General features: G+C 37.8%; 2 protein-coding genes across 4 annotated transcripts in view; both read left to right on the top strand.

Moving 5' to 3' along the window:
• LOC131430503 (uncharacterized) overlaps positions 1 to 10,790 on the top strand; it is a 16,411-nt gene extending 5,621 nt beyond the window's left edge. The window contains exons 2-9 of one of the 2 annotated variants that reach the window (XM_058595539.1): positions 84 to 599; positions 661 to 836; positions 901 to 1,147; positions 1,205 to 1,749; positions 1,846 to 2,565; positions 2,625 to 2,763; positions 9,591 to 9,689; positions 9,849 to 10,790. In XM_058595539.1, coding sequence (XP_058451522.1) covers positions 84 to 599; positions 661 to 836; positions 901 to 1,147; positions 1,205 to 1,749; positions 1,846 to 2,565; positions 2,625 to 2,763; positions 9,591 to 9,689; positions 9,849 to 10,552 — 3,146 coding nt within the window. In that variant the 3' untranslated portion in view covers positions 10,553 to 10,790. Of the gene's footprint in view, positions 1 to 83; positions 600 to 660; positions 837 to 900; positions 1,148 to 1,204; positions 1,750 to 1,845; positions 2,566 to 2,624; positions 2,764 to 9,590 lie in introns of both variants that reach the window. The other variant, XM_058595538.1, reaches the window with a different exon arrangement.
• A 40,536-nt stretch (positions 10,791 to 51,326) lies between these two features.
• LOC131430502 (U8-agatoxin-Ao1a-like) lies at positions 51,327 to 140,577 on the top strand. 2 transcript variants are annotated; one of them, XM_058595537.1, is made up of 4 exons: positions 51,327 to 51,511; positions 51,574 to 51,808; positions 112,877 to 112,952; positions 138,171 to 140,577. In XM_058595537.1, exons 2-4 carry the CDS (start codon positions 51,688 to 51,690, stop codon positions 138,331 to 138,333), a joined length of 360 nt encoding a protein of 119 aa, XP_058451520.1. In that variant the 5' UTR covers positions 51,327 to 51,511; positions 51,574 to 51,687; the 3' UTR covers positions 138,334 to 140,577. The 2 variants fall into 2 exon arrangements, with proteins under 2 accessions (XP_058451520.1, XP_058451519.1); XM_058595536.1 differs by having other exon boundaries at positions 51,327 to 51,808.
• Positions 140,578 to 144,179: the final 3,602 nt, after the last annotated feature.

Genomic DNA, 144,179 nt, shown 5'->3' with positions numbered 1-144,179 from the left:
TTTTTTGCTAATATTTTTCTCAGTTTTGAATTATTCCAAGATCCAACATTCGAATCCCAATAATAACTAGAACACCTTTACAGTTAAAGTGGAAAGCCGGCTAACCCTATTCTACCTGGCGAACGACGTGATCCAGTACAGCAAGCGCAAAAACTACGAGTATGTGGACAGTTGGGGAACCTATCTACAGAAAGCCACCACCCTGGTGCGGGACGAAAAGGTGAAGCACAAAATTTTGCGGATCTTCAGAATCTGGGAACAGCGCGAAATCTACAATGACGAGTTCCTTGCCGATCTGAATGGTCTACTGAGTGCCACCACGGTGAAGAAAAACGAACCTTCGAGTGGTATTTCAACGTCAGCATCTGGCGGCGGCGGGGTGACCGCTACACTGGCGACCGGTCCGACGCGGCTGGTGGAGGCAAAAAATGCACGGGAAGCGATATCCGTCGATATCGACGACTTCCAGACGGCCTCGCTGGTGTCGACCATCAAGGATTGCGTCAAGAATGAAAACGACACCGACACGACGTTCAAGAGCCTGAACAAAAGCCCGCCGGTTGATGTGGAACAGGTGAAAAATTCGATCAAAGGAAAAGGTAGGATTTGATTTGACAGGGGGTTGCACATTTCACGGATTTCTGAAATTTCGTTTTGTAGATCGAAAACGTGTGGAAAGCATTGAACGAGAAATTGAAGAAAATTTAGTACATTACCAAAGCTACGTGCATAGCCTCAAAACGGAGTTGAAATCTAGGAGGATGTTACTAGCCCTGCTAGAGCAGGCGGAAACATTTTATCACAACCAACGTGGGGAGGTGAAAGTGGTTGCCAATGTAAGTTGGATCGTGTTTTAATCAATTTTACGAATGGTGTTTGAAAACTAGTTCTAACCAACAGGCGTACAGAAACTTCGGCAATCGTTTGAAAAGTATGAAGAAAAAACTGGATGAATTGACAACTACGTTGCCCAGTCCGATTCCATCGCCGGATATCAACGCACCGTCACCGGAACCGGACATGGATCTTCAGCTTCCCGACGATCAAAGTTTCTTCAACGTCAACGGGATGATGAGCAGCTACATGGATGGTAATTTACCTTTCGACATCAATGATTTCCGGCGTGATTCTCCTACAGCTAATATTGGTCAGTTAAGAAGTTTCCTAGTAAGGCTTCGTATCTAATGAATAACTGATGCTTTAGTTATATCGCCCACAGTGCAATCGATACAGGTAATAAATTCCCGGAAGGAAGAATCGGAGGGAGTGAATGATTTTCTGAAAGCATTCTTCCCGGACGCGTCGAACCAACCGTTCTCTGGTGGTCGTAGTGGGCAGTCAATTCTGCCCCACACCACGACATCCACCCCCATCGGGGGCGGTGGATATGTGCCGTCCCATAGTAGCAATTCTTCCCTGGAGGAATACGCCAACGGGAACAGTGGTACGGTTGATTATACTGCCAGCCTCAACAGTTACGGAGTTCCTTCGAGTGTCGTCGGTGGTGGATCCGATTATGGACTGCCGGGGCTTGTTCCACGGCCAACCAATCACCGTCCGGCTGGGATGAACAGGAACTTCGGTGGTGGTCCGCAGTACACACAACCGATGCTGTCGGATTATTCTACGGGACGGCCGCAACCGGGTGGCAGAGGACCGCTACTGCCTCCGCCAGAGCGTGTAAATCTCGATCGATCCGATGAGTACAATTCTACTTGGGATATGTCGATGACGTGGGATGGACCACATGTGAGTTTTTGTGTTTTGATGGATTTAAGGCAACGCCAATTTTAAATGCTTGTTTCGTCGATTCAACTTCTACTCTGTTTATTTTTCTTCTACTAGGACCAATCTGGTTTCCAGAATTTGGATACCCCGGTGTCACCTCCTCACTACGAGCGAAAAGGTATCAATTCGAATGTGATCGAGTACATTGACGGTGTGAACGAGGAAGGACCTCTGCAGGATGTTGACCATCGGCAACTGCCCAACATACCGATTCCAGCCTTCATGAAGGACAAGGGTCGGCTGATGGACGTGGATCATCGCAATCTTATCTCACTGACCGGTTCACCTGGCCCACTGCTCAAGTCCAGTGTCGATTATCTGGAAGACATTGACGACGGAGATGACGATGCCGATTTATTGTTGACTGCGGCAGACAGTAAATCTGATTCCAAGCAAGCAGATGAACCGTCTCGGGAGTCAGCAGAATCACCAGAGACGAGTGAACCTGATCTGGCTTCTGGTTCGTTTTGGGCGGGAAGTGGTGACGTTGATCTTCGGCACGCTAGTATCGTTGCACCACCACCACCACCGCCGGTACCGGCTCCGGTTGCCGTTAGCAGCAGTAGCACCAGCAGCGTTGCCACCACCACGTCGACCACTGAATCAAAAGATCTCGACTTGCGGATACAGTCCATGCAGAAAGCGTTAGATTCGCACTTTGAAAAAACAATTTTGTCGACTGACAATGCCAAGAGCGGTGATGAATCGGAGCGCAGTCTGACGTCACTTCAATTGCTGCAGACTCCTACCTCGCTGCTCGAAATTGATGATTTTCTGGTAACATTTTGTCTTTCAATGACCGACCGAATTGATGTTTAATTTTTTTTCTTTCATAGCAAAATTTTGAACGAGAGAATTTCGATATGAGCAAACCGCCCACCGTGCTGATGAGTAATCAAACTGAAGGATCTCTTTCTCCGTCACCTTCGCCTCTGGACGGCTCGACACCTATTCGAACTCAGTCACATAGCGATGGTAAGTTTTTTTGTTCGTTATATGAACGGCTGAATGCAATTTATTTCGCCAAACTCGGCTAATTATTTTAGAATGTGAAAATCGGAATTGAATGCTAGAACCGAGCTTTGATCGTTTAATGGGGGGTGATTTTATTTAGAGATGTAGGATTTGATCTCAAAACAAAAATATGAAAATAATGAAATCTTAATTAGAATCAATTGAACGATCAATGTAATTTAATGATTGAAGATGATTTCATACAAATGTTGGCCGCAACTCCACTTTAGATGACCCATGCGCAAGGTCCAATTTTGGCACACTCTCTCCAACATATCGACCGGTTTTCACGAATAAATGCTTTAATATTGGTTTCCAGTGCGTCAACCGTTGCTGATTTATCCTTGTAGACATGAGCCTTAACCATGACCCCACGAGAAGTTGTCCAAAGGCGTTAAATTACATTGACAGGCCAAAAACGTGAGATAAACTGTTCACCGAAGGCGGTTCTCAATTTGATCGTTGTTTCGCGTGCCGTGTGGAATGTGGCACCGTCTTGTTGAAACCACACGTCAGGCATGCCCAATTTTTCCATTTTGGGCAAAAAAATCATCACACGGTAGCACTCGCTATTTACAGTAACGTTTCGCCCATCGTCACCTTTGAGGAAGTCCGGCCCGATGATGCCACCGGCTCATAATTCACACCAAACAGTGACTTTCCTGGGATTCATTGGTAGCTCTTGCAACCGTTCTGTCTGATCTTCATTCCAGATGCGGTAATTTTGCTTGTTGACGTATCCATTCAACCAGAAATGAGCTTCGTCCCGAACGTAATTATTTAATAAAAAATGGTTCTTCCTCTAACTTTTCCAGCGCCCATTAATCAAATGTTGGAAGTTGTAAGTCGATTCATAATTAAATTATAGACCAAACTGAACAAGTTTGACAATTTCACAAGACACGATTCATGCGTGATCTGTCAAAAACAGTGTTGCCAAAAAGATACCAAAAAATCACCCTTTAAATACTATCAAATAAAATAGACGCATCCAGCTTTCAGTGGAAATAATTCAAAGGTGTTGGGTATTCAATTTTTATTGAATACACTGTTAAAATTAGAAGAAGTGCGCTTTCCTTTCTGTGTAATGTTCGCTTCTTGCATCCCCTGTGCAGACAAGAATTTTACACCAGCGTGTATCACTCTGGTGAAAAGCCACCACTGCTGGTAACCCCAGAATTCATTGATCAGTACCAGGCCCGAACGTAGATCGTTTAAGGAATGGGAAGGGATGTTAGTCCAACACTTGATGTTACTAGAGGTCGTGTATACCAAGGTAACAGAGGTATTTTGGCCACTTCATATATTTTGGCCCACCTAACAAACTTTATCGATTTTATCGGATTTAATTGATGTGAAGTAACCCATGTTACATAAATTTGAAGGTAAACACATTAAATTACCTATTGCGGAAGGGTTTTTCAAAGATTTTCAAACATTTGGTGGATATTTATTCAAAGTGGGCCAAAATAAAATCAATCCTAAAGTGGGCCAAAATACCTCTGTTACCCTACTGTACCGTGTAATATACTACTGTAAACGTGTAACTTCGGAAATCCGCGTAAAAAACCCGCAGCACTAATGAAAGTTTTTTGATCTGGTATAATCCCAAAAATAATGTTGAAAAAATAGAGTAGGAATTGAGAATTTGTGCACTAACATCCCTTCCCATTTCTTATACGCGTAACTCCGGAATCCGCGTAGAAAAAAATTGTAAAATCGAAAAAAATGTTGATGTTGATGTCAATTGTCCTAGAAATGCATGAAACGTCCAGATCTGGTGTAATCGTAATTTTTTTTTGTGGAAAATCGACCTAGGAACATAGAAAAAATTTGAGATTTCCGAAATCGAAATTTTTTTTTGATGCCAAATGTCTTTTATTTATCGAAAATTTTCAGTGTCACTCTGACTCTGTTTACTTAAAAAAATTCAGGATAACATCAGATCTCGATGTTTCATGCATTCAACCACGTAACTCCAAAAATCCGTGTAAAAAAACCGCGTTATTTCGAAAATCCGCGTAAAAAACCGCATAAATGAAAACCTTAAAAAAAAGATTTCAGTTTATACCATTCTACCATTGATTTCGCGTAATAAGACGCAAGATTTGGCCATAAGACAGTTGAATCCTTGTGGCTTCGAATCATGGCTAAATGTCGTGGTTATGAACATTCCTTGATGTACATTTCGCTGTTCATTGAAGCAAGTGTGATGAAATGTAACAGCTGTTACAAATAGCTTGCCAGACCATAGTTCTTTTTTGTCAAATTTTTCGAATTTTATTTTGACCCCGGCAAAGATTTGTAATCGAATTTTACGTAGGTTTTGTCGTCCACATTTATACCGTTTGAATTTCCAGCAAGCATCGCATCGTAAAACTATCGAACAATGGATGTGATCGATATTTCTCGTTTCGAACTGCGTCTTGGCTGCTTCTGGTTCCTGGAGGCTCTCTGATTCATACGTTTTTTTAGCACGGCGAATATTTGACACTTCGAAGTACCAACTTTTTTGTTCATATCTCGCACTGCAATTTCCTTCTCCTGCTCGAGCACCTTCAGTATAAGTTTATTCAAATCCTTATTTTCATCGAGCATTCTGATCTCTCTTCGTACGGGTTCCTTTAAAAATTAAACGTGATTGAATTCCATTAAAAGCCCGCATATTTTCAAACAAATAAACTGTTACGCATGTGATGAGGGAAAAATGTAAATACCTGTAAATACCGCATTCATTAAAATTGACAGATTCCTAATTATTGCCAAATGGTAACAATTATTGAGCATTTGAGTTTGATTTTTTTCCTTTTCCAGAATTGTAACGACGCACCTATACTACAGTTCGATATTTACGCCAGACACATTTTAACACACAATTTAAAAAAGCGTCGCAAGACAGAGTAAAAAAATAACCCGGTCAATGAACTGCACCCGGGCATTTGATCTTTGAGATCGATTTTAGAAGAGATCGTTCCTAACAGTTCGGCTGAAAAGTTCGTATCGTTTAATAGAAACACACATTTTTTTTTGCCAAAATTCGTTTTTATTCAACATAATTGCCATCAGAGGCGATACAGCGATTATAGCGATCTTCCAACTTTTCGATACCATTTTTGTAGTACGATTTGTTCTTTGCCTCAAAATAGGTCTTAGTTTCAGCGATTACCTCTTCATTGATTCAAAATTTTTTACCAGCGAGCATTCTCTTGAGGTCTGAGAACAGGAAAAAGTCATTGGGGGCCAAATCTGGAGAATACGGTGGATGAGGGAGCAGTTCGAAGCCCAATTCGTTCAATTTCAGCATGGTTTTCATCGACTTGTGACACGGTGCATTTCTTGATGAAACAAAACTTTTTTCTTCTTCAATTGAGGCCGTTTTTTTGAAATTTCGTCCTTCAAACGCTCTAATAACGCTATATAATAGTCACTGTTGATGGTTTTTCCCTTTTCAAGGTAGTCGATGAAAATTATACCATGCGAATCCCAAAATACAGACGCCATAACCTTACCGGCCGATTGTTGAGTCTTTCCACGCTTTGGGTTCGGTTCATCGCGTGCAGTCCACTCAGCTGACTGTCGATTGGACTCCGGAGTGAAGTGATGGAGCCATGTTTCGTCCATTGTTATATATCGACGAAAAAATCGGTTTTATTTCGATATAACATCAATTCGTTGTTGTTTTTGATCGATTGTGAGCTCACGCGGCCCCCATTTTGCACAAAGCTTTCTCATATCCAAATATTCGTGATTAATATGTCCAACACGTTCCTTTGATATCTTTAGGGTGTGAGCTATCTCGATCAACTTCACTTTACGGTCATTGAAAATCATTTTGTGGATTTTTTCACGTTTTCATCGGTAACAGCCTCTTTTGGACGTCCACTGCGTTCATCGTCTTCGGTGCTCATATGACCAGTACGAAATTTTGCAAACCACTTACGAATTGTTGCTTCGCCCGGTGCAGAGTCTGGATAACACTCATCAAGCCATTTTTTGGTATCGGCGGCACTTTTTTTTTTAATAAAAAAGTAGTGTTTCATCAACACACGAAATTCCTTTTTTTCCATTTTTTTCACAATAACAAAAGTAGCTTCACTCAAAATGCAATATCTCACAAACTAATAATCAGACAGCTGTCAAATTTGTACACGTATCTTTTGAAGGTTGGTACTAACTGAAAATGGTATGAATTTAATTCTAGTGGCGCCCTCTCATAGAAACGATATGAACTTTTCAGCCGATCTGTTAGAAGAATCGAATTGTAGATTTTTTAATGTCAACCAAGCTCGAGAGCATTGTCCTTAAATGCCTGATAAAACCGGTTTCAACTTCTTCGGTGCGAACGGCCACAATCGCTGTCGTAAACAATTAAAGTGCATTTTTCACTTATGAGAAGAATCTGTTGAATGATGCTGGATCACATCAAAATAAAATCAGTTGAAAGCATAGCCAGTTCTTCTGGAACAAATTTTTTGACTAGTGGCAGAGTTCGACAGCGCCAGTCGGCCCAAAAACTTTGAATGCAAAAACCGAATGGAACGATAGTTCAACGACAAAAAGGCCAATCTGCAAAAGAGAGACCCTTACTTTCAGTTAGACCCTTTTGACGTGAGACGAACGAAAGGGATTGGTTTCGTCTTTGTTTTCTGTAAGGGGTGCAAATTTAAAGTATGGGAAATAAAATCGTACAAACAGTGGTCTGATTTCGATTTCTGTGCCGCCGTTCTATGCCTGATTGTCCCATATTTCAAAATAGACAACTGAGAGAAATGCGATTAAAGAGTCAAACTAAGATTTTTGTTTGGAGAAAAATGGTGCAATGAAAAAAATTTCTTCTGTCAAAAACTATACTTAGAACCGAGACTCTTATTATTACCTGTCGATGTTTTCGTTTGTAAATTGAATTATAGCTATTTTCAATGATGGGACAGCTAAAGACTGTCCCAGAAAGTATGGACGCACTTTGATTTCGCTGTAAATAATTCACAAGTATTAGATATTCAAATTTTATTCGATATACTTATAATATTAGACTACAACAACAGAATATTATTCTCAACATTTGCTACTTAGCCATTGTAGACTAGCTGGCGAACCTTCTTGCGAACGTTCCTCATTAAATTCCGTACAGACTTCTAGGCGACAAGTTTTGACACTTTTTCTTTTTCTAACTGTTGAATGGTTTCGGCTTCCGAGACATGTTTCCTAAGATGTGCCTTCGTTAATGCTCAAAGTTCCTCAATTGGTCGAAAGAGTGGGCAATTTGGTGGATTCATGTCTTTTGGGATGAAACTGACATTTTTGGTAGTATACCATTCTACCGTTGATTTCGAGTAGTGGCAAGAAGCAAGATCTAGCCAGAAGATAACAGGATCCTTGTGGCTTCGAATCATGGGTAGAAGTCGTTTTTGTAAACATTCTTTGATGTATATTTCGCTGTTCATTGAAGCAGTGGTGATGAAGGGTTTCGAAATCTTACCGCAGCTACAAATTGCTTGCCAGACCATAGCTCTCTTACCAAATTTTTCGACTTCAATCGATGTCTCGGACTGGTTTAACACTTGCCCGCAACACTTGCCTCGCAGCGTATAATATTGTGGTCCTGGCAAGGATTTGTAATCGAGTTTCACGTAGGTTTCGTCCATGATTATGCAGTTCAAATTTCCAGCAAGAATCGTATTGTACAGCTTTCGAACCCTCGGCCTGATCGATGATTCTTGTTTCGGACTACGTTTTGGTTGTTTCTTCTTTTTATAGGTTCGAAGATTCAAACGTTTTTTAGCACGAAGAACAGTTGACTTCGAAGAGCCCACTTTTTTGGTCACATCCCGAACTGAAACCTCCTTCTTTTGCTCGAATGCCTCCAGTATACGTTTATCCAACTGAGGGTTAGCAGGACCTTTTTTTCGACCCGTTTTTGGTTTATCCTCAAAGCTGTTATCCTCACCGAGCTTCCTGATTGCATTTCGCACGTCTTTTTCACTTACTACTTCCATTTTTGCTATCTTTCTCAGTGACAGTCCGCGTTCAGTGCAATATTTGTACACAATTGTTCGCGTTGTTCTGCTGAAAGTCCACGCATTTCAAAACATACTAATGAAAACGAATAAACAACTGCACAAGTGGTTAGAGAAGAGTGTAAACAACAGGACGCAGCCATAAAAATTGACAGATTCTGAACCATTGCGAAATGGCAGCGGTTTTTGGTTGCGTCCATACTTTCTGGGACAGTCTTTATATCAGTATGTTTAACAGCCAAATCAATGTATTTTTATGCATCATTAATACATATATTTTTTAAATATCTTGGTTTTTGTTCAGTGGGAAGGTTATGCGTAGAATATTAGAGATGGGACAATTGGCCTTAATATTTTTTCGTAACGTTATCGAACATGCTGCCAGATTCTATTTTATTTTCTTGAAATATATGTGTTTGGTAGCAAAAACCGAAAGTAATATGGGACAGTTATGCGTAGAACGGCTGTATGACTGAAAGCATAAAAAAGTAAATAAGTATAAATACAAATAAGTATATGTGGATCACGAACAAACTGCTGCCTAAATATTCGAGACAAATATTAATAGTGATTTAGTGTTTTTGTTCGCTTGCAATACAAATATTTTAAGCGACTTTTGCATTGCAAATGTCAAGTCCGGTTTTGTATTCAATGTTTTCATCCGGTCTTAGACTTTAGAAATATTTGTCCTGGTTTTCCAAACTACATTTATAAGACTTTTGAACTCAGCCGTAGTTATCGCTTTGAAAGTACTCATAGTTCCGTTTTCAGATGCTGACCAAAACGATCCATCGGACAACAATGAAAGTGTCGATATGGACCTCTCCGACGAGGAATACGTCCCGGAACACCCAACGGAATCGGCGTCAGGTAAGAGTGGTAATTCGTCTGATAAACTTTCTGCTCCGTCTCCTCCTTCGACACCTTCGCTAATCACGGTGGTGGGCCATAACAACAACACAAGCCCAATCGAAACCCCTTCAACACCCGGTACAACTTCAGCCGATTCGACGATCAATTCTCTTTCAGCGTCAATGCAGGAGGTCGACGAAATCATCGAGGATTCGGCGGAACCGTACGAACCGTTCGAGGGGGAAGATGTCGATGACGATCCGATTGCTGATATGCCCGAGTTCGAGGAAAGCATCCCAAATACCAGCACAACAACGGCGACAACACCGACGACACCGAGCGCAGTACAGCAGCGGCCACCACTTTTACCCGATCCGGAATATCCACCAGCTTTTGTATTTCAACATTCACAGCCACAGCCACAGCAGCAGCAACAACCACACGAACAGAGGAAACCCTGGGAACTACCACCACCTCCTTTGAACAACTTCGGATCGGGCATTCCTAATCTACCCGATCTGTCTAATTTCGGAGAGTTTCCCAGTTTGGCTGCAGGATTGAACAGCTTCAATCAGCCGCCGCCGGGCGAGTGGGCACCACACATGTGGAACAATCAGATGGGACCCAACGGTGGTCCGATGGGTGTTCCCGGCAATCAGTTCGGTGGTTCACCGAATCGACCACCATTCGGTGGATCTCCCTTCGGCAACAAAACCAATAACTTTAGAAATCCTTGGCCCGGCCGGGGCGGAGGTGGTGGCGGACCCAGACATGGTTCACCCTATTTCCGGGGTGGCGGCGGCGGTGGTGGACGAGGTAACTTCCGCGGTTTCCGAGGTGGAGGAGGTCATCACAACAATAATCGACCTAGCAATTGGTAATAACTTTTTTTCCTTTATTCTTGTGTATGAGTGAATGTTTGACTGACAGACGTCGGAATGAGTAGAATCTATACTTGAAATCCATGAAACAAAACAAAAAACGGTCAATCGTGGTCCAAAAAAGTCCGGCACTAGTTTGATGGTGGTCAATTTTCATTGTTAAATCGTTCGATTTCCAAATAAATGAATAATTTTCTTCGCTCGTTCACCATCCGTGAATGACAGTAGCATGAATGAATGGAGTAGTTTTTTTTTCTTTCAGCGATTGAAACGAGGTTGACAACAAAAATAAAATCAAACTTCTCTGAGTAGGATGCTAATGAGAGACAGCACACAGTTGTTTAGGCTAGCGGTTAATATCTTTTCCTCTTTGTAAATATAAGTGTGTTAGTGCTGAAGCGAAACGATACAGTTTAGCGTTAGAACTACTTTCAGATGAGATAGAATATAATTTAAAGCAGAAGATAAAATCGTAAATTTAACGTTTCCTCTACTTGTCATTATATGATACCGTATCGATAAATGAAACTCGTTCATACAGAAATGTGGCGACGTTCTTCTACTGATAGAGAGAGAGAGAGCTGACGAAGAACGAACAATTATAGACTAGCAAAGCTTAACTCTTATCTTAGATTTTTTAAAATAAAACAGATTAAACATGACTGACAGATACAGTTATGTTGACTTCAGAAATCTTACCAAAATAACCAGTCATAGTTTATTGCAAATTGGACCTTTTTTTCAAACTAATGAAACTAATAACAGAAATAATATGAACGAGCGAATGGATGGCGATGCAACAACTATCCGATGTATGAGGGCCGTGTAAATAGGTTATGTTATGCTAATATTATGTAGTAAGAGCAGTGTGCATGTGTTTCTTCAACACGACACAATATCTAGTGCTGTAGATCACCTGTAAGACAGAGTTGTTTTTTTTTCTTCTAAAGATTCTGAGTTGAGTTGAATTGTACGTATTAAGGTAGATACAATTTTGAAATAAAATCGTAAAACTAAAATACGGATTGTCTCCGAAGTAGAATGAAATTAAAGCCTGATAGGACCACTTCATGTTTGTACTTCATTTTGTTCGGACTATTTTCGCTTGTTCGCTTGGATTGCATTAACCGTAGACTTTTTAATCTTACAGAAATGATACAGAAACAAAACTGGAGAAATATTATAATACTGTGTTTGATAATGATAAAATAAACTATTTGTGTTTGAATTTACTCAGCGGAGTGATCAATGCGATCAATTCACTGATTACCATGCATGCATCTTCTCTACGGTACGGGAATGGTGACTGTTGTTCTGGCACTAGAATTTTTGCTTATGCCTTTCGGGATTCTTTTATTCAGTCTCAACGCTTCGTCGATTCTCGCGCAAGAGAACATATAGTCGTTCGAAGGGCCCTGCTTGTCGATACCCGATTGCAATGGTGTAAAAGCTCTGTTTTTCGTTGTAACTTTAAACGAACAATGTTCTCGCTAGCATCTTCTTCGCGCTTGAACACCCAACGTCTCTCTTAAGGAAGTCATCCCATCCGCCATAGCTGCTTTCCATTTGTCGCTTCCAGGACTTGCTATAGCCTCTGCATAACTGCTTGGTTCACTTACTATAACCGCCGTAAACCCGATAGACTCTGGAGTCCCACCTGAGAGAGGGACTCCAATGTTCGGTCTAGTAGACTGGAGCAATTCTCAAAGTCCTCTGCATCAGGAAAACCGAAATTGTCACCCTCAGTTTCGGCATTCTGATTTTCGCAGTAATTCATTGACAGATCTTCTAAAGGATTCTTGTTTGATTCTCTCAAACTCATCAGCACTTCTTCTGTAACATCCGGAGCAACTGTATCAGAATCACAGTAGCTTTTCGTTGACGCAGCTTTTGGAAAAATATTATGGGGTTAGTTCTCCTTTCGATTACACCGTGAAATAGTGGTTTCGAGAGTTTCGTGGTGATCGTTACATGCTGTTGCTTGCGATTCGTTCGTGAAATATAAGAGCTGGATATCTTGATAATATGATGTCTCTGAGCAAATTCTTGGCATTATATTCCTTTTGTAAATTTTGAACTTCTGTTTCAACAGACTTCGCAGCCGATTCAAAGCGTACAGAATCATTGCATGGCTAGTGTAGCGTTGTCTATACTAATGTTTCTTCAGGTGTGGTTTATTACAGCATGTGAATCAAGGTGACGAAAAGTAGCATTGTCACTAGTTTTCGCCACGGTATCCTTCATCCAAACTTTGGAGACGTTGACACAGACGTTCACTTCTAGTTGATCTTCGCTTTTCGGTATTGGATTGTCAACGTCTCGACTTAAAGTATCCGTAATGGGCGCGTTGTTTCCTAGAATATATACTATTTCTGGAGCATATGGTTGTACGTCAAGAATAATCCGCTTAAGTCTTGGAGGAGCTTTGTCGAGAGGTTTTTTGAATATCCACCCCGATTCTGTATTTCGTTCGAATCGGATTGTTTCGATCGAATACGAAATTTTGCATTCTGTAACTCGATCGAGTTCGAGTTTCCTATACAAAATAATCATTCGTTAAAATAACAGAATGCAAATTTTTGCATTCGTTCAAAAAAATCCGATTCGATCGAAATACATAATAGGGGTGATCGACTCTAATGGTTTATGGTTGGTGTTTACCGTTACTGGTTTTCCAAAAATATAAGCGTGAAAATACTGCTCACATAGCGCGAGAGCTGCAATCGACCGAGAGTACACTTTGCTAGGTAACACCATAGAATTTCAGGACTGTTAATTATGTTAGTTCCATTAATTCCGTCTTATAATGTTGCAATAAGGTTTTGGAATACTTCTGGGGCTGATGCTAGACCAAACGGCAGACACAAACATGAGTAACGACCCCACGGAGTGCCGAATGTCAGGTACTTATGGGAGTACGGTGCTACTGCAACTTGTCAGATGCCTTTTTTACAATCGAGGATAGTAACCCACTTAGCTTTTCTGATTCTAGCCTCAATTTCCTCGACGGTGCGTAATAGGTAATGCCGACGAGGAAAATTTGTATTCGACGTAAAGGTCGGATTGATACACAAACGGATTTTGTTGTTTTTGCGCACGACGATACTAATGACGGGTGTAGGTTCATCTTGCTTGATTTTCACACCCATTTCGACCATTCTATCTAACTCTGTCTTTACGTTCTGGCGTATCTTGTGCGGAATTGCTCGTGTAGGACGGATCTCGAGCTTTGCCTCCGGTTTAAACTTGTACTCGAGATTCTAGAAACAACACAGTTCTTGGAAAATATCATTACGGCTGTTGATGGAATTAATTCGACCTTTAAAGTAATATCGGCTTTGCTTTTATTCACGAACCCTGTCACTGTTAGTTCGCTTTGAACTTTAGTTTTTCCTCCGTTATACGAAACGATGTATTTTGTTTTCGAAATCTTAAACTGTTTAGTAATTTTCCTTGCAACTTTTAATGGTAGTACCAAAGATAAACTCAAGATGGAATCAAAGATAAACTCAAGATTACAATGTCCCTTACGATTTATTGGTTTATTAAATGTTTGATCAGTAATCGTGAACCAGTTGATTCAGTAATAATGTTAATGAACGTCGACTAATTCCGACAAAATGCCATGGAAACAATACAAGTTAGGAAGGAAGCAAACATCTGTTTATATTCAGCACATAATGATTTCTTGCCTCTACTGACATTAATGCTTCATTGCATGAGGCAATAGAAAACTAAATAAATTCTAGGCAATGGTTCTAAGTAGTTTTTATTTTCTTCTTGTAAGAATCACTGGATAAGAAGCAAAATTGCTCAATATCGTTCATACTATAACTTGATATTGTTTCAAACATAAATAATCATTGTCATAGTTACGACGTATCTAGCGATCAGACGCTTGTTGTTTTGCTTCAAAAGACAAACTGACAGTGAACCGAGCTCATCGAGGGGTCCTATTCAAATGATACATAAGAAATTGCATACCACTCTATCCTGAGTTTATCTTTGATGGAATGGTCTATGATTTCACATGTACCATTCAAATAGGACCAGTGGTAACCTTCTCACGGACGAACGTGAGGTGATCGACAGGTGGAAGCAGTACTATGATGAGCATCTGAATGGCGAAGCACAGGATACAGAGAACGACACAGGAATCAATTTGGGTGCACGCTCAGCCGACGACAGATTCCCAGCACCTGATCTGACGGAGATAAGTGAGGAGAACGGCAAGCTGAGGAACAACAAAGCCGCGGGCAATGACTAGTTACCAGGCGAGCTGCTCAAACATGGAGGAGAGACACTGGCTAGAGCGCTGCACTGGATGATTTCTAAGATTTGGGAGGAGGAGATTCTATCGCAGGAATGGATGGATGGAGTGGTATGTCCCGTCTACAAAAAGGGCGATAAGTTAGATTATTGCAATTACCGCGCAATCACATTGCTCAACACCGCCTACAAGGTACTCTCCCAAATCCTTTGCCGTCGTCTATCACCAATAGCTAAGGAACTCGTAGGGTCGTACCAAGCGGGATTTACTGGAGCCCGTGCCACTACGGATCACATATTCGCGATAAGACAAGTACTCCAGAAGTGTCGTGAATACATCGTACCCACGCATCACCTGTTCATTGACTTCAAAGCGGCATACGACACAATCGATCGAGAACAGCTATGGCAGATCATGCATGAAAACGACGGACAGAGTGATGTGCTACGTCCTAGTATCTGGGACGCTCTCGAGTCCCTTCGAATCTCGGAGAGGGCTACGGCAAGGTGATGGACTCTCTTGTATCTTGTTTAATATTGCCTTGGAAGATGTGATTCGAAGAGCGAGTATCGACACGAGTGGCACGATCTTCCGAAAATCCGTACAACTTTTTGGCTTCGCTGACCATATTGATGTTGTGACACGTAACCTTGAGAAGATGACGGAAACCTACATTGGACTGAAAGCTGAAGCTAGGCGTATCGGACTGGCCATAAATGCGTCGAAAACAAAATACATGAGAGGAAGAGGCTCTAGAGAAGAAACACTACGCCTCCCACTACGAATATTGATAGACGGTGACGATATCGAGGTGGTTGACGAGTTTGTGTATTTGGGCTCACTGGTGACCGCCGACAATGACACCAGCAGGGAAATACAGAGACGTAGTTTGGCAGGGAATCGTGCGTACTTTGGACTCAGAAAAACCCTCCGATCGAGGAAAGTACGCCACCGCACGAAATTGACCGTCTACAAAACGCTTATTAGACCGGTTGTTATCTATGGCCACGAGACCTGGACTATGTTGGCAGAGGACCAGCGCCCTCAGTGTTTTCGAAAGAAAGGTACTGAGGACCATCTATGGCGGAGTGCAGATGGTAGACGGAACGTGGAGACGGCGTATAAATCACGAATTGCAACAGCTGCTAGGAGAGCCACCCATCGTACGGACAACTATAGTCGGACGTCTACGATGGGCTGGGCATGTCATAAGGATGTCGAATGACAGCCCAGTGAAAATGCTTCTTGAATCTGATCCGACTGATACAAGAAGAAGAGGAGCGCAGCGAGCAAAGTGGATCGATCAAGTGGAGTGTGATCTCAGAAGCGTCCGTGCCTTGAGTGGCTGGCGACGAGCAGCCATGGACCGAGCTATGTGGAGACGTATTATTGATACAGCAAAGGACACCCCAGGCCTATAGCTGTTGGGTAAGGTAAGGTATTCAAATAGGACCCCTCGATGATTTCGATTCACCGTCAGTTGTAGTACAATTATTATTTAAAACAAAACAATAAGCGTCGAATCGCTACATGTGTCGTAACTATGACAATGTTTTGTTTGTGTAGAAGTAAGCTGCTTATCGACGCTTATTAACGAAGGGTCAACAAAATTACACTATTACCAGGTTCACTGGTTCATGATTACTGATCCGATATTTTTCGATGGATCGTATGGGACATTGTAATCTTAAGTTTATCTTGGGTAGTAGTCGTCGGTAGTACGTTGCTCTGTGCTCCGCAATTTAGCTTGCATTTCAACTTAATGTTACCAATTATTATTTCCTCGAACCAATCACCATCGTCATAATCTATATCGACTGCGTGCAGGTACAGATCAACCTCTGCTTCGGAAATTTCTTCTTCGTAATTTTTCTCTATTAAAACAGCTGTTCTTTCCTTTGGGGTTTTCTTGTCTTGTTCTTTCTTCCTTATTTTGAACAACACATCACAAAATGATCAGATCTTGACATTTCGAACGCTGGACAACTTCTTTTAGCATGTTTCGAGCCACAGCGTTAACAGAAGAATGATTTATCATTGTCGTCAGGTCTGGTAGTGTTGCAGGCTCGATTTTCGGACTCCATTTCCTTCAAAGTTTCGGTCGTTTTCTCACATGCTTTGTGAGAAGTTCTGAGTCACTCAACAATTTTTCACGTACCTTTTGGCTGGGAATTCAGAGGACGATTTTGTTTCAGCAATCGATCGTTGATATCCATGCCCTCATATACTGTACGCTGCTAAATGTCACTATTAACTAGCAACTTTGCGGGACGAAGATTGGAAAGCTTATGTCACTGGACTGCTGACAACCAGGCTCTACCAATCATCATATATTGAGTGTCTGAGAGCCGATCTGCCATAACTTAAATTCTCTTGATATTACACTCACCAGGACGCTCATTGATTATCGATGCGATTGATATTATCTTCATTTTTCCTGTCACTGCTTGATTACGATGTGACTAAATATTATTCAAGCAGCATAAACATTGAATTAAATTCATTTATACCAATAAACTCCGAAGTCCGATGACTTTTTGCGAAGAACAATGAACTTTATCAATTCTATATGAAATGTTCAAAACGACCTGGTGCTAGGTTAAGTGCAACTTCCTGTTCTGTACTAGTCATTTTCCGCGGATTGACTCGATACTGTTGATAATGTATGAGTCCGCGAAGCGGTACGATTTTTAGCGTTTTGCGTTATTTTTTTCTTTCCGCAATCTATTCTTTATCAATTTTAAGTTTTTTCGCGGCAACCATAAAAACACACTTTTGACATCATGTAACGTTGTCTTATTAATGACTCTTCAGATGTGGTTTATTACAGTATGTGAATGTATGCATATCAAGGTGATGGTTATATCCAGGTCGGGACATACGACAACTGGCTTGTAAGACCAGCGCCTCATGCATTAAACTTGCAAATCACATCATCGCATGCCTCGTGGATTGTAGTGCTGATATTGAGAGAGTCTTATACATATGTGATCGAAACGGCATTTGGTTTTAACACACTCTGCAAAAAAGACGAGTATTTCTTCAGGGGATCTTTGTTTTCACTTCACTACCTAATAACAACGATTGCCCTATGCTATTGGAAATAGATAAAACTAAAATTTTTCAAAGCTCTATTGAAGTTTGTGTAGTTAAATAGATACTGCCTATGTGATAGTCTAATCGAAGACTGTAAGAAAACAAAACGTATATGACACAATAAATTTTGGTGCACTCATTATACGGTTTCGAAAGCGGAAGCTGGATGAAACTGCATAGAAATCTATTCATAAGACCTGTCATTTGAAACATTCGTGAAAATCGTCCTAGTTATCTCTGAGAAATCATTGTGAGCTTCGTTTTGGACTATAGGAATATTCGAAATGACCGTAAAAATGATTAAAGAATCTCACAGAGTGTCCTGTCTGTTAGTCTGTGATTAAATCAAGTAGTTGGGCGAGAACATTTTTATGTCTTTTACTATATGGTGTTCTAGATTCATAATCGAATATATTCTACTGCTTTTGATAGCATTCTAACAACAACAAAAATACAAAACAAATCATTTCATTAATTCAAAACTTTACTTTAGTTTTCTTTTCGTTTCGTCTTTGCCTCGTCAGTGCAGAGTACTTCAAATTGAACTGCTTAGAGCAACCTTAAACAGTTCAACTTGAATCGCTAAACAGACGTAAAGTTGATGCTAATTGCAAAACACTTTATTTGGCACCGAAGTTCCACGTCCTTGCTAACGTGTCGAATGGAAATTACTTAAGGGGTTGTCAAATGAAAGATGTAACCGTACTAAGTCCATTCGTGCTCTGACTATCACTCTATTTACACAATTATTTTCAAAATAATAAATAAATATTTCTCAGAATCAAGCACACAAATTTAGTAGCGCTTTTATTCCAATGTCTGCATATAATCCATCAATCTATTATCAAGGTTCAAAGTGAAATCCGGTTTGAAAAGTGGAGTTACGATTTTCGAATAAAATGCATTACTAATGATTCGAATCATTTTGATCATAAAATTATAAATAATTGTCATGATTTCTAGACAGGAAAGGATGACTGGTTTGATGATTTTTTAATCATGACAACGATAACGGATTTTTTTCGTGTGTGTAAATTTTGGCGAACATTTTAAATCCTATATCCCACTTGTACGCGGCGGGCAGATTTCCCGTCAGACGGCTGGCTATGTCTGTCAGCCAAAAAGGTAAAAGTCTGGCAACAATGCAACAACTGTTTCTGTCAAATTCTTGGCATTCAAGATTGACAGTACCGGTTTGAATCGGTTCTACATTTTTAGCGTCTTGGTTTTATTTTTTCAATAAAAAGAACATATGAAAGACAATAAGCTATTGCCTACTAATTATGGAACATGTTATTGCCAATAACATTGCTTTCTCACTACCAAACATACCCATATTTCAATCTCATTTACCTCGTCTCAAGATTCGATTCAAACGCTCGATGAATAAAAAACCTCAAGTTCAAGATTTTGGATTTAGTTTTGTAAAACTAAATGACTAAATAACTAAATCGTACCGTATTTTATTACCACAATGAAGAAGGCATGCCGGGGCGTTCGAGATGGGAACAAAAATTTAATTAAGTACATTATGCAAATCGTTCCTAATTGGCTGTTCCTTATTTCCGGCTGCAAACTCCTAGAGAATCCGGTAATAGACATTACTTTGGTGAACGACTGTGGCTCACCGCAAGCGCTTTACTGCTTTGCACTCGATAATCCAAAACTTGTTTCGGAAATATTCGCACAAACTGCACCGAAACAATGGTTTCGCAGATGCACAAGACCCCCTACTTAATGAGCCACCCACGGCAAACAGTGGCGAGCTGGCCGTTATCTCACAACGTGCTTTTCCAGAGTACAAGTTGGTAGTTTTCATACACAGCTGATAAGTTTCGGTTGGATAAGAACTCGAATAATCCTAGATTAGGAAGAGCTGATAAGACTGGTTGGTCACACAAGCTACAGCGATGCACATTCATGCCTAGGTTATTGAAGAAGTTTATTTTTGTTCCTCGAAACTGGATGACGAAAGGATTGTACTCGGTCATGAAAATGTACTTGCCTCCCACACAAGGCACAGTATTTCAATGGAGGAGAATCTTTTCCGGGCCCCCCATTTAAATGGAACTGCACGATCAGCCTCGCCAACGTTTTCACGTGTGGCAGCCATCAATCGATAAAAACTTTCGCCTTGTAAATTGCTATCGAATGACATCTAGTTGAAACATATATGGGCTTTTAACGATGCTTTTTGCCTTTGTTTCAGAGGATTACACTTTGCTGAGCTCTCTGTAATGGCTCAGCCAATTAGATTAGGTTTACTGAAATCATCGCACGGCAAACTTTAGTTACGCAGTTATGTAGATTTCTGTTGATGCAATAGCCGTTGGTAATAAAGCACGAAGCATTTAGTTTAAGAGTGACAACCTGTGTTCGGGTAGAATCTTAGGGTATGTCAAATTTTGCGCCATAAAATTTTTCACCGTGTCTTACGGTGAACTAACAAAATTATATTTTTTTTAACCGTATATTTGTTCGATAACATAATTCTTTTTCGTTGTTCTCCTTGCTGTATCGTTTCGTGGAACTACCGCCTCCCGGTATGGCAAACGTAGCCCCTCTAGTTTTGTACACAGTTGTTCCTTTTTGTTCCAGGGCATTAACTTTTAGCACTTTCGCCTTCACTTCCTGCGGAGACGCCGGTAGCTGTTTCAAAAATGTACACATAATTGGAAATTTAATCTTGGGGGGGCTAACGATACTGATTGGTTTCTCCTTATGTGGGTGGTCGAATTTCATCGTCCGGTTTCGATGACGTATCGGATGAACGAACAAAACTGAATGAAGCGATTTGTAAAATATTTACGTAGTAGAAGACGGTCTGCCAGAACCCCGTGAGTGAATGGAGAATGCGTTTAAATGTATTGAAGTGAGGAGTAACCATATGGTTTTGTATTTTTATAAAAATTAGTATGCAACGTTAATAAACAATAAGTTAAATATTCCCGGTTTTACTTCTAGAAAATGTATCCTACCCGATCAATATAATGAGCAATTCCAGGAATGCTCCCCGATCATAAGAGAAGAGCAAACCAATATCATAACTATAGTTCATTTAGTTATCATTGCTTATTTTGCTATCATAAAGGATTGTGAAATGTTGCAAGAATTGCTGGAAATAGTAAAGTAATGAATAAATTTACAATGATAGCTCGTTTTGTTTTTATTTTCTTATTCAGACAGTGAGAAATGTATGAATGTATTAAAGTGCCGCTGTCAGCATTTTCTGTTATTTTTAGTATATTTTAGTAAGAAGTTCATAATAAACACGAAAAACTCGAATTTTGGCAGAATAATGGATTGAAAATTGTAAACCCTGTTTAAATGATTTTAAGGGCTGATAAATTTATTCGAAGTATAAGAGGGGAAGAGTGTGTAGTAATTGTCTTTAACATGGGGAGTCATGACAAAATTTATCTAATTCGACGAGAATCTATACTTTTTAAAGATCATACAGGGTCCGGCACTCGAAGTGTAACCAATTAAAAAGGCCATACATTCAGTTTGGAAAATTACTTTTACTTAATTCAAAGTACAAAATGTGTAAAAATAATACAAAATTCAGAATCAATTCACTTTTGCTCGATATGACCACCTTTTGCCTTGACTATGGCCTTGAGACGGTCAAAAAACGAATCGCAAGCTGCCCGAATGTGACTTGCAGGTGTATTTTGGCCCACTCGCGGACAATAACTTTTTTCAGCGCCTCGAGACTGGTGTATCTTTTAGTTCGGACTTTGCTCTCCAAAATGGCCCAAAGAGAATAATCCATTGGATTTGCATCTGGTGAATTCGAGAGCCATTGTGTGGACGTGATGAAGTTCGGAACGTTGTTTTTCAGCCATTCTTGGTTCACTCGAGCTTTGTGTGACGGTGCCGAGTCCTGCTGAAACGTCCATGGTCTGCCACCGAAATGTTTGTCTGCCCACGGCTTCAAAGCAACCTCCAGAATACTTTCCCGATAATATGTCGCATTTACCTTGACGCCAGGCTCGAAGGTCTGAAGTTGTTACACTTCGAGTGCCGGACCCTGTAGATACTTTTTTGCACGAATTAGATATGATTATAAGGGAGGTTGATGTTGTAAGGGCCTCTAAAAAGAGGTGTAATGAGTGTGACGGAATAATTCCGAAACTACTCAACGGATTACTATCAAAATTGGCACAGATACTTTTTTCTTCAGATATGATCGTTAGGACATTTTCATAGGAGAGAGTGTGTAGCAACTGTCCTTAATATGGTGTCCTTAATATAGGGCAACAACGAAATTTATCTAATTTAAAAAGAATCGATATATTTCAACAAAGCTCCATAACAACTCAATTATCACCAAGTAAATTATCACCAAACTTGGCACAGGGTATATTTTGATTTTTCTCGACGAGCTTAGACATTCATTGCAAAGGTGTTCAAGAGGGTGTAATTCGTAGCAATTGCCTCTAAAAAGGGGTGTTAATTTCAAAATTTTCTTATTTGTCGACAAACAAGAGAGGGGGGAAGGATTCAGACTATGAGGAAGGGGTCTTGAAAATCAATTTCCATCTCTCATTTTTTGTAAAATAAGAGAGAGGCAAGAATTTCAAGGTCTTGCTAGATAGTATTACTATTGTTAATTTGAATGGAACGCAATTTTTTTTTAAAAATTTCAAAAGATTTGGTTCTATTTCGCCGCGAAAATCAAAGAACTAAGGGACAATAATCTTTATCTGCCTATAAACGCGAGTGTATGCAAGTTTCAGCATAACTACGAAACAATCAAACAAGTCGTCCCCAAGCTTGGCGCATTTACCAAAGGTGGAAATCGATACTTTTTGAAGAGCACGGATACTTTGTACAGTATTCAGAGGTGGTCTTAAGGGTTATCATGAAGGAGAGCTGTAGCAAGTTCACTAAAAATAGGACGTTCAATATAAAATTTATTCGACCAGAAACGATGCTTCTTGACGAATACAGATACTACTTCTATTTCAATGGAGATTATAAGGTTATTTATGTAGCAAGTGCCCCAAACATGAGAAGTGTAAGGTGAAATTGATTGAATTTTACGGAAAACATAACAACATAAAACTGACCCAATTTGACAAGGATATCATGAAAATTATGATTATTGTGAGATCTGAGATGGGACACTGTACATGTACGGAGTATTGTTTAATCGGGTTGCCGTCTAAGTTATGTTTTACTACAATCCGAGTATTTCACTAAGCAGGACAACTTCGAGAATTTTTTTTCAAGGGATCCGATTTTGTCCGTTTCCCACATCGTCGCTCTTTAACGACTGTTTGAAAGTTTAAGCCTACATCACCTTGTAATTCCGAAACCGAAAGTCGCTTCCGCACAAACGTCACGCATATCGTACAAAATTATAATACCTTTCATTTAAACCTAAGTTTATGAAAATCCACCAGTTAATCTCTAAAAAATCTTCACGGAGAAAATTCACTATTTTCCAATACTTAGGGAACCGGAAACTGGGGACCGGTATAACTGTAGTGAGATTATTTGGTGAACTGTCAGCAAGATCTAGTTACTAGAGAAATTTATGATCAACTAGCTGAATTACCCGGCGTTGCTCGGAAATGTTTCGTGAAGGGAAGGCCGAAAAAAATCTCGAAGTTGTGCTGCTTAGTGAAATACTCTTGTAGTGAAACGCAACTCGATTGAACAATACTCCGTTCATGTTCAGATTGCGAATGATCAGTGTCCCATCTCAGATCTCACAATAATCATAATTTTCATGGTATTCTCGAAAAATTGGGTCGGTTTTATATTTGAATCCTTTTATTAGAAACATTTAAAACACCTTTCTCTCTATAAATACCTTCTTAGTAACCTCCGAGTTTCATATGTATATGTGCTTGTAACGTACTTCTGTACTTCCTCGTCACAATCGATCTACAATACCTTTGCGTTCCATGGATATAATCACTTGCTATTCCCTCCTCTTTATAAAAATTTTATGACATCATGAATTGTTCAAAATTTTCCATCTGATAATGATTATTTTATAACGAAAGGTTGTTTAACATCATAAATACATTCGTACTATAGAATAAAATTTTTATATAATTTATTTTATCAAGGCTTTAACCATTTTGGCCGTTCATCGGAGAGGAAAACTTATGAAATAACGATTCAGTTAATACAAATGTTGTTGTAAACTTATTTCCATTACCTTCAGTCGACAGTTTTTTTCAATTTACATAATAAAATGCACATTGGTTGTATGATTTCGTCAATTCAGATCAATGTTGAGAATACTTATTCCCCCTCACTCTTGTGAATATTTTTGTGAACCTCACTTAGTTGCTAGAAATATACTGTACTCGTATAGAAGTACCGATTTTTCGTAAAACCAGATCAATTTTCCCTTACACTTTCCATGTTCGGTGCACTTGCTACACTCCCTCACTCTCTAAATAACCTTATAATCTATTTTTATTTAACTTACTTTTAGTCAGTGAACTTACTACAGATCTCCTTCATGATTACCCTGAGTAGTGTAGAAAGTATCTGTGCTTTTCAAAAAATGTCGATTCCCACCTTTGGTACATGTGCCAAACTTGATGGCGATTCGTTTAGTTGTTTTGTAGTTAGGCTGAGACTTGAATACACTCACGTTCATAGGCAGACAAAGATTATTTTCCCTTAGTTCTTCGAATTCCCCGGCAAAATGGAACCAGATCTTTTGTAATTATTTAAAGAAAAATACGACCTTGAAATTCTTGCCACTCTCTTGTTTTATAAAAAATGGGAGATTAAAATTTATTTTCAAAAACCCCTCCTTCTAGTCTAAATGTCGATGATCTTCAAATTTTGTCATTGACCCTCTCCCCCCATGTTAAGGACACTTCCTACACACTTTACCCCTGAAAATGTCCTAATGATCATTTCTGAAAAGCTTCTTTGGTCCAACTTTGATAGCAATCCGTTCAGTAGTTCCGGAGTTGCGCAGTTACAAACTTTACATCTCCTTTTTAGAGGGATGTACTACATCCACCCAACACGAGTACCCTAAGTTGCACAAAAAGTATCTATGGTCTTCAAAAAGTATCCATTCTCGTCAAATTAAATAATTTTTTTCATGACCCCTGTTAAGAATAGTTGCTACGCTCTCTCCCCCATAAAAATACCCTTACAACTATCTCTGAAGAGCAAAAAGCAGCTATGCCAAGTGTGATAGCAATCCGTTCAGTAGTGTCGGAGCTATGCCGTTACATCCCCCTTTTTAAATGCACTTGCTACATCCACTCCCTATATCTATCATATCTACGGTATGGAAAATGTTTGCATGATCTTCAAAAATAATCGATTCTTGTCAAATTTTATGATTTTTTTTCATGGCCGCTCCTGTTAATGATACTTGCTACGTTTCCTCCCCTATAAAAACACCTTCATGACTATTTCTGAAGAGCAAGAAATAACTGTACCAAATTTTATAGCAATTCGCGCAATAGTTCCGGAGTTATGCCGTTACAAGCATTACACTCCTTTTTTAGAGGCACTTTTCACACCCTCTCCCCACATAACATCCTTATAATCTTATCTAGGTTGTGCAAAAAGTGTCTTCAAAAAGTACCGATTTTCGTCAAATTAAATAATATTTTTAATGACCACCTTTGTTAAGGACACTTCCCACGCTCCTTCCCCCCATGGAAATATTCTTATAACCTTAATCTCTGAAGAGCAAGAAGTACATGTACCAGGTTTGATAGCAATCCGTTAAGTAGTTTTGAAGTTATGGCATTACAAACATTACACCTCCCTTTTTAAAGGCATCTGCTACATCCATCCCCCATTAAATTATATTTACGGTATGCAAAATGTTTCTAAGATATTCAACAAATATTGGTTTACGACATGAATTTTTTTATGACTCCTCCTTGGTTATGACACTTGCTACGCTCTCTCCCCCCATAAAAATACGCTTATGACCATCTCTGAAGAGCAAGAAGTACATGTGCCAAGTTTGATAGCAATCCGTTCAGTGATTCCGGAGTTGCCATTACAAACATTACACCCCCCTTTTTAAAGGCACGTGCTAAATCTACCCCCCCCCCATATAATCAGATCTAATATATGCAGAATGTTTCTATGGTCTCAAAAAAGTATCGATTCTCGTCAAATTAGACAAATTTTTTCATGACCTCCCCCTGTAAGAACACTTACTACGCTTCCTCCCTCATTAAAATATCCTTATGACCATCTCAGAAGAGCAAGAAGTATCTGTGCCAAGTTTGGTGGCAATCCGTTCAGTAGTTTCGGAATTATGCCGTTTTAAACATCACACCCCCCTATTTAAAGGCACTTGCTACATCCACCCCATATATATATATATATATATATATATATATATATATATATATATATATATATATATATATATATATATATATATATATATATATATATATATATATATATATATATATATATATATATATATATATATATATATATATATATATATATATATATATATATATATATATATATATATATATATATATATATAGATTTTCAAGCGAATCACAGCTCTCTACATGGTCACTTATGAAAAGCACCCTCATAATCAAATTTTTTGCACTTATCTCCCTGTAACTCCGTAACCGGAGTTCGGATTCAACTAAAATTCTTGAGCATTGTATAGGATCACAAGATCTTTCATATGAATCTAAGTTTATGAAAATCAGTTCAGCCAACTCTGAGAGAAAGTGCACACACATACAGACTTTGCCCAACGACACGACCTGCCACTCGTCTATCGAAACTGTATCGCAAATTTAACTACCCCTTAGTAACTGGTAATGTCAAAAGGAAATCACTTGTAAAAAAATTGAAACCGGCACCACAAGTTGCTAAATTATTGATTTTGAATAACAGTTACCATATCCTTGGTTACTGCACATTGAAGATTTGTGCAATGTAAACATAACAAAATGGGTATTTAATTACGAAAATTTAAAATGGATTCAACGGCTGCCAATTCCAAGTTCTCCAGCATCATTACCTGTCATAGAAGTGGACCAATCAATCGGTCTTGATGCGTGGTGCATGTATAAAAAGATGCACCATTTTGCGTGTTGCTCTAATCAAATCACATTTGCTGATACAAATTAGTTGATAGGCAGGACTACAGAGTACTGCTGCGTTTGAAAGGATTTATTCTAACGGACTTAGCACTCAAAATAATTATTCCATGCTACTAACGATGAATTCTAATAGTAGGAATAGGAAATTAGTTATAAACTGCTCTTTAAATGATCGAATGTACTGCCCTGCCCCGTATCTGTAGGAAATAAATTTAGCCAATGATTTATGAGCATTTTCTTTCAATTCTCATTTATTCAGTGCATTGGAGTATGTCAATTTTTAATGTTTTATTGAATGTACAATGATATAAGTCACCAGTTAACGTTTGTAAACAAGTCCAACGGGTAAATCAACATAAAAATGTGTCCATTGAACAATGGTTAAAGATTCGTATATGAACGTCAAATGATGATCTCACCTAGAGTGCCTAGACCCAAAATGACGATATCTTATCCGTAATGTTGGAAACATTTCAAAAAAATTAATCCGAAATTCAGTTTCGTTAGCTTTTTAATCTGGTCATAGGCACTTTACCCTCACCGGATACATCAGCGAGGCGCTATCGATTTGTGTTTGGTTGCAGCAAGATAACGGCCCTTAAAATACGTCGCAATTTTGAACAAAATGCATTCAAGATCAGCTACTTTGCGCAGAGAATCCACGTGACGCAGATGGTTTTCGTTGTCGGAAGACAGACGCTAGTTTCTGGATCTGGGCAGTTTCTGGATTCTGGTGTGACTCTTGCAGACTGTATATGTCATACTCTAGAAGCAAAAACAAAACATTCCTATATTCATAGCACACAAATAAAATTTAATCGCTCACCTTTATTATATCTTGCACTGATGATGGTTGTAGAATTTCGACGCTTCACTTTCTTAAGTTGCTACTAGAAAGTGGCGCTGAGGCCTCAAAAATTGAATTATTTCAATTGTCACTTCCTCAAAATGTTTGTTGATTTTCTTGAGGCTCCTTATACTGTTTTCGTTTTTGAACCTACACGCGGGCAACTCTGACTCCGAATAAAACGAACACGTATGGATGCGTGATGCGACCCGAGAAAATTTCAGAGCGAAACTACGTGGTTGGAGTCCGATCTAGGGCGACCCCAGGTTGCTAAAACAAACACATCGAAAGTTGTTTGGGCGACGCTAGATCAGCTCTCGGGCTGCTCTGATCAATAAACGAAAACGGTATTAGTAACTTGTTCGAAACAATTTAAACAGTGTTGCTGAAGAAGAATATTTTTATCATTATCAAGGGGTCGCTATATTTGTGGTAACTAGCGGTAAATCGCTCACAGACACTTTTAGTTGCAAATTTTCTTTGTAGTGCCTGGTCGTGTCGTCGCTTTGCCAATCTCGACGAACGGATTCGAGATTTGACGAATTTGACACTCGACCCTCTGAGTCTTGGTTTAATAGTCGATTTTCACAGTGATTGCACAAATTTTCTATATGCGAAAGGCAAAACACAATAATCAGCGAATGTAAATTTGTAAATCAATGCAAAAATCGGAGAAGTCTTCAAAAGTAAAAATAGTAGGGTGTAAAAAAACAGACAAAAATTGTTCTATAACATCTTCATTTCTAGAACCGTGCAAAAAATTGTACACAAAAACAGGTTTATAACTTCTGGTTAGCTGGTTCTTCCGAAACAAATGCCTATATCCGATTACTTTCGGGCCGACTGTCGTTTAGGAACGCAGCGTGGAACAGATCACGTAACAAATAAACAAATTGTTCCTCATTCGCAGTAAAATTCGGTCAAAACTAAACTCGTTCTTTCGATAGAAATGTTTGTTCGGTTCTCGCAAAATACAAGTTTTCTAAACGATTTTAGTAATCTGAAGTCATTGTTCGGTTTCTGCATTCAAATATACATATTTAAACTGCTTTTCTAAATTTAATTTTATTCATCCGATATTGACATATTAAAAGTTGTAAGATAATTTAGAGACATGATAAATTTGTACATGCTTTTGGTTGTAAATTTAAGTGAATTGGAACGTATTTGTTCTTAGTGTGTCCCTTACAAACGTTTACAAAAAGGGAATAGACGAAATGGATTCCGGTTAACATATATTCTGTTTAGTCTTTACAAAATGGGGGACGGGTTTCACTCCATGCTAGTTCTATGGACATTTAAGATATTTTCTTTCTTTGTATTGTCGAATTACGGTCTGTAATACCCACTTGTCATAAAATTATATATGTATCCAGAACTCTGTCAATTTCGTAGAGGTACGATGAACAGGAACTCATTGCGTGGCTATATACTAAATGCACTTGAAAATTTTAATACAGTAGTTATGTTTTTACTACATATTTGAGAACCACATGGATGTACTTGGAATGCATGCACAAAAGTTCATTAATCTTATTTAATATTTGTATATTTTTGCATCACATTTATTGATGAAAGAAAATGAGAACCTTTGACGGCGATAAACGTTTCTTAATACCCAAGAGCAACTCAAACAAATAATAAGTGATAGTAACCAAACGTTGAATTTCCACAGAAAAACCAGAACCATCCCGTTCATATTCCACGAAGGATTAGAAAGTTGCTTGTCGAAGTAAATTCAATATCTGTATCACCTCATTCACATTTAAAATTTGCAAAGTAGTTTTTTATGCTCGAGAAATCATTGATTTTGTTTTTAGATTAATAATAGTAAACGCAGACCTGATTTTGCAATTCGATTATTCATTACCACGGAAGGAAAGAGACAAACAATTAAACAGTTCGAAGCAGCGATGAAAGCGTTCTCATATCTGTGTGACGAAGTCATTTAGTAGGGCTTATAATATAATAGCTGTATTTCCACTCACTATCAATTGAATGCCATAGCCTTGCAGTGAAGCTACCGATTTCCACTTCATAAGCGTAGGTTCGAAATTGTTTTATCTTTAACAAACATGTTCAATATAATTCATAACTAATTTAGCCTTCAAGTATGCAATCAAGCAGCTCTCCCTCTCAATAATCTTTTATGGCAAATTTCATACGCCTAAATGTTGGCTATAAATACATTAAGCTTGTGATTCTATTTTTAGATCAGCACGATTAAATCGTAGTAATCCAAATTGGGTACAAATAGACATCAAGAAAGAAATTGGGTATAAACTAATATTCTTGTGGTATTGTTTTGGTATCTTAAATAGCTCAACTTGCTATGAATCTGGTATGAATGGTGTAAATTTTTGGTATTCAGTTTTGATATTTTAGCTCTTAATTCAACCTAACCAATACCAAATAGAACTATTTAGCTATTCTGAAAAGAATGACATAACATGGTCTTCGTTTGCTATTCTTGGATTGGATGAAACTTTGCACATGGCTTCAGTACGGCAAACCATAAGTTTTGAACCGACGGAGAGGTCCATCCGACTCACGACTGATTTTTAAAAAGGGCGTATGTAGTTTTGCATTTCACCAAAATTGCCTTTTTCAAATCGTTGTAACTCGGAAACCGTTAATTGTAAAAAAATGGCGTTCAGGAAGAAGTTGTAGGGAATCAATAGGGCAGTCTAAAAAACTATACACTGAAAAAAATTGTTTTTTTCTCAATAATTTCAAAATGAACCAAAAAAATTTAATTAAAAAAAAAATCAGGGCCGATTTATTTTTGATAATTTTTACTAAATTTCTGTTTGAGCTGTTAGTAACTAACAGCTCAAACAGAAATTTATTGACAATGGTTACCAAGCCAAGTGAGCCTAATAGGTTTATTAAGATAAATTTTATTTTAAAGCTGTTAATAAAACCTACAGATTGATGGTTATCCCATCCGTGCCTTTTGAAAAATGAAGAAGTTACAGCTAAAACAATTTACAGATATATTTGAAATTTCAAGTTCTCGTTGAAAGATAATCATTTAAACAGTAGAATATTATTCTACAGGTTAAAGGCAATAAATTTGTTCATGATATCCTTTCTTCTAAAAGTAGCTGTTCATGAGATACTTGGATATTTAATTATAACACCATTTTTTTATATTTCCATGAATTGTTTATTTGCTTGCTATATCTACAATTATTACATGTACATGTAATTCTTAATTATATATATGATGATGGTTATATTGATAATCTATCTCCTCACAAAAACTCATTGAAAACTTTCTCAGTAAATTAATTTGATTCTGAGTTCAGGTACTTTTGTTTGATCCTGGGGACATTTTACTCCGAATTCAGCAAAAAATGTACAATCTCAGAATAAGTAAATGAAATAATCATAATGATTATTTGTTTTTAAATTCCAGCAAATTAACTGTTTTTAGATGGAGATTCGCATACTTTGATTAAAAACGATCGCTTCATTTTACTTTTAAGGTGCATCCAGTTTGCCGTGTAATTTAAATTCCGTGTTATTCATATTATTCATTCCGATTCAAATGCGTATAATTGAGTATGTAATCAAGCCACTTGAGTGCGTCAACACGAACTTTCACCGTACGTCCTCATGTGAAACCCAATTACTATTCGGAATAAAAAACTTGACAAACTAGTTTTCTGTGCATAAAATACATGCAATTTACTACCAATTTCGCAACTTTAGAAATGTCTTACATGCGATCACACTAAGAGCCTTTATAGCGCCTTATGAGAATAGCTATCCTTTTTCCTTATTCGATTCGAAAACTCCACCGAAGCTTTTATGCCCTTTGGTAAACGGGCAAGTGAAGTGGTAAATTGTTTTCTTTTTGCTTAGTGCAAGCAACCGCCACCCTAACCCCACTGTTTTTCCGGAATGCTGGTTTATCAGTTTGTGCTCTAGTTTACGATGAAAATATATAAGCCCGCCTTACTCAGTGGTGATTGCGGTGCGGTCGCCGGTCTAGTCTACAGGGAAATGACTCCATGCTGCTAGTGTCCTGTTGTGATACCGGACTGTCCGATGACGCAGATGAAGTAATGGGAAACGTTAAAAGTCAAGTGATCTCTTGCTTTAACCGAGGACCACCGATGGAAAGCGCTCTTCCAGTGTAGTACGGTCATTTTAAATTTGTTTCTACATAATCTTGACATCTCTTTACGACCGATTGTTTTTTTTTTGTTTGTTGCTCACCGAAGTGACTATGAATTCAGTTTGTTGTTTATGGTAAATGAAGTTGCCCGTGCTCAAGAAAATGTACCAAAGTTGGATATTAATTCAGTTCATTATTTCGTTGTTTGGATGTACATTTGAGAACATTGTTTTCACATTTGTAATTTTGAAGAATTTGATTATTTTTTATTTAAAAGATATTTTTATTCAGGCCTATTTGCGTACAAGCTTTACGTGGCCGATTGAGCCGATTTTTTAAATAATTTTTTTTGAGTTGGATCTCGTTGTCACCCTTTTTCTAGGGGGAGAGGAGCTTCCATTTCCCTCCTGCGATGATTGAGGGGCACTTCGTTCGTGGTTCGTCTCGTCATCCATTGGCGCATCGATGGTACTGTTGTCGATTTCCGTCTTCTTTTCGTTGCTAGTTTCTGTAGATGCGCCTTGTTGTACATTGGTTGCAGTTGCTGGTTGGTTGGAGGGTAAGTTGGTAACTGCAGCTGGTGTACTTTGTTTTATATGGGATACTGATGCTTTCGTTGAAGTGGATGCTTCATTGTTGTTGGTGGCTGTCACAGAGGTTGCTTAGGGTTGGTGTGAAGGAAGCACCGTTGTCCTTTGGTGTAGTTGTCTCCTTGTCCAGTTTATCACATGGCTTACCGTAGTGAACAGCTTATTTGCAATATTGACATGTGGCCATCTGATTGTCATAGGTAACAAGTGATTTGCACGGAATTCTTGTATCCTGACCGAAAGTCACATAAGAATGCCTCTTCAAGCGCATGCGTAACAAACGTACGCCATTTAGAATACCGGGGAAAAAGTTCTTCCAATTTTCTCTTTCGATAGAGAGAATCTCAAACCTTCAAGTCTCGTATCGAAGGTCGAATTTTGCACTGCCTGAAGTCAACAACAATTGTATCCTTTCGTGTCGGCGGTAGCTTTTGTTCGTTTGGTTCACTCATTTCGAGGTCGTTCTATTGTTCACTACACAATACTGTACTTGGTTTCTTCCGTCCCGAACGTGAGCGGTTTTGTTATATCGACTGACTCGGATGAGATGTGAAAGCGAACTGATATCTTGAGGTTGTTCGTATCCAAAATTGATCTTTTAAGTAAAAATCATCATAATTGACTTTCATTTAAAGGATATTTTCCAAAAATTTTCAAATGTAAAAATTTGTTGAAGGCATCAAAATAGAGTATAATCAATTGTTCTGAAAGAATCTAATTGTCAATTTGATCATTCGCCAAAAATGTAAACACTAAAAGTAGAGTAAGTTTGAAATTTGTGACTTTTAGTGCATCCACCATCATCGTTATTTTTGTAGGGGCTGGGGTCCACTAGGAGATTGATAGTACCTATTACCTCTCTCCGGACAGTACCAGCCTAGATGCCGTGTGGAATCCGGCGGAAAAAATGAACCAAGAATAGATCCACTGGGTTCCTGCTTCCATGTCGTAAAAGGCGACAATTGCAGGAGTTTCTTTTTCCTTTCAGTTATCAGATATTTTCAATGTTTCATTTCTGATTACTCTATTTTACTAAATTATCTCTTCATTCAACCTGTCAATTTCCGTCTAACTTCGGATAAACGTTTTATTTGGAATGTTTTCTTCTTCCATGTTACTGATTGTCTGTCAGGATTATAAATTGAATGATAAAAAAAATAATCTAAAACTATTGCGCAAATCTGTTTATATCACAAAGTTAATAACATATATTGGTATTTTGAACAGGTAGTAAAAAACGCTTGATAATAATATTTCAAACAATAAATTAAGATTTTTCTCGGTAGCCGGCTGCCCAGATCAACCAATATAACCAATTAATAATTAATAATTAATTAAAATAATAAAGCGGAAATAATAAAGAATAATAAATAATAAATAATGATTTTATAACAACTGTTTAGAATATGTCAATGCAATGAATCAACTATTTTGTCTAAATTCTATTCACTCGTTTATTTCGTAACACGTAATTTCATTTATAAAAAAGGCGGGTGGGTAATGTTAGAGACATAACTGGATGTCGTGCATACGAAAACAACTGGCATGTTCCTTAACACTTCCGAATATCAATTAGTTGATTAATTGTATGAATTATGCAAGCATTCCTCTTTTTCACTACTAGAATTTGAAACGATGCACCTAAACTAAAGTTCAGATTAGTTACATTGAACATTCTGAAACCTAATTAAATATTATGAAATACCCAGTATAGATTTTTATAGTAAAAATACAGATTAATGTGTATACGGGTTAACCCCGTTTCGCACGGCATATTTCCAAACGAAACCCATTCTTGTATAAAAATTTATTCTATATCAACATTTTCATTTTTGCATTGCGTGATTCATAATTGAATGTGTTAGTGACGGTGCTAACTTTGTCTAATTCTAATTGGATAAATCTGATGCTTTTGGTACGAGAGAGTGAATTCAATTAACACTCTATAATGATCTGTAGTGCTGAAAAGTGCTTTGAATTGTCACGACCAACACACAGCGAAAAGTGCACAAATCTAATCAAATTGTTCTAGATTTGCACTGAACTGAAGATTTTTACCTTCGATTTGCGAAGAAGAAATCCTTATAGTTCTTTGGAAAACTTTTAGAGCCATTAGAACGGCTGATTTTGTGTGATGCTCTGCACCGTTGTCATTTTTTTGTTGTTTTTTCACCAATGCAAACAACTGGCAGCTGTGACGTAATCGCTCTTGTAGGAAGCGAAACTAGTTTTGCAAGCGACACACAATACATCTACTCGCAGTGGCGATAGAATCCAAACTGATCCAATTTTTGTTAAGAAGTTTATTTTTACGTGATTTCGTTTGTAGTTTTTTCACTAATGGGTGGTCCTAAAAATAGCCGCATACAGAATTTTAATGTCGATTATTTCATTTCGGATTTGTATTTCAGTGAAAGAAAAAATCAGGATGCTGTACGGGATCCATTCCGGCCTGTCAGAAGGACCAAATTGTGGAACTCACTACGTACTAACGTATTAAGCACTGTTCGGAACATTTTTCTCGAACGGTTTGTTGTACAGCAGCAGATATTTTGTTCTCTTCCTCAGAACGCGTTCTGATTGGCTGGTGTTGACATGGGTCAAATGAGACAGGTTTTTCAATAGTGTACTATTGAAATACTTCAATTCTTTTGCTATACACGTTTAAGTTGAAAGGATTTATATAATCTAACTACCAATAGAATCAAAATTTTTCAACTTAAGCGTGTAAAGAAAAAGCATTGAAGTATTTCAATAGTACACTATTGAAAAACCTGTCTCATTTGACCCATATCAACACCAACTAATCAGAACGCGTTCTGAGGAAGAGAACAAAATATCTGCTGCTGTACAACAAATCGTTCGAGAAAATGTTCCGAAAAGTGTTTAATATCGTAGTGAGTTCCACAATTTGGTCCTTCTGAAAGGCAGGAATGAATCCCGTACAGTATCCGGATAGTTTCTTTCAATGAAATGCAAATCCGAAATGAAATAATCGAAATTAAAATTCTATATGCTGCTATTTTTATAGCCGTTAGAACCGCCCATTAGTGAAAAAGCTACAAACGAAATCAGGTAAAAACAAACCTCTCAACAAAAATTGGATCAGTTTGGATTCCATCGCTACTGCGAGCAGATGTATTTTGTGTCGTTTGCAAAGCTAGTTTCGCTTCCGAAAAGAGCGGTTACGCCACAGCTGTCAGTCATTTGCATTGGTGAAAAAGCAACGATGGAGAGTATTACACAAAATCAGCCGTTCGAATGGCGCTAAAAGTTTTCTAAAGAACTATTAGGGAAGGGAAATATCCTCAGTTTAGTGCAAATCTAGAACAGTTTGGTTAGATTTGTGCACTTTTCGCTGTGTGAAATTCACAGTAATCGAGATCAAGTGAAGCCTTCTTTGTGTTTGCGAAAAATGTGGAAAAGGGGAATGCTTGCATAATTCATACAATTGATCAACTAATTGATATTCGGAAGTGTTACGGAACATGTCAGTTGTTTTCGTATTCATGACATCCAGTTATGTCTCTGACATTACCCACCCGCCTTTTTTTCGGTCGATTGTAATATGTTGGAAATCTGTGAAAATCTAGAAGAAATTTTTGAAAATCTCGTAGAAGTAGAAATTCAAATTGTGACGGTTTTGTAATACTCTGTTATTTACAAACAGATCGCTGGCAAGTTTCCGAATTCTGATCACTTGTAATGTATATAAAACCGAGAGAATGAAAACACTTAGAATTCAGTACGACTCGAGTTAAAATTTCATCAACATCAACATCGACTGGAAAACCAGATCGATTCGGCAAAAAAGTAATGCTCCGGTATCAGAAACATGTAGTGTAGCTTCTAAAACCAGGTGAAACAAATTGATCGAAAAACGACCAAAATGAGCCAGAAGACACAGCAAAGTAATTTTGTTACACAACAATGCAGCTGAGCTTTGATTGTGTGTTATCGCTGAAAAAAATGATGTAGTAGTTCGTTATACTAACGAGATTGAAAATCTCATATGGCAGATGAATTTGCATTATGGTGTTGAGGCGTTATAACGTCATTGTTATAACGTAGTGTAACCAACAGAAACATTTACAAAACGCATAGAACTAAAGTTTTTGCCATTCGGTACCACAGGTCGTAAGAGTAGCCATTGAGATTATAACCTAAGCAACCGTGGTCTTGTGTTATTTAACTGTAGCTTACCACATCCTGTGTCATCTCAACGTGAACAAGCGATTATTATCCAATAAGAGTACCGTCGTTCTCCATTCCAGCTGTTGTCTTGTTTCGCATACTGACTTGTCCTACCAACACACCGGACCAGCTTACATTGCATCCGAAGAAAATCCTGACCCTAGACCCCGACATGTTACTGTCCTACAAGCACCGTGTTGGCACACAACATGTCGACAAGTAATCGAAGCAGATCGTATTTGGTTTTTCGAAGTGTTCGACATTCCACACCCACGCACACAACAAAAAACGACCGGCGATAAAAGCGACGATGCGAAAATGCTGACTGTCCTGTGATAAGCGCACGTTTTTCATCTGGCTCCTTTTCACTGCAGTAGACCGTCCCCACCTCCCCAGTGCGGTCGAGGCCAGTAACAACACATACCTACCGTAAGCATCTTATTCCACACAGCATGGAAACGGAGCCACCCCCGGAACTTGACTGCCGGGAAAAAAACGATTAGTCCGACAACGGACGATATTAGCTTTATGATGTACCATCATCATGTCGAAGGGAGGACTTCGATTGATTAGACATTTTATGGCAGTATGGGAAAAAATGATTGCATTCAGTTTAACGGAGATAATTTACAACCAATATTTCACTATGTCACTCGTTCCTAGGTAGCTGCTTCCCATCCGTCGCAATGAATGAAATTTCTCTGTCTTATCTTTATTTGGAATTGATTTCATCAATATCTATCACATACCTGGCGTGAATCCCACACAAGTGAAAATATTGACCGAAAGTCAATTTGTTTAACAATGTTTTGTTGTTTAATTGGAAAGTATGTTGGATTTGATTAGCATCTGTTTGAAAGGCTAACATACATCCAAACCTCCATTTAGAAACTAGAGTCGGGGATTAAATCTAAAATGGTGACTTGCGATAAACTAGAATATATCAACTAGGACAACATCGTTTGTCGGAATCTACTGACTAATCAGTTTCGGTATATGGGTTAAATCGTAAGTTATCAACATCGTTTTCGGTATGTTCTCATCAAATTCGTTCCGAAAATACCCACATTGTAAGAGTTAGCAAGGAACATCAATAAACAGGAAGTCTCCATCTTGGATTTCGGAACGATCTCAAATGGACCAAAAACGCGACGTTTTTTTTTGGTGGCGTTATACAGTTGCCCATTTTGTTGTGTTCAATGGTCTAAAAACGATCCCACATATTTAGAAGGACACCATCTTGCTTATTTAACCCAAGTACCTACTTTGTACTGGATTGTATTCTAGTTTTGAATATATAACATGAAAACAGGAATCAGAACTAATTGGCTCAAGTGGCACGTTGTCCTAGTTATTTCGAGTTAGCCTTGCCGTATCTTCTCATCAGTTTCCTGAGAAACATGAAAGGGAACTGTGAAGTAGGTGAGGTGGGAAAACAGTACAAAACATAAAGAAACAAATCGTTCTGCATTCTCGAAAGGGTACTTAAGGATCTGCAGGTGCCAAAATGCACAGTTAATATAACCTCCAACCCACTAAAGGATTTGGAGATTTTACGAAAGCGACACCATTCTGCATTCCCGGAATAATGCAGAACGATTCGCAGAGCAGAAGTGAATTCGGCACCCCATAAGGGATGCTAAACAATGTGCTAAAACCCATTAAGGTCAATCAATACATAAAGGATTTATTCATTCCAGGAAGAACGATGAACCCCTCTGACTATAACTCTTTACCACATTGGGTGAGAAACGAAAGAATATCTTTCAATTTTAGCTGCGCATACACATCTGTCACAGATGTGCCTTCGTTAATGCCCAAAATTCCTAAATTGGTCGAAGTTGTGGGCAATTTGGTGGATTCATGTTTTTTGGGACGAGAGTGACATTTTTGGTAGTATACAATTTTACCGTTGATTTCGAGTAGTGGCAAGAAGCAAGATCTGGCCAGAAGACAACAGGATCCTTGTGGCTTCGAATCATGGATAGAAGTCGTTTTTGTAAACATTCCTTGATGTATATTTCGCTGTTTGCTGTATATTTCGCTGTTCATTGAAGTTCACAAATTGCTTGCCAGACCATAGCTTTCGTACCAAATTTTTCGACTTCAATCGATGTCACGGACTGGTTTAGCACTTGCCCTTCTCGCACCGTATAATATTGTGGTTCCGGCAAGGATTTATAATCGAGTTTCACGTAGGTTTCGTCGTCAATGATTATGCAGTTCAAATTTCCAGCAAGAATCGTATTGTACAGCTTTCGAACCCTCGGCCTGATCGATGCCTCTTGTTTCGGACTACGTTTTGGTTGTTTCTGCTTCTTATAGGTTCGAAGATTCAAACGTTTTTTAGCACGAAGAACATTTGACTTCGATTAGCCCACTTTTTTGGCCACATCCCGAACTGAAACCTCCTTCTTTTGCTCGAACGCCTTCAGTATACGTTTATCCAACTGAGGGTTAGCAGGACCTTTTTTTCGACCCGTTTTCGGTTTATTCTCAAAGGTGTTATTCTCACCGAACTTCCTGATTGCATTTCGCACGGCTTTTTCACTTACTCCTTCTATTTTTGCTATCTTTCTCAGTGACAGTCCGCGTTCTGTGCATCATTTGTACACAATTTTTCGACGTTGTTCTGCTGAAAGTCCACGCATTTCGAAACAAACTAATTAAAACGAATAAACAACTGCACAAGTGGTTGAAGAAGAGTGTAAACAACAGGACGCAGCCATAAAAATTGACAGATTCTGAACCATTGCGAAATGGCAGCGGTTTTTGGTTGCGTCCATACTTTCTGGGACAGTCTTTAGCATGTTGTTGAACTCTGACCAGAATACTGCAATGATGTTTGGAAAAATGCAGTAGACACTTTGACGTTTTCAAATTCAAATCTGGTAAAAATGCTTTTGTCTGAGCGCAAGCTGCGCCAGTTGCTGGCATATTTGGATGCAGCCCAAGAACGAATCTTGTGCTTTATCCAACTAGTTGAAAGTGGTAAAGCTGGTTCAGGACCAACGAAATCATTCGTTGCACCAGCTCTACAACTACAACTCATCAGCCCATTCATTTCCGGTAATACCAGAATGGCCGGGTGAACATAAGAAGTAAACAGCATTTGAAATGCCGAGGTCTTCAATTTAAGTTCGACATGCGATCACTAGATTCGACCGTGAGTCATTCGAACTGAGTGCTTTTAAGGCTGCCTGACTGTCGGAACAAAAATAAATTCGTTTACCACAGATCCTCTGCTGAAGTGCCGATTGTACTCCACACAGAATCGCGTAGATTTCTGCTTGGAACACAGTATCAGTATCTACCAAGTGAATGATACTGCTCTAGCTTCATTTTACAACAGTAGACACCAACATCAGCACGACCATCCAACAGAGAACCGTTCGTATAACAAACTATGTGTTGATCAAGTATTCGTTCTTAATAACCAGACAACCATTTCTCACGAAGAGGGTAGCTCACATTGAATGTTTTGAAAGGAAAACTGCATGTGAGAGTCAGGTCAAATACAAATTATAATACGGAATGCTTCGACAAATTTTCAAGGCCACATTTTGCATCGTGCGTTACACTGTCATGATACACTGTCAGAGTGACAATGTACTTCAACGAGTTTTATATAAAACTAGCAACACTGAAGGGTAAGAACAAGTTCACCATAGTTACTGTTTATTATGGTGAAAAATAAATAAACAAACATTTTTTATCTGATAATCAAGATTACAAGCGAAATGTAAGTTAAATAATAATCTAGAATGGTTAAGCCACCATGAATATACTACTAGCGGATTGCATATTCGTGTGTATTGATATTTGAAGATTCGTGGGTGTTTGTGTTCATTTTTCATCTTTTGTGCTAGTGCCGGCGATTCTTAGACTGATTGTTGCAGTTTAATACAGCAACGATAAACATAAACAAACCAGTTTGTTTTGCACCGTGGCAACTAGCATAAAGTGTTGCCAGAAACGATCCCTTTCCACATTTTCAAACTATCGCAATGAAAGGGAGATATTTGCTAGGCTTACTTATTCATGCTGTGAACCAAACATTGGCGGTTCGTTTGTATGGGACTTAGGTAGTGGTTTAATGCACAGTAGCGCCTCTAGAGTAGAGATGGTCGGAGATCGGGTATTTTACCCGAAACCCGACCCGTACCCGTACCCGACGGGTTTTTGGTCGGGTACGGGTAAAAATTTTTATTTTCAATCGGGTACGGGTAAAAAATTTTACTGCTCACTCGGGTACGGGTAAAAAAATTTACCGCTCACTCGGGTACGGGTCGGGTACGGGTAAATTGTTTTTTCGGATCGATTACCCGACCATTTGTACTTCACAGAAATATGTTTACACGTTGACGAGATTTTTTCATTGCAAAACAGTTCTTCCGAAAAATAATCAATTTGATTCAAGGGGTTTTGACATTCGCGCCTAGGACCAGACCTGTCAATTGGCATCTTTTTCATTTTTTTCTCTATTTAAAAAAAGTACCAATCATAGTTACGTGAAAAGGTATGTGAATATTTCCCGCCCTACTTTGTTTATAACATATTTAATAAGACACACTGCCTTAGCTCTATGATGTTGCGGTCGGAATCTACTTTTCACGTAGGTTTTGATGAACTGCCATTTTAAAGCTGTTTAATGCACAATCCAGTAAAAATTATTTGATTCATATACTGCCCATACTCGCATATCAGTCTCATATCGATTTTCGCCAATTTTGAGTTAGCTTGAGGAATGGAGTCTTTCCTCAATATACTCTCAGAAATTGCAATTAAAGTTGAGGGTTTGTTCAGTAAAATATAAAAAAATATCAACTCATTTCTGTGTCCCATATGCTAAAGTACCCGCATATCAGTCCCATTCAGTGCAAAATTTCAATAATTTCATTTGTTGCAATATTGGAACAGCAAAGGTGTATTACCGATATTTCATGTAATAATACCAAGATTTAGCATTAGGGAGCAAAGCAAAGTCTTGGCATTACATTCCTTTCGTGGAATTTGGCCTTTCTGTTTCAACAGACTTCGCAGCCGATTCTTAGCGTACAGAATCATTGCATGGCTAGTACTATGCATCCTACTGACACTAAGAATCTTTCCAGGTCGGGACTCGAACATACGACAGCTGGCTTGTAAGACCAGCGTCCTATGCATTGAACCGCCAACCCTGGACCAGCATTAGGGAGCACAATAAATAAAAAAAATCGGAAATAAACTTTTGATCGTCTTTTTCTCAACATGCCGATTTTCCATATGGGACTGATATGCAAGGATGGGCAGTATATAAAATGTAGTGTAGTACTCATATCACATTCAGATACCAGAAAACTGTTATTTTAAATATTGGTTGGAGATTTTCAAAATTTTCATAAAAATCATTAGGATTCTTACCATAAAAACATGAACATTTAATTCAGAAAATCTGCATAGAAGTTCTTCTTATTCTGCACTTCTGGGTGGTGTCACCTCACTTGAAATGACACCGATTGATGGCACAGCAAGTTGGGCTATATTGCTAGTTAATTTTCGTTTCTTTTCACTGGACAACAAGTGAAAATCTCGATGCGTGACAACGTGTAGTCGCAAAAGTAAGGGTGAAAATCTTTTCTCGCGAAATACTCAAATTTTCACCGTGTTCACTCGTTGAGGGTTCCACCGGTTCAATGGCTGTAAAAACCACCAGCTACCGATAACATCGTGGGTGTGGGTTTGTGAGGCTACAAAACGGGCATAGTTGACAGATTAATTTAAATCAAAATCATAATTCATTTTGCTTTGTAGTAAAAAATTGTAACCAAAAAAATTTCCTACGAATGTTCAAACTACTTACACTTGAAGGACTCACTGTTCACCATGTTCAAAATTGAATTTTTCACACCGGGAATACACGTACATTGTTTGATTCTTTGGTCAATTCAAGTAAACGAACTGATAACACACTATTCATTTTAGGGGATGTTCGCATAACATTCATTTTCGTCACGTGTAATATTCAATTTGACATTTGGAACTATTTTACGTGATTTTTCAAGTGATTTGAATGTGAATTTTTATTTGTGTGTCAAGATAATGAGCACGCTTACTTGTGGTTCTAAAGAATTGGATCAAAAGTCGCACTGTTTCGTAAAAACCATACCTACCCAAAATTGAATACAACGGGTATTACGACATTTTGGGTAAAAATACTTTTCGAAAAATTTGAGTTGATATTACTCCCTTTTGTTCACATTTGTAAATTAGTATAAAGTACCAAAGACATTGAAAATCTACAGGGTCCGCCATCTAACATTTATTTTTGAACTAGCGGTTATTTCGACATTGGTAACCTCAATGTCACTTCTGATTTGACAGAAACTTAGTTGTATCCTTCCGCTGAACGAAAATGGTTTGCATGTTTAAAAAAAAGTTACATTACATTATTCATGCATCACATTGTAAAGGGTGATTTTTTAAGAGCTTGAGAACTTTTTTAAACAATAAAACGCATAAAATTTGCAAAATCTCATCGGTTCTTTATTTTAAACGTTAGATTGGTACATGACATTTACTTTTTGAAGATAATTTCATTTAAATGTTGACCGCGGCTGCGTCTTAGGTGGTCCATTCGGAAAGTCCAATTTTGGGCAACTTTTTCGAGCATTTCGGCCGGAATAGCCCGAATTTCTTCGGAAATGTTGTCTTCCAAAGCTGGAATAGTTACTGGCTTATTTCTGTAGACTTTAGACTTGACGTAGCCCCACAAAAAATAGTCTAAAGGCGTCAAATCGCATGATCTTGGTGGCCAACTTACCGGTCCATTTCTTGAGATGAATTGTTCTCCGAAGTTTTCCCTCAAAATGGCCATAGAATCGCGAGCTGTGTGGCATGTAGCGCCATCTTGTTGAAACCACATGTCAACCAAGTTCAGTTCTTCCATTTTTGGCAACAAAAAGTTTGTTAGCATCGAACGATAGCGATCGCCATTCACTGTAACGTTGCGTCCAACAGCATCTTTGAAAAAATACGGTCCAATGATTCCACCAGCGTACAAACCACACCAAACAGTGCATTTTTCGGGATGCATGGGCAGTTCTTGAACGGCTTCTGGTTGCTCTTCACTCCAAATGCGGCAATTTTGCTTATTTACGCAGCCATTCAACCAGAAATGAGCCTCATCGCTGAACAAAATTTGTCGATAAAAAAGCGGATTTTCTGCCAACTTTTCTAGGGCCCATTCACTGATTTGCAAGCGTTGCTCGTTAGTAAGTCTATTCATGATGAAATGTCAGAGCATACTGAGCAAATAATAATGCATGAAAATCATAACCTCAAAAAATCTGAGCAAATACTAATGCATGAAAATCCTAACCTCAAAAAAATCACCTTTTATTTATATGTTTAAAAGTAAACAAGCATTTTAACGTATTTTTCTTACCAACTAGAGCCTGATACGGCTCGATATCTAAAACACTTTATTTTTTCCATACTGAACTCTAATAAATTTTTTACTACTCATTCGGGTCGGGTACGGGTACAGGTAATTTTTAATCGGGTACGGGTAAAATTTTTTATTTTTTTTCGGGTACGGGTAATTTTTTTGTATTATTGATCGGGTACGGGTCGGGTACAGGTAATTTTTTAAATTTTTAATCGGGTACGGGTAATTTTTTTTGCTGATTACTCGGGTACGGGTCGGGTTCGGGTATAAGAATTTCTATACCCGACCATCTCTACTCTAGAGCAGCAGTAGGAGTTGTCGTGAATGCTCCTGTCATCGCCATTAGGACCATCCTTCGGAGATGATTTAGCTTTGACTGAACTGTCGCAACTTCTACTTTCTGCCACCATACAAGACATCCATATGCTAAAATTGGTCTAACAATAGTTGTGTAGATTCAATGAATGTATCTGGGCTTGAGTCCCCATGATTTTCCAAAAGTTCATCTGCATTGGCCGAAAGCCATGCAAGCTCATTTAATCAGTAGCCCAATTCAGTTTTGAATCAAGAATAACCGCGACGTATTTAATTCGATCGACCACAATGACCTCTGAACCGAAGAACTGTAACGGACGAGCTCCTGTGATTATCCTATGATGAGTGAAAAGCACCATTGATGTTTTGCCCGGATTTACAGATAATCCAATCTGCTCGGCGAATGATCGTAAGGTTAAAACCGAGGGTAAATAAAGCAACATAATAATAAAGATAATCCAACCTGACAACACCATTGCTCAACAAATCGCAGAGCTTGCTGCATTAAATCAAAGAGAGTGTTAATGCTTATACCGGTCATCAATATATGATAATCGTCGGCAAAACCGTAAGTCGGTTTCCTTAACAAACCATAAGCGACTAGGTTCCATAGAAGTGGGGATAGTACACCACCTTGAGGACACCCACAGACACTCAGCTTTTTATTCTCTGCTTGCCGAAGCGATGAACGAAGAAGTCGATTGCTAAACAGTGCGTGTATCCAACTTGTGATACTTGCCAAGACTACGGGCTGCTTCCAGAATTTAATTGAAAGACACGTTATCAAAGGCACCTTCAATATCTAGGAAAACTCCCAAGCAAGATTTCTTTCGTGAGAAAGCTTTTTCAATGTTGTACCAACATCATGTAACAGGGTTGTAGTGGACTTTCCGCGCTGGTAAGCATGTTGCATTCCATCAGACCCTGTCAGCTTGGAGCGAAATCAATCTTCAGTTCAACAACGCCATCGCACGGCATCACATTCAGCATATCATGTCAATTGTATGGGTGCGCAGCCCTGCTATTTTGGCGCACACGAAGTTGACATTTCTCTCCCCTACCTCTATGTATGGGATTCGATGCGGACTCACCTGAGGACGACATGCTCGCGAAAAAGGATGTTGCCAATGATTTGTTCGGGAAATGTGAGAGCTGGATATCTTGTTAATATGGTGTCTTTGATTCCATGTAGCGAATGCACGCCCAAACAAACATTCCTGATAAAGTGATCGACTATGCGTTTCACTCGGTTTTAAGAAGAAATGAGCTAACACTGATAGGCCTGAAACTCTTCGCTTCCTCATAAGTGTCGCGACCGCCTTTGGGAATAAATTTGATAATTATTTCCTGTCAAGCTCTTGGAATATATCCTGTCGCAAGACGAAAAGTAAGTATTTTCTTCAAAACATGTTTGAAATGTTCATACCCTTTCTGCAGTAACACTGGGAAAACTCCATCCTTTCCAGGAGACTTGTACGGAGCAAAACTCTCAACTGCCCATTCGACCGATTCAATCGTCACAACGCTTTGAACAAGGGCCCAAGAATTGTAACTACCCGAAAAAGTCTCAAGAACAATTGAACGGCTGAAAGCAAAAATCGGATAGGTGCAACTTAGTTTGTAAAACCCGTTTAACTATTTTTGAAAGCAAAAACCGGATAAAAACATTGAGAGCAAAAACCGGACATGGATTTTGCAATGCAAGCATTGTTTAAAAACATATTTTCTGCAAGAACCGGACAAAATAACTTTGAATGCAAAAACCGGACAAAAACTTAACAGGTTCTTCCAAAACAAATGTATTTCTCCGGTTTTTGCGTTCAAAGTTTTTACCGACTGTCGCTGTGTACGAAACATGGTTGTTAAAGGCAACTTGATCTATGCTGCGTTCCCACAGCGGCAGTTTGTAAAAACTTTGAATGTAAAAACCGGATAAATACATTTGTTTTGGAAGAACGGGTTAAGTTTTTGTCCGGTTTTTGCATTCAAAGTTATTTTGTCCGGTTCTTGCAGAAAAGATGTTTTAAACGATTCTTGCATTGCAAAATCCATGTCCGGTTTTTACTCTCAATGTTTTTATCCGGTTTTTGCATTCAAAAATAGTTGAACGGGTTTTCCAAACTAAGTTGCACTTATCCGATTTTTGCTTTCAGCCGTTCAATTGTCGGGGTTGGCTCCATACACCCTGGAAAGTGAGTGTTAAAAAGATAGTGAAGTACATCACCTGCATCAGACAAGTGCTCACCATCTGATATTCTTAAGAAACCGACATTCAAGTCCTTAGATTTCGAAAATAACTTATTTAATCTGCTAGCCTCGTTGAGACTAGAGACATTTGTGCAGAGGCTTTTCCAACCACTTCGCTCAGACGATCGAAGAGCATTTTTGTAAGCCTTTCGAGCCGACACGAATGCCTCCGACCCATCTCTGCGTTGGTGGTTCCAAGCTCTTCTGCATAGTTTCCTTAGTCTAGCAAGTTCAGCATTCCACCAAGGAGTTCCTCTAGTAGCTCGCACAATCCGAAATGGACAAGCCTCTTCATATGCTGCAACTATGAGTGAGTTTGTCTCGTCGACAACATTTTCCAAATCTATTGAGGTCCTACAATTTGTAGATTTAAGCAAAGCCTGTAAGATTCATGTAGTGGAATTTGGCCTTCTGTCTCAACAGACTTCGCAGCCGATTCAGAGCGTACAGAACCATTGCACGGCTGGTGCTACGATCCTACTGACACTACGAATCCTTCCAGGTCAGGGCTCGAACATACGACAACTGGTTTGTAAGACCAGTGCCCTATGCATTGAACCGCCAACCCGGGAGTTTGTAGATTTGGGATTACGATATGTGACAATATCAAATTGACGTTTGAATGATCAAGAAAGATGTACTTATGATCAGATAACGAAGGTTCGAGCTCATCGAAGACGAGCCAATTTACCAACTCATGCGCAATTCTATCAGAGCAGAGAGTTACGTTCAAAACCTCATCTCTTCCAGAAGCTAGACGATTTCCTGCATTGACTATGTGCAGGTTTGTACTGCTCACAAATTCCATCATATCAGAGCCTCTCGAATTTATATCTCTGCTGCCCCAAATGATATGGTGAGCATTGATGTCACTGCCGATTGTAATCGGTAAAACACTTCTGAAGTATGATAAAAACTTTTTGAAGTCATCGCTTGGCGAAGGTTGGTTATGTGGTAAATATGCCGAACAATAGACATATTTCCTGTCTATGTCATACCAACTGTGACAGCACAAATATCCCGAATTGTGAGCTCTTATTTGAGAGAAACATCGAGAGCACTATTTGCAAGTATGCATGCTCGAGGCATTTTACGTGGATTGGTCATACCGTTCTTGTTGAAGGCAACGAAGACTGGGTTTAACAACTTTCCAACACAGAAGCTTTACCTTCTTGCAGAAGTCTGGATGGATTCGTAGTTGCTGTACGTTTATGCTGGAAATCGATTTGTACGACTCTAACCATTATTAATTAAAGTAATGAACACTCCACCTCCAGCACTTATCGTACAACAACTAGAAGAAACCAAATATATTGGCTTATAATCGCCTATAGCGAACCATGAAAGAATTCTTTTTTAAATGTTTTAATCATTTAAATCCCATACATTGTTTAACCTCCTGCAGCCATTCAGTCATCGGCACGGAAATACACCTTGATTTTGGAGTTCCTTTTTATTGTGGCCTTTTACGACATCGAACAGGAAACCAGTGGATCAATTCTTGGTAGAAAATAATTCCGCCGGATGCCACACGGCTTACCTGTTTGGTGGACTTATACCACCGGTACAGGTGGACCGTAGCGTTATTCTTAGCCAGTTGGGAAACCGCTACCGACACTACACGGCTATCTAGGCTGCTCAGAGAGGGAAGTTGACATTGATGGTCAACTTCCATGCAGCCGTGAACGAATAATTCATGTAGAGCTATGGTATCAATAGTCATCTCATTAATAGAGTCGCCAAATTGTTTTGCGTATTACTCGACTTCCAATCAACAAATTTAGATAAAATCGGATACAATATGTTTGCTTCGAGTCTGAGAATGAATACCACAGAAAAAATAATTCGAAAATTACGATACTCGAAGCGAACGCACCTATTTTTATCTCATCCTTAAAGTCAATCTATCGACCAGAGACAGCAGATCTTACTCTAGCTAATGGGTTTCCGATGTGGGATGACTTTTGGAGCTAAGATGAATGGGGGTGCGCAAACATTTCTTTTTATTAATTTTAAGATTTTTGTTGGGTATTCCGTCACAAGTGGTGACTTTTCAGCTTTATTATATACATGATTTGGTTATTATAATTATCACAATTTATTGTTGGCAAGAAATAATTTGACTTAATTTTTTACTCTTCTAACTTATAAGGTTCCCGACCACTGCACAGTGGGGAAAAAACGATCAAAAACGCGACTTTGCTCAACAGTTTTATAAAAACATGAGCAAACATTTTCAAAATTAGCATTTCTTATGCGAATTTTTCTGTAGAATCGATTTATGATAGTTAGAAGATCCGCAAAATTCACTATCATGCCCGTTTTGCTCCAATTCCTCTTTTATCTGACTTTACTTTGAAAACTAACTGTGAAACTCAGGACAAAAATTCAATTCCACCAATCGGAAGGTATTCCTGACATGCTCATAAGTTAGATAAATGATTGTTTTTAATATCATTGACCGCAAACAACTGTATTCTGTTTTACCCCCAGTCATCTTCTTCCATGAATTTGCAGAAAAAAAAGTTCTACTGATCGGTGTTTGGACCAATTTTGGTTAAACAAGACAGTTCTATGTTTCGCATATAACCTCAAATAATAATTTACAGCTAGTGTTCATGATTGCATGCTTCGTGCTACATGGTTTTACCCCAATTTTCCGACAAATATAATTTTATGTTGAATTCAGATTTACAATCCCGAAGCAGATCCAATATGACCTACCAATATTGGTTCATATTACGTACAAAACATCTGTAATCCAATCAAACGCAATGGGAATGACAGTACTAGCCTGTTCAACCCGTTTTACCCCAATTAATTTCATAAGTCGTATTTCTGGTTAAACTTTCTTTCGCATACCGAAAGCAGGCTGATTGCGGTTGATGAAAATCGATTGATATTACGAAAAAAGACCGGAAAATTGGATTACAAATGAATTCAATGCGGAGCAAAATCTTAAGACTCAGTTAAAGGATAAATTGGAGTAAAACGGTATAACAAGATTCGTGCGGTCATTGAATTTCTCTGTAATCCTATTTCCAGGTCTTTCTTCGTAATATCAATCGATTTTCATCAACCGCAATCAGCCTGCTTTCGGTATGCGAAAGAAAGTTTAACCAGAAATACGACTTATGAAATAAATTGGGGTAAAACGGTATAACAAGATTCGTGCGGTCATTGAATTCATTTGTAATCCTATTTTCAGGTCTTTCTTCGTAATATCAATCGATTTTCATCGACCGCAATCAGCCTGCTTTCGGTATGCGAGAGAAAGTTTAACCAGAAATACGACTTTTGATATAAATTAGGGGTAAAACGGATTAAACAGGCTAGTACTGTCATTCCCACTGTGTTTAATTGGATCACAGATGTTTTGCACGTATTATAAACCAATATTGATAGATCGCATTGGATCTGCTTTTGGATTGTAGATCATATTTCAACTGAATATTATAACAAGAAAAGAAATGGGGTAAAACGGTGCAACGAGTTTTCTGCTGTCAATAAAACTATATGCAATCGATTTGTTAGATTTTTTTTCCATCGGAAACACTCTATTCGCTCTTCTGCAAGTTTTTCGGTTTCATGTTATATAGTTAAGCTTGAATACAATGCAGTATAAAAAGGGAACTTGGGGTAAAATGAACAAGATAGCGTTTCGTGCGATCCTTCTAAATACATGGAATCGATTTTACTGACCATTATACACCAAAAAAGTGCTTTGTGGTCAGCTGTATCATGCCTCCAAAAAAATCGTCGCGTTTTTGGTCCTTTTTTTCCCCACTGTGCACTGGTTTAAGCTGAACAGGTAATCTAAAAAAGCGAGCCTGGCGAAAGTGTTTTGTATCTTTTAATTTATATTGGAGTAAAATTCATTTGTCTAGTTCCTGATGAATCTTTTCCAATCAATGTTTCTTGTGATGATTGTACAAAGTCCAACATAGTTTAGTTCTAGGACGAACGAAGTTGGGCTAAATAAAATGTTAGCTTTAAAGAATTACAACCATTTTCTGTTCAGCTAGAAATGCTTTTAATATATTCAATTGTCATGATGTGGTAGTACAGCTCAATGCACAATTTTAATTGGGAAAATGTGACGTAAAATGTTTTAGCAGACGACTTTTAGCCGTGTTTTGATCCACAAACCACCAGATAGGAAAAACGCACTAATTTTCCACCTTTCAACCCAATGCTTTTGTTGATATAGACACTCCAATCACCAACAACAACCTGTGGTCAGACGTGTCACCGGTCACGAACCGAACTGCCCGGTGCCACAATGAGACCGCTGGCTACCGAAATGTCGCAACCGCCGCGCCACACACCACACATACCGGGATCGGTTTTTCTCCGAACGATTCCAAAAGTGTTCGGTTCGGTTTGGCGCGCACGATTTTCCGGCGGCTGCTGTATACCACGGCATTCTCGGGAAAACGAAACCCGACTCTTCCCGATTTCAACGTCGCGACGGTCGCCGCCGACAAACGGCGGCGGCCCGAGCTGCCGCCTAGGGGGAACCCATATAAGACTGCCCGACTGCTGCTATCAGTTCATCACTTTACCATCGGTTACTGTTGCTCGTGGTTGCCAACAGGAAAAACAGCGCGAGATAGAGAAGACGAAGGAAACTGAGATAGAGACATCCGGTTTGTTCGTTGGTGTGATCACACAGTGGGAGCACATCCGCCGACTGACACTGGTGCTCCGTGCGTGTGCTGCTCGAAGACATGCTGCTGTGCTAGTTGAAGTGCAAAAAGGTTTTTAATAGAAAGCATATCGCGTTTTTTTACATTTGTCACTTTGTCGCAGGGAGCAAATCAGGAAGTTCCGGTGCCATAAATAGCGATCCCTGTCAAGCGAAAGTGCCAACGATCGGCGATCGAAAGTATTTCCTGGTGCACCGGGTGAAATAAATGAGCCAAAATGAATAAAATGTTCGTGGGAAGACTGTTGATCTGCCTGTTGATCATGTTTGTGGCCAGTGTCCACAGTGCCAGCAGTTATTTCTACGACTCGGAGGAACGCTATCCCAATCTACTGGACGGTGAGTGTTCTTGATTAGTGTGTTACAAGTTAAGAAACCCAAGCCAACAGATCGAATTTCCTTCGCATACTCGCTGGAAATGGAAAACATATGGTTGCCTAAGGAAAAACGGGTGGGAAACAAACATGCCGCAGTGCGGGGAAGGACTTTGCTCGGTGTTTGTCCAGCAATCAAATTTCCGCTGGGACCGTCTCTTGAACCGCTTTGATGTGTGACTAAAGTGTCGAATTAAATTTCTAACGTTTCACTAATTTATAGCTACATATTGTGAGGCAAGTTGAGCAGCATGGTGTGGCAGTTTGTTTTCGGATGACGTTTTGATTTGCATCTTTTGACTGGTGTGAATAGTGAAGCAGTAGGCTGTGCGAGTGATTTCTGTTGTAATGTCTGGTTCGTTTTTTTTTCTACTCATAAACGATAGAATAAGAGAAATAACTTTTTAAAGTGAAAATTTGGTATTCAACATCTCAATATGTTAATCTTTCAGTTTTTAATACAAAATATATTAAACGTTTTCCAGAAAGCACAGCCTGTGTGCACAATTCGAATACGAATAAATAATTCTTATTGACGACAAACATATTCTATCAAAAAAAAAAGCTCAAAAAACTAGACTAAAAAATACAACAAACAATGTAATAGTTTTTTTTTTGAAGATTTACATACTTGAGGAAAACTTCGCATAGTACTTTGAGAATATTATAATGGTTCTAAAAACAACAGTTTGGTGAAATTTATCCGATCGTTTACTGTTGATGGCAGTTCAATTTGAACTGCTTTAAGCACTGATGAGCCGCAGGCGAAACGTGAAGAAAATTGAAGTAAAATGTATAACCAAAACCCCTAAATGTTCAACTGTTGAGGGCTTTTTACCATTATTTAGAAGAATCTAGATTCTGAACCCGGATTCAAGAACTGGAACAGAATTCAAGAACTGAATTCGGAACCTGGGACAGATTCAGAAGTCTGTTCCAAAATTCAGGTTCTGACTTCGGAGAAATTTAATTCCTTAATCAGAATTCTGGATTCGAACTTGAATCAAGGTACTAAATTCAGTTCCACTATCTAATCAAGAAACCAGCTCCAAAAATATAGTTCCAGAATTAGGATTCAGTTCCAGTCTTAATATTAACTTTTGAAAATGTATTTTAGAATATTTTAGAATTCAGTTCCAGAATCCAATTCAAATATGGCTTTACACCACCCAGACGGTCTATTTTTGCTGCTGTTAGCGGAAGTACCTCACCACGCCTCACCACGTCAAGTGCCGTCTGACCGTCAACAGAAAAAAATATCGGCTTTCAAATATGGTTGACTTCTTATTACATATTCGTCCACAGTTGAATATCGGGACTGATATTAGGAGCAGAATAATAGCAAGGTTATCTATCTAATCAAAATACCTGATTTTTTTTTTTTTTTTTTTTTTTTTTTTTTTTTTTTTTAATACGTTTATTATGTCTCAATCGGAATTCAAGATAAAATTATTATATCGGGATACTAAAATTAAAACTTAATGCATTTATATCTACTGCGCCGTTGCATTCTTCAATAAAGTTGATGTAGCCTAACAAGGTTTTAAAGATTTGCGTTCGCGTAGTTTTCGCGATCCACTCTAATGATGGTCGTAGCAGTTCACCACTCTGGAATGTGTGCCGGCTACCAACTAATGCCGAAAGTTTTTGCTGTAGAAGATCGTAAGCTTCCCTTACTCTCAAGCAGTCAAAGAATTTGTGTTCGATGGTTTCAGTCTGTCCTGTACAATGCAAACATTGCTCACCGTCGGTTCGTCGCATGACGTTCATTAGTCGTCTGTGTGGAATTTTTTGGTTGACCCACATGTACAATGCACTGCGCTGAGTTGATAGAAGCTCTCGGGCATTGATGTTTTTCCATATCCGAGGCCAGTCGTATCCAGGATTTATTGTTTCGACCCTTGGTCTGTCTGTACGCACAACGTAAAAACTGTGAATTAGATTGGTGGATGGGTATTGACGGATTTGGAAAGGGAGGTGGGGGTAATTTTGTAGTATTGTTTTAAGGCAGGGAAGGTCTGAGACGGAATTTGCGCAGGGGGAAGTTGCTTGGTGAAGAAGGGAAGAATAGTACGGAAGGATATCAATCTCTTGCAGATGACGGTTGATCAGCAATGCCTTGCATTTCAAAGCCGGTAAATGCAGTTTGAGTCCGCCATCTTTTTTACTTCGTGCCAATTGCTGCATCGGCACAGTAGCACATTCACCACGGAAGAGGTAGGTTCTCATAGTGGCCGTAAGTTTCGCAACGTGAGCAGATGTCGGGTACAAATTCGCTGCCACGTACCACATTTTAGATGAAATGAACGTGTTTAGAAGGATTACTTTCTGATGTAGCGCTAAGCAGCGTATCGAGTGCAGCCAAACCTGACGTGCAAAAGTTGTCACAATTGCGTCCCAGTTGAGCTCCACCATTTGTCGCACTGAGTTTGTGAAGACGATGCCCAGTATTTTTATTGTGGGTTCAGTGCATATCCAGTCCACAACCAGAGGATTATCCGTCACACCAACATCGATGGCAGTTGTCTTCTCTTCATTCAAGCGAGCCCCCGCCACTTGTTCAAACTGCCTAAAAAGCAAACGCATCTCATCCAGTCGGTCCGCACTGGTTACAATGGTACTGATGTCGTCCGCATAAGCAACAATCAGGTCTGTCCCACACACACGCTCCAGCTGTCGCAATAGAGGGTGCAAATAAATCACAAATAGATGCATTGAAAGAGGGTCTCCTTGGCGGACTGATCGCTGAATAGGAAAGGGTGCTGAGAGGTGTCCGTTCATCAATAAACGCGACGAAGAGGCTTCTGATATGCGAGAAAGCAAGTGTATGAGCCCCGCGTTGAAGCCTAAAGAATGCATGGTTTTGTATAGAAAACCTTGATCCACCCGATCAAAGGCATGATCAAGATCGAAAGAAACCAGTTTGCCTTTTATTTTGTTTGCTTTTAGCAGAGCTATCCGATCTTTTATAGCCAACGTAGCTTGAAAGATGTTTGTAGAATTAGCACATTTTTGCGACTTCGTTAAAATGTTATGAGAGTGCATAACATTTTCTATTCTCAGTTTTAGAATCCGTGCGAGAATTTTGTAATCAAAATTGACCAAACTAATTGGCCTGTACGATCGAGCGGTGTCGCCCGTACCTCGTTTTTTAACCAAAACAATTACACCATCAACGAACTGCGTAGGGAAATTAGATCTGATCGCTTCATTCATTATCAGATTAAGCTCTCGGTGGATTACATCGAAACTGCGCAAATAAAATTCCTTAGGCAGTCCGTCAGACCCGGGTGATTTTTTTGAAGCACTGCTACGGATAACAGACAGTATTTCGCTTGTGGTGATTTCGTTCATACAGGACTCATTAATGGGATCCTGCTCGGGTATAACTCGCTGGCACTGAAAGACACCCCCTTCTACTTCCTCCACATACTCACGTGCGTATAGATCGGTGAAGTATTGCACCATATGATCCTGGATGGCACCGGAGTCTTCGATGACTTCGTCTCGTTCATTCTTCAGGCGATCGATAGTGGTTCTTTTCCGCACTCGCTCACCCAGCTGGTAGGTAGAAAGGGGTTCGTTTGCTACGAATGTCTCGTTGATCCGAATAAACATCTCCGAAAATCGTCGCTGGTGAGAGAGCATCTCTGCTTTTATTCGGTTGATCGTGGTAAGCATGCCCGGATTGTTTTGATATTCGTCATACGCTTGTCGTAGTAAGCCGAACAGACGCTGTTGCTCCCGATAGAAACCATCGAAGGCGAGTTTTGACTTCCAGCGATAGAAAGATTTTATTTTGGGTTTTGCGCACATCAACCACCAGTCCATCCAAGTACGGTAGTAACGGCGCTGACGAGTCCAATATTGCCACCGAATTTGAAACTCGTCAATATTCTCGGAAGTCAAGAGATGTGGGCGAAGCGACCAAAATCCGGTACCGTGAGGTGTATCGGTGAAAGGAAGGCAAATTCTTGCGGTGACAGCTTTGTGATCGGAGAAGCAGCAGACGTGAGTGGCTGTGGCTCTCAGATGATTTCGCAAGCCAGCGCTTACATACAGGCGATCGAGCCTAGACGAAGAGTTGTGCGTGATGATCTGATCAGATGTAATTATCTTAATTGTATCCAAATTTCATGTTATAAACAACACAAAACCTATCTGAAAGTGATATAAATTCACTATAGATAGTTGATAAAATATCAAGATTATCAAACATTTGTATCGACTGTGTCTGATTATATCTAAAATTATTTATATGTAAAATAATATCGTTGTATCTGTTGTTTGAAAAAAATAAATATAATTTTACTATAATGTTTAAAACACAATTCTATAAAGTTAAAAAAGTTTAAAGTTTAAAAGCTTGCTAATTTGAAATTTAAATAAAACATATGCCAAATAATGAAATGGTCCATTTTTTTTATTTGGTAGATAATTTCTTGTCATTTAACATTTAAATATGCGCCCTTATTCTGAATAACGACGTATTGGTTTTTCGATCGAATATGGCTCGGTCGAATCCTGGCTACCTTTGATTTTGCTAACGTTATTGGGAATACGAATGAAATACGATCGAAAAACGTGCTTAATCCACCTAGCAGTGAGATGATACCTTTTTTTTATCAATCCGCATGTGTTTTTTGCATGAATATTCTTAGGTGTTTCAGTTTTTATGACATTATTCTAATGTTCGTCGTTTTAAGTGGCAATTTGAGATTTCAATCACTCATTACTCTGTAATGTCGATACTGCAAATCGGATCAAATTTCAATCTAAAAGTGTAACAATCGATTAAACATTCCATGATATGTCGAAATAATTTCCACTTTAGAGTTTAGGGTAATTTAAGGTACTGAATCTTAGATCGGTTCAGCCATCTACGAGAAAAATGAGTTACACAGTTTTAATTTCGTTTCACATATCATCCTGTAGTTCCGGAACCAAACATAATTCAGGAACCTTGTTTGGGAGTATACGACTTTTCATATGAATCTGAGTTTGTAGAAAACGGTTGAGTCATCTCCGAATAAAATTGAGTGAAATTATTTGTCACACACGCATTTGCTGATCTCGACGAACTGATTCGAATGGTATATGGCTGTTATGTACTTCCAGCATTTATTGCTGTAATTAGTTTAAATCAAATTGCTTTCAACTTAAAAATTCTGCCATCATCTGGTTTACATATGGCATATTCGAACGATTATGTTGCCAAAAACGAACCGTGCTAAAATCGGTCCGAGGCAAAATATCATGCTGTACATAGTCTCTTCGGTACTTAGAAATAAATGTATGTAACAGATTGAAAATTGTGTTTGATGTTGCTCCCAAGCATTTCTTCGCCAGACAGCGCTTAAAACTTCTACTGCTGGAATAGGGTAAAAAGTCGCTCACACAAAAATTTCGATATCTCCGTTAAAAATGGACGGATTTTAACAATCTATTGCTTGTTGGATAGGTATTTCCGTGCGGAAATCAAGTCTAAAAACATATTCTGTTTTCAAGGTCAATTGTGACCGATACTGTCAAAAAACTGAAAATTTAAACATAAAACATCGTATAACTCAATAAGTAAACATCCGATCTCAAAACCATTCAATAGCGTTCTGGGTGACGGGGAGACCTTTCATTTGCGACTAGTTTGATCAAAATCGGTACAGCCATCTCTGAGTTCTCGACCTCTTAGTTGACAACACACACACACGGTCAGTTTGAGCGAATTCTATACCTATTTTTTATATTTATAAAAAAAGGTAAAAACGATACGTCGATATTTAGAATAAGGGTGATGATTTCGGGCATATGGCCGCCACCACTTTTTTTCACCAAGATCATTCTGAAGGTTCAATTTTCGATTACTTTTTCAAGCATTGGAGAGCGTATTTCAGCTTGGAATATTAGTGCCCAAATAAACCAATGACTTCACGTACCCCCTGTCAATTAATCGGTCCATTTCTCGAAATAATGTTGTTGTTGAAATGTTCATTCAATAAGTCGATTGTATCGGCAGCAGTATGACAAGTGACACCATCCTGTTGAAACCACATTTCGTCCACATCCATATTTTGAAGATTTGGCAACAAAAATTTATTGATCATGGTTCTGTATCGATTTCCATTCACGGTAACGCGTCGTCCTTCATCAATTTTAAAGAAATAAGGGCCAATGATTCTACCAGCCCATAGACCGCACCGATGGGGATGCATCGGTAATTCTTGAACGGTGTGTGGATTATCTTTGCTCCAGATACGGCAATTTTACTTGTTGATGTATCCATTAAAACAAAAGTGCGCCTCATCACTGAAGAGAATTCCGCGCTATAAACAGTTTTAATTGAACTCTGATTTTGAAAATAAATTTCTACGATTTGAAAGCGTTGTTCTGGAGTTAACCTATTCATGATGATTTGCTAAACAATACTGAGTAGAGACGTCTCTTTGCACTATCAAAACAACTTGCTGAAAATAGAATAATCTCTATAGAAAAAACAAGCCTTCTAAAAAACACCCATTATATAAATAAATACCACTATTGACAATTCCAATTTCCATAAAATTATGGACTATTGACAGGAAAACTGTACATCTTAATTATATGTCTTTATCGGTATAAATATCAAAACGAGAAAGAAATTTGATACAATTCAGCACACTGTTCCTGTTCAAACGGTTTAAACGTGTATTATAGCTTTTTTGCCTTTCTCTTATAAAAAGAATATGCGCCCTATTTTTTCGGAAAAATAAGCTCATTTTTAAAGAATGGATGAATTTGGATTCGCATAAAAGGTCTTACGGTCCCATAGTTTGCGACTGAATTTAATCTTAATTCGACTTCCGGTTCCGGAATCACAGCGCGATAAGTGAAGAATTTAGAATTTCAGTAGTAGTTATTTACAAGTGATAACGAGGTGCAAATTCCGTAAAGATGACTGAAAAATTCAAATGAAAATGAAATAAACATAGCTTTTGTGTGATCGCATCACTTAAGAACGGATTTACATCATTCTTTTTTTCGTTTTATCAGCTTCTATCCCGACCGGGATCGTACATAAAGCAATCTGCTTTAAGAGATTCTTCAAAAAAGTTTATTTTGAATATTGAATAAGAACTAATAAATTTTATTAGGGCATACACTAGCATAAAGACTGTCCCAGAAAGTATGGACGCAACCAAAAACCGCTGCCATTTCGCAATGGTTCAGAATCTGTCAATTTTTATGGCTGCGTCCTGTTGTTTACACTCTTCTCTAACCACTTGTGCAGTTGTTTATTCGTTTTCATTAGTTGGTTTTGAAATGCGTGGACTTTCAGCAGAACAACGTCGAAAAATTGTGTACAAATGGTGCACAGAATTCGAACTGTCACTGAGAAAGGTAGCAAAAATAGAAGGAGTAAGTGAAAAAGCCGTGCGAAATTCAATCAGGAAGTTCGGTGAGAATAACACCTTTGAGGATAAACCGAAAACGGGTCGAAAAAAGGTCCTGCTAACCCTCAGTTGGATAAACGTATACTGAAGGCGTTCGAGCAAAAGAAGGAGGTTTCAGTTCGGGATGTGACCAAAAAAGTGGCACTTCGAAGTCAAATGCTCTTCGTGCTAAAGAACGTTTGAATTTTCGAACCTATAAGAAGCGGAAACAACCAAAACGTAGTCCGAAACAAGAAGCATCGATCAGGCCGAGGGTTCGAAAGCTGTACAATACGATTCTTGCTGGAAATTTGAACAGCATGAACTCATGGACGACGAAACCTATGTGAAACTCGATTACAAATCCTTGCCGGGACCACAATATTATACGGTGCGCGGACAAGTGTTAAACCAGTCCGAGACATCGATTGAAGTCGAAAAATTTGGTAAGAAAGCTATGGTCTGGCAAGCAATTTGTAGCTGCGGTAAGATTTCGAAACCCTGCATCACCACTGCTTCAATGAACAGCGAAATATACATCAAGGAATGTTTACAAAAACGACTTCTACCCATGATTCGAAGTCCCAAGGATCCTGTTGCTTCTGCCAAGATCTTGCTTTTTGCCACTACTCGAAATCAACGGTAGAATGGTATACTACCAAAAATGTTACTTTCGTCCCAAAAGACATGAATCCACCAAATTGCCCACAACTTCGACCAATTGAGGAATTTTGGGCATTAACGAAGGCACATCTTAGGAAACATGTCTCGGCGGCCGAAATCATTCAACAGTTCAAAAAACATTAAATAAATTGTCAAAACTTGTCGCCAAGAACTCTTTACGGAATTTAATGAGGAACGTTTGCAATAAGGTGCGCCAGCTAGTCTACAATGGCTAAGTAGCAAATGTTGAGAACAATATTCTGTTGTTGTAGTATAATATTATCAGTATATCGAATACAATTTGAATATCTAACACTTGTGAATTATTTACAGTGAAATCAAAGTGCGTCCATACTTTCTGGGACAGTCTTTACCCTTATAAATTTTCAACAGTTTTAACTCAAGTTAATAGGAATTCTTCGTTTGCTCTAAACGACGGTTTAAAATTTAGAACACATCTCACCGTGTTGTTCCGGAACTAGAAGTCAGATCCGAGCGAATGTCAAAATCAGTCTATTTTTGTAGACATTGACCCTTTTGTTTGAGTCTAAGTTTGTGAAAATAGACTCAGTGGTCTCTGAAAATAAGAAGAGAGTTCTGTTAATTAGTTTTTGACTGCCAGTTCCGGTACTTCCGGAACCTGGCGCTTGGAACCGGTATAGCTGAAACGGTTTGTTTGGCCAACCTATAAATTGAAACAATTTTAAGACTAATTTAGAAGAATTTTTATATGTTTTTTTTAATTGTCGCTTTACCGTATGATCAAAAAAGAACCGGAATTTTCATTTTAAAATTCCCGCGCTTGTCCAATCGGTAAACTTTTATTCTCTCAACGTTGGCAACACTTTTATACACATTCTGTCAAATTTTGACGCATATCGTACGATTAGTTTTTGTTTGGCGTCTATACAAAGAAGTTGAAAAATTTTCGCGTGGCGATTTTTATAATGGATGAAAATTTAGAACAACGTGCGTGCATCAAATTTGGTGTTGCAAATGGATTTAAGTGTTCCGAAACGTTGAAAATGTTAGAAAAGGCCTTTGGTGAATCGTGTCTAGGAAAAACACAGACATACGAGTGGTATAAACGCTTCAAAGGTGGTCGTACAAGCTTGGATCATGATGAGATCCCTGGCCGCCCAACAACATCTGTTACTGAAGAAAACATTGAATCGGCGAAGCAAATCGTGTTGCAAAATCGTTCTGTACCGATTAGAGAGATTGCTGTGTTTTTGGGCATCTCTTATGGATCAGCCGAATACATTTTAACTGATATTTTGGGTTTGAAACGCGTCGCTTCTCGGCTGGTCCCAAAAAAGCTGAATTTCATTCAAAAACAGCGTCGTGTTGATGTGGCCAAAGAGATGATTTCCAACGCAGATAGTGACCCCACATTCATCGAATGCATCATAACTGGTGCTGAGGTGTGGATCTATGAATATGACGTCGAAACCGCACAACAATCGACCGAATGGCGCTTCGAAGGCGAGCCGTTGTTCTAAATTTTCATCCATTATAAAAATCGCCACACGAAAATTTTTCAACTTCTTTGTATAGACGCCAAACAAAAACTAATCGTACGATATGCGTCAAAATTTGACAGAATGTGTATAAAAGTGTGGCCAACGTTGAGAGAATAAAAGTTTACCGATTGGACAAGCGCGGGAATTTTAAAATGAAAATTCCGGTTCTTTTTTGATCATAAGGTATATGACAGGTTGAAATTTCGTACGCAGTACCCTGTATTTTCGGAAGCCTGACCAGGATTAAATTCTACGTTAACTCATGGAAACATGATATTTTTCATTCAATTCTGAGTTTGCGAAGATCCGGCTAGATTTCCGGTTTGGAGCACACGAGCATTTTTCCGGTACTTCCGGAACCAATAATTATTATTCGGTATACCCAATATCAACGAGTTTCGGCATAAACCATATCTGCCAAGTTGAAAAATTATACGGCTACTTGAATGTATTTGGCTCGATATTTCTGTGTCATGTACAAAAATACGCTCCTGAAAATTAAATATTTATACTTATTGGCCACTAATTCCGTAACCGAAAGTCGCATCCGGATGAAATTCGGCTGTGTTACATAGGATTGTGTGACCTAAGCTTTTAAAAATTGGAGAAAATCTGAGTTTACTTTTTTGATACATTTTGCACATTTTTCCACGTAACTCGGGAACCAGAAGTCGGATCTGTATAAATTTTCAATAGCAGGCTATGGGAATTGGTATTACACAGTTTAGGGTAAATGTGTTTTTCGCAAAATTCGAGTAAAATTTTTACTCATTTGTTGTCATATGTTAATGAGTGGGAAGTACCCATTATTAGAAATCAGTGCATGTGTTATTTTCGCAGAAAATTTAACGCAGAAGAAAACCATCAAAGATAACAAAACAATCCGACACTTGAAGAAAAAGATATTCAAGGAAAACCGACACAGGGTTCGAATAATGGCTCATTTTATAATATATCTGCCAGCACTACTGCTAAATACTGTCCCAGAAAGTATGGACGCACTTTGTTTTCGCTGTAAATAATTCACAAGTGTTAGATATTAAAATTTTATTCGATAACAACAGAATATTATTCTCAACATTTGCTACTTAGCCATTGTAGACTAGCTGGTGCACCTTCTTGCGAACGTTCCTCATTAAATTCCGTACAGACTTCTTGGCGACAAGTTTTGACACTTTTTTCCTATCTTTTGCGAACTGTTGAATGGTTTCGGCTGCCGAGACATGTTTCCTAAGATGTGCCTTCGTTAATGCCCAAAATTCCTCAATTGGTCGAAGTTGTGGGCAATTTGGTGGATTCATGTCTTTTGGGACTAAAGTGACATTTTTGGTAGTATACCATTCTACCGTTGATTTATAGTAGTGGCAAGAAGCAAGATATGGCCAGAAGACAACAGGATCCTTGTGGCTTCGAATCATGGGTAGAACTCGTTTTTGTAAACATTCCTTGTTGTATATTTCGCGGTTCATTGAAGCAGTGGTGATGAAGGGTTTCGAAATCTTACCGCAGCTACGAATTGCTTGCCAGACCATAGCTTTCTTACCAAATTTTTCGACTTCAATCGATGTCTCGGACTGGTTTAACACTTGCCCTTCTCGCACCGTATAGTATTGTGGTCCCGGCAAGGATTTATAATCGAGTTTCATGTAGGTTTCGTCGTCCATGATTATGCAGTTCAAATTTCCGGCAAGAATCGTATTGTACAGCTTTCGAACTCTCGGCCTGATCGATGCTTCTTGTTTCGGACTACGTTTTGGTTGTTTCTGCTTTTTATAGGTTCGAAGATTCAAACGTTCTTTAGCACGAAGAACATTTGATTTCGGAGTGCCCACTTTTTTGGCCACATCCCGAACTGAAACCTCCTTCTTTTGCTCGAACGCCTTCAGTATACGTTTATCCAACTGAGGATTAGCAGGACTTTTTTTTCGATTCGTTTATCCTCAAAGAAATCCTTACCGAACTTCCTGATTGCATTTCGCACGGCTTTTTCACTTACTCCTTCCATTTTTGCTATCTTTCTCAGTGACAGTCCGCGTTCTGTGCACCATTTGTACACAATTTATCGACGTTGTTCTGCTGAAAGTTCACGCATTTCGAAACAAACTAATGAAAACGAATAAACAACTGCACAAGTGGTTAGAGAAGAGTGTAAACAACAGGACGCAGCCATAAAAATTGACAGATTCTGAACCATTGCGAAATGGCAGCGGTTTTTGGTTGCGTCCATACTTTCTGGGACAGTCTTTAGTTGTCGTAATGTGATTTAACTTTCTTTTATTATATTCTAAAGGATGATCTGAGTTTTTTGATTACTTCACGATAGTTACTCAACTTAATTTAAAGATCCTTATAAAGTGACAAACCATATTCCAAAACTTATTAATATAGTTTAGAAGATGTGGGCGATGTATTGTGTACGTGTAACCCTGTTAGCTTTTCTTCTTCGTGTAGCTTTCAATAACAATTAAAAGAGAAATGCAGCAGCATTTAGGAAAATGTAAGTTTACCCAAAGTGTTATGCCATAACAAAGCACTCTATCCATGTTTCACAATCAAGGTTGAGTAGATAACGACCCAATTTTGGGTTGTTTATAGAAGAGCTCGACAATGAGTGATTTCTCCTAAAAAAAGTAGGTAAAATTGATTTTCAGTGTACTAGAAGCTTCGTTCGGAAAATCGAAATTAGAACCAAACAAATTCCAGTAATGATAATGTGGTTACTTACTTTGGTGAATCAATTTTCTTTCGCATTTCAACCTTGAATACACTGCAAAAATTTATGACATATGTTTATGGCGAGTATTTCCAGCCTTTCATAGGCTTGCGTAAAATTACATGTTTCAACCAGTAAAAATATATCCAAATGCATATATCTTTTGTTATATCAAAAGTAAAACTACATCATTTAGGACGCTGGACGGTCGGTCCTGGAAGTTGTAAATTTACACGATTTTTTCTAAGTGTGTAAACTCATCGGTTTTTTTCGTTCGTACAATGACGTAATACCATTATTTTCATCTTCCATTTAAATGGTTTCTTATAGCCGATTCGCTGTTAGTTTATCAATTATTTTTCCCGCGAGTTTTCCAATATAAAATGTAAGACCTGCTTTTGAAATTAAATATTGTTTTATCCTCTTGTGTCACTGATGCTGCATTACTTAGAGTGTTGAGAAAATATTCGTATCTCAGCATCACCGTGCCGATAGACGCGTCAGCAGTGTCGTTAGTCGTCAGCCGTAGATGTAAGCGATGTAACAAACGGAAAGCTGCTGGGATGGTGGTGATAATGTGAATTGAATCATCTCGGTGCCATCATCGGTACATTCCTGTTACGGATGGATGGATGGAGAAATGTGTCGAGCGAGCGATCGAAAAGATTAATTTAAGCGTCAATATTGGCTCAATAACAAGCACCGTTCGCCACCTGCTGGGTGGAAGGCGCTGACGGGTCCAAAGGAACATTCATCTCTAACATGGGTTTGAGCGACGCTTTTCTTCGACATCGCGCACAAATGTCTGCGACAAAGTGCCAGCGATCATTGTGTTCTCCGGAGGAAAGTTTTCTCAGAAAAGAGACTATTTACATACAAATCAAACTTGGATAAGTGAGCTTCATTCAGTCAGATTTTGTATGATTTAAAGTGGCTCTTTTGCTTACTGATTGCAGTGAAAATGGTATTGAATTGTTCAAGTTTGGTACGTGGGATTTAATTCCAATCCGGTATACTTACGGTGCTCAAAATCAAACCATATGCTAGCAAAACTATATGTATTCTAACTAGACAATCGAGAATTGGATTTTTTTTTTCAAAATTTCCAACATTCAATCTGCAACACTCAATACCCGAAATATATCAGCCTACTATTCTCCATGCTTTCACCCGCACGGCTTTTCAACTACCTGGGCACCAAGAAGGCTACCAAAATTGTTTCAATGACGGCTGTCAAATCCAATTTGGCAAAACATAGTCGCCTGTGTCTTAGTTAGCCGAGCGTTTTCATCTTTTCACCTTCCCTGAAAATGTCAAAGATTTCGATCGTTATGACAAACGGCTGTCAGCCACGTCTACTGCAGATATCCTGGTGGATACGGTTGTCTCATTTGAGTGTATGTGTATGTTTGGTAGCCCTGAGGCAGCCGGACGTCACATTTTACTCGCGGGCAATACTGTTCAGGTTTACTAAATTGATCATTTAACCGACGACACGACCTGCCACTCGTCTATTAAAACTGTATCGCAAATCTGACTACCCCTCAGTAACTCGAAATGTCAGAACGAAATTACTTGAAAATTTGTTAAAACTGGCAACTCGATTTGATAAATTATTGATTTCGAATAACAGATACCTTGGATACTGTTATTCAAAAACATGTTTATGTAGATAAACAAAACTAAGTCCGAATCGATATATACCAGTCGCGCATTTTACTACTGTGCCTAAAAACAAGAATCGGCCCTTAAAGTTAAGTGAAGCGCTTTGATTTTGCGATTCGGATATGTTATATTATTTTATTTGCACCACCAGTAATTGTATGCACCGGAAATTTGATACCAAAGCAGTTACCAATCAATTACATCAGCATCTCACACCATTAGAAAAATTCAAAAATGAATTGACACCATTGCATAGTTTTCATAAAATCTTCAAATTATGCGACTAAGAATTTCTTCTAAGATCGTATCATTAGCATTACTATTTTTTCGTGCCATTGAGACAAACTTTTGTTTTATGACTTTTGCTAACCCTAGAATAGTTTTAGTATGACATCTGGATAATTCTTGGAAAGTTCTCTTGAGAAGACTTGAAACGCATCTCCAATAAAGATCTTCATGGAAAACAATCAATCTTTTTAGCATGATTTAGCAGATAAATGCATTTTATTGTTACTGACTCAATGTATAAAGGATCTTTGAAAATAGCTTAAATTTAATACTGGTGTTTCAAATCGACATCACAGAACGCAGCAATTTCATTATCGTTCTTTTCCCATTGATTTAAACTTCTGTAAGGGTTCTTCTAGTGTTACGAAAAAATGGTTTTGGTCTCAATTGAATGCATAATAAACAAAATAAACATCCTGCTCCGCGTTTTTTTTTTTTGAGAAACAGTAATTTTACTTGATTATTAGCAAATACACATTCTAATAAATTCACATTCTAATAAATTGTTGCAATAAAATGGACACAATTTCGTCTTGTGTCCATTTTATTGCAACAGATTTGGAAATATGTGGCCGCACACAAGAGAATAGATCACTTTATTCCGAAATTAATCCTTTTTTCTTGCATTTTCGTGGCAATGGAACGGGATAGTTTTCCAGTTTGTTTGTTTATTTCTATAATTGCGGTTCCTTGACAAATAACGCATAGCAACCAGAACAGTGTTGCCTAAAAAGAATAATTTTATCATTATCAAGGGGCCGCTATATTTGTGGTAACTGACAGAAATCACTCACAGACACTTTTTATTTAGATTTTTCTTCGGAGTGCCTGGTCGTGTCGTCGATTTAACGGTTTTAGGTACCATACCATAGGTAACTGGCTGACTGTAATTATCATTCTTAGTCAGTTCATACTGAATTGCTAGTGCCACCTCACGGTTCAACATCAATCGCTAAGCGTACGTGAAATTAATGCTATTTGCAAAACACGTATTCGCAACGAAGTGCTCTGTCTTATCTGAAGTGCCAAACAAGTGACGACTAACTTACAACAATGCGTTTCGAAAACACTCAATATTTTCAACTTCAAACATCGTTTTAAGCAGTCAAATCTTCAAACCTGTGCCGCAATTATTCCTAGTGTAATAGTTTCGAAGAAATGTTGATAAACCAGAAGACATTTACGAATCGATTTCAAACAAAATTGACGACTTCTATTCGTCAAACCCGCTCAGAAATATCCAACTGTACACGGATAAAAATCCATTGCCGGTACCATGATAAAAATCATTTTTAATGCACCTAGTGGTGTAATGATGCCTTTCTTATATTATTAGGTATACAACTTTCCTTCCGCCGTTTTTTTCCAAAATTTAAAGCTTTATTGCGAAAAAGCGCTTACAGATGTATTATTCAAAGTATTGTCCGTCGCTAGCGACAACTTTGTCCCATCTTTCCGGAAATTTTCAGATCCCGGCTCGAAAAAAGGAGTCCTTTTTTGACGCTATCCATGAAGCAATCCATTTTTCCAACTCTTCGAAGGATTGAAAATGTTGATCTGCCAGGCCGTGTGCCATCGAAAGGAATAGGTGGAAGTCAGAAGGGGCGACATCTGGGGAATACGGCGGGTAGGGCAAGACTTCCCATTTCAGCGTTTCCAGGTACTTTTTGACCACTTTTACGACGTGAGGCCGAGCATTGTCGTGTTGGAGGATGACTTTGCCATGTCGCTCTTGATACTGTGGCCGCTTTTCTTTTAGCGCGCGACTAAGGCGCATCAGTTGCGTTCGGTAGCGATCTCCTGTGATAGTTTCACCCGGATTTAAGAGCTCGTAGTAAATTGTTATTCGTCTTTGAAGGTTTTTTCTCTTCCACCATCATGTTTGTCTTCGACATCGAAATCACCATTTTTAAAACGTTGAAACCACTCCCGATACATTCTTTCACTCAGAGCAGCATCACCGTAAGTTTCTGAAAGCATTCGTTGCGCTTCAGTTGCATTTTTTTCGAATTGTAAAAGAAAAGTAAAACTTCCCGCAAATGGCGAGAATTGGGCATATAAACAGACATTTTCGAGCGTGAATAATACGAAAACAAGAACAACTGTCACTGAAACGGCGATGACAATTCGTTAGGCACTGCACACACTCACTTTAAAGGCATTATCATCTATGTATTTAAACCAGCCTCAGCCGGTACAGCCACCTATCGGAAAACGGCGGAAGCAAAGTTGTACACCTGATACTTATATTTTCGATACCATCGCTGGAAGATTCTGAAAAGATTTTGTCTTTCAAACTTGAATAAAATCAAAAACATTCTTTGGGTATAAACTACCATAACCTTTTCAATTTAACAAAGCACGCCAAGTGCTGGTGTTTTCTTCTTCCGTACCAGCACGTACCGATGCGTACTGGTTTTGCATCATTTTGTATGACAGCTTGAAAGTTTTGATACTCGTCGCCATATAATTTCGGAACTGGAAGTCGGATCTGGATGAAATTGCACCGTATCTTTTAAGACACTGAGAGCTTTCATTTGAATCGTTATTTGTGAAAATCGGTTCTACCGTTGCTGAAAAATCAAAGTGAGTTCCGTTTTTGGATCTTTTCTTCACTACTACTGGTGCGCTCGGAAGCGGAAACCGGGGACTAGTAGTCCCAAAGTTGATTTATATATACACTAACTAACAAGGTCTGCCAACTAGCTGAATCAACCAGTAAATTTTATAAAAATTTGCACCTCGTTTCGCCATCACTTTTGAAAAAATCCTCATGAAACTGAAATTTTTTCACTTATCACGCTGTAATACCGGAACCGAAAGTCGTATCTGGATGAACTCTTCTGGGATTTTCTGAAGAATTTTAAGACTTTTTATTTGCATCATAGTTTGAAAACATCGGTTAAGAAATTTCCGAGAAAATTGAAGGCGCATTTTCTCATAGATTCGCACATATTGCCTTGAAGTCCGGAAGTCGAATAAAGATAAAATTCAATTGCAAGCTATGGAACCATAAGGCCTTTTTTAATCTGAATTTGTGAAAATTGGTTTAGCCATCTCTGAGAAAATCGTGTCACATACACGCAGACGTACATACGAACACACACACACACACACACACACACACATTTGCTGAGTTCGTCGAGCTCAGTCGAATGGTATATAACACTCGGCCCTCCGGTCCCCGGTTCAAAAGTCGATTTTCACAGTGATTGTATAGCCTTTCTGTATGAGAAAGGCAGAAATTATGAAATCATGAAACATCTCTTCTCATGAAATTCTGTCTATTATTCATGATTTCAAGGAAAAAGATGTACATCGTGAGCCATTCATCTCCCATGACAATTTTCATGCCATAAATCTTTTCCCTCATGAATTCGTGAACAATGGGCATGACCTTATGAGGAGACATTTTTCATGATTTTTATGAATTTTTTATCATGATACCAAAGATAAACTCAAGATTACAACGTCTCGTACGATCCATCGAAACATATTGGGCCAGTTATCGTAAACCAGTGAACATAGTGATAGCGAAATTTTGTTAACCCTTCGTTAATAAGCGTCGATAAATATTCGAAAACGACGGCAAAATACCATGGTAACAATACAAGTTTGGAAGGAAGTAAACATACCGCACAAAATATTTTGTTACTTCTGATCACTTTAATGCCTCGTAGGATTCCAGGATTGCTTTCATATTGAAAACCGGAGGTTGATTCTACATAAACTAACATTGTCCTAGTAACGACGTGTGTAGACGGTTGTTGATTTGTTTGAAAACCTAATTGAACTGTAACTGGCGGTGAACCGAGTCAATCGAGGGGTCCTATTCAAAGCATGCACGAAAAATCTTGACTTTATCTTTGATAATACCGGTAATGGATTTTTATCCGTGTATACATAATCATAACTTTTTGTACAAAACTTGAGATTTTTAGAAATTGGAATGATTTGCGGTTTAGAGATTACTTTTTCCGGTACTTCCGGAACCGGGAACGAAGATCCGATATACCCAAAATCAATGTATTTGGTCATTAACTAACCTAACCTATCCAATTGAAGAATTATACGGCTAGTTGAAAGTATTTGGCTCGTTTCTTGTGTGTCATGTACAGAAAAAGCAAAGTCTTGGCATTACATTCCTTTTTTGGAATTTGACCTTTCTGTTTCAACAGACTTCGCAGCCGATTCTTAGCGTACAGAATCATTGCATGGCTAGTACTACGATCCTACTGACACTATGAATCCTTCCAGGTCGGAGCTCGAACATACGACAACTGGCTTGTAAGACCAGCGCCGTATGCATTGAACCGCCAACCCGGGCTGTCATGTACAGAAACACGCTCTAAAAATGGTATTTTTGTACTTATCAGCCTGTAATTCCAGAACCTAAAGACGGATAAAATTCGGTGGAGTTTTATAGGATCATAAGATCTGTAATTTTTGTTTCGTTTCGCACATTTTACCCCGTAAATCAAAATTGAAATAAGAGGTTCAAATTTTGAAGCTGAGATGAAAAACATCGGTTCAGCGGTTTCTGAGAAAATCGGAGGTTTTTTTTTTTGTATTTAGCACATTTACATTAATTTACGTTACTCCCGAACCGGAATTTCGATTTTAAAAAAAATTGGGAATTTTCAATAGTTAGGAAAGGTCTAAGGTTTTTTAATTTAAAGACATTTTTATTCAGGCCTATTTGCGTACAACCTTTACGTGGCCGATTGAACCGATTTTGTATTTGAATTTTTCATATTGGATCACGTTGTCACCCTTTTTCTAGTTCTTCCATTTCCATCCAGCGATGATTGAGGGGCACTTTGTTCGTGGTTCGTCTCGTCATCCATTGCCTCATCGGTGGTATTGTTGTTGTAACGTACGTTGTTCACAGTCTTGTGCACATAGCTAGTTGCTGTAGATATGTTACGTTTTGTTGGACGTTGATTGCATATGCTTGCTGATTTGATGCTGATTGCTGATCGGCTGTACTTGTTTTTAGATGAAGACGTCCTTTTCGCAGTTTCATTGCATGATTTACCGTAGTGTGCGGGTTGTTCACAAAGCTGACATGTAATCAACTGATTTTTATAGGTAATTAGCGTTTTACAAGGATGTCTCCCGTCTTGACCACAAATTGTTGCCTTATAAAGTCGCATACGTACCACTTGCACGCCATTCCGGACAGCGGGGAAAAATTCCGCCATACTCACCTTTCGATGAAAAGAATTTCTCCACACTGCGACATATTTTCTCGAACGAAATGATCAGCAGCGTTTGAAATCAATGCAAATTGAATGTGGTATTGTAGGCCAAGTTTCAGGTCTTTGTAAATCGTATTTGCCCACTGTACTACCTTATGATCAAAAATGAATCGGAATTTTATTAAAAAACGTGTTTAATCAACAAAGCAGTGAGATGATACCTTTTTTTTATCAATCCGCATGTGTTTTTTGCATGAATATTCTTCGGTGTTTTAGTTTTCATGACCTCATTATAATGTGCGGCGTTTTAAGTGGCAATTTGCGATTTGAATCACTCATTACTCTGTAATGTCGAAACTGCAAATCGGATCGAATTTGAATCTAAAAGTGTAACAATCGATTAAACATTCCATGATATATCGAAGTAATTTCCACTTTAGAGTTTACGGTAATTTAAGGTACTTCCAGAGCCGGTATTCAGGAACCAGCATAATCCATACCGATTCGTATGGTCATATGACGAATAAATTGCAATATTTTTGAGTTCAACTTTAAAGCTTTTCGGGATTGTCATCTTCTATATCGCTTTGAATTTTAAAAATTCATCCTCTTACAATTCCAGAATCGGAAGTCAGAATTGGATAAAATTGGATTTATTTTAATTTGAATTTTTGTTTTCGATTTGGCTTTTTTGAGAAAACGATTGAGCTTTGAAAAACGATTCGATACTGGAACCGGAATTCGAAATTCGGTGTAGCCAAAGTCAGACAAATTCACGTGAGTAGCTGTATAGTTTACATTTGTTTCAAAATGTTTGAAAATCAATGAAGACATCTTTGAGGAATCGTAGTGCGAATTTAAATTTTTGGGTGCCTTCCGAAACGAAAACTGAATACAACCAAAAATGAAATAAGTTTATTTAGTTATCGACTATCCAAATCTGCAAACCCGATAAACCTGATTAATTTATGGGAAATAGACATTTTCATACTAATCACCATATATCTCTCTAAACCGGAAGTTGGATCTAACTGAAAAGCAAGATGTTTTATAGAATCTTAAAACTTTTCATTTGAATCTTAGATGATTCTTAGATTTCATTTGAATCTTAGATCGGTTCAGCCATCTACGAGTAAAATGAGTTACGCAGTTTTAATTTCGTTTCACATATCATCCTGTAGTTCCGGAACCAGTGGTCGGAACCAAACATAATTCAGGAACCTTGTTTGGGAGTATACGATTTTTCATATGAATCTGAGTTTGTAGAAAACGGTTGAGTCTTCTCCGAAAAAATTTAGTGAATTTTTTGTCACACACGCATTTGCTGATCTCGACGAACTGATTCGAATGGTATATGGCTGTTATTTTCTTCCAGCATTTATTCCTGTAAGTCGTTTAAATCAATATAATTATGGAATTGCTTGTGTTGCCAACGTTGAGATAATAAAAGTTTACCGATTGGACAAGTGCGGGAATTTTAAAATGAAAATTCCGGTTCTTTTTTATCATTATATTGTCTTTGTTTCTGTCGTCTCGACTGTAAGAATTCCCCAGAGTAGATCACAGTTACCTCAATGCGACATTACCACAATAGTTGAAATTATACTAGTCTTAAGTAAATAAATTTTTAGAATCAGGTCATTTCGCCGAAAGCCGTTTCGCCGAAAGCCATTTCGCTCAAAGGGGCGTTTCGCCGAATCCTACAATTGTTCTAACATCGTAATTGGAATTGATTTAAAATAAAGACAAATAAAGGTGATAGCGTTAACACTAGGTGTATCTGTCAAACAAGTGTATGTGGTATTTTCCGTTTACTGAGTGACAATGAAAAAATATCTAATGCGGATTTGCCATATCCATAGTACTAGCCATGCAATGATTCTGTACACTAAGAATTGGCTGCGAAGTCTGTTGAACCAGAAAGGCCAAATTTTACAGAAGGAATGTAATGCCAAGACTTTGCTTTGCTAGGTGAATGTGAAGGCTCCGCTCAAATAGTTGCGTCATTACACGCTAACAGGAAATAGAGCGGAACTAACAAAAGTCATAAATTTCTCGGTCGCCGGACTGTACACATTGCAATTAAACTGACGCTAGCATTTCAATAGAAGAACATATGATAAATGTCCGTAGAACTAGTTCTGTTCAAATACTAGTGTTATTACATGTTTGCAGTCAATAAGGCGGGACTAACGAGAGCTCTGCTGCAGAACTGCAAGACAATGCTGATGCTAGCTTAAAATTGTTCACTTAAATTTTTTCATTGTGCGTCCTTCTTTGCATTTGTGTAGTGTATTTTGTAACTGCAGGATTTAGTAACCATCCATGGTGGGTGCCTAGGGCAAAACTATCATCAACTGTCATAATTGAATTTATTATTGTTTCAATTGATAAAACTTTAAATAATATTGTTCTTTGTTAAGAAAAATATGATTAAGGTGATATTTTCCCACAAATTCATATTTTTACTAGAAGTAATATCGTAAAATATTATGCACAATATCATGCAAGTCAAAATGAACAAAATATTTATTTGAAGGCAAAGCGTTTTTCTTCACTGAGTTTCTATGTGTTGAGGACTTCTCACGTTATTTGTCCGAAAAGGTACATTACGGGGCCGTTACTAGTTTTTTTCTCTGTTCATGAGCAGTGGCTCAAGGCACCCTATTGTGTATTCTAAGACCGTTATTTGTAAAACATTTTTTGCAACATTTGAATCGTAATGAAATCTATAAACTCAAATTCCTTGGTACTCAATTTCATTATTCTGAAAACTGAAGAAAAACATACATTTTGTCAATTCAGTGATACAAAATCTTAAAAAAAAAATATAAATTGTTGTCGCAAAAATTAGTTTGATGAAGTTTGGATGAATGTCATAGAAACTATTTACTTTACTTACAATAAAAATTCAAATAAATTCCTTCAATACTTTTTGCTAAAACACGAATGGAGCAAGACCTACGCCTGCCCAAGTCTACCCACTCTACCCTATTTTTCTATTTCAGTGCTTGGATTTATATTCGTTAGATTATTATTATTAATATTAATATTATTTATTTTTACCCGGTCTTAACCTTTTGGTCTTTTATCGGAGGCCCGTTAGATTCGTTACGTGAATGATAAGTCTTCGTTTAAATACTTGCGTTGTCACACGATTGCTATCAATAAGGAGGGGCTAATGAGAGCGTTAAAACTGCCCGGCCGTATTTTCTATCGAGGCCGAGAGGGTCGAATATACAATTCGGCTAAAAATTACTTAGAACTGATACTATGAAGAAGGTTGCAAATGGCACACCGAAATACTGCTATCTGTGTCTGTTACTATCTCGTGACATTAGAGGCGAAATAGTAAAGATTTTTTAAGTATGGTGCATTTAAATGGAATAATTTTTCTTTTTGAATCGATCCATTAGGCTAAGTTAATCGACATCAGCAGATGTCTCAGAGAGTGCTATACAAATGTGCAGTCAACTTCCTGGGAGATACCTTAGACAATTTTCACAAACTTAGATTCGAATGAAAGGCCTGATAATCTGATTTATCGGTACTGAATTTTATCCGGATTCGAATTTTGGTTCTCTAGTTATAGGGTGACATGTGTGAAAAAAGGCGTGAGGGTAATGTCAGAGACATCACTAGATGTCGTGAATACGAATAAAATTTACATGCTTTTTCCACACATCCGAATATCGATAATTGCACGTACAAGTTGATTGATTGCATGAATTTTGCCAACTTTCAATGCGTCACTTTCATAATTGTTACGGGACAATTATGTGGTGGAACACATGAGAGAAAAAATTACGGGGTTGTGCAAGGGAAGAAGATCAAATTGATTAAATCAAAAATGCAATGTTCCAATTCATTCATAAATTGAAAAATCCCCAATAAATCGTTTTTAGCTATATAAGATTTCTAAATTTCATATGATATTCATCTTACTTGTCAGTATGATGTTCTTACTTGATCTTACTTGTCAGTATGATGGATCATAAAATGTAAATTATTGATATCTACTTGCCAGACGAGGACAAAAGTCTCTATAATTAAGTCAAAAGTCATGAGAAATAGTAAAAATATTATTCACTTATATAACGATATTTATAGCAAACACTTTACAAGCCAGTTGTAATTCCATATAAAAAATATCTTATTTGAATACTATTCAGTTTTTTTACAAAACAATACGTAGTTGAAATCAGTACTGTCATAATGCCGAAGGTTTTGATCTGAAACAATAAACAAATTCGAAATAGGCGAGAGGTTATAAATTGAGCATAGCTAGTGTCTGTTTTACTAGTGAAAAAAACATTTCGTGAGCCCACTGCACTCAACTACTGAAAATATTCCGTATTTCTATGTGTCGATTTTGCACGATACGCTTTGTGCGATGATTCGTTCAATTCATGCGGATGAAATTTTGTGCGCCTTACTTTGGAGCTGAATTTCACCTTAATACTTGTTCATATCGAACATTTCAGAGAACTTCAATTTTGAGTTAATTGTGGTAACCTTATTCATTTGAATCCAAGTTTGTGAAAATCAGTTATATTATCTCTAAGAAAATGGAGTGCAATTTTGTCGTGAATACGACTTACTTTATTATGGGGCGCCTATTCAAAATTTACTCTGTACAAAAATGGGTAGAACTCAATCGCGAATATCTCTTGTTGTATTTAACGCAGCAACCTAATTTTATCTCCATATCATCGGAAATATGGTCAGCAATTTTTGATAAAATTTACAGTAGTATGAGGTATGAGGTTGGCGGTTCAATGCATACGGCGCTGGTCTTACAAGCCAGTTGTCGTATGTTCGAGCTTCGACCTGGAAGGATTCATAGTTTCAGTAGGATCGTAGTACTAGCCATGCAATGATTCTGTACGCTAAGAATCGGCTGCGAAGTCTGTTGAAACTGAAAGGCCAAATTCCACAAAAGGAATGTAATGCCAAGACTTTGCTTTATGTATTCGAAATTACCCTTTCGATGAAATGTTCAATTCGACGAAATGACCCTTTCGGTGAAATGACCCTTTCGGCGAAATGACCCGCTCCCAATTTTTTTTAAACTAGAAAATGCCCTCGGCATCTTAGAGCTTAAACAGTGTGCCTTTAAACTTATATTATTAGATAAAAAAACTAACAAGTCCTTGAAATCAGATTTTTTTTACTTCCAAGGAAATTTTTTCTTGTATTCTGTAATGCACGGCTCAAACGCATCAATTGTAGCCTATACCGATTGCCTTTCAATGTCTCTCGGTTTCAGTTCATGAGGCACCCAACTGAAAACATCTTACTTGATCTTCATGTATTCGAGTCACAGGTATTTTGAAGAGTTGATTACACTTTAGTTCCACCAACTGAGAGAATTCTTCACAACTGTTCCCATTATTTGTTCAGCATTGAGCTCCCGATGAATCCTTTCGAAATTGCTTAACGTCCTAAATCATAATGTTTAGAGACATATCCTAATATGTCTGCTATCTGAAGCTTCCGAGTGTACTAGCACCGCTTGGCGAATGAGATCTTTATTAGCATATTCTTTACATGGTAGACCCTAACGTGCCGAACAACTTTACAGTGATAAAAGCAGCAAGTGAAAATTACGTCAAAAACGCCTGTCTGGATCGAAAGAAGTGAGGCAAACACCGGGTGTCAAATTGTTTTAATGATATGCTCCGCTTTATAACCGACAGTGACGCCAAATGTTCGACAATCAACAACGATTTTCCAATTCATTTCATTCCGGCACTGGAATTGGCGGACATTTAATTAGTGTTTTATGCTAACGCAATTATCCTATCCGTCGCGCATAAAGTGTGAAAATGCGGTAAAGCGCAAGCTGGTGCCGTTCGGGAGATGAGGTCTCATTTCCGGCGGTGAAATGATGGTATTTTTTTCTGCAAACAAGTATGAGGTCAGCCTTTGGCGTTTGTCCTTTCAGTGGAACGGAATCACAATTCCAGTTATGATTTCCCTACACACTTTAGATTTACCTGCACCAATAATGGATCGATAAATTGCGTATCGGTTTTAGGTCAACACAAAGTTAATGAAAGTACGAAACCATTAGAATGGAAATAATTGTCTTAACATATAATTATGTCTGCCAGTTGCAATGAGTTCCTAATCGTGTATCATGGATTATGCTGAAAAGGGGCAGTTTGGCATCAGTGGACAACGCAATGTGCAGCAAACACGCGTTGCTAGCCGATTTGGATAGTTCTCACCGATTGTTGATATTCAGGCCCTTATTACGGGTATCACTGGTGAAAACCAAGTGAAGTGATTTTTACCTTATTATCGGTATTACTTCACGGTGAAAACTAAGTGAAGTGAAAGTAGGTCTTTATCACGAAAGTCACTTCAGAGAAAAAAATAATTACTTAAATGAGCTTGTTGTTATTACTAACATCAAATCACCAATATTTTGTTGGAAAAAATGTTTTTTTTTTCACTACAGTGATTACACTAAGGTCTCTTTTTACACGGTTTTATTTCGCACGGTTTTTTTATACACGGTTTTTTTACACGGATTCCGGAATTAACACGGTTTTTATTTACACGGTTTTCGCAATTAACACGGTTTTTGATGAGAGTTTAAAAAGAACTGTCATTTGTTTTTTTGAGAAAAATTTTAAAAAAGTGAACAGGTTGTCTATAAGAAAACGATTATGAGAGTTAATTTAAAGTTTGAAAGTGAACTAAAATCATACATTCAACAATTCACGGGAGTATTGACTGTCGTTCCATAAAATGATTAATCAGTCTTCATATCTTGAACCCCTGTCAATAACACGACAACGTCTCCTCCTTTTCCTATTTCATACCCATTTGAATGATATAGCTCTAGTAGTATTATGATTTACGCCGATGAAATGAGTTGCTTCAGCATGACACATAGTTAACGCTCGTATCCGTACTGTATATTACAGTGTTGTACTGTATTTTCGACTCAAATACTGTGTACTGTTTTTTACTCTCAAATCTACTGTATTTTAATTTGTACTGTATTTTTACATTGAAATGTACTGTATTTTTCACACTAAAATTTAATACAGAATTTGAAATCTTCAACGCATCGAATTTCGATCTATGGCAGTGCAAGAACAGTAACAACACGTAGCGAATGTGAATGAGAACACAACAACAACACACACAATTTTTTTCATTAGAGCGCGTCACAACAATCAACCGAAAATTTGATGATTAAAAAAAAGAAAAATGTCTCAAAAAAAAAGAAAGTATACTCTAAATCAAAATCATTATCAAAAACATCCGATTCTCAAAAAATGTTATTATTACTTTCGCACATTTTTCAGTTTTTGACGGAATTTAAAATGTCCTAAAAAGGAAATAAAAAATAATTGAGTTTATGAACTTGCTTTGAACGATTTGTTTATTCTTGTTAAGACGTAAAGCCGTATTGAGTAAGTTTTACATGATATGCGAATACAACTGTGTGATGAAAACCGCGAAAAAGCTACCGCAGAGACGGTACTCGAACCCGAAAATAGTTCCTATCCTCTTAAATCGTTTTGCCAATTAAGTTATCCTGCATGTGAAACATACAGAAAAAACGGACTTACTTAGTGCTGAAACACCTTGCGGAGGGATTGTTATTGAGAAATGACTACAAACGATGAACGCCGTAGGGCTCGAGCACAGCTGAACATGTTCGGTTCTTATGTTCAGTTAGGCTGTTTGTATGTATGTCTCACATGCAGGATAGTTTAATAGGCAAAACGATTTACCCGTATTTGGCTTACTACGGGTTCGAGTCCCATCTCTGCGGTGGCTTTTTCGCGGTTTTCATTGCATAGTTGTATTCGCATGTCATTTTTCCAATGTGTTTCCCTCGTAAGATGCTGATCAAATTTATTTGCTTTTGTTTTTTATTCACTAATTTTTAGAAAAAAGCGTACTGTAAAATTAACTGTATTTTCAAAGTCGATGTACTGTATTTCCTTGATTTTTACGCCAAATGTACTGTTTTTCGTAAAAAATATACGAGCGTTACACATAGTGATACCTTTTCTAATTTGATTTATATTCACCTCTATGAATTCTTCCCCTTTAATTCTGTCTCTGCGTGCATAGATCTTCATCCAATACCCATGTCTTCCTACTCAGTTTAGTTGAAAATGACTGACCTTCGGAATTGAAAAGAACTAATTCTCAAGCTTGATTTGTAGTGAAAGTGTTTATTGGTGGTATTATCAGCACTTCTTCAGTCGAACGTTCTAATTTGAAAGTATTATCGGTTTTTTGAAAACTGAATGCATTATACAGAAGGCATGAGCCATTTAGATTAATTTGCTTGTCGTACAACGCGTTTTCTAAGTGTTCTAATTTTAATTTATCATCCAATGTGTTTTTTAGATTTCCGTTTTTATTGTGAAACAACAGTTACATTTTCACAGTTATGTGCATCTTGTATAAATTTGGGAGTTAAAAAATAAGCTTTTTTCCCCTTCAATTCATCAAAAGTTACATTTGATCCAAAACAAAACAAACAAATAATCAAATCTACGGTTTTTGGAATTATTATGTCAAATTTTCCACGCGGTTTTTTTTTGCACGGTTTCCGCAATTAACACGGTTTTCTTTTACACGGATTTTTTTAACACGGTACGTAACCCCCGTGTGAAAAGAGACCTTAGTGTATTTCATTGACCGTGACACCGGTAATAGGTCAAATCAAGTGAAGTGACATTGGAAGTGAGAACGGTAATAAGGGCCTCAATAATACGAAAATTTTGTTGGCAACGACATCTATTTATCAATCCCGGGACTTATTGTTCCCCATGATATAATTTAGATTAGTCAAGAAATGGAATATCTCGGCTAAAACGGAAAATTTGCTGCAACTGCAACAAAAAATATTTCTTTCACTAGAATCAAAGACATCATATTAACAAGATATATAGCTCTCACATTTTCCGAACAAATCATTGGCAACATCCTTTTTTGCGAGCATGTCGCCCTCAGGTGAGTCCGCATCGAATCTCATACATAGAAATAGAGGAGAGAAATGTCAAATTCGTGCGCGCCAAAATAGCAGGGCTGTGCACCCATACAATTGACATGACATGTTGAATGAGACGCCGTGCGATGGCGTTGCTGAACTGAAGATTGAGATCGCTCCAAGCTGACAGGGTCTGCTAGAATCAGTGATGCCACCTTTTCCTGGAGCCAAATCCGTAGAATTTTGATTGAAACGAAAATATTCAAAATTTATCACATTTCTGTAATCAAAACATAACGAACATATATATTAAACACTTACAGCATTTAAAAGTTCGTATTATATTTTTTTGGCTTTGATTTAATACACATATTATGTGCTGAAATGAAAATTTAATCTTTGTTAAAAATCTTCAAAACATCGCTTTACATCCTCTTCAACATATTCGATTTGGTTAGGATAGGCCCCGTACATGGACTTTTTAAATGTTTGCTTCATTTCTAAACGTATTATCAGAGTGCTTGGACATCCAAAATTATTCAAGAAATCCTTCGTTCGCAAAATTCCAATCATCGTTTCGTTAGACAAACGATTCCTAACTTTTGTCTTGTTCAAGTTTTGAGCCGAAAAAATTCGTTCTGCTGCAGCTGAAGAATGAAGTATTGCTAGAACGGCCAACAATAATTTTCGTAGTAACGGGAAACACAGTTGCCCATCTCTTCTCCTCATCGAAATAATGCTGACCCAGAAATCTTGTTCATTTACTGTTTCTTCCAAAGCATAATTTCCAAAATCCAGACTTATAACTTCATTATATTCATTATCCAAAGACTGCCATTCGGTTTTGTCTACCGCATGTGGTAAGTGTGGTAATAATGATCCAACACTGTCGAATTTCCTGTTTTTCACGTTAATCGGTTCTAAACATTTCAAACTGTAGAACAGTCGATTCTGGAATGGAAATCTCGCAATCATTTGTGTCGATAGATCGATATAGAAGTCCTGACACCTTTTACAAAAGTGTTCAAGATTTACGGAATCCAGTTTTCTTGAGCTCAATACCGCTGTCACTCGCACGCCGAAATATATTTCAGTGCAATCCTTTAAATTTTCAGCACTAAATTTTAGGTCATGCAAATTTGGAGCAAATTTCATTATCTCTGGCCTAACAAAATATCCCAAAATTTGTCTAACTTTTCTTGTTAATGGGCTGTATAACAGGATAACTTCAGGTTATTTTTTCTGATTGAAATAATTTGTTTTGTTAATAATTTGTTGATTCCATCGATAATTGGAAGAATAAAATTCAGAAACTCGATATACAACTCAGTTATTGGATCCAACAATATATTGTGAATTTTCATGGCGTTGGATAAATTGTCTACATTTGCTGCTAAACCAAAATAACTTTTGATTGGCTCAAAACGGATAGCAATTGCGTTGACTACTTGTCCTCGTGAAAGAAATCTTACATCATGTAATCTGGGAACTCGAGTCGGTCTGTACTCTAAAAGATCTTGTATTTTTTCGAACTGTTTCAAACGAACCGGACTAGCTGATATGTAGCTGTGAATATCCTTCAACAATTGTTCCAAATGATCTGGAAGTTTTTTTGTTGCATATGAGTACTAATGTACATCGTCCATTAATAAAATGCGGACAATCTTTTCGTAATAACAATGTCACAGAAAGATTTTCTCCGACCATCACTGCCGCGTTGTCACTGTCAATCCCAATCAAATTGATTTTATAGGGAATATTATTCTTGCAAAATATTTCTCGTATAGCACTGTATAAAGATCTTGCGTTTGCTGATTCCACTGGTATCAAATCTAGGAATGCATCACGGATGCTGTTGACATCTTCATCGAAATAACGTACAGTAACACAAAGTACCTTTTTCGTGGATATATCAGTAGACTCGTCAACGATAATACTGCAGAAAGCTTTTCGTATAATTCTGATGAGGCGTTCTTTTTGAGTTTCTCCTGTTACAGCTACAATGTAGCTTTCGTGCGACACATTCTCAACGATGAAACTATTTGAGAATCCGGAAATGTTGTTTTAGAACTGGAACCAATGACTCTACAGCCTTGAAAGATACATTTTTATCCACAGCGTACAAGCATAATCTTATACAGGCATCGATGTTTTTATTTTCTGATACCATAAAATTAGATATTTTTGCAGAGGGTTTAAGAAATGTTTAAAGGGCGTTCTGTTTATGACACTCTTTGTTTGCGTGATTTTTCAGATCTTTTAAACCTCCATTTTCGTACTTTAAAAATACTTCACACACATCACAATATGCTTTTTGTTTATATTTTTTAAGCCGAGGGAGTTCCTTCTCCCAAAAATCTTTGAACCTTTTTTCATAACGTTTTGAACCTACAATATGTAAGGGAAAATAACAATTAAAAAGAATAAACCTGCCGTGAATGATTTTGCGAATTATTATATATTTCTCACCAAATGAAATAATGAACTGTAAGGTTTTTACAGTTCATTATTTCATTTGGTGAGAGCGACAATCTCTCTACGCTCTGATAGATACATTGATATTCTCGAAGTCGTCAAAAGTAGATCATTTTGTAATCGATTCAACTAACCTTTCGACAGACAATTTTTGCCATTTTCCGTACTGTTTCCATCGTTGCTGACACTGTCACTGTCTTCCAACGCAACAGATTCAACGGATTTGCTCTGCTTTTAAGATGCTTCTTCTTCCTTCTCACTGTCAGAGAGATCCTTTTAACTTGTTTCAGTGGCGGTGGAACAATATCAGAAACTAAAATATGCGTTTTTTCGTACTTTCGCAATATTATGTTTGCATGTACTATTAGCTTACCTTGCTTCGTTTTTAATACTCCTCGATTCAGGAAACCTCGCATAATTCGGTTCATTGTAATTTAAAATTTGTTAGCAGCAAACCAATGCATCCAGAAATTGTGTAAACAAAAAATATATTATGGTTGATTCAAAGGTGGGAACATCAACAATTTCACTCGCTTATCAGAAGCTACACATTTTGGGAAAAATATACGCAGATTGAAAGATACATCAAAAATAACTGCTGCTGTTTCGAAGGTGGGAACATCAACAATTTCACACACTCGTCAACAACTACACAGTTTGGAGAGATAAATGCAGGATACCAAAAAGGAGGGTGCAGAATAAACGAGATTAGTTGAAAGAAGTTGGATTATATTGAATTCTGGAAAATGTTGGCAAATCCGTAGGATTTGAATGGTTCGTCCGTAGATTCGTAGAAAAGACAGAAATCCGTAGATCTACGGATAAATCCGTAGGGTTGGCATCGTTGCCTAGAGTGCCTATAACCGGAGTGACGAAAGCTGTTCGTTTGGAATAGAGATGCCAGGTAAAAATTTCAAATATCTTCAGACAGGGTTGCAAAAGTCAGTAAATCCGAAAAAATGTCTGCAGTCAACAATTATCTCTTGCTGGCAGCCATTTCTCTATAAAGTATGATAGCAGTTATTTTTATAGCGTTTCTCTGCCATTACTATCCTTCTGCGATTTCGGTTGAAGCGATAAACTTCATCTCATCACCCATCGAGTTCATCTTATATAAATTATAAATTAATCTTATGCACTCAAAATTTACCCTGGGGTAGTTGCCAACGGCGAAACGACATAACATGGAATTTCATCCGATCTTGCATGACACAAGATCGGAGCACACCCGTTAAAGCTTCAAATCGTTTTATGGCACTTTTTATCTTGCTGTCTAGCAGCAACCTACCTCTAGCATACTACGCGTAGGACTGATTCAGTCCGACTGAAACGTTCGTTATAATTTTGCTTCTATTTATAGATTCGCGTGCTTCCAAAAGCTTCGCTTTTGCATCGATTGACCAATCAGAGCGATGCTTTCCCTGTGATATATCGCTTACTCCTTCAAAATCGTCGACTATGGCAAGGAAATCCGGTTTGCCGGAGTTTTTTTGCAGACAAAATAGGACACTGCTAGCTATTAAAAAACATTTCAATGATATAAAATTGAAAATACATGGCTATGAACATTCAAATCAATACGTAGCAATATTTCCAATCAAATGGTGACATAATATTAATAATTGATACGAAATTGACTGAGCTGTAATTGTTCAAAACCCGACCACATTTCGAAGCGTATTTTTCTCGAGTTTCTAATTTGCACCCCTATATAGAAAACAAAAATGTGTTCCACGTGAAAAGATCGCGGCAATTTCAAAAGTCTATAAATTTTGACGAAAGTCTGCGAAAAACGTCTGCAACACACAATGTCTGCAGCACTATATACGAAATCTGCAGATTTACAGACAAAACTGCAGATCTACCATCTCTGGTTTGGAATGACAGCTTTGTTTCCAACAAGAAAACGATCTGTCAAACACAATGTAAATCTAACAAAACGTCACTTAGGTTATAGGTAACTAGGTTTTGCAAGAACATGACATGAATTAAATAACATAAGCTAATATATATCACACACCATTAGCAGACATCCGTAACCGTTTCGATTTCTTCATAGCGTGTACGAAATAAAACAAAGCACGCATCGTTTGTTTTGTGTTTTCTTCTTCTTTCGGTGTTGTACATATTGTCAATATTTATGGCGATTTGAAAACTTTGACACTCATCACCCTGTAACTGCGGAACCGGAAGTCGGATCCGGATGTTTCAGAAAAAAATGAACGCACACTTTTGCTCTTATTTTCACATATTACTCTGTAACTCCGGAAGTCGGATCTAAATTAAATTCAATAGCAGGCTATGAGACTGTCAGTCCTTTTATTTGAATCTCTGAAATAAGTGAGTGCATATTTTTCCCATTTTTTTGGTATATATCATCCTGTATCTCCGGAACCGGAAGTCGGATCGGGATGAAATTCAATATCAGGCTATGAGATCATGAGGCCTTTCATTAGTTACATACATACACACATACACACATACACACATACACACACAGACATATACACATACACACACAGACACATGAGTCGAATGGTATGTGACATTCGGCCCTCCGGGCTTCGGTTAAAAAGTCGGTTTTCACAGTGATTGCATAGAAAGGCAAAACGCCATAAGTTTGTGAAAATCGGTTCAACCATCTCCGAGAAAATCGAGTGTACATTTTTTGTTACATACCCACAGACATTTTGCGTACTCGACGAACTAATGGCGTTTTCGTTTTTAATTTGCAGTGCAGTGCTACACTGAGGCATCAATAAACGAACACAAATGACGGAAACATAAACAGTAACCATTGACCACAATAAACGATTCCATTGCACAGAGTTACACCAAACTTTTGATGAGTGCTACACCAGTGGTATCGGTGCAGAAAAAGTGTAGCACTGGTGTAGTGCAATTGGTAAAAACGAACGGTTTCAGTGTAGTTATCGCTACACCAGTGTAGTGCAATTGAAAAACGAAAACGACATAAATCGAATGGAATATTGAACTCGGCTCTCCGAGCCTCGGTTCAAAATTCGGGTTTCAAAGTAATTTCATAACCTTTCTATTTGTGAAAAACAAAACCACGTGTATATTGGAGAAGCCAAGTGAAAGAAAAACTAACAGAAAAGATGAATTTTTGGAAAAAGATACGCTCAATTCATCTTTTCTGTAAGTTTTTCTTTCACTTGGCTTATCCAATATATATTTCCGCTCAGTCATTGCAAAAACTGAACTTAGTCATGGTAGCTTTACGTCAAACTAAAAATTAATAAATCGTTTAAAAACCACGTGGTTTTCTTCGTCACACCGTTAGTTGGCATTTAACCACTTGTTTATCAATGCTAGCAAGCCGTGTGATCTGCACCACCTCTTTATACCGCATTGGTTTCGGTCGGTATTTGGAAACATGAGGTTACTTGGATGAATTTGATGTTATTACTAGTATCTTGTCACCAACATTCTTCCAGAAACGTTAGAAAAGAAATATTTTTTTTAAATCAATATTTCTTATGATCAATTGATTGTAAAGTTTTGGGAAGTGAGGTGTGAGTGAAGTGAAAGTGAAAGTTACGAGAAAACGGCAATAATGGCCCAAATGATGCAGGTTAGGAATATTAACTAAAATATGCATAATTTTTTATATCTAAATTATTGCAGTGGAAGAAAAGGAAATAATTCCTAAGTGTATAGCTAATAATCACATTCTGCTAGGATATTTCTCTCAATATTGTCAAACTATATTCTTTTTGGGGAACAATCTACCTAAGGTAACATGTTACAACAATGAAACTAAGTGTGGTAGTTCGACAAAAGCAACTCGATAAAAAAATATCATTAAAAGTGGCTTTCGCCGCATGTCAATCACATCGTCGGAGAATAGGCTTTTTTTCGGGACAAGTTTTCTACGCCACTGCTGTTACCGCTGTCAGTGAAAGTTCTCTCGATACGAAGGATCATACGACACATTTTATGGCTGGCAAAGGCAGCCCCACTAACGGCGTTATGATGTGGGTGCAAGTGGGCGGTTTTTCCTACATACATCGTACGAGTTTCCGGATAATGGAAATTCGACTCGACTTTTGTCTCGCTGGGGATGCTCATGGCGTGCTTGCCTTTAAAGAACACACTCGAAGTCAAACTTTCACCCAGATCATGTTACAGCGCGTTTTTTTCTCTCTGTTGGTCTATTCTTCTAATTCGACCGAAGAGAGATCGACCGTTCATCAACGTGATGACGAGGGATGACGACACAATGGTTCATATTAATCTACACATTGACGTCAATGTCTGATTGGGATAACGATACCGACCGACAGTATGGATATATGTTTTCGTTTTTTTTTGGCTGGCAGGGAACAGAATTCGTCGTCGCCCCTAATAATTTGAGATTAACCGAGCCTTGTGGCGGATTGCGGTTCGAGTGAAACATTATCATAAATTCAATTGAGTGGTACTTTTATGTGCCCGAGAAGACACTAGTGGCATTTCGTTCGGAGTAATGATAGGGTAACTGCTGCCATCTTTCCCCAGTTTACATCTATCATTTATTTCGTCTGTTTGGTTTATTCGTTGGAATAAGTTTTCTCTGTTCAATACAATTGAACACTTTTGTGTTTCATGAATTGGAACATTTTTGAAAAAGATGAATACAGGTTAAACTGCTCTATTTCCAAAGGAAAAAATGCTTACACGAGAAGCAACTTTTGATAGAGACTGTTTAGGAATAAAACACAGTTGTAGAATTGAAGCCGTTTCAACAGAAAGTAATTTCTGGCACGAAGTTTCAAAATGGATTTCACATGAACTTTCATAGAACTTTTATGTCGGTGCACGATGATAGGAGAAATCCTTTATAAGAGCTGAACAATTTGGTGTTTCGTGTTCCACGTTGAATTAACCGCTGCAAACATTATTCACTAACAGCAAAAGGGTCACAGCTCGATTCGATTGTCCTCGAGATGATGGTGGGAAAATAAACAGTGGGGTTTTTACTGTTATTGCCGTCCGACTTTGCTTGTGCGTACGATTCCGAAATGGTTCACCATTTTCCTTGCTTAATCTAATCTAGCATCTTTTTCGAGCTTGATAGAAGATAGCAGTCCCCAGGTTTGCTATTAGCAAAAGTCTCTTTTTCTCTCTGATCTTTTCGTACTTGCAGTATGAGTAGATAAAAGGTAACGTAATTTTTTTTAAATCTCGCTTTATTTCTATAATAATTACGTTGATTTGATATCCTTTTCAAATCTTGAAAAAGACATGGCAAACGTAGATTGAATTGAAAGATACGTTCTTTAACTTTACTTCTCTGATATCAAATGTCACCTTCAAATTATGATTTTTAATGTTAAAAGTTTTGCTGTGAACAGACAATGCGTGACAGGTAAAAAGATCGTCTTTCACGTAACTTTCTTGGATACGTTTTCAAATCCCGTACCTCGTTGGGTCATTTAGTTTTCTAGTCGGAAGTCATTAGCATTAGCATTAGAGACCGCATGGGAGTTGCTACTACAAAAATAATCAGGACTAGAAGAGGTTGCGATGCGATTTTTTGTAACCATATGCTTGAAAAGCACACATTGTACAAACAACTCTTATCCCTTCATGCAGATCAATACCAAACGCTGATCAATTAACAACGAATGGAAAATGGAAAGAGAAGATTGCTTGAGAGATTTTTCCCTATCCCATATGCATCACAAGAATTGGTATTTTGTTAATGAATGCCCAATAATATTATTTTTCCGTGTGTGTTTATTGCTCTGGGTAGCCGGCTGCCGAGGAGGCTTTAACGTTGTTATGTGATGTATGCCAACACATATTGAATTGAGGAAACTACGCAAATCACTTCAGGGAAATATTTTCAATGATACCATTACCTATCGAGATGTCATTTTTTTTCTGTGTGTCTTCCGGAACCAGGAACGATAATCTGGTATACCCAAAATTAACGTATTTGGTCATCAACTGACCATACCTGCCTAATTGAAGAATTGTACGGCTATTTGAATGTAATTGGCTTGATTTTTCCATGTGATGTATGAAAACACGCACTGGAAAATTCGTAAACTTGTCAGCCGTTTAAAGAAAGCATTTTATTATTTAATATACTTTAACTCGATATTGCGTTTTGAGCTAACACAATCGAAAGTCTGTAAAATCTCTATTTCTGGCAAAAAAATCTGTTATTTGTGCTCACAAAATTTTGGTCCAAACTGTCCCAGAAAGTATGGACGCAACCAAAAACCGCTGCCATTTCGCAATAGTTCAGAATTTGTCAATTTTTATTGCAGCGTCCTGTTGTTTACACTCTTCTCTAACCACTTGTGCAGTTGTTTAATCGTTTTCATTAGCAGAACAACGTCGAAAAATTGTTCACAAATGGTGCACAGAATGCGGACTGTCACTGAGGAAGATAGCAAAAATGGAAGGAGTAAGTGAAAAAGCCGTGCGAAATGCAATCAGGAAGTTCAGTGAGGATAACACCTTTGAGGATAAACTGAAAACGCGTCGAAAAAAAGGTCCTACTAAGTTTGATAAACGTATACTGAAGCATAACGTCAAATGTTCTTCGTGCTAAAGAACGTTTGAATCTTTGAACCTATAAGAAGCAGAAACAACCAAAACGTAGTCCAAAACAAGAAGCATCGATCGACCGAGGGTTCAAAAGCTGTACAATACGATTCTTGCTGGAAATTTGAACTTCATAATCATGGACGACGAAACCTACGTGAAACTCGGTGCGAGAAGGGTAAGTGTTGAACCAGTCCGAAACATCGATTGAAGTCGAGAAATTTGGTAAGAAAGCTATGGTCTGGCAAGCAACTTGTAGCTGCGGTAAGATTTCGAAACCCTTCATCACCACTGCTTCAATGAACAGCGAAATATACATCAAGGAATGTTTACAAAAACGACTTGTACCCATGATTCGAAGTCACAAGGATCCTGTTGCCTTCTGGCTAGATCTTGCTTCTTGCCACTACTCGAAATCAACGGTAGAATTGTGTACTACCAAAAATGTCACTTTCGTCCCAAAAGACATGAATCCACCAAATTGCCCACAACTTCGATAAATTGAGGAATTTTGGGCATTAACGAAGGCACATCTTAGGAAACATGTCTCGGCAGCCGAAACCATTCAACAGTTCGAAAAAGATTGGAAAAAAGTGTCAAAACTTGTCGCCAAGAAGTCTGTTCGGAATTTAATGAGGAACGTTCGCAAGAAGGTGCGCCAGCTAGTCTACAATGGCTAAGTAGCAAATGTTGAGAATAATATTCTGTTGTTGTAGTCTAATATTATCAGTATATCGAATAAAATCTAACACTTGTGAATTATTTACAACGAAATCAAAGGGCGTCCATACTTTCTAGGACAGTTTTTATGTGACAACCCTGTGTATCAAAAACAAGAACATGGCGTCATTACGGTATGCTGTGATTGGCACGTGAAAAGATGGGTCAACTCAATTAGATTTTCCAAAGGTGGACTATTGAAATACGAAAACGACGTTGCATTATGGGTTTAAGTTGAATGTTTCGGAATCAGTTGATAGTTAAATTATATAAATCCATCTACAATCTGACCAAACTGGCACTCAAAATTATGACAGAAAAGGTAAACCAAGGAGGTCATTTTACCAAAGCCTTTTAGGAAATCTTATTTTTTTATTATTTGTTATTTGCAATTATTTCACATCACTGAAATTTTTTTCATAAATTTCTGATCATATTTCTGATGGTATGAGGCAGAAAACTATGTTACTGCGCTAAGTACAACCAGAGGTATTCACGAAAAGGCGCCCCATACTAAAGGAAGACGTATTCACGTCAAAATTTGCATATATTTTGTAGAATAATGTTCATGTACCGAAATATCGGTTATTTCCAATGATTACAGTAAGTTTCCGTCAAAAAAATTATCGAGCAATGGAATCAAATCTCAGTGTGTACTGTGATTGTGTGAAATGCGTACACTGAAAATAATTTGGCCGCCTAGCATCAAGTGCAAAGCATTCGAACTATCACTACATGTAGGACACATGAAATTCATGAAAATATACACCTAACTTATAAAATGAATGTAAAAACTGTTGATATTTAGTGGAAATCATTGTTCGATTTAATAGCAAAACACATCATCTAGTCTTGCATCTTAGTGAATTTACACATGAAATCTTGAAACAAATTGCTTAGGTTATGTATTGAAATGAATAAGCATTTTCAACTGGTGTGTTATTGACATATAAATCGATCGTGCAAATTTTTATCAGTGTAGGCAACTTTGTACATAGGGGAGAGTCGGCAGCCTTGGACCATTTTTTACTTGACATTTTTTTATAACTGTGAATGAAAAGTACTTAAAAATTCCGACTTTTGACATTTGAGTATACCTCCGTATCTTCAGTGTGCATTTTTTGTAATTAGATTTTTCTGTAATTTTTACAAAAACATTGAACTAGAAAATTTATTCATATTTAGCTCAAGGCACCCTCCATGGCGAGTGCTTTGGGTCACAACTATCATAATTGAATTTATAATTGTTTCAAATGATAAAACTTTAAAAAATACTTATATTTTTACCTCTTTTTAAAAACACAAACAAAAGATATAGAATTCGCTCAAACTTTAGAAAAATTCTCCGAAGGCCGAGTCTCATATGCCAATTGATTCAGCTCGACAAACTGAGCAAATGTCCGTGTGTGTGTTGCCAACAAAGAGGTCGAGATCTCAGAGATGACTGGACCGATTTTTATCAAACTAGTCGCAAATTAAAGGTCTCCACGTAACCCTGAACGCTATTGAATGGTTTTTAAGTCAGATCTTTACTTTTTGAGTTATACGAAGTTTTATGCCAAAATTTTTAGTTTTTTGACAATATCTGTCACATTTGACCTCGAAAAAAGAATATGTTTTTGGATTTAGATTTCGCACGGTAATAGCTATCCAACAAGCCATAGATTGTTAAAATTCGTCCGTTAAAAAAACGGAGATATCGATATTTTTGTGTAAGCGACTTTTTGTCTTATTCCAGTAGGAGTTTTACGCGCTTGATGATAAATCGATGTTTTGGAGCCAAGTGAAACACGATTTTCAATACTGTTTTATGCAATTGTTTCTTAACATCTAAAAGTCTAAGGAGTGTATCGAAAATAAGCTGTCCACAAATTTTTCTTTCAAATTATGATAAAAAACGATATTTTATTCAAACTAAAAATTGATCCTTTATTGTACGAGGTTAAACTTGAGCATAATGAAAACCGGATGAAATATAAGTTTTTCCTTCACGAATTTTCGAACTTTTGATCGAACGCTCTTCATCAAGATCCGGACAAGTGTAGCATCGAATTTTTTTGGACGCTTGAGCCCAAATTTTTTTTAACTCCTGCATGTTCCCAGCTGCCCTACCAGTCGTCTTGAAGACCCTCTTCACGATTGCCCAGTAACGTTCGATGGGTCGAAGCTGAGGGCAATTTGGTGGATTGATATTTTTCTCAACGAAATTTATACCCTTTTCCGCAAGCCTATTGAGAGTGGTTTCCGGCCAAAACAGTGGAGGTGTACTATGCTTCTTATATAAATGCAGCAATCACTTCTGGAGATACTCAGATCGATAGATTTCTGCATTTATAGTTCCGGTAGTGTATAAAATGGTTGACTTCAAACCACAGGAACTTATTGCTTGCCATTCCAGTACCTTTCGACCGAATTTCTCCACATGAATCGACCTGTCCGCATCGCTCACATTCTCCCCAACGACGACAATAAAGTATTGTGGACCTGGCAGGGTTTTTGAGTCCTCCTTTATGGAAGTCTAATCGTCCATCAAAACGCATTCATCCGGACACTGCAAAAGACGCGAATACAATTTCCGGGCCCTTTTTGCTGTTCGCTTCTTCTGTTCTACACTTTGTTTCGAGATTTTCTGCTTCTTGTAGGTCTTCAGGTGATTTCGCCTCTTGATACGCTGGATCATTCCGACACTCGTTCCTGCTTTTTTGGCCAAATCACGTATTGACATTGATTTGTTCTTCATGATTATAGATACCACTTTCTGGTCCAGTTTCGGGTTGGAAGAACCGGGTTTTCTGCCTCTTCCTGGTAGCTCATCCAAAGAATAGTGTTCCTCAAACTTATTAATGATGGTTTTAACACTGGCATGATGAATTCTAAACCGCTTCGCCAATTTTCGCATTGTAATACCCTTCTCACTTAGCCATGTGTCCAGAACCTTAATTTTCACTGCCATTTTATCACGCGATATTTTGAAAACGCAGAATTTCAACCGCACAAACAAGTAAACAAACGAAAGCTGACAGCCAAACGCACAGCATGCTGTGATCTGAGCATAAAGACCATCAGAAATACATGCGTACAACACAAATGTATGTGGATAGCTTATTTTCGATACACTCCTTATGCACAGCACCCTTTTTCATGACGTTTCGATTTCAACACGGTTCGTATTTGGCAACATAACCGTTCGAACATGACTTATGTATTAGAAAGATGGCAGTATTTTCAAATTCAAAACAATTTCATATTTATATTGATTTATACTGCTTGCCACAATAATTGCTCGAAGAACACAACTTCCTACACCCTCGTAGCATTCGAAGAAGTTCGTCGAGATAAGCAAATTTTTGTTTGAAAAATAATTTCATTAACTTTTCTCGGAGATGGCTTAACTGATTTCTACAAACTTAGGTTCATAGGAACAGTCCTATGCCCCCATATAAGGTTTCTGAAATTTATCTGGATCCGACTTCTGGTTACGGAGCTACAGGATGATACATGTAATGAAATTAAAATAATGTCACTCATTTTGCCAGTAGATGGCTGAACCGATTTCGGTCTTCTGATATTTAAATAAAAGGTCTTAACAGGTCCCATAAAAACTGCTTGTTTTTTAGTCCGACTTCCGGTTCAGGAGTTACAGGGTGATTAGTGTAAACATTTCACATATATTTATCAGGTTTATCGGGTTCACAGATTTTGAGAGTCGATGACCAAATAAACATAGTTCAGTTTTACCCGGTATTTGGTTTTCGATCCCGGAGAGGGTACGATTTCTCTAAGATGGCTACCCTGATTTTCAAAAATTTCAAACCTAATGAAATGGTTTACTCATTCAGTAATAGCCGTTCAACCGAGAAGGTTGTGTATAGAAGCGTACAGTTTAATAACGCTGGTTAGTTTACACGCGTTAAATACGACAACGGTTGAACTACAGGTAGAGACCTGTTGGCAGCAGCCGTTAAAACGTAAAATCGTGCTGCATAAGAGAGCCCTAGTGCTGGGCCAAGCTGGTGAAGGAAACAACAAAGGGCGTTTCCCAAGCTCTACCCAGGCCACAATATACAGCCACAAGTGCTGAGCAGGAGAGTGCAAAGGCACATTGAAGAAGAAGAGTGCAAAGGCACACAGAAGCAGGAGAGTGCAAATGCACACCGGTGCGAAGGCACTTCGGTGCAGAAGCATATCGGTGCGGAGCACAAGGAAGAAGGAGACAAGACAACTCGGTCTTTCCACTGCCATACAACACGCCGGTGACCTGCGCTGGTTACAGCTGGCGAAGACGAAAGCAAATCGGAATTCGAGTGGTGCTGGATGTCAGGTAGCAGTAGCATCACATCCAACAATCAGCATCCAACAAGAACATCTAGAGCAACGAGGATCTACACGGCAGTGCAACGGAGATAGACAACAATTTCAAGGTAGAAGTTTTTTCTTTTCCTTTTGATTGAGTACTGTGTAGTGTTGGTTTCATTTTTTACTTTAAAGTTTGATTAAAAATTTTAATGTGATGGATGAATCCATGGACGTAAATCCTAGCATGAATCCTATACCCCCACGAACGAAAAAATATCAGGAGAGCTCTTCTGGGCCTTGGATAGTCTTTTTTAGACGTATATCAAAGCCATTAAACATTTACCAAATTTCTAAAGGTTTGACATCACGATTCTCTTCAATCAAAGAGATCATAAAAGTAAATAACGATAAAATTCGTGTTGTGGTAAATAATTTGAAACACGCGAATGATATTGTCTCTTCGGAACATTTCATTAAAGTGTATAAAGTTTACATACCCTCCAAAGATGTCGAAATTGACGGTGTTGTTACCGAAGCGAGTCTTTCGGTAGATGATTTACTCAAGCATGGTGTTGGTCGTTTCAAGAACTCTATGCTTGAGGGTGTGAAAATACTGGAGTGCAAACAACTGTACTCAGTAGTTTATGAAGAGGAAAAAAAAGTTTATCGCCCATCAGACTCGTTTCGAGTGACATTTGCCGGATCTGCGTTGCCGTCCCATGTCAATGTCGATAAAATTCGCCTCCCTGTTCGGCTTTTTGTTCCAAATGTAATGAATTGTACGAACTGCAAAAAATTCGGACACACAGCTACTTACTGTAGCAATAAACCAAAATGTATTAAGTGTGAAGGACCTCATAAAGATAATGATTGCAACAAGGAAATTGAAAAATGTATTTATTGTGGGGAAAGTCCTCATGAGGATATTTCAGTATGCACTGCATTTAAAGTGCACAAAGACAAAATTAAGCTTTCTTTAAAAGCACGGTCTAAGCGCACATATGCAGAAATGCTTAAAACGGTCATTGATGTCCCCCCTTTGGAAACCGAAAACGGGTTTTCAAATCTAGAGGAAACAGAGGACTCTGACTCTGACGAAAATAGTGAAGGTAATTCGTTTATCACTACCCAAGGGTCAGTTAAGAGAAAGAAGTCTTCTTCCAAATTACCAAAAAAGACACCTAAAGTTTCATCTTCAAAAAAAGATCCCCGTGTTAAACAAAAAAAGTCAAAACTAAAGACTGTGCCTCCTGGTTTGTCAAATTCACAAACCAATCCAGGATCTAGCACAGAAAAAGGTAATAATCCTGTGGGCTCCATTTCACAGCCACCAACAGGATTACTGAAGTTTTCGGAAATTGTTGAATGGATTTTCTCAGCATTCAATATATCTGAACCCTTAAAGACCCTCATAATGGCATTCCTTCCAATAGCTAGAAATTTTTTGAAGCAGTTATCAGCTCAATGGCCAATTGTCTCAGGTTTTGTATCTTTTGATGGATAATTTATCACCCGCCGCAAATGATACAATCACTGTCCTGCAGTGGAATTGTCGAAGCATCATGCCAAAACTTGATTCATTTAAAATTTTATTGCATAGTCAAAAATGTGATGTATTTGCTTTATGCGAAACATGGCTTACTTCAAACATAGCTTTAAATTTTAATGATTTTAACATTATACGTCTCGATAGAGACTCTCCGTATGGTGGAGTGCTTTTGGGAATTAAGAAATGCTGTTCCTTTTATAGATTAAACATTCCTTCAACTTCTAGTATAGAAGTTGTTGCTTGCCAAATAAACATTAAAGGCAAAGATATTTGCATAGCTTCGGTTTATATTCCTCCAAAAGCACAAGTTGGACAGCGACAGCTTAATGAAATGGTTGAAGCCCTTCCTGCTCCACGATTGATTCTGGGGGATTTAAATTCGCACGGAATGATGTGGGGTTCCGTTTACAATGATAGCAGATCATCTTTAATACAAAACATTTGTGACAATTTTAGCATGACGGTATTAAATATGGGTAGCATGACACGGATCCCAAGACCTCCTGCACGCCCAAGTGCATTAGATCTATCTCTTTGCTCAACATCAATTCGACTAGATTGCACCTGGAAAATATTGCCTGATTTACACGGTAGCGATCATTTACCAATCATCATCTCAATTAGCAATAGCAATTGCATTGCTACTTCAGCTAGTATTCCATATGATTTGACAAAAAATATCGACTGGATTAAATACCAAAGTAGTATCTCTAGTATTTTGAATTCAATGGAAGAGCTCCCTCCACTTGAAGAATATGACTTCCTCATTTGTTCGATTCTGGAGGCAGCAGAACAATCCCAAACTAAACGCTTTCCTGGGCCAACGACTAACAGAAGGCCTCCCAACCCCTGGTGGGACAAAGAGTGCTCAGAGGCTAAACTCGCAAAACAAAATGCTTGCAAGACGTTTCTAAAACGGGGAGGAGGAACTCCTCAGAATTTTGAAAAACTTATGGTTTTAGAAACCAAGTACAAGAGCATACTTCGAGCCAAAAAATGTAGCTATTGGAGACATTTTGTCGAAGGTTTGTCAAGAGAAACCTCAATGAGCACTCTTTGGAACACGGCCAGACGAATGAGGAATCGTAACGTGGGCAATGAGAGTGATGAATACTCGAACCGATGGATATTTGACTTTGCTAGGAAAGTTTGCCCAGATTCTGTTCCTACGCAGAGCATTATACGGGAATCTGCTCCAAATAATGGTTTTATTAATAACCCATTTTCAATGATGGAATTTTCTATAGCACTCTTGTCTTGTAACAATAACGCCCCTGGGTTGGACAGAATTAAATTCAACTTGGTGAAGAATCTGCCCGACCTCGCAAAAAGACGTTTGTTGGAATTGTTCAACAAGTTTCTTGAGCAAAATATTGTTCCACCTGACTGGAGACAAGTGAAAGTTATCGCCATTCAAAAGCCGGGGAAACCAGCTTCCAATCACAACTCATATAGGCCCATTGCGATGTTGTCCTGCATCAGAAAATTGTTCGAAAAAATTATTCTACGACGTCTCGACACTTGGGTCGAGACGAACGGTTTGTTGTCAGATACTCAGTTTGGCTTCCGTAGAAATAAAGGGACGAATGATTGCCTTGCATTACTTTCGTCTGACATCCAAATTGCCTTCGCTCAAAAGCAACAAATGGCATCTGTATTTTTAGACATTAAAGGAGCATTTGATTCAGTTTCCATTGATGTTCTTTCAGACAAGCTCCACCAACATGGACTTCCAGCGGTTATAAATAATTATTTGCACAACCTTTTGTCAGAGAAGTGCATGTATTTTTCACATGGCGATTTGGCAACATTCAGAATTAGCTACATGGGTCTCCCGCAAGGCTCATGCCTCAGTCCGCTTCTCTATAATTTTTACGTGAATGACATTGACAGCTGTCTAGTATCCCCATGTACACTAAGACAATTGGCAGATGATGGCGTGGTTTCAGTTACTGGGCCCAAAGCTATTGATCTGCATAAACCATTGCAAGATACCTTAGATAACTTGTCCGTTTGGGCTGTTCATCTTGGTATCGAATTCTCTGCGGAGAAAACAGAGTTAGTCGTCTTTTCAAGAAAGCATGATCCCGCGCAGCTTCAGCTCCATATGATGGGAAGAATGATCCAACAGGTTTTAACTTTTAAATACCTCGGGGTGTGGTTCGATTCCAAATGCACGTGGGGAGGACACATTAGGTATCTGATAACGAAATGCCAACAAAGAGTAAATTTTCTTCGAACAATAACAGGATCTTGGTGGGGTTCTCATCCGCAAGATCTAATGAAATTGTATCAAACAACGATACTTTCAGTGATGGAATATGGATGCGTTTGTTTTCGTTCCGCTGCAAACTCTCATATTATCAAACTTGAGCGAATTCAGTACCGTTGTTTGCGAATTGCCTTAGGCTGCATGCATTCGACACATACAATGAGTCTTGAAAATCTGGCGGGAGTTCTCCCATTAAAAGATCGATTTTGGGAGCTTTCATCACGCCTGCTAATAAGATGTGAGGTGCTGAATCCCATGGTAATTAATAATTTCGAACGACTAGTCGAGCTTCGATCTCAAACAAAATTTATGACAGTATATTTTAACCATATGTCACAGGAAATCAACCCTTCAAGATATATTCCTATCCGTGTCAGCATCCTAAGTGCCCCTGACTCAACTTTATTTTTCGATACATCCATGCAGCGTGAAGTGCGTGGAATCCCGGATCATCTACGCTCGACGGAAATCCCAAAAATATTTTCAAGTAAGTTCAGGCATATTGACTCTGAGAAAATGTTTTATACGGACGGATCGCGAATTGAAGAAGCGACAGGGTTTGGTATGTTCAACAATAATGTTTCGGCCTCATTTAGGCTTCAAGAACCTGCATCTGTTTATATAGCAGAGCTAGCAGCAGTTCATTATAGTTTGAGTGTAATCGTCACATTATCTCCAAACCATTATTTCCTCTTCACAGATAGTCTGAGTGCAATTGAAGCCATTCGCTCAAACGCTGCTGGCAAAAATGAACCGTTTTTCCTGGGCAAAATAAAACAGTGCCTGAACGACATATTGAACAATAATTATCTAATCACTATAGTCTGGGTCCCGGCTCATTGCTCCATTCCTGGCAATGAAAGAGCCGATATTTTAGCCAAACGTGGTGCTATTGAGGGTGAAATTTATGAGCGACCGATTGCTTTCAACGAATTCTATAGCTCGTCTCGCCAAAGAACACTTGCCAGCTGGCAAGCATCTTGGGATAGAGATGATCTGGGTCGGTGGATGCACTCAATTATTCCGAAAATATCGACAAAGGCATGGTTCAGGGGACTGGATGTGAGTAGGGATTTCATTCGTGTGATGTCCAGACTCATGTCCAATCACTACACGTTAGATGCACATCTCCTTCGAATTGGGCTCTCCGAGACTAATCATTGTGCTTGCGGAGAAGGTTATCGGGATATTGATCATGTCGTTTGGACATGCGTGGAGTATCGTGATGTCAGATCTCAACTAATAAATTCTTTGCGTACCCAAGGTAGACTATCCAATATCCCAGTTCGAGACATTCTTGCTTGTCGTGACCTTTCATACATGAAACTTATTTATCATTTCATAAAGAAAATTGGAGTTTCAATTTAATAAAGGCCCCTTTTAAGACTTAGTTCTGATCCCAGCTGCGTCCATGAGTTCAACCAATAGCTAAATTAGAATAAAAATTATGTAATGATACAAACAAACTCGAAACAGTTTATGAAATTATCAACAAAATGTCTGAAAATAACAGCTTATTTTATAATTTATAGAAGTTAATCGTTTGGTTCAAATAATATTTCCGAGTAGATTTCATAATTAATGACGAGTTACCTTAGATGATATTTAAGCTATAAGAGAATATGTTTTAATAAATTCAAAACGTTGTGACTATGTTAGAATTAAATTAGGATAAGAATATTATGTAAAAGTGATGCTACGGCGAAGAAAAACTTATGTAAACTGCCTTAAGAAATAAACGTATTTATGGAGAAAAAAAAATGGTTTACAATCCATTTGGTGAATTTAACTGACTTTGCCTACACTAGTTTCCGAATTCTGTTCACGAAAGTATCGGGAATAGAGAGGCCAAAACGAATTTAATAAAAAAATCGAATTGAAATAAACTTAGGGTCCCATACAAAATTAGTGAATTTTATCCGAATCCAACTTCCAATTTTGAAATTACACGGCGATGAATTTTTAAAATTCAAACCGTCATAGTAGATGACGATACCAAAAAATCTTCAAAGTTGCCTCAAGTTTCAATTTGTTCGTCCTACTAATTTATGGACAGACGAACTATTCTGGGTTATGTTGGTCTCTGAATACCGCTTCTGGAAGTACCATAAATAATGACAAAAATTTTATAGAGGAACTCATTAGAGATGGGCAATGACTAACCGAGATCCCAATTAAAACTGTGATTATTAAACTGTTTTCTACCGTTCACAAAAAAGATTGAGCAAAACACAGGTCCACGACCGTTCTCAAAAAAAAAAAGAACTATTGGTCATTCATTCTTTCAGTGAATTAAGTCTTTTGAACCGTTCGCGAACGAATTGACCATTTCTAGAACTCATATTAAAAAAAATCATGAAAACTAAACACAACGAAGAATACTCACGCGATCATTACATTTTACTTCTGTATTACCGATAACTATTGTATTTGTAAACAAAGTTAAATTTAGCTTTTAGTTGAAGATTTTTTCTACTTTTTTCAAACCTAATGCATTGATTTAATGTAGCAATTAGATTTCTATGCACTGTTATCTATAATGTTTGATTGCAATAAAATATAGCATTAAATGCCAATATATACCATGACAAAAAGCTGTTGTAAGATAATGCTTCATTATATCTTGAATGTAAATCTAATGCATGCTGCTTCAAAGCATGTTGAATTAATGTGCGATACGATGTTATATTAAAGTTGTAAATGTGCAATGATATAATGCATATGGTTACTTGGGATATTTCCAATCTTTTTTTCAAATTATAGGTCTTATCTAAAATTACTACATCTTTTCGGATACAACAAAAATTTCCACCGTAGTTTAGAGTACGTTGTCAAAATGGTACAAAATCTTCAAAATTTGAATACAACTAGTAGAGTTTGTACGTCGGGTTAGTTGATTATATTAGTTCTCGGGTTCCGGTGCTAGAAGTACCTGTAATAGTGGAACTCACTTCTCTTTCTCATGTTTCATTCTGTAGGTTATACTAGTTAATGCACAAACAATCTTTATTACAGTATTATATATGAGAATATGATTGATATGAGAAAGGCATCATTGCACCACTATGTAAAATAGAACAGGCTTTTTTCTGTTCGTGAGCGCAGTGCCCCTAGGCAACCGATTTTGCATTCTAAGATTTCAATTTATGAAACATTTTTCTTAACGACCGAATTGTAATGAAATCGATAATAAGGAGAGTCTCGAAAATAAGCTATCCACATACATTTGTGTTGTACGCATGTATTTGTGATGGTTTTTTATGCTCAGATCACAGCATGCTGTGCGTTTGGCCTTCAGCTTTCGTTTCTTTACTTGTTTGAGCGGTTTAAATTCTGCGTTTTCAAAAATGTCGCGTATTAAAAAGGCAGTGAAAATTGAGGTTCTGGACACATGGCTAAGTGAGAACGGTATTACTATGCGAAAATGGGCGAAGCGGTTTGGAATTCATCATGCCCGTGTTAAAACCATCATTAATAAGTTTGGGGAACACTATTCTTTGGATGAGCTACCTGGATGAGGCAGAAAACTGGTATGGTAAGCAATATGTTCCTGTGGTTTAAAATCAACCATTTTTCACACTACCGGAACTATAAATGCAGAAATCTATCGATCTGAGTATCTCCAGAAGGGATTGCTGCCTTTATATAAAAAGCATAGTATACCTCCACTATTTTGGCCGGATTTGGCGTCGGCTCACTATGCCAAAACCACTCTCAATTGGCTTGCGGAAAAGGGTATAAATTTCGTTGAGAAAACTATCAATCCACCAAATTGCCCTCAGTTTCGACCCATCGAACGTTACTGGGCAATCGTGAAGAGGGTCTTCAAGAAGACTGGTAGGGCAGCTGGGAACGTGCAGGAGTTAAAAAAAATTTGGGCTCAAGTGTCCAAAAAAATTCGATGCTACACTTGTCCGGAGCATGATGAAGAGCGTTCGATCAAAATTTCGTGAAGGAATAACTTAAATTTCATCCGGTTTTCATTATGCTCCAGTTTAAACTCGTACAATAAAGGATCAATTTTTAGTTTGAATAAAAAATCGTTTTTTATCATAATTTGAAAGAAAAGTTTGTGGATAGCTTATTTTCGATACACTCCTTATCATATTCTCTGATGCTTAATTTCATTACTCTTTGAAAAACTGAAAGAAAAAACTTTTATTCTGTTAATTTCATGATGAAAAATTTAGTAACCAAAAAATTGCATTGTCGTCGAAAAACTTAGGCCATTCTGTTTTCATTTGAAATAATCAAATATTTTTGATGAAACTTGGCTTTTGGTGTCACTTAATTACTATTATACTCGGATCTCTAGATTTATTTGTTCTGGCTGAAATATTTGAATCGACAGTGAATACATTAAAAACAGCAGGTCAAGTTCCTCATCGGAGTTTTCTAAACGGGTGCCTCTTAGCTTGAGTTCTCTTTTCTATATTGAGGATTGCGTGCCAGACTTGCTACTTCATGGATTTGGCCAAGTCGCGTGGGCGAACGATTTTTATGGCCAAACAAATTAATATATTATAAAAGGTTCACTTCCCACCATTCGCCTAGGACAGGATTAATTTCATTTTAAAATAAAAAAAGGATATTCGGGATCAGATTGGCGGTGCCCTTCAAGATACTTATTAGGGGAAAGTCTCATCCCACCCAATAAAAGTAATCCTCTTCTTACGCGTTCATGAGGCTCGCTTCCATACTCAGACTGATCTTTGACATTCTTAAGGAGCTCTTTGTTGACCAAGCTCCCGAGTTGGCTCATTTTTATGAAACTGTTACAAGACCACTTTGACATGCAAAATAGGGGACTGATGAGTTGGTTGTTGTGTAAGTCAATGGTACTCCACGTGAAATGTCTGAACATTTGTTTGCTTGAGTTGGCTGAGCTTTTGCCTATTTATTTTATAGTCTTCAGTGTATTTAGTTTTAAAACCAAGTCGCCCTTGCCATTTTTTTGGGGTTGCTATAGTGAACTGAATTAGATTGAATTAAGTCTATAATTTTCCTAGCTGTGTCTTGATGTTTCCTTGTTTATGCTCGTTTTTTATTCAAATACGCTAAACTCAACGGGATAACCGTAAGGATATGGAAGCGATATGCGTATCATAAAATATTCTATCAACTACGAGGATGCTTGCTTGTGAGAAGCATCGCGGCGAGTGATAAAATCCTTCATGAAATGTTTTCTTTTCGCTACGTTTTCCCATATGCTATCCAGTTGAGTGCGGATAACTTTGTGATACATTTTACGGTGCAGGGAGTTTCGAGCAGGAATTATGGAACCCAGATGCGATGCAACTGGCACGGACATAACTTTAGTTTTTTTTTTCTGCCATGCGGATATTTATGTACAGAGTGTTTAGTACCATAAATTTTCGTTAAATTTTCCCACAATGTCAATGAAACGGCATTTATTATTTTACGATTCCATCGTTCAAGCCAGTTATTATTCTCTAAGGTAAGCTGGAAATGCCTAAGACGTTTTCACTGCAATGGTCCATGCTGCTCCAAAATATTCGAGCAATCTGTTCGAGTTCCTTTACGAAAAAACCAACCATGACACACAACATTTTATCATATGAATATTGCATAAGGTGAGAGCAATAAATTTTTACATATTACTTCTTTTCTAAAGTTTTTCTCTTACGGTGCATATCTACGTTCAACTGCAGCGCATCGAAAGCACAAAAGTGATACATCACGGCAGAATATCCTTGTTTGTTGGTATTGAAAAACTTTCTGATAAGGAAGGTCAGTAGAAACTATGTTCGGATGAGGGAATTTACATTCTCTTCCAAGAATCTCGAATATTGTAGCGGCATAGCAGGCGAAGAATTTTTGTAGAAAAATCTGCAAATCATGGAATAAATCGTGCTTCTATTGTTGTTGTTTAGTTCCTTAGGACGGTTTCTGCAGTACAGCATCCCTACAAAAACACATTCAATTACGCATGCAGTTTACGATCATAATTTCATTAGTTTTCCCCAGACGAACGTGCGAAATCCTTCGGCAACACACAGGACAAGATTGAACATCGGAAAATGTTATCACCACGCCTTAAGTGACACACGTTTCGAATGCCACCGAATGCGTCTCCATCTTCGGGGAAAATTTGCTTCCCCACCTTGGCGCCGTCATTAGCAACTCTTTACAGCCATGCTAAATTAAATAAAGCTTATTCATTCAGCTCTTGGATGTCTTGGATGGGATTCGGAGCCTGTTTTCCTCGGTTCTGCTTCATTACTTTCATCGGTACGCTGTTACACATGTTACTGGATGCTGCCGGGCGAAATGTCCAGATTGCAACAGCCAAGCCAACCACTCTGCTACTGTCACGTAGTATTTCAGCTGACGTGCCCAGTGGGTGTGAGTGGGTGGGAGCAATAAACACTGCTGAAATTGTGGATGCGCGTTCATCCATCCTGGATTATGGTCGGTCTGCTTCGTAGAAACACTGAACTTTTCACTGCGAAAACTTGGCATCCGTACCGTATTTGGAATCTTATTTAAACATCCCCCCAGAGATTTTGTAGGGAGACTGATTCGTTATTACTTTATACTTGTTGCTTGTTTGAATGTATGGCTTGGAAACAAGAGGGCACAATTTTATTTATTTCGAAATACTCGGAACTGAGTGTATGCTACTGGACTGATTACACTTCATACAATATGAATTCCGCATTTCCCCAGATATGGATGGATTACAAATAGTTTTAAAAGACGCTTTCTTTTCGGATCAGCTTTTGGTTGTAAATAATATAAGCCAATTGTTTGTTTAGTTTTGATTTCACTGGAATCGAAGATTTCATATATTTAACACATGGGCAGAAAAGTTCCGGGCCTAACACATAGATTGCGCTAGTTTTATTGCAGTCACCTTTTTTCAGTTAATACTAATCGTTAAAAGACAGCTGTTAACATTTCATGATATTCTAATAATTAGTTTGTAAGTTATTGTACTAAGAGTGACACTACTTTTGTTATTTTCAGAACGGTCGATAAAAAACAATTTCATGTTTTAATTTTACACTGCTTCTCGATGAAAAAAAAAATCGTTCAAGCGAAGCAATGAACATTGGGAAAAAAAACAGGAAACCCGCAAAGAACCATGGGAACCATGGAAAAAGGCAACAAACAAGAGTGTTTCATATGTAAAAAAACGTGATTAATCCACCTAGCAGTGAGATGATACCTTTTTTTTTTTATCAATACGCATGTGTTTTTGCATGGATATTCTTAGGTGTTTTAGTTCTCATGACATTATTTTAACTATCGTCGTTTAAAACGGCAAATTGAGATTTTAATCACTCATTACCCTGTAATTCCGAAACTGCAAAACATATCGAATTTCAATCTTAGCGTGTGACAATCGATTGAACATTCCATGAGATGTCGAAGTAAGTTCCACTTTAGAGTTTTTCGTCATTATTTATGGTACTCCAGAGCCGGTATTCAGGAATTAACATAGCCCAAAATGATTCGAATGGCCATAAATTATTACGCCAAACAATTTACATGAAATTTATAAACTCATCATCTGTAATTCCAGAATCGGATAAAATTCACCAATTTTGTATGGGACCTTAAGTCCTGTAATATTTGTTTTTGAAGTTCGATTTGGTCTTTTTTGAGAAAATTTTTGAGCTTTGAGAATCGATTCGATACTGGAACCGGAATTCTAAAATCGGTGTAGCCGAAATCAGTTAAATTCACCTGAGGAGTGTGTAGACATCTTTGAGAAATTGTAGTGCGAATTAAAATTTGGGGGTACATTCCGAATCCAAAAACGAATACCGCTTAAACTAAAATAAATTTATTTGGTAATCGACTATCCAAATCTGCAAACCCGATAAACCTGATTAATTTATGTGAAATGAACATTGTTATACTAATCACCCTGCATTTTCTAAACCAGAAGTCGGATCTGACTAAAAAGTAAGAGGTTTTATAGGATTTTAAGACCTCTCATTTGAATCATAGATGATTCTTAGATTTCATTTGAATCTTAGATCGGTTCAGCCATCTACGAGAAAAATTAATTGCATTATATTAATTTCGTTTCACATATCATCCTGTGGTTCCGCAATCAGAAGTCGGATCCAAACGTAATTCAGGAACCTTATTTGGGAGTATACGACTTTTCATATGAATCTGAGTTAGTAGAAAACGGTTTAACCATCTCCGAGAAAATTGAGTGAAATTATTTGTCACACACGCATTTGCTGATCTCGACGAACTGAGTCGTATGGTATATGGAAGTCATGTTCTTCCAGCATTTATTGCTGTAAATAGTTTAAATCAATATAATTATGGAATTACTTCCAACTCGATAATGCTGGTATCATCTGGTTTACATATGCCATATTCGAAAGATTATGTTGCTAAAAATGAATCGTGCTAAAATTGGTCCGAGGCAAATTGTCATAAAAAAGGATGCTGTACACAGTCTTGTTGGTACTTAGAAACAATTATATGTAACAGTATAAAAAATCGTGTTTCATGTTGCTCCCAAGCATTGCTTTTTCATACAGCGCTCAAAATTCCTTCTACTGGAATAAGGCTTACACAAAAATATCGATATCTCCGTTAAAAATGGACGGATTTTAACAATCTATGGCTTGTTGGATAGGTATTACCGAGCGAAATCTAAGTCTGGAAACATATTCTGTTTTCAAGGTCAAATGTGACAGATACTGTCAAAAAACTGAAAATTTTGACATAAAACTTCGTATAACTCAAAAAGTAAACATCCGATCTCAAAACCATTCAATAGCGTTCTGGGTGACGGGGAGACCTTTCATTTGCGACTAGTTTGATCAAAATCGGTCCAGCCATCTCTGAGATCTCGACCTCTTAGTTGACAACACACATACAGACACACACACATACACACACACACACACACACAGACATTTGCTCAGTTCGTCGAGCTGAATCGATTGGTATATGACATTCGGCCCTCCGGGCCTCGGAAAATTTTTCGAAAGTTTGAGCGAATTCTATACCTATTTTTTATATATATAAAAAAAGGTAAAAATCCAAGAAATTCAATGGAATGGTTTTTAATCGCCGAACGAATCGCCATACTGCTCGTTTTACCCCAAATGCCCAGCAATTTTAGGGTTTTCTGTAGTATTTGTTCTGTAACTTGAAAAGAAATTGAGTGCTTAAATCTCGGTAAAACTTATTGGAAGTTGACTAAATCTAGCTTATCTTATGTAAAAAAGTCTGTAGAATCGAATGTCAGAACTTATACTGGCCGCACGAAACCTTTTGGTGGCTATTTTACCCCAACTCCTCCAATATGTGGAATTTTCATCTAAATCACCTTGAGTGTTACGCGAACCACGTTGAAAGCATACGAAAACTATCTTATATTTTGTAAATAAGTCTGGAAAATCGAATGGAAGAACTCCATTTCATGATATCTTTTAGTAAATCGTCCTTATCGAATTGGGGTAAAATAGCCACCAAAACCTTTCGTGCGGCCAGTGTGGGCTCTTCTAATCGATTCTCCAGACTTTTTTACATGAAAGTAGGCTATTCCAGGATACCGCACTCGATTTCTTTTCAATTTACAGAGCGAATGTTATAGGAAACCCCTAAACTGCTGTTCATTTGGGGTAAAACAAGCAGGATAGCGATTCGTGCGGCCATTGTAAACCATTCCATTGAATTCCTTGGACATTTTTACATAAGAAACGCTTTAGTTTGTTGACCTATCTCAATTAGTTCAGTATGTACAGAATTCTTTGCGGGTTTTCATAGTTTTTTTCCCACTGTGCAATGGCTTGAAAAGTGTTATGGAGACCAAACTGTTGACCAAAAACGAGAACGTGTTGATGATTCTGAGCAGTGTTTGGCTACGTTTGAACGTAACGAACCGGAATTTTTGTGTCGATATGTGACAATGGATGAAACATGGACTCATCGCTTCACTCTAGATTCAAAACAATCGTCGTCTGCCCGAAAGCACAACAATCGGCTGGAAAGGTTATTGCCTTGGTATTTTGGGATGTGCGGTGTGTAACATTTATTAACTATCTTGAGAAAGGAAATCTTGGAGCGTTAGAAGGCTGAAATTGCCAAGAAACGACGGCACATAACGGAGAAAAAAAATTTTTTTTCATCAAGACAACGCACCGTGTCACAAGTAAATCAAAACAACAGCAAAACTACATAAATTGAACTTCGAATTGCTCCCACATCCACCGTATTCGCCAGATTTGGCTCCCAGCGATTAGAGGCTGTTCGCAGACCTGAAAAAATGCTCGTCGGTAACTCACTCAATCATTGCAAAAACTGAACATCGGTTTGTTATTCACTACTGGAAATCAAATTGCTCTCTACCAAGAATCTAGAACTTGGTAACAGATTCCTAAGTGATAAAGATTGATCCTACGAAGAGAAATCAGAAAACCAGTTTTTACAGTGAAGCAAATGTATCCACAGTAAATACAATTTTCGCATAAATAATTTGTACAGTAAATAATTAAAATAAGAAAAGAAAAGAAGCGTTACATTGTCTTGTGAAACTTATTCGAAGACACCTAACCTATTAAAAATCAGTAAAATTCAGTACAGACGTTGACATCTTTTTGCCTATAGAAAGGTAATAGAATTGCTGAAAATCTTGACTTTCGATCACAATTTTGGAGACCCCTCGTATTATATACCATTCGACTCAGCTCGACGAAATCGGAAAATATCTGTCTATATATGTGTGTGTCCAACTTTTGACATTTTCTCGGAGTTGGCTGAACCAGTTTCAATCAGGTTAAGTTCGTTTGAAAGCTACTATTGCGTTTGAAGATCAACTGAACGGCCTAATGAAAAAGTCGGATAAGTGCATTTAGTTTCAAAAAAACTCGTTTCAGTATTTTCGAAAGTAAAAACACCAGATAAAAACATTGAGAGCAAAAATCGGGCAATAATTTTGCAATGCAAGTACCATTTGAAAACATCTTTTCTGAAAGAGTCGGACAAAAACTGGTTATTCCAAAAGAAATGTTTTAATCCGGGTTTTCAATCAAAGTTTTTACCAAATTCGTGTTTGAAATCATGGAAACAAAAAAAAATTGCTTTGATGAGTCTGTTTGAATGACAAGAGAAAGGCATTATCACACCAATAGTTCAGTCCATTGTGCATTGTGAAAAAAGTAGATTACAATCCTTCGTTTTTCTCTAGCACAGTAGTACAGAGACGTGCTGTTTGCTGGCAGTTCACTATTCAATCCGTCCCGCAGCAAAACTGTTCACAGTGCGGATGGATTCAATATTGTGCAGTTCATACCAAATCGAACTGCACAGTATAAAAGTGTGCTGAGTGTGCTAAGTGCAACTCATCCGAGTAACAACTTGACAGCTTCCACTGTCCTCAAGCGTAACCAAAATTTTGGTTTCCTGGTTCTGTCTAGGCGCTAGGGAGGGAGAAGGGTTTCGATCCATGGATTACTTAGTTGTAATCAGTGCGGTGAAAATTTCATTTTCGAAATTAGATGAAAATGATATTTCTGGCCTTTCACTGTCAGTGTATTCCAATTCATTCAATTGACTTTTGTGGTCATAATCAAATGAGATTCACTGGATTCATCGTCAATTGAACAACCATGCCTAGTCATTTGAAGTTTCGCTTGTTTCGTTTCAAGCGCCAATAAGTCCGTTTGTTTTTCTGTCTCAGCCGTCGACAGTGAGCAAATTTGAATAAATAAAGACTGTACCAGAAAGTATGGACGCACTTTGGTTTCGCTGTAAATAATTCACAAGTGTTAGATATTCAAATTTTATTCGATATACTGATAATATGAGACTACAACAACAGAATATTAGTCTCAACATTTGCTACTTAGCCATTGTAGACTAGCTGGCGCACCTTCTTGCGAACGTTCCTCATTAAATTCTATACAGACTTCTTGGCGACAAGTGTTGACACTTTATTCCAATCTTTTTCGAACTGTTGAATGGTTTCGGCTGCCGAGACATGTTTCCTAAGATGTGCCTTCGTTAATGCCCAAAATTCTTCAATTGGTTGAAGTTGTGGGAAATTTGGTGGATTCATGTCTTTTGGGACGAAAGTGACATTTTTGGTAGTATACCATTCTACCGTTGATTTCGAGTAGTGGCAAGAAGCAAGATCTTGGCAGAAGCAACAGGATCCTTGGGACTTCGAATCATGGGTAGAAGTCGTTTTTGTAAACATTCCTTGATGTATATTTCGCTGTTCATTGAAGCAGTGGTGATGAAGGGTTTCGAAATCTTACCGCAGCTACAAATTGCGTGCCAGACCCATAGCTTTCTTACCAAATTTCTCGACTTCAATCGATGTCTCGGACTGGTTTAACACTTGCCCTTTTCGCACCGATCGATGCTACTTGTTTCGGACTACGTTTTGGTTGTTTCTGCTTCTTATAGGTCCGAAGATTCAAACGTTCTTCAGCACAAAGAACATTTGACTTCGAAGTGCCCACTTTTGGGCCACATCCCGAACTGAAACCTCCTTCTTTTGCTAGAACGCCTTCAGTATACGTTTATCCAACAGAGGGTTAGCAGGATCTTTTTTTCGACCCGTTTTCGGTTTATCCTCAAAAGTGCTATCCTCACCGAACTTCCTGATTGCATTTCGCACGGCTTTTTCATTTACTCATTCCATTTTTGCTATCTTTCTCAGTGACAGCCCGCGTTCTGTGCACCATTTGTACACAATTTTTCGACGTTATTCTGCTGAAAGTCCACGAATTTCGAAACAAACTAATGAAAACGAATAAACAACAGCACAAGTGGTTAGAGAAGTGTGTAAACAACAGGACGCAGCCATGAAAATTGACAGATTCTGAACCATTGCGAAATGGCAACGGCTTTTGGTTGCGTCCATACTTTCTGGGACAGTCTTTATTGATGATATTTTACTTGATCCCGAAGCACCAGTTGAATAATTCTGGGTGTAGTTTAATTTTTTGACGTAGATGGCGGTCTGCGCACACGATGTGTTTTCTTTCAATGATTATCTCAGATAGAAGCTAGCAAATGCGTCACAGGGTATATTTATAGATTCAGTTGATTTCAATGTTTTTACATTTTTACATTATTTTTACTCTTTAAACAACGTTTGTCTAATAAGTGTGATATTGACAACAATCTTACTACTTGTTCCATTCGTTTAGTAACAATAAAAAAGGAAACTCTCAAACACGGAAAAAGTTATTAGGAAGTCAAACCTGGGAAAAATTTCGTAACGCACTCGAAGTGTGAAACTTTGAAAATGCGCCCATGTCAGTGTAGAAAAGAAAGACGTTATCCTACGTCAAAAATAGAGCAAAAATAGAGTGGCCAATTGATTCATTATCACTTCTTCCTGGACATAAGTTTTGTGCAATTTATGGTTTTTTAGTTACATCTATTATTAGTAGCGAAATGTGAAGACTTTTAAAATATAGTGGAATTAAATGGAATTAATTTTTCTTTTTGAATCGGTGAAGTTATGTGCGTTCCGCTCAATAGAATACATCCTACGAATAAGTTATTCAGGAGATCAACGATTGAAGCAAATTGTTATTCGAGAAAAATACAATTGCATCTATCACTGCTGCATCTAATTTTACCGGTGTGCTATTTTTAAGATGGGATATTTATTGGAATCGATGAATCTAGCTCGAATCAGGATTGGTTCGCAATTGGAAATTGTATTTCCTCTAGTAAACATGATTCCTAGCATTATTCTTGCTTTTAGTCATAGGTTTCAGTCCGTCGTGTACTGAAGCGGAAGGTATTTCGTAAAAAAATAGTATGCGTTCAAAAAATAACTTCATTATAACGTAGCTGCACCGTATCTCTGATGCCAACCATTCATCGTCGGTATGATCCGGATAGATCGGATGACCCGGATGGCACATTCTCCGGTAGGCTAGTGGCGCTAAAACGGCGACAACAGTAAAACTGTGTCACTCGAACCACGTTCAAGCGTCTCAAATTTAATTTGTTGTCTGTAGGTCCGGTATCCCACAGCCACTATTAGAGTGTCGCATTTTCGTTCTCAGCAGCTCGTTCCGTTCGGTTATTCAACACTGCCGTGGAAAACCCTTTCGCGCACTTCCTTGGCATCCTCGGCTCGGGGCAAGTGGCGCAATCAGCAACAAGTGTTTTCCGAACAGCAAAAGCACTTGTGTAAAACGCCTAAAGTGTGGGATGCACTTGCATTTGCAGGATTTCTGCTTCATCATGATAGAAGAACCCGACCGTAGACCCATTTCCGGCGTAATGGTGTTTGTTTCGTCTTATTTGTGGTCCACCCGCTTACGGTGAGGGGTTCCTGTTTCTACTTCAAGGGTTTTGTTTTCTTATTCCGTCGGTGCTGGTGTCGGTAGTAATTGCGGAACGAGAAAGGTTTTTCTGTTACGGTTCTGATTTATTTATTTATATCATTTCGCCTTTAAGCTGAAGACCGTGCTTCTTGGGTGTCATAGTTTAATTATTGTGCACTACGAGACAGGTTTGTCCCGGATGTGGTAGATAAGCAACTACAATAATGGCAGGAAAGTGTCCAAGTGAGAAGATAAATTGTAAAGAAATTCCCGGATGCTGCAAACGTATTATTTTTACCACCTGTTGAGAAAAGAAAACTGCTCCGTTTGCCGTTGCTCGGCAAATATTACCATCTGTAGCATCAATGATTTAGTACTGTTTCTCGAAGACAATAAAATTTACCTTCTTCCATTTTTATTTTTCCTTTTTCAGATGAAGCTGACAATACGGAAAAAAGTTCATCAGATGATAGTTTACTTGACAACATCCTGCAACAAGGTGCATCCAAGTAAGTGTAAACATGTTTTTTTTTTTTTTATTCAATAATAATATATTTAAAGGCACACTGCTAAAGCTCTAAGATGCCAAGGGTATTTTCAAATCTTGATTAACGACTAACTTAAAACTAGGGTATTATCATTAGGGTAGTGACGTATTCCGGTCGCAATGGTCGATTCTGGCAGATTCAGTTGCAGTTGCAGTTGGCGATCGGCAATGGTCGATGGATTGAATGTAATACGAGTGTCTTCCAGATGACGATTCAACGTGGGTCCGCGAGAAACACCCCCAGGCCAAGTGTAAACATGTTGAAATGTTCATGAGAAGCAATATCAGGAGCACGTGCTAGCTTTCGTCATATCGTTTGAACTATTAGGAGTACAATCGGAATAAGGAATTAGAAGTTTGACGAAAGATGGTACGCTCATGACAAAAAAGTAACCACCCAACAAGAGGTACACAGTTTCGGAATAAAAGAAAAAATTGATTCCTATATCAACGATATGCGCAAACGAATTTTATTAATAAATCACTGAGAATGTATCGCATTTGCTTGAAGACGGCTGGACCGATTTGCACAAACTTAGATTCTAATGATAGGATTTGTAAAGTTCCTGAGTTTTATCTATATCTGTATGCAGTCAAAGCGACGACACGACCAGCACTCCAAAGAAAAATTTAAACAAAAAGTGTTCGTGAGTGGTTTACCGCCAATTACCATAAATATAGCGATCCCTCGATAATCATAAAAATAATCTTCTTGAGCAACACTGTTTAAGTTGCTACGAATCAGTTACCAAGGACCGCTATAATAAATAAACAAACCATTTGAGAAAATTGTGAAACTGTGTTATAAATTTAAATTTTTTTAGAGCAAATTCAGCAACTGCAAGATTCATATAGGTGGTCTATAATATAACTGAAACTGAAACAAACGTATCCCCAGCAAGCCGTTTTAGTCTTATTTATTCGAACAGTTCTACTGTCAAATTTAGAACTGGTATACGCTGCCGTTCTATATTTTCTATATTTGAAACACAGATGAAACGTTGCTGGGGCTGCCAGTTTATTTTGTTTCAAATTCTAGATTTGAATATCAAAACTAATTATGCATCTAGAACTAGAACACTCCTGAACATGCCCTTACAACGTTCTTTTTCGATTTGTGCCGACCACAATGACCAAATCTGGCAGTGTGGAAGTAGTGCTGCGACAGTGTCATACTACATATATCATTCACAGCTACCCATTAGCTCTATCTGTAGTGTAGTCATCAAACTCATCCGTGATGACGATCACTATCTTTCGAAATATCCAGTCGAGTTTCCGAAACACATCACTTTTGCTTGATATACTGTCAACAAACCCGGAAGTTAGTACCAGTCTTCACAAAACGAAAATGAGACTTCATTGTTAATTTGTATCCGACACTCTTCACATTCGACTACTTCAACAGGTTCCAGCCGCCTTACGGTAGACCGTAGTTACAGTCTATTTTCTGTTTGATACACAAATAATCAAATTATTGGAAGGAGACCTGTTTTCATGGGTGGCTTCCGATGTGCACTTATAACCTATAATTTCGATCAGATCTAATATCCTAAAAAATTTAATTCCCGTGCTTTTCAAGTGTCTTTTAAATTCATCAAAGTATACACGCACTTTGCGAAGACCTCAAATCGTTGAGAGTAGAAGTAGAGGAGTTTCCAGGAGGGCTGAACGATGTGAAAAAAGTGGCTAATTGAAATGGTTTTATTTTAGAAAGTCATTAGAAAAAAACAAATATGTTTTCGATACTAAATTCTGATAATCGGACTGATAAAAAGATTCGAACTGATGAATTAAATGACTGCAAAACATAACACCATTTCGAACAATTTACATAGAACATAGATATTATATATCTAAGTATGGTTACGTTAAGCTATTTAACAAACATCGATGAGTATTGAATTTTTTGGAAGTCACTTTCAATATGTTCGAGCACCAACAAGCCTTAACGAAGACCACTCAGGGCAGTTTGTTTTGTTTACATTTCCCAAATCTTCAGTATGCAGTAACCAAGGTTATGGTAACTGTTATTTAAAATAAATAATCTATCAACTTGTGTTGCCAGTTTCAATAGTTTTTCAGCCGATTTCGTTTTGACATTACCAGTTACTGAGGGGTAGTTAAATTTGCGATACAGTTTCGATAGCCGAGTGGCAGGTCGTGTCGTCGGTCAAAGTGTGCAGATTATCTGTGACAATGTATTCACAGTGTGATCATAGTCGACAGACAAACAGTTGATGACGGTACAGACAAATTTGACTGTTTCTGAAACTGTTGTGCAGAAGTTGTCTGCCACAGATTCTATGACATCCAAAAACTTATTTATTTCATCCAAACACAAAGCAAAACCGACGACACGACCTGCCACTCACTTTTAAAACTGTATCGTAAATTTAACTACCCCTCAGTAACTCGTAATGTCAAAATGAGATCTTGGGAAATATGTTTGAAACTGGCAACCCAGGTTGATAAACTGTTGATTTTAGAATAACAATATCCTTGGTTACGTTTGTTGTTCAATTGAAAAATGTGAATGAAACAAAACGAATCAACGAGTATTTCACAACGATTTTATCGCATGTCGCAAAGGAAGAAGACGAAATTACAAATATAATAGTATTATGGGTTTCATAAAATTGGTTAGCTCATATTCCATTTAACAATTTTTGTTAAAAAGGTTTCAAAATCGTCTGCTTATGCACCTATGCTTGAAAAATCCAAGTGGATGGACGGCCTTTAAGATAGGAAAATCATCAAAAAAGATTAAATTAAGGCAGTGAGCCTTATTAAACAAAACTTTAAATAAAAAACGTGCTTCATCCACCTAGCAGTGAGATGATACCTTTTTTTATCAATCCGCATGTTTTTTGCATGAATATTCTTCGGTGTTTCAGTTTTCATGACATTATTTTAATGACCGTCGTTTTAAGCTGTAATTTGACATTTTAATCACTCATTACTCTATCTAAAAGTGGGACAATAGATTAAACATTCCATGATATGTCGAAGTAAGTTCCACTTTAGAGTTTACGGTAATTTAAGGTACTTCCAGAGCCGGTATTCAGGAACCAGCATAACCCAAACCGATTCGTATGGCCATATGACGAATAAATTGCAATAGTTTTGAGTCCAACTTTCAAGCTTTTCGGGACTATCATCTTCTATATCGGTTTGAATTTTAAAAATTCATCCTCCTGTAATTTCAGAATCGGAAGTCAGCGTTGGATAAAATTAATTAATTTTTTTGTGGGATTATAAGTTTATTTCAATTTGAATTTTTGTTTCTGAAATTCGATTTGGCTTTATTTGAGAAAACGATTGAGCTTTGAGAAACGATTCGATACTGGAACCGGAATTCGAAAATCGGTGTAGTCAGACCGAAGTCAGACAAATTCACCTTAGTAGTTTACATTTGTTTCAAAATGTTTAAAAATCAGTGTAGACATCTTTGAGAAATCGTAGTGCGAATTAAATTTTTGGGTACCTTCCGAATCGAAAACTGAAAACCACTAAAACTGAAATACGTTTATTTGGTTGTCGACTATTCTAGTCAGCAAATGTTAGATGATTCTTAGATTTAATTTGAATCTTAGATCGGTTCAGCCATCTACGAGGAAAATTTATTTATTTTTAATTCGTTTCACATATCATGCTGTAGTTCCGGAACCAGAAGTCGGATCCAAACATAATTCAGGAATCTTGTTTAGGAGCATATGAATTTTCATATGAATCTGAGTTTGTAGAAAACGGTTGAGTCATCTTCGAAAAAAGGTAAAAATTTGAGTAAAATTATTTGTCACATACGCATTTGCTGATCTCGGCGAACTGATTCGAATGGTATATGGGTGTTATGTTCTTCCAGCATTTATTGCTGTAAGTAGTTTAAATCAATATAATTATGAAAATGATCTGAATTCGGAAGTACTGCCATCTTTCCAATATGTCATATTCGAACGATTATGTTGCCAAAAACGAACCGTGCTGAAAATCGGTCCGAGGCAAAATGTCATCAAAAAGGATGCTGTAGACAGTCTTTTTGGTACTTAGAAACAAAATCAATTAGCACAACCAACAAAATGAAACAGTTTTGCTATTGATATTGCTATTGCAGGATTTTAGTCAATTTTATAGGGTTTTATATGATTCGGCCATCGTACTTTAAACGATAGTTTAAATTTTAAATACTTATAATTTTAGAAATGGCAAACATGAAATTTTAAACATTTGCGCAAAGTTCAGAAGCTCAGGAAATTTGGCCTATCTTTGGAACCTAAATTTGTGAATTGGTCAAGCGAACTCTACGAAAAGTGAGTGAGTTCCATTTTCGAGTATATGACCACTATCTCAGGGATAAAAAGCCGGGAATCAGGATAGCCCAAGACTTTTTGGATATGATGCTGCGGCTCTTTAGTTCTATACACAAATATTGTTTATTTTACAAAAAAGTACTTAAAATCGATCGAAATCGATTAACGAGTATTAGACCCCACTTTTATCTCTCAACCACGTGTACTATCTTCTCACCGAACCGCGTTGTCAATGTCGTCATTTTCGGTCGAAATAATGAAGCTTATCGCATATTTCGTAGAATTCTTAATAGAAATTACTACTGAATTTTCCGAGCTCCTCCTTCACGATAAAGTGCAATTGACCTCCAGAGGCATAGTACTGGAACGTTTTGCTTTGTACTTGGATGAAATAATTATGAAAAAAAATAATGAAATTATGAAAAAAAGTATTAACTACTCCAAATTAAAAGTGCTGAAATTTACATATTTGAAATTGTTTTCTAGGTTTTGTAAATATTAACCGAGTTTCCAATAGCTTATCGTTCGTTCATTAGTTCGTTAATTGAATTGATTACAAAACGTTTGGTAATAAAAATTTTTTTTTCAATTATAGAGGTTTTAACATTAATGTCATTCGCCTCTTCGGGCCAGAAAAACTTTCTGACCCTATGTGCGGGGTTGGGAATCGAACCCAGGCGGGCTGCGTGAAAGGCATCGACTTACCCATCACGCTATACCCGTCCCCGTAATAAAATTGTGGATCTGTCAAAATCTGAACTCTGCCCCAAAGGGAATTTATACCGTTATATTCTCGTTGCAGTTGAAAACTGGAAAATACTTCCAGCGACAATCATTATTATCACATTATTTTAAGTCGATCCGACCAGAAACAGCTGAGTTATCGAGGTTGGAGTAAAGTCGTTTTGTAGTTTGTTTAAAAAATGGAAAAAACCGAGTTTCGTGTTTTGATAAAACATTGTTTTTTAATGGGTAAAAACACCATGCAAGCGAAACAATGGATTTAAAAATGTTATCCGGACTCTTGTCCAACAAAAGCAACGATTTGTCGGTGGTTCGCCGAGTTTAAACGTGGTCGTACCGACACAAATGACGCGGAACGCTCGGGTAGACCTGTGGAAGCCGTTACACCGGAAAATGTGAGTGAAGTGGCTCTTTGCCGATCTTAAAAAAATGCTCCAGAGAAAAAGATTTAGCTCAAATGAGGAGGTCATCGCTGAAACTGAAGCTTATTTTGAAGCGAAAGACGTTGGAACCATTGTATCACCCTAGAAGGTGATTATGTTGATGAATAAAAAAAATTTTGCAAAAAAAAATGTTGTTTCCATTGTTAGTCTCGGGACTTATTGATCCATGTGTTATGTGCATATAACCTTTGTATAAGTTGTGTCTATGAGAATGTATGTGAATACTCCACACAAGGGTTTTGGTATATTGCAACCTAGTATGAGAATCATCAAGTCGAATCATCTATTCGATTTTCTGTGATAATTGTCAACTTGCGATTCTCTCTTGGGAAATTCCACACAGCACCAAAAGGTACCAAATGATTAAAATCAGTCCAAAGTTCAGGAAGGATACAATCAAAGCACTTGACTGGGAGCTTCCCTCTCACCGTCGTATTCATTTATTTCCGACTACTATTTGTATCAAACGTCACTAAATCAGTGAAAACTAAGATACTGATAAGAAATAAGAAACTGAACAACCAAAGTACTGTAACAAAGATGAAATATTTTATTATAGAACCACTTGAAATGTAAATCATACAGAGATGAAAAAAGGAAAATATGAACTTAAATGAAATGACTACCATTTGTTTTCATCGAATAGCCACGCATTGACTTTGCACCATTTCAATTCCTACGAAGAAGTCGAAAATTGGATGTCTGATTGGCAAGGTATCCACAAATTGCCAGAAAGATGGTCACTATTTCGACTATTTTTTTTTTCATTCAAAATAAACGTTTCATTTTAACAAAAACACGCTCACTTCATACTTGGTTAATAAATAATTTTTAGCTACATCGAAGAGCTTCGGTTTCATTTTTTTTAAACTGTGGAAAAGTTCAGTATTTGAAATTTTCTAAAATAATAACCAATCCACCGTGCGTCTCCGGAAAATTTTTCTAAAGTTTGAGCGATTTCTATACACAAACATCCGTTTACGAACACTTTTTATACGTTACCTCTTTTTACGTAACTCTTTTTACAAACCAATTCACAAATAACGTAATCTTTTTTTACGAATCAAATCCCAAATAAAGTAAACTTTTTTTACGAACCTACTTCGTAAAAAGAGGTTTTGACATACATCGAAAGCGATTTCCGACTCCATGGAAGCTACTACAATATGGGTATTTTTGGAACGGGTTTAAAGAGTAGATTCCGGAAAATGATGTTTGAGGTATTCTGGAAATCCAAGATGGCGACTTCCGGTTGATTGAAATTCCTCGAAAACCCTTGCAATATGGGTATTTTCGGAGCGGAATTGATGAGTAGATGTCGAAAAACGATATTTGAGGTGGTTCTTAAATCCAAGATGGCGACTTCCGGTTGATTGATACTCTTTGAAAACCCTTATAGTATGGGTATTTCCGGAATGGAATTAATGAGTAGATGTCGGAAAACGATATTTGAGGTGGTTCTTTAATCCAAGATGGCGACTTCCGGTTGATTGATATTCCTCAAAAACCCTTACAATATGGGTATTTTCGGAGCGGAATTGATGAGTAGATGTCGAAAAACGATATTTGAGGTGGTTCTTAAATCCAAGATGGCGACTTCCGGTTGATTGATATTTCTTGAAAATCCTTGCAATATGGGTATTTTCGGAACGGAATTGATGAGTAGATGTCGGAAAACGATATTTGAGGTGGTTTTTAAATCCAAGATGGCGACTTCCGGTTGATTGATATTCCTTGAAAACCCTTGCAATATGGGTATTTTCGGAACGGAATTGATGAGTAGATGTCGAAAAACGATATTTGAGGTGGTTCTTAAATCCAAGATGGCGACTTCCGGTTGATTGATATTCCTTGAAAATCCTTGCAATATGGGTATTTTCGGAACGGAATTGATGAGTAGATGTCGGAAAATGATGTTTGAGGTGATTCTTAAATCCAAGATAGCGACTTCCGGTTGATTGATACTCTTTGAAAACCCTTATAGTATGGGTATTTTCGGAATGGAATTAATGAGTAGATGTCGGAAAATGATATTTGAGGTGATATTCCTTGAAAACCCTTGCAATATGGTGTAGATGTCGGAAAATGATATTTTAGGTGTTTCTTAAATTCTTTCCGAAAGTACCCATATTGTAAGGGTTTTCGAGGAATATCAATCAACCGGAAGTCGCCATCTTGGATTTCAGAACCACCTCAAACGTCGTTTTCTGACATCTACTCATCAATCTCGTTCCGAAAATATCCATTATGTAAGGGTTTTCAAGGAATATCAACTAACCGGAAGTCGCCATCTTGGATTTAAGAACCACGTAAACATTGTTTTCTGACAGCTACTTATCAATCTCGTTCCGAAAAAACCCATATTGTATGGGTTTTCAAGGAATATCAAGAAACCGGAAGTGGCCATCTTGGATTTCAGAACCACCTCAAACATTATTTTTCGACATCTACTCATCAATTCCGTTCCGAAAATACCCATATTGTATGGGTTTTCAAGGAATATCAAGAAACCGGAAGTCGCCATCTTGAATTTCAGAACCAACTCAAACATTGTTTTCTGACATCTACTCATCAATCCCGTTCCGAAAATACCCATTATGTAAGGGGTTTCAAGGAATATCAAGAAACCGGAAGTCACCATCTTGGATTTAAGAACCAACTCAAACATTGTTTTCTGACATCTACTCATCAATCCCGTTCTAGAAATACCCATGTTGTATGGGTTTTCAAGGAATATCAACTAACCGGAAGTCGCCATCTTGGATTTAAGAACCACGTAAACATTGTTTTCTGACAGCTACTTATCAATCTCGTTCCGAAAAAACCCATATTGTATGGGTTTTCAAGGAATATCAAGAAACCGGAAGTCGCCATCTTGAATTTCAGAACCAACTCAAACATTGTTTTCTGACATCTACTCATCAATCCCGTTCCGAAAATACCCATTATGTAAGGGTTTTCAAGGAATATCAACAAACCGGAAGTCGCCATCTTGGATTTCAGAACCACCTCAAACATCGTTCTTTGACATCTACTCATCAATTCCGTTCCGAAGATACCCATATTGTTAGGGGTCGTAAGCAATCTCAATAAACCGGAAGCCGCCATCTTGGATTTTGAAACGAGCCCAAACATAATTTTCTTGCACTTACTCTTCACATCCGTTCAGAAAATAACCATATGATGCACGGTTTCCAAATTAATTACACAAAACTTTTTTTACGAACCAAATCCCAAATAACGTAAACTTTTTTTACGAACTACCTCTTTTTACGAACCCCCGTTTAGTTCGCAAATGGAGGTTTCGGTGTACCTATTTTTGATATTTATGAAAAAGGTAAAAACCGGAGCACATTTATATTCCTTCTTTAATTGCTTCCAAACACAACACACCAAGTAACAACGCAACGAACCTCCGTTTGTGAGACCAGATCGATATTTTATCATAATGCAACATTCCGTGAAAAAGTTCTCTGCCCCACAAACTTTCTTCCAATGTGATCACTTTGTGCAGAAAAACTGCCATAAACAGCTCACTACCCATATTTAAGGTAGCGCTTCGCCGTGGTCACGGGAGTTCGCTGCCTATCCCGGGGTTTCACGCACTTTACCCAAAATTGTGAGAAAACGGGAAAGAAAACGGAAATTCCAAGAACATACGATTCTAGATAATTAATTTTTCTATCGATTCGTATATAAATTGTGCCTGATAAACATTTTTATCGAAAGATTTCGTGCGAGTTATAAAAATAAATGAGTTTTTCCTTATTCTTTCGCACGCACACAATGTCAACGCATGCATTGGGGTGTGCAAAATGCTACATGCGGTAGACGCTAACAACATTTCTTTTGTTTTCGTTGTCCGTTCTCTCTGCGTGAACGTTGAATATAGATGAGTAGAAAATGTAAGTAAGTGTTACTACTTTGTAAAATAATTTCTATTCATGTTTCAGTAGAACCAGAAATCAGTAATGATTTTCATCGCTACTAGCTTTGACGCTTTGTTGAAAACGTAGCACATCCCTACATATGCGAGTTGTTTATAGCGAGAAAAGGAAAAAAAGAAAACCAAAATTTAACAAAACTCGCACGAAATCTCACGAAAGAAAAGCTTTCTAACTGATATTTTTCGCCAAATGCATAGTAAAATCATTTACCTACAATCGTATGTTTTTTGAAAAATCAAAAACATACGATTGTAGGTAAATGAAAAATGTTTTTTGAAAAATCAAAAACATACGATTGTAGGTAAATGATTTTACTATGCATTTGGCGAAAAATATCAGTTAGAAAGCTTTTCTTTCGTGAGATTTCGTGCGAGTTTTGTTAAATTTTGGTTTTCTTTTTTTCCTTTTCTCGCTATAAACAACTCGCATATGTAGGGATGTGCTACGTTTTCAACAAAGCGTCAAAGCTAGTAGCGATGAAAATCATTACTGATTTCTGGTTCTACTGAAACATGAATAGAAATTATTTTACAAAGTAGTAACACTTACTTACATTTTCTACTCATCTATATTCAACGTTCACGCAGAGAGAACGGACAACGAAAACAGAAGAAATGTTGTTAGCGTCTACCGCATGTAGCATTTTGCACACCCCAATGCTTGCGTTGACATTGTGTGCGTGCGAAAGAATAAGGAAAAACTCATTTATTTTTATAACTCGCACGAAATCTTTCGATAAAAATGTTTATCAGGCACAATTTATATACGAATCGATAGAAAAATTAATTATCTAGAATCGTATGTTCTTGGAATTTCCGTTTTCTTCCCCGTTTTCTCACAATTTTGGGTAAAGTGCGTGAAACCCCGGGATAGGCAGCGAACTCCCGTGACCACGGCGAAGCGCTACCTTAAGTCTGTAACCAGTTTTATTTGTCTGATCAATGTAATCACAATACTGTGTCTGTCACAGTCAAACATAACAACTGTCAAAGTATTGACTGTCATTTAACCAAAGATAAACTCAAGATGGAGTGGTCATCGTTTTTATATGTACCAGTGAAACAAGACCCCTCGATAACATCGGTTCACTGTCAAAAGTTTTCATTGAACTACAACTTTTCGTTCAATTTGAATGTTGCTATGCACTACTTCAATTTGTTTATCTTGCTAATATTTACTAGAGTATAGTCGGAGTATTGACATTTCACATTACGTTATATATCAAATCCTGCTCACAAAATATACACACATAAAATTGAATATGACTTGAATATTCAAAATCAATCAGTAGGCATTTGAAGTCTGAGGAAAGCTATGGCTGTAGTATGTTTACTGGGAGATAAATTGAGAAACTGAGTGGAACCTCTTTCTAGACATACAATTTCATGTTGAAAATTATTGTTTGAATTAACAGTACTTATATTTCATCCTTTTATTTTCAAATTTTAAAATCATCAAAACACAAACTTTAACTTTAATGACATCTCTTTTACTTCTTCAGATTACTGCTTTTTCATTAGACCGTTCATGGCTCAATGGGCACGTTATCCCGTTCTATATCATTTTGATTCTAACACCGGTGAATTGTTTCCCGTCCGCACTTCGCGTTCTTCATCTTTTGAAAAAATAAAAGGATAATGGCATAAGTGGGTTAAAATCTGCACACGATAGATTACTTATACATCAGTTTTTGTATGAGTCGCAATTGAGAAAATGTAACCTGGGGATTTTATTACAGGCGTCTAAGAGCCTGAACAGTTGGTGTAGTCTTAGATGATTCTGTTGCAATCTATCGCCTAGTTCAAGAGAACATTACAATTAGGAGAGCAATATGATGATAGTTTATGCACATAAAGCACCGTTTCACTCAACGCTGTTGTAGATTTACGAATATCTGACAAGTTTATGAATTCTGTGCAGGAGTAACAAAGTGAAAAGTTGTCGTTCAAAAACAAACGATGTATCAACTCATATTCTATTAACTACAAACTTAATTCACCAAGCCGTTCGATTTTAGACAAACCCTGCGATTATAGAAAGTCAAACCGCAAACGACGAGCAAAGAGAGATAGTAAAACACTGAAACTGATTTTCACCTCCAGTTATTATTATTTATAAATACCAAATAAGTTCTCCATAGATACCATCGTTACCATTGAACTTCATGGGTTGAGGGGTCAAGCGATGGATATTTACGAACGGTTCACCGGTTCACGATCTGTGACCAAAAATTTTTCAATGGCTTGTATGGTACTTAGCAATCTTGAGTTTATCTTTGATTTAACTGTGAATAGTGTGATCACATTGCCAGACCAAATTTAAACTGCTGAAAAATTACTTGTCTGTGGCAGATAAACTGTGACAGATAAACTGGCTAACCTGATCGTAGCTTGATGAGTAGTCTAATTTTATTTTACCACCTCAATTTTGAGTGTCACCCATGCCAAAGTTTATCAAGTATAATCAAAGATTTCTCCACGTTTTATATTGCTGCCTTTTGTTGCTAGCATCTTTGAACAGTAGTACTTCAACCATTGGAAAATTCTCCCGGGATGCGTTTGTTGTCTGGAGCACTTTTTTCGGCTGAAAGGCCGTGAAAGATAACTGGCATAATTGAATTCTGTTTCCCTTTGGAAAGGTCCAAAATTGGATGTCATCACGGCATGTCGTCTTGCGAATCCCCCTGTAGGCTTATGTTAGCAAAAGTGATTATAGCCTTCGGAGTGAACTTGTCCTGCCCCTGTCAAGTAAGTGTATCGACCTCACGACGACATATGGTGGGTGGAAAAATTGGTGTTTGTTGTTCCCGGGGTACATTCACGGAAGTCGAAAATAACGGGTTAAGATTTACTTTGAAAAACTTCGTGTTGGGTGTGTGTAACATGTTTTCCTGTAACAATCAAAACTTCTAATAACAGCTTTGATATTGTTTGCAGCTAGCTGCTTTTATGGTATGTGGGGCTATACCGTAAAATAGATCGGTAATTGATCGGCTCAATGCAAAAAAATCGGATAAGTGCTACTTAGTTTGGAAAAACGTTCTTCCGGAGCAAATGTTTTTACTCGGCTGTTGCTTTAAAAGTGTTTTTATGCTGGTTTAAAAAAATTGTTTTAACTAAAACCTTGCAAAATCCGTTACAGATTTTTGTTCTCAATTTTTCATTTGATCATTAAAAAAGGTGGTTTTTACAAGTACGGTAAACCAGTTCCTTTCTCTGAAATAGGTTCTACTCTTTCTAGACTGTTGCAAATGATAAATAAATAGAAAATTAAACCGCATGAACCAAAATACAACTCAGATTCCAAATGGTTTTGATTCTGCAAAAAAAAAATCCGTTCTTTTTATTCTAGCGTTAATTTACCAATTCCAACGTTGTAGCTTGCCACACATATTTCATTGTTTATAGCGGGCGAACAACTTCTAGCTACAATGCAAAACTGGTTTCCATTCAAAATTTAATTTAATTTTTCGATTGTCATCCTTGTTCAGCGAGTGAAATGTTCAGAACTGCGTTTTGTCGTACTTTTCGAATTGATACCGCTATAAATCGTAATAAAAGGAAACGGGTTGTGCACGTGGTTCCAATTGAAACTGTCTGATTTTTTGTTCCGGGGGATGGGTAACTCAGTAAGGTATTGAAATGCGAGTAACTACATCACCAACCCATTAGGATTCATTTTGTTTTTTTTTCGTAACTGTATGTAACACATAGCAGACAGCTATTAATGTAATTTAATCTGTACTGTACGATCGTAGTCAGTCTTTTTCGGACTCGAATTTGTATTAGACATATCAGGGATTTCCTTTGAGTCGTGAGGATATTCACTGGGCGGCTTTGAATTGTGAAGAAGGTTAAATTCGGATCGAACTAAATTCGTAACATTTCATAGGAGAGGAGAACAATACGCTGTGCCACCCATCGCCCCAATACAGTATCTGATAAGAATTCCATTGTCAGGATGTCTAGAAAAATACAATAAAAATAAATTCTCTTCTTTACATGCATCACCACTGGAGCATTCATGGAATCGTGGTATAACATTCCTTCAGGTCAAGTAGGACCCGAGCGGTAGTCCCAAGATGGGGAAATGTCGTGTGAAAGTTAACATGGGACAAAGTAAGTGGATGCTTTTGGAAGTCGGTTTCGGTTAGTCGTCCAAAAAAAAAATCAATTCTTAATCCAATTAGTGGCGTGATAATGCCCTTCGCTTGTCATTCACACTGTCTGATTACAATATTTTTACTTTGGTTTATTAGGATAGCTTCTGATACGAATTCCGGCTTCTTTTTTGATACAAACGCTTGCTATCAGCAATAATACATTTGAACTTGATCATTTATCACTTTCTGAAGTGATTGCACAGAGAACAGACTTCTAAGCTAGTACAAACTTTTTCAAAAAAGCTGTGTAAAACATACTTCATGGTAGTGATTGGCTCATCCATATCAAAGAAAATTGAGCGCTAATGAGTTTTGTCGTTTACGTCACAAATCTTTAAAAAATGCACACAAAGACATTTTTCTATCTCGTCGAATGGTATATAACACTAGTGGTCTCTGCAGCTCTGGTCAAGAAAAGATAGAAAGGTAAAACCAAATGTAATGTGCAATGAGCTTAGCTCGGTTTACAAAAAGAATATTAACTAGTACAACCTTTCGCAAAACAATTGTTGTGCAAGAATTTGCATGCATGCATTTCCGGTTCTCATAGTTGGCATTAGGCCGCTTTTAAGAAGAATTCTGACATTTTGAACCTGAGAGTGTAAAAGTCTAATATTTTGTTATGATTGCTGTCGCCATTACTAATTTATAGGATGAATAAAGGACCAACGATAGGATGGATAAAAATCCATTGAGATGAAATTAGGAGCAGAGTAGTGAACACATCATAAGTAGTTTTAACTGTTTCATGAATATTAGTTGAATTTCAAAAAATGTGAATCAATTTTCAGCGTGGAGCAAGGCGAATGAAGTAGTAATATGAAAAAGTTATAGTGATTTCAGTGGCTAAATCGGGGTTTTGAGGCGACATTCTTACAAATGAGATGAAATAGGGAGCACTTACCCTAGTAATGGTTTTTCAATTTGTTAGCCTACTGATCTTACGTAAAAAAAAAGGTCAAAAATAGCTCAAGACGAATGAAATTTTAGACACTATTAGAGCAAATGCAGCAGCTGCAAGATTCATATGGGTGATCTACAAGGTGAGATGAAAAAACTGCAACAAAGTAAAACGCCATAATTTTTTCATTTTTTTTTTAAATTTTATTGAATGAAAGCAAAAAATGTCGGAAATAACATCAAATTTGAGAATCGGTTTAGATTTGTTCGAATTGGCCACCTTTGGCACGAACTATGGCCTTCAAACGGCCAATGAAACCATCACACGCTGCCCGAAAGTGGCTCTGCGGTATTTTGTCCCATTCTCGGCGAAGCGCTTGCTTGAGATGATCGACACTTTGGTATTTTTTAGTGCCAACCTTGCTTTCCAAAATACCCCAGGCACAATAGTCCAACGGATTGGCATCCGGAGATTTTGGTGGCCATTGTGCGGTGGAAATGAAGCGAGGAACCTCATTTCTTAACCATTCTTGGGTGGCGCGTGCTGAGTGCGATGGTGCTGAGTCCTGTTGGAATGTCCAAGGTCTGCGGCCGAAATGTTTGCGTGCCCAGGGCTTCAGAACTCCCTCCAAAATATTTTCGCGATAGATTTGCGCATTTATTTTGACCCCACGGTCGATGAATACGAGCGGCGAGCGACCATCGGCTGTTATGGCGGCCCACACCATCACCATGGCCGGCTTTTGAGTTCTGGTGGCCAACCGAAGTTGCAAATTTTCAGCTGACCTCTCTGGCAAGTAAACACGATCATTTTGTTTGTTTACAAACTGCTGGATAACGAATGGTTTCTCATCGGAGAAAACCAAATTCGGCAGTTCACCACTTTCGGCCAAGCGAAGCAACTCTTTAGCTTTTTCGAGTCTAACTTTTTTTTGCGCATCAGTAAGATCTTGCACTTTTTGGAACTTCAATGGCTTTAGTCCAAGCTCATTTTTCAATATTTGCCGAATGGCATATTGCGATATGTTCAGCTCACGAGCCATTTTTCGGCCACTGCGACGCGGATTTCGTTCAATTCGCTTCTTCACTTTTCGAACCATTTCTGCCGATGTTGCTGTTTTTTTTCGTCCACTTCCTTGACGTCGGGCTACGCTACCAGTATCACGGTAACGAGCGATGGTACGAGACACAAAAGATTTATTCACTTTTAAATGCTGGAGGGCTCTAACGATAGCCACTTGTGGTTTTCCAGCCAAATGCAAAGCAATCACACTATCACACTTGAATTCCATCACAAATAACTTTTTTTCTGAAAAATTCCCACCAAAATGCTTTTGTGCGCTTGTAAATAATATAATGAGCTGTCACTAGAATAAATCTGACAGCTGTGGGACGAGCGGTTTAGAAATGACAGCAGTCTGAAGTTGGTTGCAGTTTTTTCATCTCACCTTGTATAATATAACTGAAACTGGAACAAACGTATCCCCGGCAAGCCGTTTTAGTTTTATTTATTCGAACAGTTCTACTGTCAAATTTAAAACTGGCATACGCTGGCGTTCTATTTTTTCCCTTATAGTGATTTTCACTGTCGGCTAGAAAAGATTGCGATGCGATAAGATAGCGTCAAAATGCCGCAAAGATAGCGAAACTGTCATTCGAATCGATTCAACCCCTTCGATGTTACAAGCCAGAAAAAATATTTTTTTAAATTGACCGTTACAATGACTAATTTTTTATTTATTATTTAGAAAACTTCAGTCATAATGAATTCATATTGATAATGCGTATGTGGCAGATTACGGCTACAAGTTGCACGGATTTTTTAAGCGTGTGCTATTTATTTGACATAATGTACGATTCAGACGATCCGCCTCCTTCCGTCACCGTCACCGGAACGTCAGCTTCCGTCAAAATTAGTTTAATATTTTCTTTACCGGAACGTTCACACGTTCCGTCCGTCAAGACGTTCCGTGATGGTGACGTTACGTGTGAATGGCTCCATAAGAATGCATGTAATCAATGTTGACGGTGCCGGTGACGGAGATTGACTGTGACAAAAGAAGACGGATCGTCTGAATTGTACATAATGGTTATTTTGTGCTTAGTATGTTCCCTTTTCATTTATATTTTGTATCGACGCCTTGGTTTTCAAAACCTCGTGCTTTATTCGATTGTGCTATTTGTCTACTCTAAAAAGTTGGTCGTCTTTGACAGATATACATTTGTTGATGCTTTCGATGAACAATGAAATAACAATTGTCGTTAAGAAATTTTACCAATTTTTTGGCAGCGATGCCAGGTGAAATTTTAGGCGTCTGCGTATTAGAAATGGTCCTATGCGACATCAATATTTAGAAGTATGACGAAAAAACCAAACGAAAACCCTACAGCAATAGCAAAAGTCATTAAAATGGACGATTGTTTATGAAAATTTCGAGAATCAGCAAAAAAGTCGGCTTAATTGCAAAGTCTGCTAACAAACGAAATTGCAAATTTACATACCAATCTGCTAACCTGGCATCAGTGGTTCTGACGCTCATTATTTCGCTATCCTGCGACGATTCCGTCGCATTCTATGTCCAGCAGAAAACCACTATATTTGAAACACAGATAAAACGCTGCTGGGGCTGCCAGTTTATTTTGTTATAAATTCTAGATTTAAATTTTAAAACTGACATAAATTTTGCATCTACAACTAGAACACTCCTGTACATGCCCTAAGGGTTCTAAATGTATAATTTATGTCAATTTTAAAATTTATATCTGGATATTATAACAAGCAAAACTGGCAGCCCCAGCAGCGTTTTATTCGTTTTTCAAAAATACAAAAAATTTGAACGGCAGCGTATGCCAGTTTTGAAATTGACAGTAGAACTGTTCGAAAAAATAAAATTAAAACGGTTTGCTGGAGATACGTTTGTTCCAGTTTTAGTTCTATTGTAGAACGCCCATATAAAACTTCCTGCTGCTGAATTTTCTCTTAAGGTTGACATTGGAAAGTTTCGATAAAATGCTATGATTACACGTTTTAGCACAGAGAACAGAAAACTAAGTAGAGATTTCAATTTGTGTAAGAAATTTAACGGTTTTTTTTAAAAGCAATCACCACGTAGCAGTTCTTCAGTAGAGGTGCATCGAACAGTCCAGTAATCCCTTATGGGCTCTTGCGTTCGAGCTTTCATACTTCGAGTGATTTTAACGGATTTTTACTTGTATGCTTTACACAGCTTTTTTTAAAGATGTTTATAGTAGCTTGGGTGTCTAATCCTTTCGTTGAATCTTGAATAAAAACAAACAATTTGATTGGACATGCACAAGCATAAATTTAGCGTTACGTTTCACTGAGTCGTACGCAGCTTTGAAATCTACAAATAGATGATGAGTCCGCCAGTTGTACTCCCGAAACTTATCGAGAAATTATCACACGGTGAACATCTGGTCCTTCGTTGAACGTCCTTTTCGCCAGCCGCATTGGTAACGGGAGGCAACTAAAATTTTGGAATTTTTTTTCTCATGATGTCAAAAAAAGACAAACATACTTGGAGAAGATCTGATTTATTGAAATTGAAGATACATTGTCCATTGTTGAAAAAAAATAGTGAACATTTGAAAATGGTCCGTAATCGGATGTTCGGCGAAGCTTCCGTTTGATGTCGGAACAGGAGCGTTGTACGGCCTTCATGTCAACTTTGCGAATGCATCTCTTGATTATATTAATCAACTGTTAGCAATTCGTGGCTCTCCTTTTATATTTGTACACCAAGGAGCTCAAACCCCCGAAGAAATCTTCGATTAGGCGACACTGAGGTAGATTTATCGGGTTGTGGTTTTTGGGTACAAATGGGATCGAATGGGTATTCAGGAACAATTGTTTTTTTTTTGCACAATGCGATGACGCTTTATCCGGCCAAAACACGTATTGTCCATCAGCATGATGTTTTTGAAAAAACGGGATCAAAACTTTCTACAAACATTCGTTCTGGTACACATATTGATTGATTGTCAACCCAGATGGCTTGAACCATGGCTTAGAAATGCCTTTCTCGGAAATTACAATATACAGCATCACTGTCTGTTCAAACTTATGTTTAAACTAATATTTTATGTTCGGATGTACAGTAGAACTATCCGTTGAATAGTATCGATCGTTTGCGGGAATCTAAAAAACAGATTGCGTAAATTGTTTTCTGAAACACATCAATTTATCAAATGGCTTATATTCATATCGCAATGGTATTCATGGTATATGGATACATCTCACCATATTGATTTTTGAAACGCGCTTAGACATCATTTTCCGATATCTAATTATCAAATCCGATCCGAAAATACTCATATTGTAATAGCATTCAAGGATTATAAATAAACCGAAAGTCACCAGCTTGGATTATATAACAACCTCAAACATCGTTTTCCGATATCTACTCATCGAATTCGTTCCGAAAATGCCCGCATTGCACAGTGGTTCAAAAGCGCAATTTCACGCTCTTAATTGATAACTCATAGGAACGTGGTTTTTGAGGTACAGTGTCTTCAGCAAAGTTGCTCAGAATGATAGACGCCATCTTTCGCAAATTTTATTTATGTGATTAATCCCCCTAAAGTGAGATAATAATATTATTTTAGTTCAGGGCCAAAATAGGGGCTAAGTTGTGAAGAGAGTTATTTCAAACAAGTTTGCTGAAGGTACTATTCCCGTAACTTGAATTACACCATGATATAATGTATTTTCTGAAAAAGGTGTCCTAAAAACAGTTTTTTGTAAGAAAATACATATATTTTCAATTTATATGAGTTTTTCATGTTATACAAAGTTTTTCATTCTTTAAAAACTACACAACGAAATAGAGCCATTTTTCATGTTTTTTTTTACAAAATTTCAACTTGTCTATCAACAAAAGGCGCAGGAAGGTGCAGATCAGACTACTTATATATTAAACTTATTCAAAAGAGCTTTCATACCGTGGTTGAGTTACTCGACTGCGATCGTCTGCAGGCGAGATATGTTCCTTTCAAATATCCTTGTCCTTGACATTTGCAATGATAATATTCATTGTATATCAGATCAGAATTCAGTATATATTCGTTACCATGGCAACTCTCACAATAAATGATTTTTTTGGACATCGAAGTCTACAAATAGAAAAGTTTAGTAATCATTGCAAACGTTTTTTGAAAGTGAGATAAGAAGCCACGACTTTGAAAAAAGGCAATCATCATGTCGAATTACGTTATGTCATTTTGCTATAGAAAAGCCCTGCTGAAAAATATCCTCTATTCATCAATTGAAGTGGAAATCGATAAACGCTTGCTATATTGTACTGTTCACAATGATTAGGAAGTTTCTTTCATACAGATTTCGAGAGTATTATACACGCGAGCAATACAAATCACTTTTAATCGGGATCCCATGAATTGGTTATTAGTTTCATCGGATCCTTTGGTTACAAATATTCTTGAATGGCCAAAACAGTCCAAGAAGAATCTGTCGGACGATGCTAAGAGTCTTTTAGCTGGTTAAGAACATTGTCAGCTATCATAAAATAAATACAAATAACTAAAAAATGAGTTTTGGTCATACTTTTCACTACCAGAAGTTTCGATTTCGATTTGATGATTGCTTTTTTCAAAAGTCGTGACAAAACAGTTACTAAACTATTCAATATATAGACTTTAATGTGCAAAAAAAAACATATTTTGTGGCATTTGTTCTTTTCACGTAGTAGGTTCGTAGAAAAAGTTAAAGTTATTTAATTCGTAAAATGAGTTAGGTAAAATGTGGTAACGTAAAAAAATTAGAGGGTTGTTAGCAAAACATGACCGATCACGATTACATTAAAAATGAAATAATTCTAAGGTACCCATAATAAATACCAAAATAAAGATGATGATGGATGCACTAAAAGTCACAAATTACAAACTTGCTCTACTGTTAGTGTTTACATTTTTGGCGAATGATCAAAATGACAATTAGATTCTTTCAGAACAATTGATTCTCTATTTTATGCCTTCAACAAATTTTTACATTTGAAAATTTTCGGATAATATCCATTAAATGAAAGTCAATTATGATGATTTCAAAGTTACTTAGAAGATCAATTTTGGATACGAACAACCTCAAGATATAAATCTGGACAAATAAGTAAGGATTTAAATGATACATGTACAATCGCTTATCTTGAGTTTATCTTTAATATTACATTTTATAGCATCTGATAATTCTATATAAGTTAGTCTGTGCAACTTATTTGTACTCAATTCCGAATCTTTTGAAGCGTTTTATTCCTGATGGGACAACAGCTTGTTCAAATCGATACTGCATAACGATTTGCATTGCATTATTTTTGCTACACTTAGTCAGGATCCCTTCTATAAGATTCTTGGAAGCAAGATTAGACCAAAATATTATGCTAATCAATTTCTAACTATTCAATTAGGTTACATGATTATTGTTTGGTTTAATAACAGGGTCTGAGGGATTATGCTGAGAGATAGTTCCTTGTATTTAGCCACATTTAAGGAAAAGAATTATCTATGATTATCATCATAACACAACTTTATACTGAATTTATTTGCGCGCCTCCGTGTTGTTCGTATGTAAATGGAGATGGACTTTTTCGAATCAAGTTAAATGAGGAAAATTTATCAATAAATCACAGAGATACGAGCGCTTCAAATTAGGTTCGAAAAATCTATCGCCGATAATTCTAAGTTGGCCTGCTAGTTACCGGAGAATCAAGATAAGCCATGGGTAAACTAAAGCAGAAATGTATTCGGGCATATATTTATCGATTCCCTTTTGTGCTATAGTTCATACTGCGCAAATCAGACTAGAGCTTGACATCATTCACTGAGACTGTCATTGGCTCGAGAAAACATAGGTCAATTCAATCCAATCTTTTAATGGTACGTAATTGAAATAATTAAATCACGTTACCGCATAAGTTTAAGTTAAATGTTTCCGAATCGATTGGTAGTTTCAAATTATATAAATTCATCAACAAATGACTGAGTTCTAAGCGTTCAATTTTAAACACACCTAGCCTCGTACAGTGAAGAGTTAGGGTGAAGCCAGAGTGGGAGCGACAAGCGACGCGAAGCGATGCGATGCGAATATTAAAAGACCACACGGCGAAGCACGACCGAATTTCGTCCACTTAAAAAAATAAACATGCAGGCCACAGTAAATACGATACGTTGCGTAGCGACGAGCGATTTTCAGAGCGACAAGCGACCAACCACCACGTGAAAAGTTTTTCATGCGATTTACGAGCGAACAGAAGTTGAATTACAATCTAGTCATCATCTCACTGAACGAGCTACTTGTTTCATTCGCAGTCAAGCATCAACTGAAATCAAGAAATGATTTGCAGCATATATTTATAAATTCCTCTTCGAACTACGCAGAATGGTGCGGTGTTTTAATGCATGACGCAAGGCCTCCTATGCCGAAAAAGAAAATGACCTCAATTTGGTCAGCTGGGATTGGTGGATGAAAACATAGGTCAATTCTAACCTTATTTTCAATAGTATGCTACAGAGTCCGGCACTTGAAGTGTAACCAATTAAAAAGGCCATAAATTCAGTTTGGAAAATTACTTTTACTTAATTCAAAGTACAAAATGTGTAAAAATAATACAAAATTCAGAATCAATTCACTTTTGCTCGATATGACCACCTTTTGCCTTGACTTGATGACTTGAGAGAGCGAAGGAGTTGCTTCGTTTGGCCGAATGTGACTTGCAGGTATTTTGGTCCACTCGCGGACAATAACTTTTTTCAGCGCCTCGAGACTGGTGTATCTTTTAGTTCGGACTTTGCTCTCCAAAATGGCCCAAAGAGAATAATCCATTGGATTCGCATCTGGTGAATTCGAGAGCCATTGTGTGGACGTGATGAAGTTCGGAACGTAAAAGTAATTTTCCAAACTGAATTTATGGCCTTTTTAATTGGTTACACTTCGAGTGCCGGACCCTGTATTGAAATACTGAAACGACTACTTGGTTGTTAAATTATATCAATCCATCAACAAATGACTGAGTTATTAACGTTCAAAATTATGACGAAATAAGGTTACGCGGCTAATGAAATGACCCTCGGCCCCGTATAGTGAAGATTAAGGAATTTGTAATGCCAAAATGTGTTCGTAAGCGGAGGTTCGGGTGTACTGCGAACAAGGACTTAGGCGTCTCGGAGAAAATAATGCGAAATTCGTTTTTGAGGGTTTTTGGTCACTAGTACTTCTACAATCGGGAGCTTGGAACCCATACAACAGAACTCGATGCTTTTGGCCACCAATCAATATAAACTACAATTTGAAACAGCATCAGATTTCAATCACATATCATCCTCTTACTCCGGAACCAGAAGTCGGATCTGAATAAAAATTCATTAGCTAACTATGAACCTGTGTAACGTTTCAGAAGTTTGTAAACACCGGTCTGAGAAAATGAATTGAGTATCGTTTTAGAGTTTTTGATCACTATTTTCTTTTTTTCCGGAACCGGAAACTGGAAACATTTTTTGGTAATCAACTAATAAGACACGCGAAATATAACAATTATATGGGTAGTTCACACGATTTTTTCGTATTTAAATCGCTATGTATAGAAAAATGCTCTTGAAATTGATTTTTTTCTCTTATTGCCCTATAATTCCGGAACCAAAGTCGTGTCAAGATAAAATTCGGTGGCGTTCTATGGGATCGTAAGCCCATCGAATTCAATCTAAGTTTGTTAAAATCGATTCAACCATCCAGAGCAAAATTGAGTACTTATTTTTGCAAGTTTTTATCCCTCTCACTGACCTTCTCCTGAGCACCAATATGAGAGGCTATTCCACGCTATGATTGAGGAACTGGAAGTCGGAGCTGGTTAAAATTTTGTAGCAACCTACACGCATAGATAAATTATCATTTCGCCGAATTCTTTAATGGTCTTAATATCGTGATTGGGAATTATTAAAAAAGTGACAAATGAAAAATGATTATGCTTACTTTCGTTTTGCTGACCTACTTCTGAAATAATCCAGAAAGACTTGAATAATGTTTGTAGGTTTATTCATGAACCTCAGAACGGAATTCCCAAAAAACTTGTTGACTTTATTAGTGTATCTACCAGGCAATTGTTTGCGACATTTACCGATAACTAAGTGCAAATGAAACAATATCTAATACGGCTTCGCCACATCGTTTTGTTCGTATGCAATCCGACCTCGCTACCGCTCGTTCGGACCTAACTGAAGCAAAGAAATCTAGCTTTGAGTAGACCGGGCAAACGAGGCGGTTACATGTTTGTTTGTACGAAGCCGCCGCTTTTTGTATTTCCGTCTTTCCGTCTTTCCATCTTTCCGTTTTTCCGAAAGTTTCGCCGGAAGTCGTTTCGCCGAAAGGGTCAATCGAAGGGTAATTTCGAATACATAATATAATTTGTTAGGAAACAGCAAATTTTGGTTATTTATCAAAAATATCTATTGTTTTTATAGCATCTCGATAATTGATGTGGTGCAGCCACATAACCGCAGCCAAGATGGCTCGGAGGCACAAAGCCGCGGAAAGACGCGGATAAACTAGAAAGACTAGAAAGACTAGAAAGACTAGAAAGATTAGAAAAACTAGAAAGACTAGAAAGACTAGAAAGACTAAAAAGACTAGAAAGACTAGAAAGACTAGAAAAACTAGAAAGACTAGAAAGACTAGAAAGACTAGAAAGACTAGAAAGACTAGAAAGACTAGAAAGACTAGAAAGACTAGAAAGACTAGAAAGACTTGAAAGACTAGAAAAACTAGAAAGACTAGAAAGACTAGAAAGACTAGAAAGACTAGAATGACTAGAAAGACTAGGAAGACTAGAAAGACTAGAAAGACTAGAATGAATAGAAAGTCTGCGAAAAACTAGAAAGACTAGAAAGACTAGAAAGACTAGAAAGACTAGAAAGACTAGAAAGACTAGAAAGACTAGAAAGACTAGAAAGACTAGAAAGACTAGAAAGACTAGAAAGACTAGAAAGACTAGAAAGACTAGTAAGACTAGAAAGACTAGAAAGACTAGAAAGACTAGAAAGACTAGAACGACTAGAAAGACTAGAAAGACTAGAAGGAATAGAAAGTCTGCGAAAAACTAGAAAGACTAGAAAGACTAGAAAGACTAGAAAGACTAGAAAGACTAGAAAGACTAGAAAGACTAGAAAGACTAGAAAGACTAGAAAGACTAGAAAGACTAGAAAGACTAGAAAGACTAGTAAGACTAGAAAGACTAGAAAGACTAGAAAGACTAGAAAGACTAGAACGACTAGAAAGACTAGAAAGACTAGAAAGACTAGAAAGACTAGAAAGACTAGAAAGACTAGAAAGACTAGAAAGACTAGAAAGACTAGAAAGACTAGAAAGACTAGAAAGACTAGAAAGACTAGTAAGACTAGAAAGACTAGAAAGACTAGAAAGACTAGAAAGACTAGAACGACTAGAAAGACTAGTAAGACTAGAAAGACTAGAAAGACTAGAAAGACTAGAAAGACTAGAACGACTAGAAAGACTAGAAAGACTAGAAAGACTAGAAAGACAAGAAAGACTAGAACGACTAGAAAGACTAGAAATACTATAAAGACTAAAAAACCAGTTATGAAAAATGTGAAAACAAACAATAACCCTTTGCTTTTTTTATTCCATATTTTCAGACGCTCTTCGTTGATCCAGGTTTACCGTCGGGCGTGCATCCGGCGCGGTGGAAATTGTGACCATCGGCCAAATGACTGCTGCTACAACAGTTCCTGCCGGTGCAATCTGTGGGGCTCGAATTGTCGATGCCAACGGATGGGCCTGTTCCAAAAGTGGGGATAAACGGTATGTGGGAGGTCCTGGATAGAACTTCTGGCCCCGTTGTTGGTCCTTCCGGTAGTAGAACTGCTGCTGCTACACCAAGGACTAGCAATGCCGGCCAGTGGTGATGGCGATAACAAAACTGCTTCCGCACAATGGCTCACGATTTACGGTTTTACGAAGGGATTTTCGATCGATTCGACGAGTAGCGAGGAAAAAATGGCAAAGACTTACATGCGGCAAACTGAAATACACAAAAACATCCACACACAGGTTTATGACTAACTAATTTATGATGAAATCTGGTTCATGCGCTTTTAAACTAAAATCAAACCGGAAACGAATTCATGGAACGAGTTATGTACTTCAATGTTGACGGCAGCAGAGATGGGAGTAGACTTAGCGAGCAGGTTATTTGAAATGAATACAAGTTTTTACAAATGCAAAAATAATGATAATGATAATAATGATAATGATATGAAGGATAATAATTATATACAGAGAGAAAATATTGTCTGCGTTATTCAGATTTATTGTTTTACTGTTAGTAGAATCATGAGTTAAGCGAAAATGTAGTGCAGGCCGAGGAGAAATCATTCCCCTAAACCGTTAACCTAGAGCAGCTATAACAGAAGAATGAACTTCAAACTACAAAGAAATTTTAAAAAAAATCAGTACTATGAACCGGTAATCAATTATATACTTACAAATAAGAACCCACGACGTTGAGAAGCTAAGCGCATCAACTTTGTGAAAAAGATGTTTATTGTTAATTTCCTATGTCCAGTGGATTTTGATACGACTAATTTATTCGCTGTTTGTGTAATGGAAACAGATGAGTAAAACTAAACTATTAAACACACAAAAAAAAAACAAGTAACAAAGTTATGTTATGAAGAAAACGGAAACAGTCTTAGTTCTAGGCGTAACTAGTGGTTAAAGGAAAAGTGATCGGAGTGCGGTTCCCTTCGGTGCACCGGACAGTCCATCGTCCGGCAAAAAAAAGCAAAACCAAACCGTTTCCCAGCCTCTTAAAACGAAAGCGTTAGAGTACCGACATTGGGAAAAGTTCTCTGAAGCACTTTTCCTGTATATTTACTTATAAAAATTAAACAAACATAAATACAAATAAGCTTGAGCACATTTATCAGACTTCCTCTCCGATGTTCTTATACATGTGTGTAGTTATAGGATTTATCTCCCATTTTCCAGCAACTCTGTAATCACCCACTTCTATTCGTTTTAGTAAACCATGTACAGTAAAAAAAAGCAAAAAACCATCAAGAGCTTAGTATGTATCATTATGTTGAACCCACCGAACCAAACCGATGTTGACATTTCGACAGACCTTAGTCTTATTTTCTTCTTCTGCCAAACTCTGTCTCTCGGCTAGGAAGACGACAATCCCCACTCGGATGCTGCTGCTTCATTTACTTTTCGGTTGGTCGCATGCCGGCTTTCATTTTCCATCCCCAACAAGTCCGGTTCCGTTTTGTAGGCCCAAAATGGGAGAGAGAAAAAAACCGGGATTCCTCCCCCGACGAAAGCATGACATCAAGGATCTCGACTCGCGACCTTCCAGATAGTCATAAATCACTAGCCGGCACGTCATCATCGGTCATGTCTCGATTGTCACAGCTATTACTTTCATCGTTTGCCAAACTCAGTCCCCAGCCAGTTCCGGCATTTGGCAATTATGAGCTAAATATGTCCTGTCTCTCCCCATGAGCCACTCGGCATCCCCTTCGAATAGCTCCTTCCACTGGGAGCAAACTTCGCTGCGGGGGCTGACGACGACGACGGCGACGACGGCAACGGTGACGGAACAAACTTTTCACTGTCACTCTGCTAATAGGACCGGAACACAAATTACAGATGAATACTTATTGAAAACTTTGTTTCTACAATGCCTTGTTGACTCCTACTCCTATTCGGTTTCGTTAAGGTTCGTCAAGTTACAGTCTCTTGTCTAATTTCCAACCTGTTGCGTTTGCCAATATTTCAGCATGATTCTGGTGGTGGTGGTCGCCGAAGCGTTTTGCTTTTGCAGTTTCTGTACTGGTTGTATGATCTCTAATCATTATATTGCAGTTAACAGCCGCCCTTTGTAAATGTGTATAAAGTGTAAAGATTACCTAAAACAACCGAGAAGAAAAAGAAAAACAAACACGCAAAGGAAGAGACAACAAAATTAAGTGAAATAAATGAAATTATAGTAAAAATAAAACTAGAAGCAACTGGCTCGCGTCTGGTTTTAATTTCTCAGCTTGATGGTCTATGTATATTGGCTTACAATGATTGATGACAGCCTTTCTGTGGGGAGGGGGAAGGGGATCTTGTGACGCCTGGTATTTTGGTCTAATTTTGTAAGGGCATCTGCTGAGAGAGAAAAAAAACAGTTTACCAGTAAAGCCCAGAGTAGCATGACGTCATTGTTAGACATGATGATTATAGCTGTTACGCTTAATCCAATCAGTCGACAAACAATTTCGAACACGTTCCTCAAATTGGATGGAAAAGTTTTTGTTTTCATTGAGTTTGAATTCAATTAGGAAAATGTTTGCTTTTTCAAGACAAAAGAAACCGAAGTTCGATCGCAGTAGTCGAGGACGTCTGCGGCAGAAGTTTTTGCCTTTCTCATATAGAAAGGTTATGCAATCACTGTGAAAACCGACTTTTGAACCGAGGCTCGAGTGTCATATACCATTCGACTCAGTTCGTCGAGTACGCAAAATGTCTGTGTGTGTATGTGTGTGTGTGTATGTGCGTATGTGTGTATGTAACGTTTTTTTTCACTAACTTTTCTCGGAGATGGCTGAACCGATTTTCACAAACTTAGATTCAAATGAAAGGTCTTGTGGTCCCATACAAAATTCCTGAATATTATTTGGATTCGACTTCCGGTTCCGGAGTTATGCAGTGCAAAAAAATGAAAATATGTGTTCTAACTTTTCTCATAGATGGAGCGACCGAATTTCACAAACTTAGGTTCAAATGGAAGGTCCTGTGGTCCCATACGAAATTCCTGAATTTCATCCGGATCCGACTTCCGGATCCGGAAATATAGGGTAAAGTGTGTTAAAAATTTTATACCATCACTGAAAAGGGCGGAAAACCGTAAAAAGTTTTCTAAATCGACCTCAAATCTTAATATTTTTATCAGTAGACGGTCAAACAAACCGATTTCGGTTATTCTTTTGAGAATCGAAGAAAATTATTTTAAAGAATACCACAGTATTATATATGATAGTATATTTTTTTATTCAATAATATATTATAATATTAAGGCACACTGCTTAAGCTCTTAGATGCCAAGGGTATTTACTAATCTTAATTACGACTAACTTAAAACTAGAATAGTATTATTATGTAATGTAGTATCGGGGTAGCGGATTCTCGACAATTCAGCTTTCAGCAGGCGAGGTGAATTGAATATTGGGTGAGGGTCTTCCAAATGGCGAATATCCATGTTGGCCGCATCCTTCGGTCCGTGTGGGTCCGCGTATATGATAGTATAATTGATATGAGAAAGGCGTCATTACACCACTAGGTGGATTAAAACAGTGTCAAAAAGGTGTCTGAGTTCAAAGTGATTTACTATCAATTCAAATTGTTTATCGCGAAATTTCAGAAAAATTCTCGTTTGATAATCAGGTTCCAGTTGATGGACCAATTTTGATCAAACTAGTTACAAATGGAAGGTCTCTCCGTCACCCTAAACGCTTTTGAATGGTTTTGAGATCGGATGTTTACGTTTTGAGTTATACAAAATTTCATGTCAAAATTTTTCGTTTTTTGACAATATCAGTCACAATTGATCTAGAAAACAGATTAGATTCCACACGGTAATAGTTATCCAAAAAGCTATAGATTGTAAAAATCCATCTATTATTGACGGAGATATAAATGTTTTTGTATAAACGACGTTTCCCCTTATTCCAGTAGTAAGAGTTTTACGCGCTTGATGATAAAGCGATGTTTGGAGCAAAGTGCAACACGATTTTCAATACTTTTTTATGCAATTGTTTCTAAGCACCTAAAAGACTATACACAGCACCCTTCATCATGACGTTTCGATTTTAGCAAGGTTCGTTTTTGGCAACATAATAGTTCGAACATGACATACCTTATGATAAAAAAAGAACCGGAATTTTCATTTTAAAATTCCCGCGCTTGTCCAATCGGTAAACTTTAATTCTCTCAACGTTGGCAACACTTTTATACACATTCTGTCAAATTTTAACGCATATCGTACGATAAGTTTTTGTTTGGCTTCTATACAAAGAAGTTGAAAAATTTTCGTGTGGCGATTTTTATAATGGATGAAAATTTAGAACAACGTGCGTGCATCAAATTTTGTGTTGCAAATGGATTTAAGTGTTCCGAAACGTTGAAAATGTTAGAAAAGGCCTTTGGTGAATCGTGTCTAGGAGAAACACAGGTATACGAGTGGTATAAACGCTTCAAAGGTGGTCGTACAAGCTTGGATCATGATGAGATCCCTGGCCGCCCAACAACATCTGTTACTGAAAAAAACATTGAATCGGCGAAGCAAATCGTGTTGCAAAATCGTTCTGTACCGATTAGAGAGATTGCTGTGTTGTTGGGCATCTCTTATGGATCAGCCGAACACATTTTAACTGATGTTTTGGGTTTGAAACGCGTCGCTTCTCGGCTGGTGCCAAAAAAGCTGAATTTCATTCAAAAACAGCGTCGTGTTGATGTGGCCAAAGAGATGATTTCCAACGCAGATAGCCAAAAACTCAACCAATATCATCAACCAAGCACCGTACTCTCCAGATATGGCCCCGTGTGACTTTTTCCTCTTCCCCAGACTCAAATTGTCATTGCAGGGAACGCGTTTTGAGACCATAGAGACCATAAAAGAGAATTCGCTGCGTGAACTAAAGGCCATACCTTCGGCGGCATATAAAACTTGTATGGAACATTGGATCAAGCGTTGGCATGCATGTATTGCCGCAGGAGGAGAGTACTTTGAAGGCGATAATAAAGAAATTTATTAAAAATTGAAATTTTGCGTTTTACCTTTTTTGCCTTTCTCATATAGAAAGGTTATGCAATCACTGTGAAAATCGACTTTTGAACCGAGGCCCGGAGGGCCGAGTGTCATATACCATTCGACTCAGTTCGTCGAGTACGCAAAATGTCTGTGTGTGTGTATGTGTGTGTGTGTATGTGCGTATGTGTGTATGTAACGTTTTTTTGCACTAACTTTTCTCGGAGATGGCTGAACCGATTTTCACAAACTTAGATTCAAATGAAAGGTCTTGTGGTCCCATACAAAATTCCTGAACATTATTTGGATCCGACTTCCGGTTCCGGAATTATGGGGTAAAATGTGCAAAAAATAGTGAAAATAAGTGCACTAACTTTTCTCAGAGATGGCTGAACCGATTTTCACAAACTTAGGTTCAAATGAAAGGTCTTGAAGTCCCATACAAAATTCCTGAATATTATTCGGATCCAACTTCCGGTTCAGGAGTTATGGGGTAAAATGTTCAAAAAAAAGAAAATATGTGTTCTAACTTTTCTCATAGATGGCGCGACCGATTTTCACAAACTTAGATTCAAATGAAAGGTCTTGTGGTCCCATACAAAATTCCTGAATATTATTTGGATCTGACTTCCGGTTTCGGAATTATGGGGTAAAATGTGCAAAAAATAGTAAAAATAAGTGCACTAACTTTTCTCAGAGATGGCTGATGAAAACGATTTTCACAAATTACATTCAAATGAAAGGTCTTGAAGTCTCATACAAAATTCCTGAATATTATTTGGATCCGACTTCCGGTTCGGGAGTTATGGGGTAAAATGTGCAAAAAAAGATAATATGTGTTATAACTTTT

Source organism: Malaya genurostris, chromosome 2 (genome assembly GCF_030247185.1).
Source record: "Malaya genurostris strain Urasoe2022 chromosome 2, Malgen_1.1, whole genome shotgun sequence".
In the NCBI taxonomy this organism is placed as follows: domain Eukaryota; kingdom Metazoa; phylum Arthropoda; class Insecta; order Diptera; family Culicidae; genus Malaya; species Malaya genurostris.
This window is presented reverse-complemented; position numbering and strand designations above follow the sequence as displayed.

Excerpts from the sequence above, each read along its gene's own strand:
- LOC131430502 (XM_058595537.1), top strand. The coding sequence starts at position 51,688 with ATGAATAAAATGTTCGTGGGAAGACTGTTGATCTGCCTGTTGATCATG. Across the intron at positions 51,809-112,876 it reads CTATCCCAATCTACTGGACG|ATGAAGCTGACAATACGGAA; the intron begins GTGAGTGTTCTT and ends TTCCTTTTTCAG. Across the intron at positions 112,953-138,170 it reads CTGCAACAAGGTGCATCCAA|ACGCTCTTCGTTGATCCAGG; the intron begins GTAAGTGTAAAC and ends CCATATTTTCAG.